Source organism: Chionomys nivalis, chromosome X (assembly GCF_950005125.1).
Source record: "Chionomys nivalis chromosome X, mChiNiv1.1, whole genome shotgun sequence".
Lineage (NCBI taxonomy): Eukaryota > Metazoa > Chordata > Mammalia > Rodentia > Cricetidae > Chionomys > Chionomys nivalis.
Window position 1 is genome coordinate 54,744,943 of NC_080112.1, and position 144,179 is coordinate 54,889,121.

The window sequence follows — 144,179 nt, forward strand, 5'->3', positions numbered from 1 at the left end:
AGGCAGAGAACAGATATTTGTTTAACACAACTCGACAAACTGAACAAAATTTAGAAAAGGTACAGGCTGATGTTAAGGAGAAATTCATTACTATGGAAAAGGGAACAGCTGATTTGGATCGTAAGCTTCAGTCCCTTTTCTGTAAGAACTGAAACATTAACGGCTGATGTTAAGGAGAAATTCATTACTATGGAAGAGGGAACAGCTGATTTGGATCATAAGCTTCAGTCCCTTTCAGTAGGAACTGAAACATTAACTGAGAGAATCAAAACTGCTGAATGTGACAATCAGATTTTGTCTAAATATTATGACAGATTGGCGGAAAGATTGTCAATACAAGAAGGCACAGTTTATACTATAAAAATTATGTCCAAAGATGAGATATTATCTCTAATGGACAAACTTCATACTTTAGAATCCTCAATGAAGGCTTTGGAACATAATTCTGAACAGGAGATTCAGACATTGCAGAAGGTAATGGTGAACAGAATTGAAAAGATTGAGGAATTTCTAAATTCTGATGAAAAAGAGCAAGGGGTAGAAAGGCAAATTTTAACTACATCTGTGGGTAAATCTCTCCAGGACAATTCCCACAAAGCTCTACCTACAGTTCTACCTGCCTTTCCAGTAGTAACAACAGAGAAAGTGGTTGGTTCCAGAAACCCTAGGGTCATCAAGGAAGATACATGGTAACCTGTCCGTATGAATGATCTCAAAGAAATTAAACAGGCTGTAATGACTTTTGGGATGCATGCCTCTTTTGTTAAAGAGATGCTAAAATCTTGGGCCACGACAAGTAGAGCAACGCCCTCTGACTGGCTACAGATGAGTTCTGCGGTACTTGAGAGTGGACCACAATTGAAATGGAAATGCTTATTCAGACAAGAGGCTAGACTTTTAGAACAGCAGGAAAGAGCGAAGGGAATTGAGATTTCCCTAGATCAAATTCTAGGAGAGGGGCTCTTTTCCGACCCTCAGGAACAAGCTAATTTGGATGAAAACACACTCTCCATGTGTACTACAGAAGCCTTAAGGGCTTGGGACAGGGTGCAAGACCCAAGACAGAGAATGGAATCATTTGTCAGTGTTAAACAGGGTCAGAGAGAACCCTTCAGTGACATTTTACAAAGAATAACTAAAGCTGTACAAATAGGGATATCTGACCCAGAAGCAAGATGTATAATGATTGAGTCTTTGGCTTATGAAAATGCAAATGTGGAATGCAAAAGGATTTTGGGGCCTTTAATGCTCAGATCAGCGCACTTGGAAGAATGGGTCTTGCATACACTGAATGTTGATACATTTGATTATGGCACTGAAGCATGGGTAGAAGAAGCAATTTCCAATGGTAAAAGGAGACATCAGAATACCAAATGTTTTTATTGTGTCAAAATGGGTCATATGAAAAGGAATTGTAGACAATGGATTTTCAGAAATAATAATAATGCATCTTCTAGAAATAACAGAAATAGGAGGTCTCAGCCTTCAGGTTTATGTAGAAGATGTGGAAAAGGCAGACATTGAACGAATGAATGCAGGTCTACAAGAGATAGACAAGGCAACCTGATACAGACGGGAAACGTGAGGGGGTGGCCTCACAGGTCCCCATGGCAAACAAGGTTCAGTCATTTCCAGTTTCTGCAGAGAACGTGCCTCGTCAGGAAAATTAGGAAGCCCCATGCCTACGGTTACAAGCAATACTGATCAGAAAGATAAGTTACATGTGTTTTGGCAAACTTTTTTTTTGTTTGTTTGTTTTTACTTCTTTTTTTCTTTTCTTTTCTTTTTTTTTACATTTTTATTAATTATTTATTTAATTATTAAAGATTTCTGCCTCTTCCCCGCCACCACCTCCCATTCCCCCCTCCCCCAATCAAGTCTTCCTCCCTCCTCAGCTCAAAGAGCAAGCAGGTTTCTCTGCCCTGTGGGAGGTCCAAGGACCACCCACCTCCATCCAGGTCTATTAATGTGAGCATCCAAACTACCTGGGATCCCACAAAGCCATTACGTGCAATAGGATCAAGAACCCATTGCCATTGTTCTTCAGTTCTCAGTAGTCCTCATTGTCCGTTATGTTCAGCGAGACCGGTTTTGTCCCATGCTTTTTCAGACCCCGGCCAGCTGGCCTTGGTGAGTTCCCGATAGAACATCCCCATTGCCTCAGTGTGTGGGTGCACCCCTCGCGGTCCTGAGTCCCTTGCTCGTGCTCTCTCTCCTTCTGCTCCTCCTTTGGATTGTGAGACTTCAGTCCAGTGCTCCAATGTTGGTCTCTGTCTCTGTCTTCTTTCATCGCCTGATGAAGGTTAATATTCAGGAGGATGCTTATATGTTTTTCTTTGGGTTCACCTTCTCATTTAGCTTCTCTAGAATCACGAATTATAGTCTCAATGTCCTTTATTTATGGCTAGAAAGCAAATATGAGTGAGTACATCCCATGTTCCTCTTTTTGGGTCTGGCTTAACTCACTCAGGATAGTGTTTTCTATTTCCGTCCATTTGTATGCAAAATTCAAGAAGTCATTGTTTTTTACTGCTGAGTAGTACTCTAATATGTATATATTCCATACTTTCTTCATCCATTCTTCCATTGAAGGGCATCTAGGTTGTTTCCAGGTTCTGGCTATTACAAACAATGCTGCTATGAACATAGTTGAGCATATACTTTTGTTGTATGTTTGGGCATCTCTTGGGTATATTCCCAATAGTGGTATTGCTGGGTCGAGAGGTAGGTTGAACCCGACTTTCCTGAGAAACCGCCACACTGCTTTCCAAAGTGGTTGCACAATTTGCATTCCCACCAGCAATGGATGAGAGTGCCCCTTTCTCCACAACCTCTCCAGCAGAGGCTATCATTGGTGTTTTTGATTTTAGCCATTCTGACAGGTGTAAGATGGTATCTTAATGTTGTCTTGATTTGCATTTCCCTGATTGCTAAGGAAGTTGAGCACGATCTTAAGTGTCTTTTGGCCATTTGAACTTCTTCTGTTGAAAAGTCTCTGTTCAGCTCAGTGCCCCATTTTATAATTGGATTGATTAACCTTTTACGGTCTAATTTCTTGAGTTCTTTATATATTTTGGATATCAGACCTTTGTCAGTTGCGGGGTTGGTGAAGATCTTCTCCCAGTCAGTGGGTTGCCTTTCTGTCTTAGTGACAGTGTCCTTTGCTTTACAGAAGCTTCTCAGTCTCAGGAGGTCCCATTTATTCAATGATGTCCTTAGTTTTTGTGCTGCTGGGGTTATACGTAGGAAGTGTTCTCCTGTGCCCACGTGTTGTAGAGTACTTCCCACTTTCTCTTCTATCAGGTTCAGTGTGTTTGGACTAATATTGAGGTCTTTAATCCATTTGGACTTGAGTTTTGTGCATGGTGATAGATATGGATCTATTTTCATTCTTCTACAGATTGACATCCAGTTTTGCCAGCACAATTTGTTGAAGATGCTCTCTTTTTTCCATTTTTTCCATTGTATACTTTTAGCTCCTTTATCAAAAATCAGGTGTTCATAGGTTTGTGGACTAAAGTCAGGGTCTTCTATTCTATTCCATTGGTCGACTTCTCTGTTTTTATGCCAGTACCAAGCTGTTTTCAGTACTGTAGCTCTGTAATAGAGTTTGAAGTCAGGGATGGTAATGCCTCCAGACGATCCTTTATTGTATAAGATTGTTTGGGCTATCCTGGGTTTTTTGTTTTTCCATATAAAGTTGATTATTGTCTTCTCCAGATCTGTGAAGAATTTTGATGGGATTTTGATGGGGATTGCGTTGAATCTATAGATTGCTTTTGGTAGAATTGCCATTTTTACTATGTTGATCCTCCCAATCCAAGAGCAAGGGAGGTCCTTCCATTTTCTGGTGTCCTCTTCAATTTCTTTCTTCAAAGACTTAAAGTTCTTGCCAAATAGATCTTTCACTTCCTTGGTCAGAGTTACCCCAAGATATTTTATGCTATTTGTGGCTATCGTGAAAGGTGATGCTTCTCTGATTTCCCTCTCTGCTTCCTTATCCTTAGTGTATAGGAAGGCAACTGATTTTTTGGAGTTGATTTTGTAACCTGCCACATTACCAAAGGTGTTTATCAGCTGTAGGAGTTCTTTGGTAGAGTTTTTGGGGTCGCTTATGTATACTATCATATCATCTGCAAATAATGAAAGCTTAACTTCTTCCTTTCCAATATGGATCCCCTTGATCCCCTTATGTTGTCTTATTGCTATTGCTAGAACTTCAAGCACTATATTGAAGAGGTATGGAGAGAGTGGACATCCTTGTCGTGTTCCTGATTTTAGTGGGATGGCTTTGAGTTTTTCTCCATTTAATTTAATGTTAGCTGTCGGCTTGCTGTAAATAGCTTTTATTATATTTAGGTATGTCCCTTGTATCCCTAATCTCTCCAAGACCTTTATCATAAAGGGGTGTTGAATTTTGTTGAATGCTTTTTCAGCATCTAATGAAATGATCATATGGTTTTTTTCTTTCAGTTTATTTATATGGTTGATTACATTGATAGATTTGCGTATGTTGAACCAGCCCTGCATCTCTGGAATGAAGCCTACTTGATCATAATGGATAACTTTTCTAATGTGTTCTTGGATTCGGTTTGCCAGTATTTTATTGAGAATTTTTGCGTCAATGTTCATGAGTGAGATAGGCCTGTAATTCTCTTTCTTGGTTGGGTCTTTGTGTGGTTTTGGTATCAGGGTAACTGTAGCTTCATAAAAGGAATTTGGCAATGACTCTTCTGTTTCTATATTGTGAAATACATTAAGGAGTATAGGTATTAGCTCTTCTTGGAAGTTCTGGTAGAATTCTGCATTGAAACCATCTGGTCCTGGGCTTTTTTTGGAAGGGAGATTTTTGATAACTGTTTCTAATTCTTCGCGACTAACAGGTCTATTTAGATCGTTCACCTGGTCTTGGTTTAGGTTTGGTATATGGTATTTATCTAAAAAAGTGTCCATTTCTTTTGCATTTTCCAGTTTTGTGGCATACAGGCTTTTGTAGTAAGATCTAATGATTCTCTGAATTTCCTCTGTTTCTGTGGTTATGTCCCCCTTTTCATTTCTGATCTTATTTTTTTGCGTGTTCTCTCTGTGTCATTTAATTAGTTTGGATAGGGGTTTGTCAATCTTGTTGATTTTCTCCAAGAACCAACTTTTTGTTTCATTGATTCTTTGGACTGTTTTCTGTGTTTCTATTTTGTTGATTTCTGCCCTCAGTTTGATTATTTCCAGTCTTCTACTCCTCCTGGGCGCGTCTGCTTCTTTTTTTTCTAGAGCTTTCAGGTGTGCTGTTAAGTCCCCAATGTATGCTTTCTCTATTTTCTTTAAGTGGGCACTTAGTGCTATGAACTTTCCTCTTAGCACTGCTTTCATCGTGTCCCATAGGTTTGAGTATTTTGTCTCTTTGTTTTCATTAAATTCAAGGAATACTTTAATTTCTTTCTTAATTTCTTCCTTGACCCAGGTGTGGTTCAGTAGTTGACTGTTCAGTTTCCATGAGTTTGTCAGCTTTCTGGGGGTAGCATTGTTGGTGCCTTCTAACTTTAATCCGTGGTGATCTGATAAGACACAGGTGGACACTGATATTTTTTTGTATCTGTGGAGGTTTCCTTTGTTTCCAAGTATGTGGTCAATTTTCGAGAAGGTTCCATGAGCTGCAGAGAAGAAGGTGTATTCTTTCCTATTTGGGTGGAGTGTTCTATAGATGTCTGTTAAGTACATTTGATTCATTACCTCCAACAATTCTATTAATTCTCTATTAGTTTTCTGTCTGATTGACCTGTCCATTGGTGAGAGAGGTGTGTTGAAGTCTCCTACTACTAGTGTGTGTGATTTGATGTCTGCCTTGAGTTTTAGCAGTATTTCTTTTACATAAGTGGGTGCTTTTATATTAGGGGCATAGATATTCAGGATTGAGACTTCATCCTGCTGAATTGTTCCTGTTATGAGTATAAAGTGTCCCTCTTGATCTCTTCTGATTGATTTTAGTTTGAAGTCAGTTTTGTTAGAAATTAGTATGGCCACACCTGCTTTTTTCTTAGGACCATTTGCTTGAAAAACCTTTTCCCAACCCTTTACTCTGAGTAGATGCCTGTCTTTGTGGTTGAGATGAGTTTCTTGCAAACAGCAGACTGTTGGATCCTGTTTTTGTATCCAATCTCTTAGCCTGTGCCTTTTTATTGGTGAATTGAGACCATTAATATTAAGTGATATTAATGACCAGTGGTTGTTAACTCCGGTTATTCTTATTGCTTTTGGTAGAAGAGTTTGTGTGTCTCCCTTCTTTGAGTTGTGCTGTTGAAGGGTCGCTAGATGCCTGGGTTATTGTAGGCAGTGTTGGCAATGTTGGATTCCTTGGGTTGTGATTTTCCTTCTATTACTTTCTGTAGGGCTGGATTTGTGGCAACGTATTGTTTAAATTTGTTCTTATCCTGGAATGTCTTGTTTTCTCCATTGATAGTGAACGATAGCTTGGCTGGGTATAGTAGTTTGGGTTTGCATCCATGGTCTCTTAGTTTCTGTAGTACCACTATCCAGGACCTTCTGGCTTTCATGGTTTCCATAGAGAAGTCAGGTGTAAGTCTGATCGGTTTACCTTAAGTTACTTGGCCTTTTTCCTTTGCAGCTCTTAATATTCTTTCTTTAATCTGTATAATTTGTGTTTTGATTATTATATGGCGAGGGGACTTTTTTTTTTTTGATCCAGTCTGTTTGGTGTTCTGTATGCTTCTTGAATATTCAAAGGAATATCTTTCTTTATGTTGGGGAAGTTTTCTTTCATAATTTTGTTAAAAATGTTTTCTGGACCTTTGAGCTGTGCCTCTTCTCCTTCTTCTATCCCTATTATTCTTAGGTTTGGTCTTTTTATTGTGTCCCATATTTCCTGAATGTTTTGTGATGAGAATTTGTTGGTTTTGGTGTTTTCTTTGATCAGTCCGTTTATTTTCTCTATGTTGTCTTCAGAATATGAGATTCTTTCTTCTATCTCTTGTATTCTATTAATTATGCTTGTTTCTGTAGTCTCTGCTCATTGACCTATATTTGCCATATCCAGCTGGTCCTCAGTTTGTGTTTTCTTCCTTGCTTCCATTTCAGTTTTCAATTCTTGGACTGTTTCCATTACCTGTTTGATCGTTTTTTCTTGGCTTCCCAGGGTATCATTTACGTATTTACTCATTTCTTCAAACTTTTTGTTATACTTCTCATCCATTTCTATGAGGGCGTTTTTTTACATGCTGTTTAAGGGACTCTATTGCTTTCAAAAAGTCAGTTTTTTCCTCTTCTCCTGTGTTAGGGTGTTCAAGTCCTCGTGTTGTAAGATCATTGGGTTCTGGTGTTTTCATGTTTTTCAGATTGTTGGGTGAATTCTTGCCTTGGCATCTGCCCATCTCCTCTTACCGATGCTATCTATTGGGTTTGATTTAATTGTAGCGGGGCAATCTGCTCTCAGTGCGGGCTTCACTGTTTCTTGCCCGCACTATCCTGCATCCAGTGCCTCCGCCGCCTGGGCCCACCTGCCCGCTGGTGCCTCCGCCGCCCGGACTTGCCTGCCTGCCGGTGCCTCCGCCACCAGGGCCTGCCTGTGCGCTGGTGCTTCCGCCGCCTAGGCCTGCCTGCCGGTGCCTCCGCCACCCGGGCCTGCCTGCCTCTAGTTCCTTCTATTAACGCACAAATTTCATTTTTCTTTACAGATAGTGCGCTATTATATATATGTGCCATATTTTCATTATCCGTCCATCACTTGAAGGACATTGAGGTTTTTTCCATTTCCTAGCTATTGTAAGTAGACAGTGATGAACATGGCTGCCCAATATCTCTGGAATAGGATGTCGAGAGTCTTTTGGACATTATTTCATGGAGTGGTATAGCTGGGTCATATGGTAGGTTTAGTTTTAGGTTTTTGAGTATGCTCCACGTTGATTTCCAGAATGGCTGCACCCGTTTTTAAACCCATCTACAGTGACTGAGGGCTCCCTTGTTTCCAAACCCCTTGCCAACATTTGTTGTCCGCTCTTTTGTGATCTTACACATTCTGACTGGGATAAATTTCATACTGAGTGAGGTAACCAGCCCCAGCAAGGAAAACATTGCAGGCCATCTCTCATTGTGGACCATTACTCCAAATATTTACATTTGAGTGGAGAACCTGCAGTAACTACAGAAGCCAGGAAAGCAGAAAGGGACCATGGGGACAGAGGGAGGTGGTCAGGGAAGAAGGAGCTCTATCTAGAGAAGAGGACAGTAGGACACAGGTACTATGAGGGGGAGAAAAGGGAAAGAGTATAGGGACTGGGAAAGTATAATACAGACGGAAAAGGAGAAAAGAGTGATAAATAACACTAGGGACATTTGAAAAAGCAATAGGAAAATACCATAAGCATACTTAAAATACATATAATATCTATAGTACATAAATGTATATATGTATGTGTGTGTACATGTGTGCACACATATGTGCATGTCTGTGTTAAATGGAATTATGCCACACAGGGTGATGATGCTCCCCACAGTAGTCACAGGCAATCCAAAGACGACCCCAGTGCTGGGCATGGGAAACCTCTCTTCCAGTTGTTGGTCAGGGGTTTCCAAGAGACTCCCAAAGTAATATGGGCTATTGCCATCATCTTTGGTTGCCTCCCATCGTCTTGCTTGAAAGTAAGACCCATTTGTTGAAGGCATAACACACTTTGGACACAGGACCTGGAGGAATCTAGTTGGAACTTACCTGGAAACCTCCTTCCTGAGAAATATTTCTCGTGGTACCAAGAAGACACTACACAAGCACCAGCTGCAAAGTCTGGGAATCACAACAATACTAACATGGCCAGATATCCCAAAGGTACAATAGTGCCATGGTTCATTTGGAGGTAACCAACATCTAACTGAAATTCAGGCCTTATCAATTGGAAGGAATTCATGCCTGATACTCTAAACCTAACCATCTACCCACAGTTGGAAAGGGCAAAAACCTTAGAAGAGAAACACCTACGACCATTTTCCTAATGCAATTTAGTTTCTAGCAGCACTCTGAATACCTATCCTTTCACTCACAGATACATGTAGCTCTCAGCCCCAATCAGAGGAACTACATTTTGCAGCAGATAGTGATATCTATTATAGAAATCCACAACTGCTAAAACAAAGAATAAGAGTCGTTGGGGTGCCCAGCCCCAGTTGACACATCTACCTAACAACCCCTACACCAAAAACTCAGGGAATATCTCAGAACAGAAGGCAGCACAGTTGTAAGACACAGCAGTCATGGAAACCTACTGCTAGATAGTGTCTTTTATATATGACAGGGAAACTTATCCATGAAATCTCAACAATATGGTTGCCTAAGCAAAATCTGCATAATGACAACACTAATCAATGTAACAATGTGGATAGGTGAAATCACATAAGGTTCTACATCTAGGTAAAGAGCTGTAGGCAACCAATGGCAGCCAAGAGATGAAGAATCAGTTTTCTTTAGGAATGAACGCCCTGATAAGTTAACCAAACCCGAGCTGTCAGTCCTAAAAGCATAAACACATACGACCAATCAACACTAGATGGTTTTAGGAGAGGATATATATCCCAGGTCACGAATTTGAGGAAGAGTGGATCTGGGGTGCATGGGGGATGTTGAAGAGGGAGAGAGAGAGAAATGATATAAATACAGCACTCAGAAATTTAAATTAAAAACTACATTCTGTTTCTACACATTTGCCAATTCTGGACTTGTCATACTACACATGGCTGTTTTGTCTGTCTTCTTTCACTTTGCATAATATTTTAAGGCTTAAATGTTTTAACATTTTTGATGACTATTCCCTTGTACAGTCATTTAACTTTTGCATATCCATTCATCAATGATTAGACCATTTGTGTTGTTTTCTAACTATTATGACTAATGTTTCTAAAGAAATTCATGTGCAATGACCCCTAAATTGAAGTTCAGAATATTTACTTTTGTAATTAGTACATTAACAGGTATTGATAGTATGCATGCTAAGATTTAAAATGGTTCGTGTGTGTGTGTGTGTGTGTGTGTGCTTTTCCACTTGTTTCCCCTGTGTTATATTATCATTTTCTGTATCCCCAAAGATCAACACAAATAAGAACTTGTGTTCTAACCTGGAGTTTCAATATAGGTTACATTGGTCCATAGGCATGTCTATGAAGGTTTGTTTTCTTAATTCATGCATGAGGACCCAGACCACTGTGGACATTTCATAGGCTGGGCCCTGCACTGTATGAGTAGAGAAAGCAAGCTGAGCAATAAGCAGTTAAGCAAAAATGTATTTTATTCTTTCTTTGCTCTTGACTATGGATGGGATGTCATTAGCTGCCTTGACTTCCCCAAAATGATATAACTTGCCATTGCAAACTGAAAAAGAAAAAAATCTTTTCTTCTCTAAAGAAAAAAGGAATTTGCATTTTCTGCAGTTTCAGTTTATTTGCTATTTTGTGTTGCTTGGTGAAAACAGGGCTTCATGTATTCTAGACATTCATATAGTCTTTGTCTCTTTTTAATAGAAAAGTGGGATGCCCATGTACGGAAAGGTCGTGGTGGTGGTTTTAATGAGAATGACCCATAGGCTCATATGTTTGGAACTCAGATGGTGGAACAGTTTGAGAATTAGGAGGTATATCAATGGGGGTGGACTTTGAAATTTCAAAACCTTTGGCATTCCTAGTGAGTTTCCTCTCTGTCTCTGGCCTGAGAGATTTTCTGGTCCTAAAAAGCATCAGCCAATCAAAAGCTTGTGAAAATGTGATACCAGGAGAGGGGCAGGTTCCATCTCAAGCAAGCAGATGAATTTGTCAGCACTGTCCCTGTGGTTGTCATTAGAGTCATGAAGAATAATATAGAAGTAAAAGAGAATGTGGAATCTTCCTCTGTTGTTAAGGAAGGAATGCTGCTGAGGTCACATGTGTGGCAGGGCTGTTCCCTGACTTGAGGACAAGAGAGGCCATTGAGTGAACTTGTGAAAGTGAAGCCTGGATTGCCTTGGAGAACCCAAGGTGCTGGAGATGCCTGAGCTGTGGGATACCTCGCAGGAGAGCTGGAGACAGTGAAACCAGTCCAAGAGAAAGAAGTGTGCTGCAGTCAGCAAAACTAGAAGAGTAGAGCCGTCTAAGCCTTTTAATATCAGATATGGAGCTGTAGGATTTGCAGTCAACCATGCTGGGTTTCAAGCTTACTTTGGTCCTGCATTTCCTCACTATGCTCCTATTTCTACTTCTTGAAATAGTAATGTATATTTTGTGCCATTATATATTGGAAGTATGCAACTTGCTTTTTTGGTTATGTAGGGGGTTACAATTAAGAGATTGCCTCGAATCTCAGAAGAGACTTTGGACTTTGAAACTGTATTGAGACTGTTGGAGAGTATGCGAACTTTTGAAGTTGGACTACTGTACATTGTGGTATGGCTACAAATCTATGGAAGCCAGGGGCAGAATGTGGTGGTTTAAGTGAAAATGTCCCCATAAGCACCTATGTTTCAATTTGGTCCCCAGTTGGTGGGACTGTTTGGGAAGAAGTAGAAGTGTAGCTTTGTTGGAGGAGGTGGGTTTTGAGGTTTCAAAGCCCATTCCATTCTCTCTCCCCCCTCCCTCCCTCCCTCCCTCCCTCTTACTCTCAGCAATTGCTCTAATGCCATGCCTGCCTGCCTGCTCCCTGCAATAATGGTCATGCACTCAACCTCTGAAACTGTAATCCCCAATAAACTAAGACTGTCACTGCATTCCCTTAAAAGGAGTTACAATAGCAGTTTGATGATAAGTGCATCATTTTCCATTAAGCAAGAAGGAAACAGTATTCTAAATATCTTTAGCTCTAATACTATGACACAGTGAATGTTTTTTATTAAACTTCAGACTGTGCTGATCTTCATTTATGACATTGACAATATTGATTTCTCACTACCAAATGAAAGGCTAAATTATTTAGCTTTTTGTTACATTTGAATTGATGACTGTATTCTGACTTTTATGTCCTATAAAATTTAAGATGTGTATTCATTGGTATTTTCTTTGTTCTACAGTAAGAGGCCAATATTGTACTGACCTTGCTCACTAATACCAGAAAACTAGCTTACAATGCAGGAGGACTTTGTGTTTTCCCCCCTAAAACAGGCATTAAATTGCTGCTGTCAGACACTTTTTATAGCCTTAGACTACCAAGAGACAGTTTTTATTTATGAATATACAAAAGATAATTCTGTTCTTCTGGATGGAGATGGAGGAAGAGTAGATGGGGTAGAAGGGATGTGGGGGAGGGAACAAGAGGAGAGGAGGGAGGGGAAACTGCATTTAGTATGCAAAACAAATACAAAAAGATAATTCTGTCTAAATCTTTTTAAATTATGTTTTTAAAAAACTATTTTTTTCTCATTTTACATATGAATCACAGTTCCCACTCTCTCCCCTCTTTCTGCTCCTTCCACCTTCCCCCATCCACTCCTCAGAGAGGGTAAGGTTTCCTATAGGAAGTCAACAAAGTCTAGCACATTGCTTTAAGGCAGGACCAAGGCCCTTCCACTATATCTAGGCTGAGCAAGGTACCCCTCCAAAGAGAATGGGTTCCAAAAAGCCAGTACAAGCAGCAAGGATAAATCCTAGTCTCAGTGCCAGTGGCCACACAGTCTGCCCCCGCCATACAACTATCACCCACATTCCAAGGGCCTAGTTTGTTCCTATTCTGGTTCCCCCGCTATCAGGTTGGAATTGGTGAAGTCCCATTAGCTCAAGTAAGCTGTTTCAGTGGGTGTCCCCATCATGGTCTTGACCCCTTCACTCATATTCTCACTCCTCCCTCTCTTCAACTGGACTTTGGGAGCTCAGTCCAGTGTTCTGCTGTAGATCTCTGCCCCTGTCTCCATCAGTTGCTGGATGAAGGTTCTATGATGACGTTTAAGATATTTATCAGACTATAGGGCAAGGCCAGTTCAAGCTAGATGAGGATATGGGGAAGGATCAAAAGGGCAATATGAACAATGTACATGCTAATCCAAAGAAAAAAAAAGAGACAAAAACAAGGGTGATAGTTTAGTGCTGTATGAGAAGTATTTTAAAACTACCTTAGAGTGTTTAAGTTAATCATGCTTAATTAATAAATGTGATTTTATACACAATATATTATGAGTTTACAAGAATGGGTGTGTTTAGGATTTGATATGCTGGAGTGATTTGACTTTGTTTGCTGACAGGTGAATACACAAACATAATTTTTTTCAATAATGTACAAAAATATTTTATTTTTAATTACGTGTTTGTGTGTGATGGTACACGGAAGTGCAGATGCCTGTGGATGCTGTAAGAGTACATAGGATCCCCTACAGTTGGAGTTGCAGGCAAGTGTGGGCCAGTCACTGTGGATGCTGGGACGTGAACGTGGACCCTCTGCAAGAGCAGTGCAAGTGTTTAACTACTGCACCATCTCTCCAGCTCCCAGTCAAGCATAATTTTAAGATTTTTAGAAAGGTATAACCAGATATTTAGTTAACATTTGTATTTACTAAAATAGATCTATAATTATAGCCTGTCTTCCTTAGTTTAAAATGAACATAAGCCACCTATATACAATAATATGTACTTAGGTAAAGTGCTAAGTGTTTCTGATTTAAGAAACACAAAAGATACTACAATACTCTCTTCAATGAGATCCTTACCTGTTCATAAGCTTCCTGTTTCATCTTACCCTTTCTTATTTAAAAGAAAAGTGGTACACTCATCCAGCAGGAGTCAGAAACTAGCTTTTCTACTCATTCTAAATGTTTTCGTTTGTTTCTAGACAGTGTCCTCCTTTTCTTTTAAAGCTACACATTTTCTTGTGACTGTATTATTGTTTACTCAACCAACCTCTCTTCCAGGAGTGTTTTGGTGATTTAAATATTTTGCATTACAAAATTTACTTGCGGATGAATAATGTAACAGTTAAAAACTACTAAGATTTATTCTATTTAATAATTTGGATTAGAGATTGGTGTGGTGGTGCACTCAAGAGGTTGAAGCAGGAGGATTGATCTGTGTGTGTTCAGGTGACTATTGTGTATAAGATATCTCAAACACACATTCACACACACACACACACACACACACTCTCACACACAGGGAAAGAGAGAGGGAGGGAGAAAGACAGAGACAGAGAAAGACAGAAAAAAATAAAAGCTACTTAATTTTAATACTCCACGAGAAAAATTCAAAAGGACTTGATGTTCTGGGCTGATGGCATATGCCTTTTATCTCAGGAGTAGGAAGAGAGAGGCAGGCAGATCTCTGTAATTCAAGGCCAGCTTGGTATACATAGCAATTTACAGGGCATTCAAGGCTATGTAGCAAGACCCTGTCTCAAAAAAAAAAAAAGGTTTAAAAGATACCAATGAAGAAACATTAATGCATTGCTTATCTTATGGATCAATTGTAGAACAAAATATTGAGATGTTGGCAGTAAGAAAGAACAATGGTGTCAGACCCCGCTAACTAACCCAGGCAGATAGAAGCTGAGGCAAAAAATAAAGTCTATAGATATGTAGGTTTCAGTCAGGTGAGAGTCTACCGATAATGACCACTGGCCTTGAAAATGTGTTTTCTGGAGATGCTGAGGTAGAAACTGTGTAGTCTGTCCTAAGGTGTTCATCATTCTACTTCTGCTTTTACTTAGCTCCTCAGTGTGCGTGAACAAGTGCTAAAAGGTGCCTTTCGTGTTTGCTGAAACATCTCTGTTAACTGAACTTTCATCTGTAAATAAAAAATGCAAATAAGAAATAAGGGGTGAATTTATTTGAAGTAAATTTACCATTAATTATCAATGGGTACAATTTCAAACACTTATAAATCTTGCATTTTGTAAAAAAATCAATGTTATCTTAAAATTATTGAACAGAGATTTGCACAATTATATACAATCAGCTCAACCTGCCTTTGTAGAAATAAGTCAGGTCTAAAAGTATCACTGCCGTAATAATTTCACAGTACCTTTCGAGATTTATGCCACTTAGGTAGCAGCCATATCAGCAAAACCGAGAAGATTCAATAATTAGGAACAGCATAATTCGAACAGTAAATATAATCTACCATCAACTTCAAATAAAACTTTTTCTATTAGTATATCAATATTTTCCATTCCAAACTGAGAAAATAAAATAATTAGGCAGCATTATTTTCTTACTACATTATCACTACAAAACACATATGTTTTTAAAACCTGATGTGAGGAAATTAAATTAGCGAGTTATAAGAAATAATTCAAAATATTTGCAAAGTTCCTGATTTCACTGCGAGGCATTTGCAATGACAATTTTTGTCAGTTATGGCATTAAAGAGAGATGGTTCTCTGTCATATCAGAAAACAAGAACATCTTGCTAACAGGTAATAACATTTGAAAGAGATTATTGGTTTTATTCACATATTCTTTCTATTTAGTTTTGTAAATTCATGACAGTTCCTCAATAGGGTCCCAAATATGGAAGACATCAATTCAAAGGCAAAATTTTATTTGGACTAGCACTCATGTTTGAGAACAGTATTCACCGTTACACGCCACAGTTGCTTTTCCTTCCAGCTGAGATAACTAAATGGTACAGTATAAGAAATATAGTTGAAATCACAATATAGCATATTTTATTTTATTGAAATTGAATATATACTTAATTTCAAATGTATTTTATAAGAAAAAATTTCTCCTGGTAAATAATATTCATAATCATCGCCCAAAAATGTATACAGCTTGCCCCTCTCCCAAATTTATATACATAGTAGTCCACTTAAGAGCAGCCCTGTTATAACTTACTGCATATAATGTGCTCTTGATTTAGAAATGGGCTACCCTCAGTATATAAAATATATAGGCATGTATGTTATACGTACAGAATAAAAAATATAAAAAGGAGAGATGAAAAAAATAACCAGAAAAAGAAAGTGTTCTATTCTGTAAGATTCAGACAGAAATCCATGATAATTAGTGAGACAGTGTAAAACACCCCAAAATTTTTAATTTTGGCAAACACTGTTCAGAAAATGTTCAAGTTATCAGAACAGCAAATCATTATCTAATAATTCCTTAGACGTTTCCATTGAAATATTCAGTGATGTTGTGGTCTTCTAACATGTAGAAAGGAAGACATTTGATCTGTTAAAAACAAACAAGCAAAAAGCCACTTGTTGTGAAGAAGTTAATAGCAGCCCCTTCCTCAGACATCTGCCGTGAAGAGGATCAAATCCCGGTTCACTAGCGTCTGAATATACTGGATGACCGATTCCAATGGACAGGATATGAACTCATCCTAGACCTTAGAGGGAATACCACAGGATTACAATGGAGGGCTCAGCCCCAAAGGTAACTGGCCCAACCTTAACTGTCTGTCAACGTTAAACAACAACACTAAATGTTTCTGGAGCATCCTTTCCGCTGCATTTTCTTTATTTCAAGCCATAGGTCTACTTGGAGGATCATGCAGCAGGCGGTTTGTGAAAAAAATCAGAGGCTATGAATAACGTCATTACATTATGAGACAGAAATGTCAGATTTTCTCATTATATAAAAAGCTTGCATCTTGGGAATCCATGAGGTGGTATTATTTATGGAATACCTAAAGAGGGACAAAAACCATAATAGTCAATAAGGCATATATGCATTTCAGGAGTTAATACATGCTATTCAATTATGTGAGCTACTAATTACATACTTTCTATATAACAAATCCGTTATTTCTATATGATGCTTAATAGTTATGGAGCAACAAAAGTAACTGGGCCAGCTCCTTAGCAAATATTACCACTATTGGTAACTAATCTCAGTAGATGTCACCAAAAAGAAGGCCTATAGATGGTGACTATGTACATTTCAGAAGTCAACTACTTTTGATATTTAATGTATAATTTAGCTTAAAGACACACTACAAGTTTTTGTTTCCATAGAGTTTAGGACTTTTCATGCTATCATAGTATCAAAAGAGAAATAAAACGCAACAAAATCAATGAAGGGTTTCAGCTATGATTCTTTTCCTCATCTTTTCTAGGTCATCATCATATACCAAAAATACTCAGGATAATAAAACATTTTCTAAAACAGCACTTATCTTTGCAAAGTTAAATTAAAGTTCTCCGGGCAATGTTTTGACTATTCTGGCAAACATCCCTCAGAAGCAAAAAGGGAAGAAATATCTGCTACTTCTGTTACATGCTTTTGTAGACAGAGCCTTTAGCATATTAGTATCAATACCAAAAATAAGGAATCGTTGGTACAGAAGTAGGTGATTTGAAAAAATTTATCCTGAGTATGCTTGAATATGAGGAATACAGAAAAGCTTATACAACCTAGCTTTAAATTCTCATGCAAATAACTCAGTTTCGCATTACTTAAAATATAATCCAATGTTGTGGTGATAAAAACTTTTGATTCATGCTTCTATATGGCATTAAACTAATGGTGCCAACTTAAAGATATGCTGGTCAGCTTTCCATAGGCACGTGTTCCTTCTCATGAATGATGCTTAAATTTTATATCGTAAACCAAGGTCAGGCATCACCATATCGAATACAAGAATTAATTTAGCTTTTCCTCTAAATATAAAAATTGAAACATAGAAACATGTTTCAAAATAAGTAATCTCCATTTAAAATATAAACCTGACGAAAAATTAAAGAATGGCTACAAGTAGCTTCCAAATGTCAATTCTGTTTAAATTAATACTGGTGGTACTATACATTTCATAACATTACTGAACCATTACTTTTATATGAATATTCAGTAAGAACTATTCTGCAAAGAATACTTCCATTTTATTTCAACCCTAATTTATTTAACTAATAATTTAAAAGACTTCACAAAATGTATTCAAGTAAAAGTAACTGAATATCTTTCCCAGTTTTAGAGTTTTACAGAACTCAGCTAACAAGCTCTGACCAAAATTCTTGGAAGAATGGCTCGACTAAGACATACTGCAAAGATTTTCAGAAGTCTTGAAAAGTTATGCACATTTTAAAACCAAGATGGTTAATGCCAACCTTACAATTTAACTTTCTTCAGTCATTCTGAAATTCCTTTCAGTTAAAAATTAACATTTGTACTTTTTGCTTTTGCTTATTGCTACAGCTGACAGCAGCATGTAGACTTTCAATGAAATCATCTGATAAAAGTATTTCAGCAAAGTCACAGCCCTTAATTCTAACTGTCTGCAAAGATGAACTGATATAACTAATTATGCCTCTAATTGATGTCTGGGTTTCTTTAACATAGGAAGAAAGAAATACACTAAAAGCTTTCCGCTGAGTTACAAACAAACACATTCAAGCTAACTAATAAAAGTTGTCTAATTGAAAGAGTAACTAACCTGAGATGTACCTTGCTCCGATTAACATTACCATGCTACTCACTATAAAAAAGCCCAAAGGCAGACTACAGAAGATACTAGGGTCACCTGTGGTCATCCAAGTAGAAGGGGATTCCAGCCAAGCAAACCAAAAGAGAGACACATAATTACAATATTTATGTTAAGAATCACATGAGAGCAAAACAAGTTATAAAAATAGCATATTCATAAAAGCTAGCAAAGAGTTACTACTTCAAATCAAAAATATAATCAATATCGAGGCTTATGAAAGTTAATGAACAATACAGATAGCATGCCACAAGTAGCCAAGAATGTAACACATATAGCCAACATCAGCTTTCCACTGGCAAAGCCAAAGAGAGCTTTTTGGGAGGCTGTTGGTTTGTGCTTTCTAGATTCTTCTCCCAATTACAGTAACTGAGCAGTACAATTCACCCAAGTGTATTAGAAAGGTTTCATTAGTCTATTTTAGATGAGTTCAAAACTCTTTTTATAAATAAGTTGGGCTGAATTCGTCCTTTGACAATCCCATATATACATATGTGAAGTGCATTTTGATCACTCTAAGCTCTCACCCTCCCTAATCTCCATCCTGCCCTTAGTAGCACTCCCTCACTTCTTAAGTACCTTTCCCACACCCAGGTCTTTTATGTTTTAAACACTGATTTGGTCTCGTGTCAAAATAGATTTTGGTGTATAATGAAACAAATCTGGAGCACTGCTGAAGCTAAATGGTCTAATGCAACTTAATTATATTATGGAGAACAGGACTGTTTTTGCGACCAAAGTTCTCCTTAAATTTAAAAATCTTGTGCCCAGAAGTTGGCAAAATGGTTCAGTGGGGAGGGGGAAAGTGCTTTCTGTGCAAACCTGGCAATCACACCTGGATTCCCAGTACCCCTCTAAAGGTGGAAGGAAAAAAAAAACCCCACAAAGGAGTCCTCTGACCTATACACATACATGTGTGTGCACACGCACACTCCTCTACACACAATGAATCTAAACTATTTAACACATTTTGGGTTGTTAAAAATTAACCTAGGGCTTTTAAGCTACGCTTCCAGACCCCAGAACATAAGGAAATTCCCCAGAGTTATGAAAGTACAGCTATAAGACAGGGCATCTTTCCAATCTGTCAGGTAGGGATTCCCCCGAGCACAGTTTATGTAATGTAGTCTTAAGATTGTTGTTTCTATTTTGGAAGAGGGCTTTCTTCCTCTCATCACGTATTTCTTTTCCCTTAGAAACTGCATTTTCAGGAGAGGTCAATAAGCTATTTTGCTTATTCTGTCACTGTCTGTTAGGTTTCAAATGCCAAGCAAATATTTTTATTTCCATATTTGTAAAGACCATATTTTCACTTGATTTTAGAAACGAAAATGTCTGGTTCTCTTAAAGAAAGCCATCAGCTGTAACTTACAATAACTGAATTTTCTGATGTCCCTACAGTGAGTTCTGATATGACAAGGTCTCGGGACTGTGCCTAGGAATATAGGACACCTGCCCAGCATGCACAAAGCTCAAAATGTTCAATTTCCAACACCACAAAAATGAGGTGGTAGAGTTGGAGGCATACTTTCCAGAAGTTCACGGTCATCCATGAACTACATGAACTACACAGTGAATCTGAGGCTAACTTGTACTACTTGAGACACTGTTTCAAAAAGAAGAACAAAAGAACAACAAAAAGATCTGTGGAGCTCCTCTCAATTTAGGTGGTACCCATTTGATGAAGATATTTCTTCTCCAGTGGGATAACCACACATATATGCTACATAGGTATTCATATTTACATATAAGAAATTCATATTTTATGTACTTAAACCTGTACAATATATTCAAACTAATTTGAACTATTTTCAAAGTGTTTCATGTGTTGTAAGTCCAAAGTAAAGTCATTTTAACAGACTTGCTCTAAAACTACCAAAATCCTGAGCTGGGCATGGTGGCTCACACCTATAATCCCACCCATTTGGAAGCTGAGGCAGGAGGATCATAAGTCTGAGTCCACTCTGGGCTACACAGTAAGATACTGCTGGGTGTGGTGGCGCATGTCTTTAATCCCAGCACTCGGAGACAGAGGCAGGCGGATCTCTGTGAGTTTGAGGCCAGCCTGGTCTAGGTTTCATTACTATTATCTAAAATCTTAAAAATAAAGCCTGGCAGTCGTGTCACAAACCTTTAATCCCAGCACATGAGAAGCAGAGGCAGAGACAGGCGGATCTATGTGAGTTAAAGGCTAGCCTGGTCTACAGAGCAACTTACAGGACGGTTTCAAGCTAAAGAGAAACCTTGTCTTGAAAATTTAAAAAAAAATTAAAAATTATGTCCTAATGTTATCTATAATATTAGTATATTGATATAAATGATTGTGTTATTAATATTATTAGTTATACAATAATCATATTTAATATATTTTAATTGTTTATATTTCATTCAAACATGTTTATAAACAAAAAAATTTGGTGGCTTCAGCAATGATAACCTCTTTTGTAAATTACTGATATAATATTTTTCCCATAAGTTAAATTAAAGTTAAGTTAAATTAGGTTAGGGCTCTATCTGTACTGCTATTATCATATAGTTTATACAGAATACAAGCTGCTATTATATAATTTATATTGTTTAAAGGAACACATTTAGCAAAACCTTAAATATGATTCTGAGATAATTGTACAGCTTAGAGGTACTCCTAGACACCGCACATTTCAATGTTTTCATAAAACTACTAAAATATTTTGAATCATTGGTATAACTGCAACAAAACTAAAATTAAGAGCTGGGTCTGGTGGTGAAGACTTAATCTTGGAGTATGGGTCAGGACAATCAGTAATTTGAAAGACTGGCTGGCCTACAGCATGAGTTCAAGGGCCTCCTGAATGAAATCCTGAAATGAAGTCCTCTCTCAAGATATAAAGTAAAAATATGGCTAGGCAGAATGGAATCCATTACTCTGTAAGTTAGTTTTTTAAAGAACGAATATAAAATATATAAAAAGAAAAAAAGGAGAGCTGAGATACGGCACTCACCAATGTGTATGCCCTGGGTTCAGTCTTTAGTATTGAAAAATAATTGAAACTTGACAAATAAAATACCCTTACTATTGATGCTGGCAGCACAAAATAAAGAGATGTAAAAATTTAAGGCTGGGCATAATGGCATATATCTGTAATCCCAACAGACATGGGGACAACAAGATCCCAGGTTCAAGCTTCTACACAGTAAGTTCAGAGCCGGCTTGGGCTATATGAGACTACATACAAAGAAGGAAAGAAAAATTAAACTAAAAATATTTCTTAAAAAATTCAAATTTTGTTTAATTTTTTCATTTGTTCAAGTATTGAAAATTCATTCACAATAAGGAACATAAATGAAAAATGATCCATTGCTTTTGTGGAAATATTGAAGTTAATATTATATTTTTAACAGGTAGTAAAGAAAAATGTATCTACAAGCTGTAGAGAAGGAAGGAGGAAGCCAGGATGGTTGTATCATTAACAAAAATTCAACTAGTCCAAGAAATCACACACCCAACTTTGCATAGCATTGACTTAGGGGACTAAGCAAAGGAATCAGAGTCCACATTTGTTCTGGCTGACATAGCAACCAGGAGGGTGCTAAAGAGTAGTGTTTCTGACAGAGAAATGTAACTGTCAAGGATCTCAAAATTGCAGTCTTAGCAAAAATGAGTTAATCCATCATCTTAGAAAGGCAAGATGATTGTGAGCCTGTGGTATATACATGAGACTTAACAAACAAATATTTAACAAAAATAGAAAGGAAAAAAAGAGGCCCAGTCTCAAAACCAAAAGCATATTAAATTTGATTAAGAGGAGAAGGGAACAATTTTAATAAGGAACATCTAGGGCTAAAACATACAGATCACAGTGAATTAAAAGTGTCTACTAAAAGCCACAAGTGTTAAAACTGGTTCTATACTCACTGTAAGCTGGGAAGCCAACTAATACTTTATTTATAAACTTTTCCCTAATAAAGTATGCTATTCATTTTACTCCATATCTTGAGTAGATAAGGACTGTAATCCTGAGTCAAAGGCAGCCTAGAGCTATTTATGCCGTTTACTACACCTGAATACTTTCTTGCCTAAGTGATTTGAAAAATAAAAATGTTCTTTATTTTGTGCTAATAGCATCTCAATTACAAAACTTCCAACTTGCTATATTTAGTTTACTTCCTCTTCTCTGAGTTCATAGGAATTCACACTTCAAAATGGTTTACTCAACCTGAATACTTTGGTTAAGTGTCTAGGACTGAATATACTTCTTTATTGCTTCAGGTGATAACAAAAGCCTCCCAAAAAGGTACATGTGATCAGGGAGAGGGAAAATAAAAGAGTCTAGTTGATTTTTTCATTAAGGAAGGAACCAGAAGTAATAATTTTACTTTTGGAAAATTCAGTTATTCATTGACATGCCGGGCAGAAATCAACAGGCTCCAGTGAGGTGCGCATAGTAACCTGTAGTTTCCATCTTTGTTTCAAATGTGAGGAACACTAGATATAGGATAACCCTTTTTTTTCAGAGTGGCCTGGCTTAGTACAAGCATCCAGATACTTAAATAAATTAATGCACTAGGAAAAAATATCAATAATAAAATAAAAACTGTCAATAACAGCCAATAAAGACATTTTACCACTTTCTGGAGACTGAGTTGTAACCCAACCAATGGACTTCATCACAGCTTTCTTCCAGGTGGAGTAACGGATTTCACTTTCTAGAATTAAAATCAGGGGAAACATGCATGAGATGTAGTTTGTGGAGGTGGTCAAAGTTGAACACTTAAGGTTTACTCAAGGCTCCTAATAGCTCATGTTCAACCACAGTGAGTCTTTACTGGATGGCAGACTTGGTAATTCACACCTGGTGGTGACTGGCAGTGAGCTCATGAGATGCTTAGAGGCCAGAGGAAGGATGCGTGATGGCAGTTTAGCAGGAGGCTAAGGGAGATTGGGAGACAGGCTATCTGCTATGAAGACAAACTAGTCACAAGAAAGTCGGGGTGATCTGAAAAGGAAAATCCTATTGATTTACTTTTTCTTCTTTTTGGGGGTGGTTGACATGGAGAGAGAGGTAAAGTACGATGTGAAGAAATCAGATTTGACTTTGGTCCAGTTGAAGGAATTAGCAAATACTGATTGCTCACAAGATTCAAATCATAACTACCCCATCCCTAGCATCTTAAGGTAGAATTTTTAAGGTGAAAATACAAAAAGTCCACAAAAATGAACAATGATGCTGCCCTCCTGCATAGGACTAGTTAATAGAGTATATTTCCCTTCTCACTTTGTTTAGTTTTCCCCGAGACCATGTTGTCCTTGCTGGCCTACGATCTGCCTGCCTCTGTCTCCTGAGTGCTGGGATTATAGGTGAGTGTCACCCCATCTGGCTTTCCCTTCTCACGTAAAAGAACAAACACCCTAAAAATCTAAAAGCTGTCATTGGCAGCTTGTCAGGCTAGGTTTTTTGTTTGTTTTGTAATTGAAGTAGCAGTATCATTCTCCTAAATAATATAGAGAGGACCCATTTCCCCTCATTCATTCTTGCTGGGGAAACCCAATATGCTTAGGAGCCAACAAAGGGTAAAAATTTCCCCACATGAAGGTTATTTTCAATGTATTCCATTAAAAGATTTATTCTATATTTGTATTCTACATGCCAATATCCAATTAAACCAGCACTGTTTTTAAAGATGTTTTCTTTTTTTCCATTGTATATTTATGGCCTCTTTGTCAATAGGTGTGTGGATTTATGTCTGGGTCTTTGATTCCATTCCATTGATTAACCTGTCTGTTTTTATGCTAAGACCATCCAGATTTTATCAGGGATGGTGGATACCTCTGGAAGTTCTTTTATTGTACAGGACTGTTTTAACTATCCTTTTTTGTTTTTTGATATGAAGTTGAGTATTGTTCTTTCAAGGTCTGTAAAGAATTGTATTGGAATTTGGTGGGGATTGCTTTTAGTCTGTATAGATTGCTTCGGGTAAGATGGTCATTTTTTCTGTGTTAATTCTACCAATCCATGAGCATGAAAGATCTCTCCATCTTCTGAAATCTTCTCCAATTTCTTTCTTCAAAGACTTGAAGTTCTTGTCATACAGATCTTTCATTTGCTTGGTTGGAGTTACCTCAAGATATTTTCTATTATTTGTGGCTATTATGATGGATGTTGTTTCCCTGATTTTGTTCTCAGCCCATTTGTCATTTTGTATAAAGGATGGCTACTGATTTTTTGAATTAAGGTGTTTGTCAGCTGTAGGAGTTCCCTGTAGAATTTTGGGGGTTGCCTTTGTATACTATTATATCATCCCCTAATAGTAATACTTTGCCTTCTTCCTTTCCAATTTGTATCCACTTGATCTCCTTTGGTTGTCTTATGGCACTAGCTAGAACTACAAGTACTATATTGAATAGATATGTAGACAGTGAACAGTTTTGTCTTATTCCTGATTTTAGTGGAATCGCTTTGAGTTTCTCTCCATTTAATTTGATGTTGGTTGTGGGCTTGCTGTAAATTGCCTTTATTATATTTAGGTATGTCCCTTGTATCCCTGACCTCTCCAAGACTTTTATCATGAAGGGATGTTGGATTTTGTTGAAGGCTTTTTCAGCATCTAATGAAATGATCATTTTTTTCTTTCAGAATGTTTATATGATGAATTACACTGACAGATTTTCTAATGTTGAACCATCCATGCATCTCTGGGATGAAGCCTACATGATCATGCTTGATAATCTTTTTGATGTGTTCTTGGATTTGGTTTGTGAGTATTTTATTGAGTGTTTTTGCATCACTGTTCATTAGGGAAACTAGTCTGTAAATCTCTTTCTTTGCTGAACCTGTGTGGGGTTTGGGTATCAGGATGACCGTGGCCTTATAAAATGAATTTGGCAATGTTCCTTCTGTTTCTATGTTGTGGAATAATTTGAGGAGAACTGATATTAGCTCTTCTTGGGAAATCCTGGAGAAGAGGGAATCCTACAATCCTTCCTTGGATTGTAGGAATCAGAGAGGTCAAGACACCAGAGGAACATAGCCCACAAAATCAACTAACCAGGGCTCACAGGGGCTCATAGAGAGTCTACCAACAATCAGGAACCCTGAATTGGTCTGACCTACATTCTCTGCATATATGTTGCAGTGTGCAGCTTGATGTTCTTGTGGGACTCTTAATGGTGGGATGGGGACTGTCTCTGACTCTTTTGCCTGCTCTTGGGACCCTTTTCCTCCTACTGGGATGCCTCATCCAACCTTAATATGAAGGGATGTGCCTAGTTTACTTATGACTTGACATGCCATGCTTGGTTGATATCCTTGGGAGGCCTGCCCTTTCTGAAGGGAAAGGAGGAGTAATGACTCTGGAAGAGAGGAAATGGGTAGGAGAATTATTTTTTTAAAAAAGTTTTATTCTTTAACTATACCTTCAGCATTGATCTGAGGTTCAAACCGCTCCATTGTTACAGCTGACAAATCCTCAGGTTCGAGACTCCAAACACCAACACCCTCTGCAGCTCCAGCTGCCATGGCAGCTCCTAAAGCAGTCGTTTCAGGCATGGATGGTTTCACTGAGAGGAGAAAGCTATGTCAAGAATTTTGTAGTTATACATGCCTGAAGGATCAGTTCTTCCCAACATGATTACTTCTGGGGTTTAAAGGAGTGAAGGATTACTAACCTACTGGAATATACAGAATGTCTGCTTGTAGCTGCATAAGAATTTTATTGCTGGTCATTCCTCCATCTACCTGCAAATGACTGAGTGGAATTCCACAGTCGCGGTTCATGGCATCCAAAATCTTAAATAAACCAATGCAATTAGCATGATGAGACTACTTCATAGTAACATGTCTAAAAATGGCAACCCTTCACACACAAACCTGGGAGTATTTCTCAAAGCCAGCAAGAATGAAACTGAGACACTGTTTTCTGATCTTCTGAACCCTCCTCGATCTGGTTGCAACCAACCTTTTCTGGCTTCATGCTTCCTTACCCACCCTTCTATTCAGTGAGCTAAGCATTCGATTTGGCATCTTCGTCTCCTGTGCTGATGTCTACATTTGTGTTCTTTCCTTTGCCTAATATGTACTGCTTACTCTACTACCCAGCCTTCTCTCCAACATAAGATGCCCAGTGGGTAGTGATGAGGGTATTTATAAGATAATGAGACTTGGCAGAGGAGAGAGGGCACACTTGTATTGAGAGTACTGTCTATGTGGGCTTCAGTTTTCAATTGGGAACACTTTAAGTACATATTTAAGGCATAAATATATAATTTAAGGCATAAATATATAATGAATATTTAATTTAAGGGTGATAAAAAGGATCAAGCATAAGAAAAATAGGCTTATATTCATTACCTCTCGGGTTTGAAAACAAACGGCTTCTAATGCAGCAAAAGCAATATGACATTTATTGGTGAACTGAGTGAGTCCACAGATGATCCTAAAATACACATAAAAGATTTTCAGACTAGAAAGATATAAATAAATCAATGATTCTTTTTTTCTTCCCCAGCCTCTGGCTCTTACAGTCCTTTTGCCCTCTCTCTTTCCATGGCCCTTCCCTCTTTGGGGAGGGGGTCCCATTTATAACTGAGCACTTTATTGATGCTTCTTTTCTGTATTAACTACCTCTTCCCTGATGAGGACTGAGAGATGCAATAATCTATAAGTATAGAGACAATGACTTAAAGGAGTGCTCTGTCACTTGATTGATCTTATGTCCCAACAATGTAAAGAGTGAACTCAATAGACAGAAATGTAGGCAGGAAAGAAAATTGAGCCGGGCGGTGGTGGTGCACGCCTTTAATCCCAGCACTTGGGAGGCAGAGGCAGGTGAATCTCTGTGAGTTCGACACCAGCCTGGTCTACAAAAGCTAGTTCCAGGACAGGCTACAAAGCCACAGAGAAACCCTGTCTCGAAAAACAAAAACAAAAAAAAAAAACAAAAAAAGAAAATTGAATATATTCACTGAGTAGTTCAGAATGTTCTTATAGTCCGTAACCCTATATCCACAGGTGGCAATAGCTGTGATCTAACAGAACAGATGATATTAACATAAAATCAAATCACATTCATTTAGATAGTGTGCTCATCTACAATGTACAGGTCAAAATAGAAAATAATTAGTTACTAATTTAGTAAACAGCCAAGACCTTTCAATACATATTGTCAGCCCTATTCTTCTTTCAGTATTGCCATTAATTTTTATTAGCATATTAGTTAAACCTAATGAGATTCATTATGGTATTTTCATACATCTACATAGTGTTTTTTTGACCATATTCAATCTATTATTCTCTTACTCTTAATAATCCCCTTTCTTGCCGGGCGATGGTGGTGCACACCCCAGTACTGGGGAGGCAGAGGCAGGCGGATCTCTGTGAGTTCGAGGCCAGCCTGGTCTACAGAGCTAGTTCCAGGACAGGCTCAAAAGCCACAGAGAAACCCTGTCTCGAAAAAACCAAAAAAAAAAAAAATCCCCTTTCTCTACTTTCATGTCTTTTATTATCATTTACTTTTCAATTAATACATAATAACTGTGCATATTAATGAAGTGTTGTTAGAGGTTCGGAGACATGTATATATAAAATGTGCAATGAAGCAAGCCTAGCCCTCCATGCATTTATCTTATCTTTGTAATAGGAACATTTAATAGCCTCTTTTCTAGCCATTTTAAAATATGTAACAAATTACTTGTAACTATAGACATACTTACCCTCTTGCACTGGGCTCCCAATAAGGTGCATATAACCCTGAAAATGCTGGAACAAAGTAGCACCCATAAGAAGTACCTACTTCTTTAGCAAGTTTTTCTAGTATTAAAAAGGAGAAAGAAAGGCAAAAAGAAAATCAAATCAGTATCTTGCTTTGTTAAATAAATATATATACTTTCAAATTTACATCAGGATCTTTCATTTCTAGTTCATTAGTGTTGATGGGGTTTCCCCTCTGTATGCTATGAATACCAATGGTTAATAAACTGGCTTGGCCTGATAGGATAGAACAGAGCTAGGTTGGGAAAACTAAACTGAATGCTGGGAGAAGAAAGGTGACATTAGGAGAAGGGGAAGCCATGCATCCCCTCCTGAGATAGACGCTTGAACTTTACCCAGTAAACTATAGCCTCGCGGCAATATATGATTACTAGAAATGGGTTAAATTAAGATTTAAGAGTTAGTCAAAAAGAATCTAGAGCTAACTGGCCAAGCAGTGATTTAATTAATATAGTTTTTGTGTGATTATTTTGGGAGTCCGGAAGGCTGGGAAACAACAACAACAAAGTGTCACTAATTACAAAAAAATTACAACAAAGTGTCACTAATTACAAAAATTACAACAAAGTGTCACTAATTACAAAAAATTACAACAGTGTCACTAATTACAAAAAATTACAACAAAGTGTCACTAATTACAAAAATTACAACAAAGTGTCACTAATTACAAAAAATTACAACAAAGTGTCACTAATTACAAAAAATTACAACAAAGTGTCACTAATTACAAAAGAATGCTAAATAAGAACAATAAGAACATTTCCCCTTCATTGACTGCCCCCACCAAAAAATGAGCTGAAGAAACTGGAATCATTTCCTTTAGGTATTTTTGTTCATTTCCATGTGTATGTTTGTTGTATGTGTGTACACAGTGAGGGTGTGCATGTATGTAGATGCCAGAGGTCAACCTCAATGCTTGGAACTTGGGAGATGTACATCTTGTTCATTAAGACAACGCTTCTCACTGGCCTATAACATGTCACAAATGCTAGAATGTTGAGACAGCCAGCCCTAAGAATCCACACGTCTGCAGCTACCGGCCTTGGGATTAGATATAGAAGCCAGCAAGCTAGTTTTTTTTTTCCCAACATAGATTCTGGGGACCAAACTTAGACCCCTGTTCTTGCACTGCAAACACTTTACTTACTGTCCCCAGCCCCATTTCTATGATTTTGAAGTTCTTTGACTAGGAGATGAGTTGGTTTTGCCTCTGGCGCCTAACCAGAAATGCATTTCTGGTTGTCTTACCTTCAGGAGGTAAAGTTAAACAGGTAGATGACTAGCTGTGTTCAAACTAATTATCCATAGACTGAATACAGCCATACTAATACTTAATTTATAAGTACCAGTGTTTCACCGTTCACTCTAACCCAGAAGTTAGTGCTCCTTCTCATCAGATAAAGGTAATTACACTGCTCCACGTGCCGAGCCAGGCAGCACTCTTTGGTGTTCAGTTTCATGCATGAGTCATTTTTATGTCCCATCTCACCACTTTATTAATACCCACCACAAATTACGCCAATTCATTGTGCAATCAATCTTCATAAAATAGTCTTTTCTGGATAGATCAAATTTACATAAGGGGTCTTACATAATTCATAGATCAGGGTAGTGGCAAAGTAAGTATTTACAGATTGCAGGGATAAAATATTAACATTTTTCATTCATTCTTTAGACGTTTTCCTTTGAAACTTAGTCTTGCTATGTGGCTATGGCTGCCCTGTAACTTGCTATGTAGACCAGGGTGGCCCAGAACTCATAGAGATCCTATTTTACATTTTAACTTGTTACAAAACATACTCACCAATTTCCTCTGAGGACTTAATAATTCCAAGGTTGTCTCTCAGCCAGCGGATTACAGCACCAGCTATAGCTACAGAACCCTAAGAGAAAAGGAATCCAAGATAGAATATATGTTGCCACTAAAAAGATCATTCTGTCCTTTCTAGTATGTATGATAGTTTTAAGTGGAGAACCTTCAAACAATTCTATTTTGAGGTCCCTACAAATATGAAAAACTATGATTTCTCATACAAACTGTTTTACCTAGACCATGAAGTAGTGGACTCTTCCAGTGCACCCTTGAACCTATCCTAATAGGTGGCCATTCATAGTTTGAGCAGTTTGATCTTTGTATAACATGATAAGCTACTTATGCATAGTGTCACCTATTAAAAAACCTTACATCATCCACAAAACTACTGCAATGAGACACACTAAAAATGTAAGTATATTTTATGTATCTAACAGCACAGGAAAAAAATCTAGCGAAGACATAAGTGATTTTTGAAATCAATCACGTGTCACATGGATAAGGCAGTGGGTTAGATCTCTAGTATCGCTCCTACACCCAGTCAATCTCCAGGGGATTGGGAGGGAAAAATAAGGGTAAAAATGTAATTTTAGTCAGATGTGAGTTGAGATTTTAGTACTTAATTGCTATGTGATCTCAAATAAATGATCTAGGCTTACTGAGCTCCATTTTTTTAACCTACAGAATGATGGTAACTATTACAATACTTATCTAAACAACCTACCATGCCTCTTACTATGAGAATACATGTCAAGGTCCTTACTAAACATAAATACTAGCTTCATTAATCTTTGTCAGTAGCATATACTATGATTACATGTATATGAAATGGCCAAGATCAGTAAACTCATTGAGAAAAGAAGTAGATTAATAGCTGCTTAGGTCTGAATGGGGCAGGGTTGGATGGTATGGGATAGAGCTGTAATGGGGCTTTTCTTTAGGATTATGAAGCATTCTGGAGTTGTGCTGTTGTTTGCAGAAATGTATGATTCTATGAGAAAGAACAGATTCATATACATGACAAAGGTAAATTTGGGGCTAGAATTGTAGCTTGTTGGTAGAATAATTTGCCTAGCATACACAAGGCCCTATTTTCCATTCCCAGAACCACAAAATAAAGAAAGAGAAAGGTAGAGAATATTACCAAAAAAAAAAGAGAGATGTTTTGGTGCTTGGACTACATCTCAATAAAGCAATTATAAGAGTGTATTAGACCAAGGGTTTAGCCCTGTGGCAGAGAGCTTGTCTAGCATGTTTAAGGTCCTAGGTTCAACCCCAAATCCTACAAAAACAGACGAACAAACATATCTTGAAGGCAGAAAATACATAAAAAACTATTTAAGGATTCAAATTTATTGCTCTGAAGTCCTAACCATAAAATGACTGCTGTTGAGTCATTCCACACCAAATATCAGATGACATTAAGGTAAGAACCTGTTACCAGGGCAACCTAATGAATTTCATGTTGTCCTACTGGCCATCATGTTGCAATCTATAATTCCAGCACTTGGGGAATGGAGTGAGGATGATCAAGGCCACCCTGGGCCAGTTAGTGACTTAGAAGTCAGCTTGAACTAGAGGTCCTCCCTTAAATCAAAGAAAAGCACTGGAGAAATGGTCCAGAGGTTGAGTACTGGCTGTTATTTCACAGAACCCAGGTTTGCTTCCTAAAAACCAGATGACAGCTTACAACCATCTAAACCTAAGTCTCAGGTGACCTGATGCCCTCTTCTGGCCTCCTTGGACACTATAAAAAGGAAGTATGCAGGCAAAATACCAATATATATATATATATATATATATATGTGTGTGTGTGTGTGTATGTGTGTGTTAAATAATATTATGTTAAATATAAATAAAAATATAAATATAAAAATATATTTAACATATATGCAAATATATATGCTAAATAAATAAACAAAATAAAACCAACCAACTAAATGTTCCTTCTTGATGTCAGTTGCCAAAATGCAAATAAATCAGAGAATATTCTGATTTACTCCACCAGGTTTTATGAGAAGTCACTATATATCACCACAAAGAATAACACAGTTTTTCCTTATACAATAACTTTATATGTAAAATTATTAAATGGTAAAGTAAATAAAAAGAAAATCAAAATTAAAGTATATTTAACTCAAAACATAATGTAAAATTTACACTTGTCATCAATATTCAAATCACTGAGTTCTTTTTTGTACTGAGTTTAAAATCTAAACTACAATTTATAAAATTATTGTTATTATTACTATTAATATGTGTGTGCTACAGTATGGGTGTGGAGGAACCACTTTCTGGAGTCACAAAATGGCTCATAAGGTAAAGGATCTTGCTACCAAGCCTGTTACACAGAGTTCCATCCCTGTGACTCACGTGGCAGGCGGTGAGAATTGACCTCCCACATGCCATGCCATGCAGCTACATTAATAAACAAATGTAATAAAAAGGAAAAAAGAACGCAGCCGGGTATGGTGGCACACAGAGGCTAACCTGGGGTACCTAAGATCCTGTTGAGAAACAAAAGTGACAAGAAACAGCAAAAGCAGCTAAAGAAGTAATGTGGTTTAAGCAGAAGAGAAACCAAGGTTTTGATTACAAGGTGACAACTATAGAGCATTACTTCAGTTAAAGCAAATGCTTTCAAAAGTCCAAAGCCACAGGGCCCACAAGGTGACTCAGTAGATGAAGGCACCGACTACCAAGCCTGAGCCAACTCCCAGAATCTACATACTAGAGAGAAGGCTGTCCTATGACTCCCACGCCTACACTGTGGCATATGTGCTCACAGCCACTCGATAAAGCTTTGCTTTTCAGGAGTCAAGGGACGTTTCATTCTAATTGAGAAAATACAGTGAGTAAGTGACAATAAAAGTAGCTAAAATGTGTATCTGAAACAAGAATAGAATGTTTGTATCTTGATATAATATACAGTATGGTTTAGACTTGAAAGAAATGAATAAAAATGAGATAAACCTCTTAACCTTGAAATAAAAAGCATGTAAGGGTATTGGAGAGATGGTTAGCAGCTAAGAGCATTCGCTGCTCTTCCAGACCCATGTTCTGTTTCCAGCACTCGCATCAGCTGACTCACAACCACCTGCAACTCTGGCCCCAAGTAATCTAAGCCCTCTTCTGGCCTCTTTGAGCACCTGCCGACACTTACACAGACAAACACACATGAACATGTGTTTAATGAATTCATTAAAATGAATCTAAAAAAGACACATGGTCTTCTGAATTCAGAGGCAGGAGGCAAAATAGAGTATAATGTTTTGAAGTTGCACAGGAAAAGAGAGTACAGAAGAAACCAACAGTGTTTTCTCAAGCTACCACAAATTGCATCCTAAATACAAAGATGCGACTTTGCAATGCCTCACCTACAAACAGGCCCTAGGGCTGTCTCAATGCACTGGGAGAGGAGCATGTAAGCATTTAAACATCACCAGCTGCACTTGACGGAAGACTCAATAGAAAATTGAGGAGGTATTAAAAAAGTGAAAGATAACAGGACAAGGTGAATGTATTATTTACATTAGGCTGGCATTGCTGGCTAGCAAGCCCTACAAAACCACTTGTCTCTGCCAAGAACAAACAACAATGCCCAATTGTTTCTCACATGGGTTCTGAGGATCAAACTCCAGCCCTCATGCTTCTAAAGAAAGCACCTTTACAATTGAGCTACCCTCCTCCCTCCAAGAATGTACATTACAAAAGTCCATAAAATCTTTATTAATGGCATATGTTCATATTCTTAATTGATGTAGTTTTGGTAATTCCTAATGTTTATGTTCTTTTGTGATTCCCGGGTACAATGGAACCCCTAACTTGCTTCTAGTCAAAGGTGAAGGATTATGCAAAGATGGATGTGGTTATGTGACGTAAGATTGTTGCGGGAGGTCCTTCCGCTCCTCCAGCCAATAGCCGCCAAGATACCAGCCCATTAGGGCGTGGTATCTTTCCCTTTAAAAAAAGCGGCCACTTCCCTCCTCTCTCTCTTTACTTCCTGCTCCAGTTCGGCGACTAGACTTCTTCCTAATTGCGTGCGCAGAGGGCTGTTGTCTGGGACGGTGATCTGTAAGTTTATTCCCCTTTAAATAAATACCACCCTATTAATCACAATTCCAAACTGGTGTGGGATTGTTTATGACTTGCGCCTTCATAAGACCACTGTTCTCCTCTCACTGGGACTCCCCCTTTCCCTTTATTTTTTGAGGAAGTTGAGGGCCAAGTTGAGAAGGCACGGAGCCTACAAGTGGCCTCTAGAAGCTGAGAGTGGTCTCTAGCTGACAGCTAGAAAGAAGCTGAAGCCCTTTGTAGAAGCAGGAACTAGACTCTGCCAAAAAGCCTTTATCAGGCTGACAGCAGATGAAATGCCAGATAAGCCCTCAGTCCACACCTAACTACAGCCTTTTGAGATACTGGATAGAATACCCAGAACTGGGCGGAAATAACTGTGTGTTATTTTAAGTCCCTCAACCTTGTGGTAATATGGCGATATATCAAATAATTGGCTACTACAGAGGCATCCACCTAAAATGGACAATCTTGCACAAGAAAGATAAAAATCTCTGAGACAATAAATATTAACATGATAATCACAACGTAGAGGTAGACAAAGAAGCTAGTAAATGAATATAAAGAAGCCTCTAACACTTATGTGTAAAAGGAGAAAAATACGGGCTTAACATAGGATTTAGTTTTGTTTACGTTCTTTTATAGGATAGAGGAATGGAGAAAACAGTCTGGCCTCTGAAAGTCTATGATGAGGTTCGGCGAGTACTTAGAAAAGCTGTCCTCTGACCTTACACCCATGCTATGTCATGTCCACCACAGCCATGTGCGTGCTCTCTCTCTGTCTCTCTCTCTGTCTCTCTGTCTCTGTCTCTCTCTCTCTCTCTCACACACACACACACACACACACACACACACACACACACACACACAGAGTTTTCAAAAAACCTGTGTCTTAATAAGTAAATTCAGAACATGGAAGTCTCAAGCTGTAATTCAGAACAAGTTCATGGCCATATTACAGGCCCCCCAAAGGAGGTTTGTTTTCAGAAACAATACTTAGAAAAAGAAGCAGAATGAGGAAAAGGAAAGGCTGGCTTCAGGAAGACAGGAAGATAGTGTCCTACTGACAGATGACAGAGGGAAGACAGAGCCACATAACTGCCCTACTTTGTTCTACTTTCTTCCACCATGGAGAAATGTTTTCTAAACAGAAAGGGCGGGACAAATCGAAATAGCTTGATACCGGACTCTAGTTTTAGGATAGCATACAGATCATGTTCTCCAGTTCCTTTTCACATGAGATAAAGTGAGAAGTCACAGAGTTAGAAATAGTAAGCCTAGAATCACCTGCCAGCAGTCTGGGAGAAACAGAAAAAAACTTGGCTCTTGGCAGTGAAGATGATGGAGATGCTTACATAAATGTAGTCAGTCATACTTTTAAAATGCTGTTTGTTTTAAGCACAGAAGATAACAGGCAAAAATAAAGACAGATAAACCAACAGACCTTGACTTCAATACAAAGGAACACTCATGCGGATGAGACTGGAAGTGTGCCGCATAGTAAGACTGCAGTTGTAAGCATGATGGTATCTCATTTCTTTCCCTCTGTGTGTCAAGAAATAGGAGTGGCAGCCAGAAACTGCTTCCTCTCCAGGAAACTTGTCCGAAATGTTTTGTGCAGGACAAGGAATTCAATCAGGCTCAATGCATGAAGCCAGAGATTTAGATAGAGCTCTATTTGTGTAGGGGTGTGGAAAATAAGCACTTGTCAACTTATTGGCTAAGGCTATGGCCCAATGGAAGATGATACTGGCAATAAGAAATTTTGTTCATAAAGAAATCCATAATAAAAGTTTACCCACAAAACTTAATATCTGGAATAGAATTCCTTCCAGTCTGACAAAGACCTTAAAATAAGTGCTAAAAATATTTGAAAAAGCAAATTGGGGCATGACTTCCATTGAAAATCACAACGGCAAACCCAGACATGGTGGCACACATTTGGGAGGCTCAAGTAGGAAGCTGGAAGTTTGAGCCCAGCTGGGACTACAGAGTAAGGCCCTTGCTCAAAACAAACAAGACATTGTGAAACAAGTGAGAAAAGAAAGAAAATCAGCTAGATTTGAAAAACAAACCCAAAACATCCTTTAACTAAAAATATGAAATGAAAGGGATACGCTCCAAGCTACACTGAAATGAGTCTATTAGTGAGTCTCTCTGCTGCTGCTGGGGTAGAACTCACAAACTTACAGGGACAAACTGCTGGCAACGTGTAAGCAAAGAGATAATATATACAATCCATGGCCTAGAAAGTCTACTCTTAGAAAAACGTGTCAACGTCTATATGAAAACTGCAGCAATAAGAAAGAGTGAAAAATCAGCTGTCTCTATTGACATGGGCAAATTCCCTAAGAATAACACTGAGCGAGAGAAGCCAGATCAAGGAATTCAGGGCTCAGACTCAAAATGCACATGTTCATGCTTCTTTGTCTTTCCCCACCTCCTCTAACGTCTCAGACATCATCATCAAGTAAAACTAAACTCTAGTGCTGGAGGTGGCAGATTTGTCTTAGAACTCTAAATAAGCATAGGAAATGATGATACTAAAACTTAGGGCACTTTATCTCAGGAGACAGGGAGGCCAGTGTGACTATGCCTGGCAGGAAGGGGCTCTTGGAGGTTGCTGGTGTGCTGCTACTAGACTTGAGAAGAGATTACACCATATTCCCTTTGTAATAACTTGAGAAGATGTAAAGTGCAGTTTAATTCATTTTTATTATATTTTTAAAGCAATTTTAAGCTTAAATATATTTTATCATATTCTTCTCCTTTCCTAATCCATTTTTTGAGAACTGTTTTTATTTTTCTTGTATGGGTGTTTGACCTGCATGCAGTGCCCTTGGAGGCCAGAAGAGGGCATCAGATTTCCTGGGACTGGAGTGCTGGAATAATGGGGTCCTCGGAAAAAGCAGTCAATGCTCTTAACTGATGAACCATCTCTCCAGCCTTAATTCATACTTCTTCAGGTGTCTTAACATTTCACAATGCAAAACCACATGGATTTTATGTATTAAGGTTTATTTCAAAGACAGAATTTCGAAATAGAGGGTAGATACTGAGTTACTCACCAGAGATGCAGCACAGAGAAACAAAGAGATTAAATATATATATATATAAACCAGGGGAGTTAAGAGACATGCAGGATGGGCTGAAAGGTTAAAAGATTCATCCACAATAACTCCAGAAGAAGGAAGTAATGGAGTAATATTTGAAGGGATAATTGCTGAGAAATTTTCCAGATCTGATGATGAATTGGAATCCAAGTACCTAACAGGATAAATAAAAACAAATCCAAACCCAGGAACATACAACAAAGCTCCAGAGCACTGAAGAGAAAGAGGCCATGCTAAAAGCTCAAAAGAGATAAAAGAAACAATCTGTACAGGAACTACATTTAAGCGGACAAGGCAGCAGAGCTCTCCTTAGTACCAGTGGCCAGCTGTGGTGGTTCAGACTATAACTCCAGCACTTAGGAGGCAGAAAGAGGAGGATTTAGAAGTTGTGACCTGTCTGCGCTGCATAGGAAGACCATGTCTCAAACAATCATAAGGGATATGAAAAAACTAAAAATTTATACTTATCCTAAATGAGGACAAAACAAATAAAAGCCTAAAAAAGAATGGGCTTACTATCCTACACTCTTATTACAAAAGGATCAAGAACAAAATCAAAATTTGAATGGGGACATAAAAGGGATGGAACCAAAGAAATGATGCTGGGGCTGGGTGTAGTGGCATATATACATAATGTCAACATTTGACAGGCTGAGGCAAGCATACTAGGGACCAGCTTGGGTTACAGAAAAAGAGTAAGCCTCAAAACAATGATACTGGATATGGAAATGAATATAATGGGTCAATAAATATGACTTGCTCTCAACTGTAAAGAAAACAACTAATTACTGTATGTTGAAGAAAATGAAAACTTTCAACAACAGAATTCAACATGATGAGCAAAGTTTCTAGGGATACGGTATTTGAAATCCTCATCATGGTTGAGAAATATTTAAAATATCAAAAAAATATATGTTTTTAGAAAACCTTAGTTAAGCCGGGCGGTGGTGGCGCACGCCTTTAATCCCAGCACTCGGGAGGCAGAGGCAGACGGATCTCCGTGAGTTCTAGACCAGCCTGGTCTACAAGAGCTAGTTCCAGGACAGGCTCCAAAACCACAGAGAAACCCTGTCTCGAAAAACCAAAAAAAAAAAAAAAAAGAAAGAAAAGAAAAAAAGAAAAAAAAAAAAAACCTTAGTTAATTATTTTTAAATGTAAAAGAAAAAACAATCACTAACTGGAAAAAAAAAAGGAATCAGTATTACTCTCAAATCCGCAGGAGAATGAAGGAAGACTCAAACAGCTGGATGTGGCAGCTCTTATCCAGAAGCCTTGCATTTGGCAATAGGACTTTCCAGGACATACAGTGACATCCTATCTCAAGGATCAAAAGCAAAAACAGGACAGGGGAGGAGTAAATGGGTGAAGACAGACAGCTATAGTTTCAGTTTCTAAAGAGTGCAGAAAGTAACAATTCAATAGTTTTGATTTCTAAGCCTCCCAACAATTTGTCAAATTAAAGGCATGATTATTATATGTGTTGAAAGACTGACAAAAGAATTAGTATAAATGTACTAAGTTTTATCAATCTAGCATCATTCTTCTTTTTTTTTAGTTTGTTTTGTTTTCTTAAAATGTTTTAAAATATCTGTTAATGGACAAAAATGTAAAGGTAAAGGAGTGATTCTACCTACTAATATTTAAAAAGTTTTAATGGGCATGTGTATATGCATATTACGGCAAATGAAAAGTAACTTAGACAATAGCACAATAGACCTGCACAGTTAACTGTCTTGAAAATAAGAGGGAAATAAAACCCTAGATTAGATTAACTGCAAAGTTTTGTACAAATGCACAGTGGAGCAGGCTTGGCTTGAGAGAGAGGATATTTTAGCATATGTTCTGAGAACCAGTGGTATAGAAGTTGTTAGACTAAATTAAACTCTCAGGCCAGAAGAGCAGGTGAATGCTTATGGCGAGGGACACAAGCCACTCTGCTGAGTACATGCTATATCACACAAAGAATAACCTTTTGATCTCTATGATGAGTGGTGATTTGGAATGCATCTAACACATGGAGCTCAAAACTACCAAGTATGTAAGTGATACCAGGGCAGCGAGGCAGTTTAAATTGGGTGAATAAGACCCAGACAAACTGAGAGATGCCTCCTAGCATTGGAGACCTACAGATGACCCAGCACCATTGCTAGGGATGCTACTAAGAAAATGTTTGAAACTGGGTGTGGAGGCACATGCCTATAACCCCATCATTCAGGAAGTAAAGGCAGGAGGGTCAGAAGTTCTAGTTCATTCATCCTTAGCTACATAGGAAATTAAAGGCTGCTTGAGATATGCAGGCCCTGTCTCAAAAAAAAAAAAAGTCAACAGCTTGGAATTCTGTCTTTTCAATAATAGCCTTGGAATTCTATCTTTTCAAAAGAAAAGGAGACAAGAGAAAGATTTCACACTGTGTGAGAAGACTAGGTGACCCCCATCCTTGAAGCCTTTTCCAGATCTAAAAATACCTAAAATTATGTCTCTTGTACAAAAGCAAAAAAAACCCATATTGATACTACTACAATTATCGTAACCCCCAAACCATCTACTTTTATTTGAACAGTGCTGCCCTGAGTATTCTCCACGGTGAGGAATAAAGGAGAAAGGGGTTCATGGGACTTTACATCCCAGAAGTGTTAAGCTAGTTTTAATATGCAGATGCCTTTGTCTAAAGAAGAGGGGTTGAGACTGCTGTGGATATAGTTTGGGCAGAGGACACTTTGCAACTTCAAGTCTCTGAGCTCAACCACTAGTGGCATGAAGAAGAAGGGGGCTGTCGACCTACCAGCTGAGAAAAAATTTTAACTATGACTAGAAGACTATATTATAAGAAACGAGTTCCCATAGGTGATCAGGCAGTCCCTCCAATGCTAGTTATGCAGAGTTAGGAACAGAGCTGGGTGGTAGACACCTGCTAGTACACATGACAAGACATGTGTCTGATTTTACAGACCAAATATTACTTCTGTGACTTTAAACCAATATTTTGGTCTTTTTGCTTCCTTTCATGATTCTGGAGCCTGAATCTAAGATTCAGCTGGAGCCTTGAGAAAGTTAGGCAAAGTAGTTTATCACTGAGTTCTACCAACTCCTTTAATGTCTCTTGTATCATGTCCTATTATAATTTGCAAATGCATCTGAAACAGATGTTTCCTGGGATAACTGGGACAAATCACCTCTCTCTCTTCCTCACACCCATATGTAACATGATACTATGGAGAGACAAGTAAAGACAGCCGCTCTGCCCTTCTCAGCCCAAGGATTCACTATGGAACACTGGGCATTTTAGTGACTAAAGAGAGAGTTTTAAGCTGAAGTAAGTGCTTGAGTCAGCCAATCCCTGCACTAAACTTCAAGGATAGAAAATTTGACATTGTACAACAGGAAAATAATATCCCCAAGGTGACAAAATCAATTTCTACCAACAACTGAGGAGATGGTTTAATCTTGTCTCATGGAAGTCTTGACCCCTAGTTTAGTTCAAGGTTCTTTCTACCTAATCAGGGGCCAAAAAAGTGGAACTTTTGAGTCCTGTATATTAAAATGTATGACAAAAGATGTTAGAAAACATGGCAATTTTTCCAGGTGTGGTGGCTCATGTAATTGTATAAGGAGAAGGACTTCCATGAGTTCAAGATCAATTTAAAAGGACAATAGAGTTCTTGGCTAGCCAGGGATACATGACAAGATCTGGCCTCAACATAATACCTCTCCCTGCAGAATGCATGGTAATTTTCCTTAACTAGGAATGCGTGCCATATCACCTGTACTGATTGAAAAGAACTTACTTCCAATGCATAATACACAGGCTTGTCTCTGCCGAGTTTATAAGCCACAGTGGTCAAAAGGCCATGTTCAGAAAATACACACTGTAGGAAAGAGAAACAAAGATTTTAGTGTGGAAAAAATGTAAAGGATAGTATAAACCTTTTTTTCCTTTGAGACACGGTCTTACTGTGTAGTTCTGGCTAGCCTAGAACTCACTAGACCCAGCTTGCCTTGAACTTACAGAGCTCTACCTGCCTCTGCCTGCCAAGTGCTGGGATTATAAAGGCATATACCACCATGCTCAGTTTCAGTGTAAAAAAATTTAAAGTTATAACAGAATGCTTATTCATAATAGTTTCATCAATAAAATAATAATTACTAAAACTAAGTCTTGGTCAACAGTAATAAGAATACACTCGGACTGCTAAAAATTATTACTTATTTTAAATTAGATTTTCACTAAGAATCTGACATGATACTAAATCTAGAATTTCCATTAACAAAATCAAAAGAATACTAAATATTAAAAAAGCACAGGACTCTTATTAGAATCCCCCCCAATTTCATGATTTTCATCATTTCTATTGAACCAAGTTAAACCATGATAAAGTTCAAGTAAAAGATGAAGACCCAAAAAAGCACACTAATAATGAATTAGATTCAAGCATTATGTATATGAATGTAAAGATGACTTTTTATAAATGTGAACTTAGAAGAAAAACCAACCTTATGTCCTGTGTTACACAGTAAGAAGCACCCTGTTCCATACCTATAGGCGGAGGAAGAATGAACAGCATGACAATTCTATCAAAAGCAAACAGCAAAATATCAGTACTACCGCTCTTCAAAGCGAACATTTAACCTAGTACGATAAAAGTCATTTTATGAAGCCTTTTAACCTTTTAAAAAGGATTGAAAGCCAACAAATATAGCGATATTTTATTTGTGCTTTAATAAAGAAAGCTTGCCTTAAGATCAGAGTACAGTGCGAAGCCATTAGAGGCCAGGAAGTAGTGGCACATTCCTTTAATTCCAGGACTCAAGGCCACCCTGGATTATGCAAGATAGAATAGAAGAGAAACAGAGCTCACACAAAGGTGATCCTAGCACTTGGGATCCCATGCCTTTAATGCCAGCACTAGGGAAGTAGGGACAGGAGTGACGCGGCTAGGTGGAGAGAGGAATATAAGGAGGGAGGAGAAGGGAGTTCAGTGTAGTTTGAGGTCAGTGGAGAAAGTTGCAGTCTGAGGTTTGGTGGGGAGCATTGCAATCTGCAGTCACTCTGAGGGCAGGATCACCCCTTTATCTGAGTCTTGGTAGAGGTAAGAGCTCTCTAGTAGCTTGGCTGCCTTGCTTTTCTGATCTTCAGCTTGAACCCCAGTATCTGTCTCTGGGTTTTAGTCACAAGTCGTGCTACACACATCACACACTAAATATTCTTTTTAAGAGTATTTTTTTTTTACAAATTAGTCTAGAAAGAAATATATTGAGATTTATTAATGGGGAAAATGCAGGTACAGGATTTAGCATTTAGTCAGTCATAGGCCAAGGGTGTGTCTATAAAATATGACTGAAATACAACAAATTCCACATTCAGTTGCAGTTAACTTACTACCAGTCCTCACTGGGAGAAAGAACATGAGTAGCAGCCATTCACTAAAGAGTCAGCCAGCTCAGCTGTGATGTCAGAAAAACCACTATGTTCTGGCAGGGTGGAAGGATCAGCATGGAACAACAGAAGGTACGGCCTGAAAACTAGGACAAAAGTGACCAACAGGGAAAAGCCATTTAAGGCTTTCTGCTCTCATTCTCTCTGCAGGATAATATATCCTAACAGTGGCGGAATAATCAAAGCCAGAACTCAGTATTGCTGATATGGAAGACTGAACTGACTTTGTGATGGTTTATCGCTGTAAGTTTTGGATAAGCTTTGGACTCTGCCACAAATCAGACACTTTGACATAAGACAGTTTTGACTTGGGTATGCAAGATCAGTTGCTAACCCCAACTGATACAAGTAAGGGTCACAGTGAAACGGCTTTCTGGTTTGTTGTTGTTTTTGCTTTGTTTTTTGAGACTGGGGATCTCTGTGTAACCCTGGTTGTCCTGGCCTGGAACTCGCTCTATAGACCAGGCTGGCCTCGAACACAGACAACAGTCTGCCTCTATCTCCTGAGTGCTGGGATTAAAGGTTTACACCACCATCACATGGCTGAGAAACAGTTTTAAAGTAAGCAGAGATAACAAGGCTGCTATAACCACTGTTGACTCTGCTGAAATTTCCAGTTCCTGCCCCACAGGATCCTATGTTATGTGCTACCATGGTTATAAGTGTGTTGGTGTCTAGCCTCCTAGCTGATAGAAGGATGATGGCAGAATCTATTACTATTACTATGATGGCTTCATTTTTCTTGGGCAATAAACACAAACCATGCGCATTTTTCTTGAAAAATATTTTCTTCATATACCATAAGAGTAATAGTTACTTCAAAATATTCTATCTCTTTCTACCCAAGTGGATTTTTTTGGCTTGCTCAGTGAACAGGTGACACGTCCAAGAGGTATAGGACTACTGCATATTTAAGTTTGCACAGACACTTGTCAAACACACTAAGTGTGAGCAATATATTTACCACCCGAAGCACATGGCTTTCTCTACTTCTTTGCTGCCCATCACTAAAATGAAAACTGATTGTGTTTTTTCATGTTGGGATTTTATTAAAAGTAGAAAGAAAGGCACTCAAGAAAAATAAAAGGATAGTCAGGAATATGGAGGAGGGTGTCTCAAAGAAGAGTTACAGTTTACTAAAAAGCATTGCAAACAGATTTTATGGTTTTCTATTAGACTGTGCAGCCCTGGCTATCTTGGAACTCTCTATGTAGACTAGGCTGGCCTTGGAACTCAGAGATCTGCCTGCCTCAACCTCTAGAGTGCTGAGATTAAAGGCATATAACAACCTAATAATTTTATACTTTTAAAAAGCAAATGGTCCCAGCACTTGGGAGGCAGAGGCAGAGGCAGGTGGATATTTGTGAGTGCAAGGCCAGTCTGGTCCACAAGAGCTAATGCCAGGACAGGTTCCCAAACTACAGAGAAACCCTGTCTTGAAAAACCAAAAAAAAAAAAAAAAAAAAAAAGAAGAAGAGAAGAGAAGAAAAGAAAAAAGAAAGAAAAGAAAACAAACAGGGGGTCCGGAGAGATAGCCCAGCAGTGAAGAGCACTTGCTGCTTTTGCAGAGGACCTTGGTTCGATTCCCAGCACTCACATGGTAGTTCACAACAATCTGTAACACCAATTGCCAATTCCAAGTTAGCTGATGCTCTTTTGATTCTATGCGTGCTAAGCACACATGTGGAACATAGACATACATGTAGGCAAAGCATTTACATAAAACAACTTATACTGGGGCTGGAAAGATAGCTTAGCAGTTAAGAGCTATCTTAAAGGCTTCTTCCAGACGTCCTGAGTTCAATTCCCAGCAACCACATGGTGGCTCACAACCATCTGTAATGAGATCTGGTGCTGTCTTCTGGCCTGCGGGTAAACATGTAGACAGAATACTGTATACATAATAAATAAATAAATCTTAAAAAAAACCCTTATAGTTAACTCACTTCCTATTTCCCTGTGTGTGCAATACATAACTTATCAGTGCTACAAACATGTTCCAAACACAACATCTTTTACCGGACCTGTTCCTTACTTTGGCTAACCCTAACCCTCTGTTCCTGGGTCTTCTCCCTTGATTCTCTGCAGTGTCCTGTGTATCCCTGCAGTCTCTCCTTCTGTTCCCATCCTCTGAGTCTGTAGTAGGAGGATATAATGGTTTATAGCACGGGTTCATGACCTCTAGCCGTCCCTTGCTTTGACCCAAGACTGTCATCACATTAACTGAGAATTCCAGCCACACCTAAATACCAGATCATAAATGTTTAGAAGTTATCCATTTGCTATGGAGGAGGAAAAAAAAAAGAACAAAAAAATCAAAACAAAAAAAGGAAAAATCTTGGCCCTAACTAGCTTTATGGCATGTTTGTTATGGTATGAATGAAATATCCCTCACTGACTCATGATTTGAACATTTGGTCCCCAGCTAGTGATGTGATTTTGCAAAGTTTATGGATGCTTTGGGAGGCGAGGCCTAGCTAGAGGATATATGTCACTGGATGTATGCCTTTGAAGGTTATACTAAGTCCTCAACGTCCTCTGCTTCTTCCTTCTGTCTGCCATGATGGGAACTTCTCCAATACATGGTCATGCCACTACACTGTTCTTCTAAATAGCACCCACCCCCACAGCCATGTTTTGTTTCTTATGCTGAGTAGCTCAGGTTGATACGGAGCTCACCATTTAGCCCAGACTATCTCCCAATTACCTGGAATACAACTCAGCCACTGAATTCATCTTGTCTTCTTTTCTACCATTTTCCTACCCTAAGCATCACTACATTCCTATACTAAACCTTCCTATTTGTATCCTCAATAAGCATCTCCTGCGCTCTCCAGGGTTGCTCTTTTGTGAAAGCATCTCCCTAGCAGCATAATGGTTTCATTTGCTAGTCCTGGGGTCAAGTCCAGGGGTCAGTAAACGCTAGGCAAGTTCTCTACCGCTGACCTAGATGCTGGGCCTCACTTTGAAAGCCAACAACATGACTCTAAAGTTTCTTATGTCATGAAAGCTCTAGTTTATATACCAATAAACTGGATATCTGTGTTGTTTCCCCTCAGGGTAAGAAATGTGAGATCAAGATTGTATGATTTGCTGTTTCCCTTCTCCAACCTGCAGTCACTACATTATTATTTACGTGTAATTTATGGACTTGCCTGACAATGGGAAAGAGAGAAAGGCTATTTTACTGTGTCCCTACTATGTACTATCTTTTGTGCTAGGTCATGGACAGATGGAGATAGCATCTGATTTACTAGCATTAGTGTTCCTGGCAAAGGAGGAAAGGGAAAAAAAAAAACAGCCTAGTTTTCTATGACTCCTGATTCGGTTGCTGGAACACTGATTCAAAGAAAATGTTTCCACACTTAAGTTGACTCAAGAGTTCCTTCATAACCTGAAGTCATCACAGCCTACAAGGAATTCTCATATATCCTTTTCTCGACAAACTTTCATTCAAATGAGTTTACTCATTCGCACGAGGGAGGTTGACTCTGCTGAACAGCATTTATTTTAGGGCTGCTAGATATTTCATTATTTGCAGAGAAAGAAGTTAATCACCTCAGTCAAAAATAAAGAAGTCATCATGGTAGTACGTGCCTGCAATCCCATCATTATTATCCCAGAACTAGTAAGATAAGGACAGGGGCATCATAGCAAGTCCAAGGATAGACTGAGCTATAAGAGATTTTGAAAAACAACCCAACCAACCAAAAAAAAAAAATATCTGATGAGAAGGTGTAATGATACATGTCTATAATCTTAACACATGGGAGACCGAGGCAGAAGGATGATACGTTTCATGGCAGACTGAGATGCATAGCAAGTTCCAGACGAATTGGGCTACACAGCAAAACCCTGTCTCCAAAAAAAAAAAAACAACAAAACCAAAACCAAACAAGAACAAGCAAAAACCTTCAAAAACAAAAGAAAAGAAACAACAAATCCAAAACCAATTAACAAAAAAACCCTTGATGACAGACTTGGGAAATTCTCATGAGAATGATTAGAGATCCAGTCTTCTATGTTTCTGGAAATATTTTCTCCACAGAACAGACAGTACAGCATAGTAGTTTAGAGCCACAACTAAGGAATACAATGAATTAAGGGAGGCCCACAGCCCCCACTACAAACTATTGTGCCTCTGAATTACTAGATTCAGGATATTACAAAAATTAGTTATCCTCTCTAAATCTTAGTTACCTGGCATAAAATAGGAATAAAAGGATTCTATATAATAAGATTTATGTTAATTGAGTAACATCTCAGGTATATGAACCATTATATATAACATAAGAACCATTGTCTGAAAATGTGTTATAACTGTCACTATTACTTCAGCTCTTGGGACATATTGTTTCTGCCATTCAATATATGTCATGGGATAGGGACTTTTTTAATAAAACAAATTAAGAGAAAATAATATGAGGAAAATATTATTGAGTCTTCATTTCTTTCATTCTTTCTGTTCCTCGTCAGTGGAAACACTTCAGATGAGGGAGAAAGCAAGACAATGGCATTAAATAGCCTAAAAAATATTCTTTGAGATTGGTTATGGGTAGAGAAAACTGAGCAGGATAATACACTGAAAATTATAATTTGTATTAGGGCCTTCTCATTTCTTCACAATGCTACCGATCTAGCTTTAAAAAGGAATAGATACGGCCTCAGGGTAAACAACAAAACAAAATCCTAAAATGTGGGGAGCTGAGACAGAGAGATTTCCATGAATTTCTGAGCAGTCTTAAGCTACCTAGCGTGAGGTTCAGGAGGTGAGAGTCAGGCCCATCTCAAAACTACTAAAACCAAATGAAAAATGAAAGACAAAATCAGAACTGGGGGTGTAGTTAACTTGGCAGAATGCTAGCCTAACGTGCATGAGGTCCTGGGTTTAATCCCCAAACTGCATAAAACTGGGTGTCATGATAGATGCCTGTAAATCTAGTACTTGAGAATTTAAGACAGGAGGATCAGGAGTTTTAGGCCAGCATGGGCTAAGAAAACTCAAGGTAGAGAGAGAAAGGGAAAAACAAATTATAAAAATACTGTGTATGTCCATACGAAGACAGGAAGTATTGCAGTTTGGCTGAATTTGAAAAACATGTCCTCACTTCCTCCTTTAAAGCACCAAGGGAGAGGAGGAAAGAAAACAATGATGCTTTTTCAGCCGCTTTTCTAGACTCACGTGTTTTTGGCCTGTCCATCCTGGAAGCACATTTGTCCCACCAGAGCAGCAGACTGGTCCCCCAAACACTGAAATGATAAATGACAATGAAAAATACTGAGCCATAGATTTATTTTTGTGGATTTTAATCCACCAAGTAGTGAAATATCTATGGCTTACATTTCCTCCCATTGGCATTCCCCCCATTTATTAATCAAGATAAAAGGCACAAGAAGGGAGAATTAAAATCCATTTTCCTCCCCTCTTCATCCCTCCCTCCGTCGTCCCCCCCCCCTTCCTTCCTTCCTTGAAACATAATCTCATGTAATGCACACTGGCCTCTAATTCACTATATGCCTGAGGCTATACTTAAAGTTAACTCACCATGTTCCTGAGGCTAGACTTAAAGTCAACTCACTATGTGCCTGAGGCTAGACTTAAATTTAGCCCCCCAAAATGTTGGGTGTGCACTGCATCTCCACACCAGACTTCAAATTTCCTCAGAAGATTTTCAGTGACCTACCCTGTGTGGCAGAAGGACAAGAAGTGACCGGTGTTGCTCCTCTTACTTGCCCTCCCCAGTTCAAGGAAAGACAGAAGGATTAAGACAGAGAAGAGAAGCCACAACAACACAGGATAGAGGTGGAGGTGGGATGGGAGGCATGCCAGGATTATATTTGGTACTGACTGATACTTACCCCAGATATTGGCACACCTTCCAAGGCCCCAGCTTTCTGATAAAAATTTTAAAAAGGGTTAGGAACAGTCACAAAAGTTTGGCTCTACTAACATAACCGCTATAGGAACAAACAAGAAGAGCAACATGCCGAAGGATGTGAGCAGACAAGACAAGAGCAAGTGTTTAACTACATGAGCAGGACAGAGACAGAGTCTAGAAGTAGTCATAGAAATGACCAGAAGAGATGCGGCCTTGGAAATGGAACATGAACACTGGACTAGCAGTCAGAAGACATGGGCTCTACTCCTGGTTAGTCAGTGTTAGGCATCAAGCAGGCTGCTGAATTGCTCTACACAACTTATTTATTTATTTACAAAATGCCACCTGGGCGATGTGATCGCAGATCAAAATTAGTGCTTTGCTATCATTTCTGCAATTATGAAACAACCAACATATTTGTAAATAACTATCAAACTAGCATGGAACATAGTTTCTGGAAGCCTGTGTTGTATCAACTCTTCTTTCTACTCAAACTGCTTTGAAGAACCAAGATATGTATTCAAAAAAAGTTCAATTTAGAAAAGTAACAGTTAATTTATGAATGATGTTTCTTATTTCTATTGGTATGGCCTGCAAAAAGCAAAGTGAGATTTCAGTGGCTGCCAAAACTTTATAAAATAGTTTTTGAAGAAACATCACAAGGCTGAGGAGATACTCGAAGCTACAGCTATTCCCTAGCCTAGGCTGGGCCCTAGGTCTGGTTCCCACAGCCACCGCAGGGAACGTCATGACAGAGCAATTTCAACTGATATTAAGAAAGTAGAGAAATTAAGGAATGTAATCCCGAAAAAGAGGAGCATAGCAGAAAGAACACTAAATGAAAACCTTCAGACTGTCTGCCTACCATTTGTTAGCAAATGGCCCTGGGACCTGTAGTGCCCCGCCTGATAATATGAAGAAGGTAACACTAGTACCCTCCTCATATATAGAGATATATGGAAGCCCTTATCAAAACAGAAAACACCCTCTAAATTCTTTCTTTCTTTCTTTCTTTCTTTCTTTCTTTCTTTCTTTCTTTCTTTCTTTCTTTCATGCTTTGCGGTTAATTAAACACTGGCTAGTTTTCAAGGGAGGACTTCTAGTGCTAGGGCTCAAACCCGGCACCTACTGAAAAATAAGTAAGTCCTTTACTGCTGAGCTACATTCCCTACCTAAGACCTGATGCTTTATTTATTGTATATATTCTTTGAAAATGAGCCTGGATACTAAGGATTAGACTACATTCGAACTTGATAATTTATTGTAAGAAGTCTGTTTATCCCTTTAAAATGATCACACTTTAAAGCGATCTAAGGAGTGTTCAGGCATGTAAAGCGCTCTGTTTTCTTTATGGGGAGAGGCTTCTGGAGGATTCCAGGAGGGTCCTCTGAGGAAGCAAGCAGAAAAAATGACAGTGCATTTCCAACTAACTGGTCTGAAACATTGGGCAAGACATCAGAGAAGATGGATATTTAGGATATTAAAAAAAAAAACACTTCTAATTTCCCTACTATGCTCAAGACCAAAGTACGTCACAATTATACTTTGCAGTAAGTAGCATCCAAATCTCCAGAAAACTCCCCCAGAATTTTAGAAACATTTATTTTAATCTGAGGGAAAACAAATATGCTTCCTTGAAAAATATAAAACATGACTATAGCTTATAATATTTTAAAGGTTATGCAAATTCTAGATACATTTGTTTAGTGAATGGACTTGAGCTTGTCTGAGAATCAATGGAAATGCACTGTATCTTTTCAAAATGAACGGGTGGCATAACCGGTGGGTAGCCTACTCACCAGACTATGAGAGATTTTCTATAGTCAGCAAGGGGGAGAGAGGGGGACAGAAGCATAATATTTTAAGTGCAAGAGAAAACTAGGCCAATTAAATAAATGTTTTATTTCTACCATCCTCCGAAGTTCTTTCAAAAATAGCCTCTTCTGCTCTGCCCCAAGCGAATGTGCGATCAATATGGAACTCTGAAAGCTGAGCAGTGGCAACGCCTGCCTTAAGCAACTCCCTAAAAAGCCCTACTCTTATGCAGAGCACTTAAAATTCTTACTCAAGCATTATCTAGAGCACCTGGCATCCAATTCTATTTTATTAACTGTCTGAACAGAGTTCCTACTATTTTTCATGAAACGGCTAGTTCTGAAGCTTCCTTAAACTTATTCTTAAGTTTTATCATGAACTTCAATTTTGTGTGCTTAAATACCAGTTCAAACCCTCCTAAAGGTTTCATTCCTGACATTTGGCTACAGATTTTCAGTGACGCTAAGCACACTTACTTTTCTCCCTCTGGGAGAAATGAAATGCCCCTTTTATGGAAATTGCCTTAATTAGCAAAGCGATTTAGAAACAGACTCTTTCAGTTTCTTTGTTAGATTGTTGCAAACTGACAAAGAATGAACTATATAACAATGGTCCAGCCACTGGAAGGGATTAACTAGGGAAAAGAACGCCATTATGATGGGGATAGCACCTGCTCTAAATCAAAGGCGCAGCTACTAGAGTTACATGAAAGGATAAACTGGCCTAAACATTCCCAGACCACTCCTGAGAGTTAGATTACTGACTGACAATACTTAGAAATATTAATAATCAAAAGACAAAATCAGTATTACTGAAAGAAAAGCCGACTCAAGCTTATAAATACAAAAACAACTGGTAGTAAGAACTTGAAGTTTTTAGTTATAAAGCCATTTAAAAACATTAAATTCTTATTTTACATACTACGAACATTAACAACGAAAGTCCCAAATCCCAAAGCATAAAACATAATAGTGTTGACTGTTGGATTCTAAATGGCAAAGGTCTTTCTTTTTTAATAAAATCCCCTGCCCCTGCTATTAATTTTTACCATTAGGCCATAGATCTCAGAAGAACTCCGGACATTGGGAAGAATTTCCATTGGAATTCCAAAAAATCTGAAAAATAATAGCTTTGGGTATATAACAATGTTTGGAATAAACACGTAGAGAAAACATAATTAGAAAATATGTGCATGTGAGCATACACTTCAATAGTGGTAAACATATTAGTCAAGAGAACATAGCTGTGTGTTTGGGTATTTAACAGTCTAACCTTGAAAACCAAATCGTAACAAATTTTAAAGCATACTCAGAAACCAAAGAACTTTTCTAAAAGATGCTAATCCATAAAGGATACCTAATACGACCTGTTGATTCTATGCGCCAGAGCTATGTTTGGTGCGATGACTCAGCAGGTCAAGGCACTTACTACCAAACCTAAGGACCAGAGCTTGATTCATGGAATGCAAAGGGCAGGAGAAAACTGACTCATACAGGTACCCTCTGGCCTACATACACACTCCACAGCCCTTGTGTCCTTGAAAGGGAGTGTGTTCACAGACACTAAAGTAAAACACAGGGAAGGAAGCCCGCCCGTGCCCCTCCCCGCACCTGCGGCAAGTAGGGGAGCTGCCACTGACCCATACTAACTGCAGCACCTGGGAAAGTGGGACTCGCATCTCAACTGGGTGGCACAGGAAAGCTGACCTTGTAGACAGGAGAGCAGGTGAACCATCCACTTAGGGAGCTGGGAAGATCTGGCCCAGCCCCTGGGCAAGGGAGAGATCCCAGCTGCACTCCCCCCGCGCCCCCCCCACACTGCCTAGAGCTGCCTGTGGTAGTTGGGAGTGTTGGCCCTGAGGTCATAAGACCTAGTGAGAGCAGTCCCTGCCCCTTATTAGCAGCAGCACTGGGGAGAGTGGCCCTTGCCCCTCCCTGGGCAAACCTAAGGTGGGGGGGGGGGGATAGGGAGTGGCAATGTTGGAGAGCTCACCTTGGTGGTAAGGACCTGGAGAGCTGGTAAGGCTGATCAACCCTGCAGCTACCCAGGTCCAGAACCAGGGCTATGAGGTGGCCCATCCAACATCCACACTATAGCTTCCATGATGAGATTTTTCTCTTTTATATTCTTTCTCAAATTTTATTTTATTTTATTTGGGGGGGCTTTGCAAGGGCAGAGGGTGGATATGAAGGGATGAAAGAGATGAATGAGATTGAGATGCATGATGCGAAAGACACAAAGAATAAATAAAACATTAAAAAAAAAACCCACACAATAGAAGCTGCCTGTGGTGGTGGTTCATACTTATAATCCCAGAACCAGTGAAGCTGATGCAGAGGAATCACTATGAATTCATTGGCCTAGACCAAAAAAATGCCTCCCAAAACAACAAAACAAAAACCCACATACAAACACAGACTAGCGTACTGTAGTTGAAATATAACAATAACTGTTACTATAGGAAGATTTAGAAACTCAGTAAATAGTGTGTACGAAAGTGTATAGGGAGACCTGCATTGAGGCCAAAACATAACTTACTCGCAGAGCTCTTTATCCCATTCCAAAGAATGAATGTTAAAAAGCATCGTCCTGCTTGCATTTGTTACATCTGTACAGTGGACACCCCCATTGATTCCTCCTGTCAAACTCTAGACAGAACGAAAGGGACACGTTAACTCTGAACGAATCTGCAGTTGTATTTATATATTATCAAGGGCAATTATTACCAGCAGAGCACATACAAAAATGGAAGAACCAAACATTTCAATTATTGAGGTTTCTGCAGCATTCGATAGAAATACAATCTGAGCTACACATGTAATTTTGAAATGTCTGGTAGCTGGACCGGCTAGATGGCTTATCAGGAAAAGGCACATGCTGCCGAGCTTGATGGACCTGAGTTGATTCCTGGAACCCACACAGTAGAAGGAGAAAACTGACTCCCACAAGTTGTCCTCTGACCGCAACACACGTCATGGCAGGCACTCACCCCCCCCCCCACATACACACAAATGTAATTTTAAAACATTGAAAACACACAAAGAAATAGAACTATAAATTGTACCTGTAAGTCCTATATTCATATTATTTAGTCAATATATTTAAAATAACATTTGAACATATAATCAATAAAATATTATTAATACATTTTACTTTCTCTTTTGTCTTAAATCTGTAGAATCCAGAGTGTATTTTATATTCACAATATACTCTAGTTAGAATTGACAACCTCATGTGGCTACTTTCATGTAATTCTAGTTAATTTCCGATTTATAAAAAAAACAGTTTTGTTTTTAATCTTCTATCTTTGGAAAATTCAGAGTCTTATAAAATTTGATGAGGTGGAATATTATCTCCAAAGGTTTACAGAAAACCTTTTACATGCATGTTTTCTCTTTCAATTACACATCTTTTTGTGCACATCCTAAAAGCAGAGTTTTTAGTCCTCTCTAACACCTTCAGAAGCAATGCTGGAATCCTTCACATGGAAACAGTAAGAGGTAAGAAAAGAACAAAGGGAGACAAACAGCATCCCACTGGGCACAGTTCCAAAATGTGCCCTCCTGTCTGCTGCAGCTCCTAGTTCCCATATCCTCCGTCATTCAGCTTCGAGGCAATTGCTAGAGCTACTCATTCAACTGTAAGAAAACAGCTGGCCTCTACAGAACATAAAGTATGCCTTCCCTGGCCAGGTACAGGACAGGGTAGAGAAGGCAACCCTTCCAGAAAGTATTGTGAAAGACCTGCTATATGGAATCCATAAATGAGAATAAGACAATACTGGCTTGAAGCTCCTCCAGATGGTGAAAAAGTTCCTCATATAGTTATTAAAGTATTTGTGGAGTAATGTGTTTGGAATTATGTGAGTATAGCTGAAGCAAGATCAGCACAAAAGTGTATGATCTTACAGTTGGCTTACTGTTAGAGATGTTAACTACAGTATTGACTGCTTTGGGACACATTAACAAAAATGGCTATAATAAATGTAACAGGGATAAAAAGGGAGAGAGAATAAGAACCACAAAAGGACATATACTTTAAAGATATATATTGTGGGGCTAGAAAGACGGCTCAGCAAAGACCATTTGCTGCTCTTCCAGGGGAGCCAGGTTCAAGCATTAGCACCCAGACTTGAGTTCACAACTGTATCAACTCTAGTCCCAAGGAATCTGACACTCTCTTCTGGTCTCAGAAGACACTGCATACACATGGTGTACCTAGATAAATACAGGCAAAATACCCATAAATACAAAATAATGAAATAATTTTTAAAAAATCAAAAGATCTACTTTGCAAGCCAGGTGTTATAGCATAAACATTTAATTTCAGCATTTGGGAAGCAGAGGCAGGTGGATGTCTATGGTCTACATAGCAAGTTCTAGCTAGGTCACCCAAGGCTATATAGTGAAAACCTGTTAGAGAGAAAGAGAGATAGACAGACAGACATAGAGACAGAGATAGATTGGAAGTCACTGGATATAGTGACACACGTCTGCATCTCAGGATTCAGGAGACAGATGTCAGAGGATTGGACAAATTCAAGTCTAATAGGGTCTATGCAGTAAACTTCAGGCTGGTCAGGTCTATATCCTGAGATGCTATCTCAAAAGGCCAAAACAGAAAAATAATGTGTCATATAAATATCTAAACTGTTCATTTCTACTGACCCGTGTTCATCTCTGGACAAAACATTTTAACATAAACTTCTGCTATGATTTTCTTTCATATCCTGGCATGATTTCACAAGAGAAATCTATAAAACATTGACCATGAAGGAGAAAAGTAGCTGAGGCATTTTTACTGTGTAAAATAGTTATTTCTTCTAAGAAATGGCTGGTGTGATAGAATGAAACGATGGGCATGAGAGAAAAGCTACCTAAATTACTTTCTCAAATGATAAGAGCTATGAAATATGGTTTTGGAAATAATCTTCTCCTGTCACTCAAATAAAACAAGAAAAGAAAGAAGGGAAGTTGACAAAATTGCTTCTCAAAGGGATATAGAGATTCTGCTGCTTCAAGTAGTTTTTCCTCAATAATGATGCTAAATTAGATTCCAAATGTTGGTAAAAAAAATAGTAGGTAGGACAGTTCAAAAAAAAATCCCCCAAAACATTCTCTGTGCATGCATTACATTGAAACATACCCAAATGAGCCATGAATCAATGGTCCCAAAAAGAGCTCTATTTTCTTCAACAGCCTTTTGAACCTTTCTCACGTTGTCAAGGAGCCAGCGAAGTTTCACTGCACTGAAGTAAGTGCTAAGCGGAAGGCCTGTCTTGGACTAAAACAGTTATGAAGTTCGGTCAGGAAATTGTACTCACCACAGTTTAAAACAAAACCTCTAAAGAAAAGAACTCAGCAAAATACAAACTGACTTGGTGGCTCTAAAAGCAATCCCACAGGCTTTCAAACGAAAGTACTTTTCCTTTCCCATGGTGCAGAAAAGCATGTTCATGACCAAAGAGCACAGTGGCTATGTTTGCAGTTCAAAGAGCATCCACGTAAGCAAAGTAAGAGACAACTACATGACATATCATCTTCCTATTAGATAGTGACAATGCAAGGTCATTCCACAGTAAACTGCCTACCTGCAGATCCTAAACCAAAATTCTGCACTATTGTTCTTTACATGGTAGACTGTGAATTTAGCAGTAATAAATTAATAACAATAGCAAGAAAATTATTTTGAAACACAGAAATGAATAACATACTATATCTATCTATACTTATATGCGCAGATAGACAGACATATTCAAATATCAGAGTAATACAAACTTAGTGGAAAATAAATGAAGCAAAGCTCAATGACATGCCAGATTAAGGCAATACAAAACTGCTGTACATAAGAAAGCAGCTGGCTAACGTCAGCAAATCCAATGAGTGGAAGAAAAGGACTGGGGAAAGGCTAAAGGGCAAAAATGAACTAGTGTGCCTATTTTTATGATTTTTTAAGAATGCTGACAGTCCCGAGCAGCTGTAGGCAGGCAGCAAGCTCTGGGAGCAGCCAGTCCCAAGGCAGAGACTTGCGGGTTCCCAGGAGAGCCACCCAAGCGGGCGGGTGTGAGCCCGGCCGGTCCGGAGCTGCTAGCGGGTCCCCGGTGCCCAAACTCCGGAGTGGCTTGCAGCGGTGTTGTGGAGGGCGGACAGGAGACAGAGACATGGAGCAGACACAACATGTTGAATATTTATTCAGAGGGTTATGGAGGGGAAAGGGAGAAGGGGGGAGAGAGAGAGAGAGAGAGAGAGAGAGAGAGAGAGAGAGAGAGAGAGAGAGAGAGAGAGAGAGAGAGAGGAGAAAGGAGAGAGAGGGGGACAGAGAGACACACGTGCACACCAAGAGAGGACAGTAAGTGAGATTCAAGATGGTGACAAGAGGTCAGAGGTTGTGGGGGGAGTGGGCATGGCTTGTCCCTTAAAGGGACCAGAGACCAAATGAATAACACCTATAATCTCATCATTTGAGAGACAGATGCAAAAAGATTGCTGAGGAACTGTAGAGATGACTTAACAGTTAAAGGCACTGGCTGCCCCTTCCAAAGGACCCTGCTTTGGTTCCCAGTACCCATATGGTGGCTAATAGCTGTCTGAAACTCCTGTCGCAAGGAACGTGATACCCTCTTCTTGTCTCTGTGGGCACCAGACATGCATACAGTGCACAGCTAATACATGCAGGCAAAACACCCAGACACATAAAATAAGATAAAATAAAATAAAATAGGCCGGGTGGTGGTGGGGCACACCTTTAATTCCAGGACTCGGGAGGCAGAGGCAGGCGGATCTCTGTGAGTTCGAGACCAGCCTGGTCTACAAGAGCTAGTTCCAGGACAGGAACCAAAACCACAGAGAAACCCTGTCTCAAAAAAGCAAAATAAATAAATAAATATAAATAAATAAATAAAATAAAATGTAATGTATAAAAGAGGACTGCTGCAAGTTTAAGGCTGGCTTGGTATATACAGTGAGCTCCAGTCAGCTAGGACTACACAGTAAGACCCTGTCTCAAAAAATGTTTTCAAATGTTTTTACAGAAAAAAATTGTTCATACAATCTATTCTGATCACAGTTCCCTTCTCATAACTGCTCCTAGATTCTCCTCACTCAACTCCATGTGTGTTCTCTCTCTCTCTCTCTCTCGTAAACAAACAAACAAACAAACAAAAACCTATAAACCGTAATTTTAAAAATGCAAAGAAAAACTAAAAGAAGCACACACACATAAAAACATGTAACTGGAAAACAACAATATTTTCAAATATTTTAACTCCACCAGCAAATTAAAAATCTTAAGGTTTCTAGCTTTCTTTTGGGTTGTTGGGAGAGTATCAGTGCTCAGAAATAATGGAAAGCATAACATATGGAAATAATATTTGACTTGCAAGGTCATCCCACAGAGGCACAAGATGTTCTCAAGAAGATCTTGCAAACCTAATAGACATAGTGTTAAAATGGTCAGACAATAATGTGAACGTTGCCTGCAGCGGCAATGCGAGGAGTGCTACACAATCCCTGAAGCCCAGTGCAGAGGCTGGGAGGCAGGGTTATGCAGTGTGACAAAGCAAACAAAATGAAGAATAAATGAGCAAGACAAACCTGAATACTATCTACGTTTCCTTTCTCACTGAATCCAGCTTACTAAAAACCCAAAAGCACTCAGAACTTTCTTCAGTGGCCAACAGGTAACTATGCCGATGGATTCTGAAAGTATGGCTGAATTAAAGAAAGCACTCCTTGGGAAATATGATTTAAGCTACTGGAACAATATGATCTCTACCAGTCTGTCCTCTTGGGGTATTGTTACTTCATTCCCCCACAGAACACAGGTGAAGGCTTGATTTGACCACAGTTATCTGAAAGAAATAGTCTATAAGTTGTATAAAATAACCACTGTATCACAGGTTGTCAGACTGAGATAGTCTGTCTCATGAAATCGGTGAACTTTTTTTAAATACACATTCTTACAGTGTGCTTTTGAAGAGATTTCTTACCTTGACAAAGTTATTATTTCCTGGAATTCTTTTACTAAGATTCTCAACGGTAGACTGGGTTCTTAGGTCGAGCCACACTATAGATCAAAATATAACAATACATATAAAGAACTTCATAAGCATGAGAACTTAGTGAAATCACTGTCACAGATAAGAGACTGATTAGTTTCCACAAGCAATTAAAATGCTAGAGATTTTAAAGGACAGAAATTAGAAAATTAGAAATGAATAGACATACTGTTAGAAGAAAATATATTTACAGAGGAGAATTGAAAGCTTTTATGCAAAATTACAGACCAATTATAGGACCAATACAAACCTTGGGCTTTTATTTTGCATTATTTTTACAGGAAAAAAAAAACTATGAGAAAGTATTTAGAGTAAGGATTTTCTAAACACACAAGTAGAGAGAAGACCTAAAAGCCGGGCAGGCTAGTTGGCAGTGCAAAATGCACAGCTCAGGATGAAATAGATGTCTTAGAAATCTTGGGAGAAGAGACTGTGACAAAGACTAAGTAAGCAGAGAACCTGATGGGAGGCTTCTTTATAATAAAGTCTTTTGAAGGATGCAAGATCTGAAATCGTTAAAGGATTTTCTTTAATTACAATCCATTTCTTTGCTGGACTACACAGGGAAAAACTCTAATGGACCACCATTTTCTTTATAAATTTCTGTTATCTGCTTTCTGACCTCTGAGTGGAAAATATCTCATTTTGTTTTGGAGCAGAAGCTTGGGGAGCAGAATGCACTAAAAAGTGTAAAATAGACTGTATAAGTGATCAGACACCAGCTTTGCTATTTTTTTTAAGAGACAGGGTCTATTGTATTTAACTTTTACAGTTTTTAATCTACTCATGGTATATGAGTGTTTTTAGGATGCTAACTATGCTCAGATGCTTCCTGAAAAGAACTGAGGCCCACAGTTTCTTTAAAGGACTCTAGGGAAAATAATGCAAGCTGGCACACTACACTTCTGAATGCTGACAGGTACCTAGTTTGATTTGTTTAACTGTGGTTTTCTGATCTCTTCATTTAAAATCAGTTCTTTCCTATAATAAATTTCTATAAATTCTAGTTATCTAAATAGCTCTGAGCTTCACTTTGATAGTACTAATTCCCACGAGATTTAAGCTGGAGACCAGGATACAATACTGTTTTTTCTCGGTATAAAAAGCAGCAAGCAAATGATCCACAGGACAACCAAGAAAATAGGAGGAGAGTAAAACCCATGAAAATAGAAGGGCTATAGGTAAGATCTGCATTTGGTGCCCAGTACCTACTCCTCTTGACCCCAGAAGCATCATCTCACATTCCCTTTGGGGATTTAGATTTCCATAATCCTTAGCCATGTGGTTTAAATAAGAAAGTTCCCTATCCCAAGTTCCAGGGTAAGGTATGAACCCTAAGTTCTTACACAAATCACTAAACTGAGATTTATGTTCAGCCTTCAATTGTCATTTCTCTGAGCTGCGTTTGGCACTGAGTGATTTGGGCCTGCTATTTTCATGACGGGAGATCTGAGTCTATCATATCAGGAGCCACCTCCAAAAAGATAGACTTCAGGGGGACAGCAGTGACCCTCTGTATTCAGAACCAATCAAGGCCTAAACTAAGCTACCACTGGGTGGCTAGATCCATTAGCAAAAATTGACTTGCTTTTTTATTTCACTTGACTAACTTGGAGCTGAGTTTTCTATAACAATGTCAGGGCACAAACCATTAGCAATATCATCCATCAGACATGGCGAGTCAGCTACCTTTTACATAGTAACAGTACTGCATGATGTTGACAAAAATAGACTTTCCTCACAGACAAGCAGCCTTAGCAGATGTTATTGGATTAACAGGAGTAACGGGGGAAAGTGGAAGGATTCAGAAGAGAGGTTTTAAATCTGCGATTACCAAGCGCATCTCAATGCTCAGTTTTTTGAACTACAATCAGCTATGATTTTAAAAAAGAATTTAGTGAGTTTTGATTACCACTTCAAAAAATGAAATGGTAGATCAGGACAGCAAATACTAGAGTTCATTGTACTTGATAGGGTAAAGATCGATTTGGGAAGCACTTGTTTTATCTATATAGGCTTGATGAATCAAGAGAGGGGCTTTCTGGCCTCTTTGATAATATAAACCTCCTACATCTGGTGCTCTCCCTCTTTGTCTCTTCTCCTCTCCTCCACCCTGGCTGTCACAGAAGGGGTAGAGATGGAACAGGGAACTTTGCAAAGGCCAGACAAATGCTCTCCGCTGACTCTACACCAGCACTCCTTGTTGACTTGCATCTCAATGGACACAACACTTACTGGGGAGCTGAAGGATAGGCCCCATACTCCACGATTCTGGGACAGTAGAGCTGTGAAGAGAACCTACAAATTTGTCTTTAAGTAAGTGCCTTCCTTTCCAAAAACCACTACCAGACCTCCACAGCAGTGGTTCTTTCTTAGGAAGCATAACAGAACCACCTCGAAAACTTCAAACTTATCTAACCATAACTACCCGGGGCCAGGCCTATGCCTAAGTACTTTTCTATGAGTATTCCAAATTTTCCAACACGATACTAATAAATAAGTACATCTTTCACAGGGCATGTTCTTTAGAGTATTAATGTGCTCCAAATAATTCAAAACCAAATCAAATGCTGACAATACGGTAGCACTAGGAATCTCAGTGGGCTAATGACTTTATTGCTCTTTCACGAAGACTAGTTAACCAGGCTTGTAGTTATGCTTGACAACAGTGGTACCCACAGAGTTAAATCCTCACTTCAAAGAATCGAAACACTGAATGTACAATCATGAAACAAAAGTTCTAGGTTTGGCTTTGCTATCAACAAGCTTCGTGACTTATACAATTTTTCAAACCCATCTTGTCCCAGATCCCCTACATATTCAATAAAGATGCTGGAGTGGATGGCATCTAAAGTCCTTGTACTTCCACTGTTCCAGGATTGCAGAACGCTGCCATGATATTTACTTTGTTTCTTACAACCAGAGAGTATATGGCAATTAGAGTATATGGAATGAATTAGTACAAATGGCAAAGAAAAAGATGTCAGTGGTTGTTGATATCCTACCAAAGCAATTCACAAATGTTCAAAATTAATGGAATTAAGAACAAAACAATTAGAAAACTCATTATAGAAGCTAAGATGGCAGAATTAGATTTGCAGAATAAGAGATCAAAAAGCCAAAGAGAAGACCCCCAAGCTGGAGGACTAAGCCCCTTGTGTAGGTCATTTCTGAGATCAAAAGAAGTGAGAGATCCAGATCTGGCAGCGGCAGTCAATTTCCCCCCAACACGTCTGAGTTGGAAGGGTCGGGAAGGGAGCAGTAGCCAGAGCACCAATACCTGAGGAAGAACCAGCAGCTGGAACTGGAGAGCCAGAGGGGACAACGGCAACTGGAACTGAAGAGCCAGGAGAAACTGGAGCAGCTGGAGCATTAGGAGAAATAACGGCAATTCATGCTAGAGACAGCCAGGTTCAAGGTCTATGCACGCTTGTTTGGAAACGATAGATCACTCGGGCAAGTTCATGAGCATGAATGTGTTTTCTACACGTGTGAATGTAGAAAAAGAAATGGAAGAGACCTGGAGTAGAAGGGAACGATGGAAATCTGGCCGGAATGTCTGGTTCACTAGCACTTTCCATTTGGATGAAGACATGGAAGTATGTGTTTCTCGTTCAGAAAGATTCTTCCCTACTTGGCAACACACGTGCATCTTAGTTCAAAAAACCACTGAACTCAAATCATGCATGATATATATTACAAGAGCACATTTTCAGGGGGTGTTCAAAGAACATGCTCCAGTCCCTGCTGTGGTCTTCTACTGCAGGCCATGAAAGAGTTATCTTGGGAAGGCACAACCCCAAGAAAGTACTTTTCTCATTGGGTTGCTCAGAGTAAAATCCTTCCCACAGACAGGAACAGAACTGTCTACTGGGAATAGGGAACTGCTAATTCTTAAAGTTATAAAATAATATATAGTGGGGAAATAAAATCTGCGGAGTGCAGAATATTATACAAACTCCTTCTAAAAGGTATTAATGGCCTTATTTAGACTAAGTAAATAGAAATTTCAATGCTCCGGACCATCCAATGAATAGTATACAAAATAATTTGGATGGTGTGAATAAAGTCACATCTAATATATTTAGTTTGCCCTGATAAAAGAGTTTTATGAGTGAAGAAAAATGTAGTTTGCCTCAATCTCCATGAGCCATTTTTGAGTGATATACACAGTACAGAAGATACTATTATCTTTAGGGGATATCAAATAATAAATCAGAAATCTGCACAATTTTGGCTAACCATCACAATAAGAAGCAATAAACACATCTAAGAAAATGAAAACGGAAAATCCCTAGGAATCACCTATATCTGGCTGGCTAAGCACAAAGCAAATCCATCTCCTGTGAGATGGTTTGGCCTGGTCTGTTTGTAGTGTGCTAAGATGAAGGGGAGGCTCCATACTATCCAGCACACTATAAGCAACGACCATCAGAGGTTTACGAAATGTTATTGGCTTCTTCCCCTTCAATGATGTAAGAACTGTAAATGCCATTAGTTAAGCCATTAATTAAGTTGGTTAAAAGGTCATATACAAGGGAGAAGAGACTATGCCCCTCATTTGATGACATTTTCAATAAAAGATGGAGCCAAAAAAAAAAAACATAGCGAGTAGGAAAGGCAGCAAAATTAAAACCTATTGGCCTCCTTCCGTGTGTGTGTATGTGTGTGTGTGTACAAATGAATATGCATGCAGAATCTGAAATCAACTTTAGCTGTTAGTACATAAAAGCCAAAATGCCAAGACAGACTTGAGTGCCTGAGAAGTAGTGCTGCAAAATGACAGTCCTTCTTAGATACTGCAATAGAGTAACCTTATTAACTCTAATATATTAGAATTTATATAAATATATATATATATATATATATATATATATATATATATATATATATACATGGACATCTAGCAGTAGGTCATATATAGCTATGGGACCCACTGAATTTTCACCTCTGTTTACAACTAGGAAAGATACCAGTAAGCACACACACAGCTTTATTGCAAGTAAGCATAGCCTTTATCAGTATTCGATTTTTTTGGATAAACCTATGCCATGGCCACCACTGAATCCTACGACTCTTATATCTTATTTTCTCTATTACTATACTAGAGGTAAATATTTTCACTATTTACTGCGCATATAGGACAAAAGAAGGCCGCACGAAAGGGACTTTCTCTTCATTTTTATTACATTTCACATTCAGTGTGTGCGGGCGTGCGCACGCATGCGTGTGCCCGGCATGTGTGTGCCCGGCATGTGTGTGGAAGTCATGTGACACTTGCAAAGTTGGTTCTCTCCTTCCACTCATTTATCCCAGGTCTCAAACACGAGTCATGAGGCACCCAATGAGCCACCTCGGGCAATTTTTAAAAAGAAAAATACAAACTTTTCTTCTCATTCACCCGGTCATAATATTGTTCATCAGTTATCCAATTCAGTTGAGTAAAAACAGGAAAATGAGAAGAATTGGCTAGAGTGACGGAGCTCTACAAGAGGAGGAAGAAAAGGAAGAAAAAAGACTGCTGGGAGCTGATTTTGTTATTTTGTTTACAGTCATATAGCCTAGGCTGCCCTCGGATATACATCACTATATATGGAATATGTAGACTGAATATATGAACTCCTGATTTCCCTGGCTCCATGCCCCAAGCAAGTACTTGGATCAATGTACCACCATGACTGTTTTGGACTGAATATATCAGAAAACAATCACAGCAAACTCCTAAGCCCCAAACTTGAAGGAATTAAGATGGGAAGCCTTTGGGAAATGACTAGGTCAACCACAGAGTCTCAGAAAGGGGATTAGTGCACTTGTCGAAAGGCTGCGCTCTGCTCTCCACCTTATGAAAACACAGGATAGGCAAGGGGGCCCTCACAAGACCAAATCAACTGGCACCTTGTTCTCAGTCTCAAACTTTTAACATCCACAACTAGCAGAAACACAAATCTGCTGAATAAGCCGCTGAGTCTATGGTATTTTGGTTCTAGCAGCCTGAATGAACATAGAGAAAATGAAAAGCACACACATCACATTATGATATAAACAAGCCAAAGAAGCTGGACCACAAATCCATGGGGCAATCTGATTCTGTTCCCACTAATCCCATCTGATCTTCCTTTTGAATAAAGCTGCTAAATATTTAATACCATGATGAGACTCTCAGCTGAAACCTACATGGATGGATAATACTTCGAAGTTTCCCTAGATGAAATGAAGTTGGAGGAAGAATCTAGCCTTGTAACGGTGAAGCAGTTTCTTTCTGATTGATTTCTATCCTCTAGTTCTCTTTCCATGTCTTCTAGCTCCCAAATGCCTACTCTTCTGAAATTTTTAAAACAATCTTATTTACATACCAATCCCAGTTCCCTCTCCTTTCCTACCGCTGCCCCCAACCTTCCTCCACCCACTCCCCATCCACTCCTCAGAGAGGGTGAGGCCTCCTATGGGGAGTCAACAAAGCCTGTAACCTTACTTGAGGCAGGACCAAGGCCCTCTCCCCTGTATCTAGGCTGAACAAGGTATCCCTCCATAGGGAATGGGCTCCAAAAAATGCCAGTTCATGCACTAGGGATAAATACTGGTTCCACTGCCAGTGGCCTCACAAACTGTCCACGTCACAAAACGATCACCCACATTCAGAGGGCCTAGTTCAGTCAGTCCGGAGTCTGAGCTCCCACTTCTCAGGTCAGCTGTTTCAGTGGGTTTCCTCATCACGGTCTTGAGCCCTTTGTTCATATTACTACTCCTCCCTCTCTATGACTGGACTCCAGGAGCTCAGCCCAGGGCTTACCCACGAATCTCTGTATCTGCTTCCATCAGTTACTGGGTGTAGGTTCTATGATAACTATTAAGGTAGTCATCAATCTGACTACAGCGGAAGGGCAGTTAAAGCACCCTCTCCACTACTGCTTAGATTTTTAGCTGGGGTCATCTTGAGGATTCCTGGGAATTTCCCTGTGCCAAGTTTCTCACTAAGCATATAATGACTCCCTCAATCAAGGTATCATTTTGCTTGCTCTCCCTCTCTGTTCTTCCCCCAGTTCAACCTTTCTGATCCCTCATGTTTTTTTCCCCTCTCCCCCAACCATGCTCCCAATTCACTCAGGAGATCTTGTCTATTTCCCCATCCCAGGGGACCCATGTATGTCTCTTTTAAAGTTCTCCTTGTTTCCTTAACCCAGACACAGAAAGACAAACACGGTATATACTCATTCATAAGTGGATATTGACATATTAGACAAATTCCTACTCTTAACTTGTGACACAAAGGTAAATGACAAGCCTCCTTGGTTTGTTGAGCTATATTTAGGGGCCACCACAGAACATGGAACATACACAGATATCTAGCCACGCTTTTGAATTTCATTGTATATTCATTCCTATAATGAAATCATCCACAATTAGTTGAGATGATCATATCTGTGCTGAAAATTTTTAAATCTGCATTGAAAGCAATTTACAGCCAAGTATGCTGGTGCATGCCAGTAAACCAAACACTTGGGAGGTGGAAGAAGGAAGGTAAGGATTTCAAAGTTATCCTTAGCTACAGAGTAGGTTCAAGACCAGCATGGACTACATAAAACATTGGCTTAGAAACAAGCAAGGTCCACCAAGAGAGCTCATGGGGGAAAAAGCGCTTGGTCCCAGTCCTGACAACTTGTGTTTGAGCCTTGATGTCTACAAAGTGAAAGTAGAAAGCTGGCTCCAGCCAGTTCTCCTCTTTCCTCCACATGCCTGCCATAGATGCAGGCTTGCCTTCTCCTGAGAATAACTAAATAAATGGAATAATATATGGAAGAAAAGCTTGCAAGCAAATCTTTTTTTTTTTTTTTTTTTTTTGATTTTTGAGACAGGGTTTCTCTGTAGCTTTTTTTGGTTCCTGTCCTGGAACTAGCTCTTGTAGACCAGGCTGGCCTCGAATTCACAGAGATCCACCTGCCTCTGCCTCCTGAGTGCTGGGATTAAAGGCGTGCACCACCACCGCCCAGCCAAGCAAATCTTTCAAAACAATAAATAAATAACTTTCAAAACAATTTAATTTCTAATTGTCTAGAAAATAGCTTCATTCAGAAATTTAATGTCTCATATAAAGCAAAAAGCTATTTTCCTCCTTTAATATTACCTAATTAACTCCTGTTCTCACAAACTCAAATTTCTTTTTAGAATTTTTCTATCATCTCTTCTGTGAAACAGGGTTGGGGTTCTGTTATAGATGTAATACAGATTTTAAGCACAGTGAGTGCTAAGAGGCATTAAGAAAAAGAGAAACAACCTAGAGAGCGGGCTCCTCAAAGAACAAGAATGGTCACCTTCGTCCTGCTTGTGAACTCTCCAGGGTACAGGCACACGGTCGCACCTAGCCTGAGATGGCTTGCCAGTTTTTCTTCTCTTCATTTGTACTGCACTCTCTCAGGAACTACAGGTTTCAATTAATAGCTTTCACCACACAGAAACATCCTGTCCTTTACCATAGACGTGTTTAGGTTTATGTTTTTTTATTTGCTTCCTCTTCCTGTTTCATATTCCTTTCCTTCTTTTTGAAAGTCACTCAGTTTCCCTTCTTTATAACTTATTATAATAATCACACATTATTAGCTTTTCTTTTCTCATTTTGTTTGTTTCTTTTCATTTTTGTTTGGTTTTTGAAACAGAGTCTTCCTTTACAGCCCTAGGTGACCTAGAATGTATCGTGTAAGCCAGGTTGGCTCTGAACTTGAGACGATCTTCCTGCCTCAGTGCTGGCATTTAAGGCATGTGCCGTCACAGCTAGCATGATTTGCTATTTGTGACAGAAATCTTTTAGGAAGGAGCAGTATCGTTTAGTGCTCTGCACCTGTCACAGGCTGAGGATAATACTAGCATCTTCTCAGACATTTACATCTAAATGTGACACCCAAAAGTAAGATGCTTGAGACATTTGAGGTTTGTATATGCTGAAAAACCAATTAAATCTATAACAGAAGCAGCTAAAATTCTGATAATTTATCTTAATAAGAGTCCAAATTTTTAGGTAGAAAGTACAAATATACAGATAGTTGATAGATAATTTTGAACACTTGCAATTTTGAATTTTCAAGACAGGAGGGAGAAAGATCTCTTCTAGATGGCAGAAACACAGTGGGGGGGGGTCATCAAACACTTCTGGAATTACCCACCCTCTTATATGATACAAATAGTCAGAGGAAGGAGAGAGCAAGGGAGAGAGCTAATTCAACATGTGAATAACTATGATCTGAAAAGTTTGAGAACTCTGCCGCCCACCTCCTCAGATTACAGGAAACATGAACGTATGGTTTTCCAGTCAGATGACTGCGTGTGACCACCTTTGCAAATGGAACAAGGCCCTGTGCAGCACCTCGGCATGATGGCTTACCCACGGCATTGTAGAGAGGCTCTCCAGTTAGCTTGTCCCAGACCACCGTGGTTTCCCTCTGGTTGCTGACACCAATGGCTTTAACAAGAAAGTGAAACAGAAGGAAGGAGACAATTAAACATGTTAAATATTACTTCAGGATAACAGGAACAATGAACACTTACTAAAAATTTGCAATTTTTTTGAGACAGGGCCTAGACAGAGTGCCCTTAAATTAACAGAGACCAACCCACTGCCACTTCCGCCTCCAGCCTGCCATGATTAAAGACACATGCCACCATGCTCAGCCTTCCATCTGGAATATTTGTAGCGGTACCTGAGTTTTTTTTTTCCTTAAGTGCCCCTGGGAAAAGTGAGCATGCAATGTATAGTTTTTAATCTACAGAATCCTCCTACTTCACTTGAAGCACACGATGACATGGATCCATATCATTACGAAGAAAAGGTTCCAAATTGTCTCAAGGGAAGTAATAACTTCACACATTTACAATGACTAATTTATGATTAGGTGCAACAATAAACTAATTCATGTGTTGAATACTGGTTACGAGAAAGTTTCCTTCCTATATGGGTACATATGTGCATGCATCATTTTAGGAAACAGCCACAGTCAGGCATGGCAGTAGGAATGCGTGCCCGCAACCCCAGTGTTTGGGAGGACAAGTGAGAAAGGAGACCAGAAGCCACAGTCAGTCTGGGCCACATAGGGAATTTCAGGGCTACATGAGGCACTGTCTCAAGCCAGGCCAGTGAGAAGGCTCAGCAGGTAAAGGTACTTGCCACACAAGTCTGGTGGCTTAAGTTTCTGATCCTTGGAATCAAGATTAAGGAAAGGCGAACTACAAAGACTCCCTAAAGTTGTCCTGTGGCCTGCACACACACGTCATGGTATATACACACTCCCACCCCCACCACACACTGTCTTTACAAATTTAAGCCAGGCAGTGGTAGCATGTGCCTTCAGTTCCAGCACTTGGGGAACGAAGACAGGTAGATCTCTGTGAGTCTGAGACCGGCTTGGTTTACAAAGTGCGTGTCAGGACAGACTCCAAAGCTACAGAGAGCCCCTGTCTCCAAAACCCCCCAAAATATAATAATAAGAGGAAGCAACATTAAGGAAATATTCAGTAGCACTTAGGCTCACCAAAGCCAAACAGCTGCTGTTTAAATTCCAATCTTGAGTCCCCTTATTTTGTCTCCTTGGAGTTTTATTTCTTGTAAATTCAAAGTCCCCACCTAATAATAAGTCCCCACACATTAAAGCAAATGTCTGGTAGAACTAAGTAAGTATTGAATAAAGGTCCCTCAGAGCTGCTGCCGTCATCAGCACTGAGTACAGAGTACAGTGACTGTCACAGACAATGAGACTGAACTGAGCAGGCTAAGAGAAATCCTTGGCATCTCAGAGGGCACAAAAGCAGGAGTCCAGCAATGGGTAGCTACAGGGGAATATTGTGAAAGTGATATTTGCTTTAATATGAAAACTTCACAAGGTGGCACCACAGGGAATTCCCAACTAAGAGTCCATTTCCTCATTGTTGATTTCCCTGTAAGTCAGCTGGCTGCTCTTTTTAGTCACAACCCCCTCTAGTCACATGTCCGTCATGCAACCTTTCTTTATTGGCTCCTTCTGACTCATACTGAGAATCTAATCTAGAGCTATTTCCATCCGATTCTTTGGTCCAGGATTTCTCTCTAATCACTCCCTCTTTCTCCTCTGTCTTAATTTCATTCTTCCGTGTCAAGTAAAACTGCTTTCCTTGCAGACACCTAAAGTCCATGGAAATCGCTCTTCAGGATTCTCTTTGGGCCACAGTTATCTTTATTACAGCGCACAGGTCTAATGCAAAGCTTTTTCTGTGTCTCAACCCATTGCTGTTTTACCCTAAAATCATTTTTAAGTTACATTATAATATATGTATAATACACACACACATATATATATAATTTATTTATTAAGAAGGGGGCTTGAATATGGAGGCCAGAGAACAACTTGCAGAACTCAGTTCTTACCTCCTACCATGTAGGGCCTGGAACTTGAACTCGGGTTGTAAGCCTTGACAGCAGGAGCCTTTAACCACTGAGCCATCTTAACCTGCCCAAACCATTACTTTTTAATTCTTTCTTTTGCAGAGTACCACATTCAGGCTTATAGTACGCACCATTCAGACACATATGAATGCTATACACATACACAAAATACACATTTCTTGGCCTCATGGGAATGTATTTACAGATAAAATCATTCATATAAATAAAAACTAACGTGTTGGTCTTATGTCAAACAGGTTTAGACTTTACCTAATATTTTTAAGGGGTTTGTTTTCTTTTCGGTGACTGTTAGTAACATGATTAAACTATTTAAAATCTAACAGCCAATGCCTAGCATGGTGGTTCATGACTAAATTCCAACAGATTTGGGAGACTGGCTTGGCTATGGGTTTGAAGCCAGTCTCAGTATACAGCAAGCTCCAGACCAGTCTGAACTACATAGCCAGATCTTATCTCCTATCTCAAAGACAGACACACAAACATAAAGCCACACATACATATAGATGAACAAAAAGTTATAACTACAATTAAGAAGATACACTTAGAAAAAGTCTTTGTTCTTAAATACTTGAAGTCTTAGTAATTAGTGTCTAGACCATATTGTGGATGATGCGAATCCTTTCAAAAATAAAATCAGGGTAGGGATATAGCTCATGGATTATCATGGGTAGAGCCCTGTATAGAATCCCCAGCACTAAAATCAGTAAATAATGCTTGATTTAATCATTGTAACGCATTTTGGAATAAGAACTGATAATAATACACAGAGAAAACTAATAAGGCCTTTACAAAAACAGCTTTCTTGCTACTATAAGCACCATGTGGGAAGACATATTAAGCTTTTCGCAGTGAGTATGGTGGCATATTCCCATAATCGCAGCACTTAGGAAGTTGAGGCAGGAGGATGGACTTTGTGAACTCAAAACCAGCTACATAGCTAGTCATTTTCTCAAAAAAAAAAAAAAATCAAACCCTTTCTGCTTCTCAGGCCACCAGTAGTTTTACATGCAACATGTATATTAGAAAATTAGAAATGAGATGGAAACTAATGGAATGTTATTTTGTAGAAAAAGGTGCCTCTCTGAGTCCATCATGAGGTTCACAAGTGTAAGATGTGACGGAGATTTGTGTGTTAGGGTGAAGGAGTAGATGTAGAGGTTTTCTTTTATCCTATCACCAAAATAACTGCTGAGAATGTAACTCCTGAAGATATATGGCCTCGTCTTTGGAAAAGGTTTTGCTCATCACTCAGAACATCTAGCATTGTAATTTTGGCTATGTAGTGACTCCCAAAGTTCCATTAAAGGCAAACCTAACTGCCTAACACAGGCAGAGCAGCTACGGGCCCGCTTTAGGTTTAAATGTGCTATCCAACTAGAGAGTATTTTTGTTAATTTAGGAGGCATTCTTCACTGTAGCTTAAATAAAAAAAATATGGTGAGGGTGTCTAAGAAATGTGTCTCAATTCATAGATCACTCTTACCTTGAACTCACAAGCACTCCTCTTGCCTAAGCCTCCCAAGTGCTGAGATAATATACATGAGTAATCACGTAATTTTTGATAGATAAAGACAACTAAAATGAATTAGTCAGGGATTTGTGAAAGATATATAACCAGATATGATGAACTCTGTTAATGATTATCAGATAAGACTAAATAAATGATATTGCTCTCCACTGGCAAAGCTCATATACTTGTTGTATAGAAAATACAAATGAAATGTTTTGTGAGATTATTACCAATGTGGCCCAGGGAGAAAACTGGTCCAAGCATTATAAAAGCAGTACTTTAGTGCCCTCTGCTAGTAAACAGCTACATGTCCTACGGTCCTAGTTCCCCACTGCAGTTAAGGGAAGTTGCTTTAGGTGACTGCTGACCCTTTACAGCTTTTATAGTTTTGTTACCTATAGTTCTACATAAGAAAGCAAATCTTGCCTTTCTGATGACAATTTGGTAAACTATCTGGGGAAATTATCAGCAGTGTGACCGGCCTGGTATGGCAGGCATTATGGAATGTCCTCATCCTTAGTTACAGACTGTTGATTGCTGGGAAAGAATCACTTTGAGTTCGTATGACTTTTATATTGGACAAATCAGTGTATCAACAAGATAGTTGCTTTAACCTCAGCACTTGGGAGGCAGAGGCAGGTGGATATTTATGAGTCTGAGGCCAGTCTGCTCTACATAGAGAGGCCCAAGAAAGCCAGGACTAAATATTGAGAAGAGGGAGGAAGAGGAAGAAGGGAGAGGAAGAGACAGATACACGTTTAAGTCTTATGGACCAGTTATTCAAGTGCAAGACAAATTACTTGGTGAGGAACCGTGTGTCATCTGCACATACCCTATAAAACCCAGAAAGAGTTGTATATCAGTGGGCTCAGAAGGCCACCATATTGCATTCCACTTTATCTGTCAATAAGGTAGAACAATGTCAATGCCAGGGTAAGTTATCCTGGACTCTATATTAAACATCTCTTTAAGCTGTGAAGTTTATTTTTGCCTCCGAGGTAATGACTCTTTTAACAACTGAGCACTAATGAGAACTGATTAATTATTCATATTGTTTCAGACTGTTAGAATATCCCCAAAGAAAGAATAGCAATCATTTTGATATACAGCTCACATAAATTTGGTGACTGCACTTCTATTTAGATGTAAGAATAGCGGGGCATGGTGGTGCATGCCTTTAATCCTAGCACTTGACAGGCAGAAACAGGGAGAGGCAGAATTCTCTCTCCTAGCATCGTATCAGCCTGTGTGTTGCCATGATGACAATGGACTAAACCTTTGAACCTGTAAGCCAGTCCCAAGTAAATGTTTTCCTTTATAGGAGTTGTGCTCATGGTGTCTCTTCACAGCAATAAAAACCCTGCTTTTATTTTGTGAGGATAAAGACAGAACCTGATACAAGAAGTGGAATATTGCAGTGATATGCCTGACTGTGCTTTCATTTAGGGAAAAGTTCGTTTAGGGAAAAGTTCGTTTGGGACTTTGGATTAAGAAAGCAGTTCAATGCTTTAAGTGGTGTTAAATGGGCCATACTAGTAGGAACATAGAAGACAGTGGTGCTAAGGATGATTTGCTCAGCTCAAGAGGTTTCAGAGAAGACTGTTAGGATGTGGCCTAGAAAATATTTTGTGATATTTTGGCAAAGATGCTTTCTGTCCTCGTGCAAAAAATCGGCCTGAGGTTAAATTGAAGAGTTATAGATTAACAGCTTTGGCAGAAGACATTTCCAAACAACCTACCATTGACCATGTTGTGTGACTATTAATGGCCTGGCCACACTTACGCAGATCTATAATGAAAATGAGCAAGCTGAACAAGGAAACTGTATACAAAATATGCAGTTTAAAAAGAAAGGGAGTACCAGGAAGTGTAATAGAACTAAATCCGGTGCCCAAGAAGATAAATTTAAAGAAAAGACCCATCCTAAAGGGAATATAGGGATTGGTGACCTCAGGGCAAGACCCCACTCAGCTAAGCTTCCAAATTATGAAAGGTAATTAAAGAAAAGCTGATGACCAGTATGATGGTACATGCCTTTAATCCCTGTACTCTGAAACCAGAGGCAGGCAGATCTCTGAGTTCAAGGCCAGCCTGTTCTATAGCTCAAGTTTCAGACCAGCCAAACTGAGGCAATGAATGAAACTACCAAAATCAGAAAGCTGGTGAAAGTGTATTTGAATGAACAGGCCATGTTCCAACCCCAGAAAGCAGCAGAATTGGGCAGATTTGGTCACATAATTTTGGCTTTAGAGTCAAGGATACAATAAAGGGATTATAAAATCTCCCTCTGTGACTAAGGAAAGCTGATGAGGCCAGGCGCGTGGCGGGGCTGCCCCTGCATGGAGGTTCAGAGAAGCCTTTGTATGAAGCTGTGAAGGTGAAACCTGGATTGCCTGGGAGACAATTAAGATGTTGGAGATGTCAAAGCCATGGGACACGTGCCAAGGTGAGTTGTATTGGTAACACAAAAGAAAAAAGTATGTTGCAGTCAACAAAGTTGAAAGGATTTGGAGATCTGAAGAACGCTCTGACATCAAACATGGATATGCAGAATTTGGAGTTTGTCCAGCTCGTTTTAAGTCTTGCTTTGATCCAATATTTACTCACTATGCTTGCTTGCCTCCTTTTTGGAAGAAGGGGGTTAAAGTTAAGAGACTGTCATGATTCTCAGAAGAGAGTTTGAACTTTGGATTTTTAAGCAGTGTTGATAATGTACAAGACTATGGAAGGGGACTTTGAAGTTGGACTAATGCAATATTTCATTATGATACAGCTGCAAGCCTATGGGGGCCAAGGAGTGTAATGTGGTGGTTTGAATGAAAATGGCTCCCACAGGCTTATAGGAAGTAGCACAAGTAGGTGTGACCTTGTTGGAGAAAGTGTGTCACTGGAGGTGAGCTTTGAGGTTTCATATGTTCAATCCAGGCCCCTGTATCTCTCTTCCTGCTGCCTGTTGATCCAGATGTAGAACTCTCAGCTCCTTCTCCAGCACCATATCTGCCTGCATGCAGCCAAGCTTCCTGCCATAATGATAACAGACAAAACCTCTGAACCCGTAAGCCAGTCCCAATTTAATGTTTTTCTTTATAAGACTTGCTGCTGTCATCTCTTCACAGCAATAGATTAAGACAGACCATCTCTAAAAATCAAAACCAACAGAAAATCAATAATAATAACAACAAAAACAATCAAGAAAAAAATCTACTTAGGACAAAAATCTTAGGAGTATGAAGCCAAGAGGATATGAATCAAAACACCAAAAGTGGGCTATGGTTCCTTCCATTGGTAGTCAAACTACCTAAGTAAATAAATAATAATTAAAAATTAAATGTGTGTTTGTGTACACACACTGGGAAAAGTGGTGCATGCCTGTAATCTCAGTACTTAGAAAGGAGGAGCAGGAGAACCACAGCAAACTCCAAGCCAGACAGGTCTACTTATTTAGTGCTTGTTTCAATAAAAGTCAAACAAACAAATCTCAAGAACACAATACAAGCTATAAAAGACAAGAAGCAGCAATGACCACATTGAGTTTTCACACTATACAATGTTCCAGCAACCTTGGGTAGCCAGGTAACTTTTTCTCTCTATAAAAATAATAAACAGCCAAGCAAGCACAGGTATTCTACCAGAAACTAGGAATTCATAGAGAGATCTCCAACAAACTCATACTTTCAGGCAGTGATTTCATAGAAATCCTATAAGTAAAGTGCTTGAATTTCAAAAACTATTCCCCCAAATCTATTCTTCCCCCTCGTGTTTCTCTTCTCAATGAAAGGCATTCCCACCTACCTAGGAGCAATGTATAATCCAATAGAACAAAACAAAAGAAAAAAAACGACCAGAAACTGAAGCATCATCTTTGACCCATTTCTTCCCCTTGCCCAACTACTCACTACACTACTCTCTCTCCTATCCTGGTAGGCAACCAGTCAGAAGTATTGGTCCTTCCTCCTTGCTTCTCTGCCACCGCTGTCAGTCAAGCCACCATCCTCTTCCACAGAAGTCTCCCCACCACAGTGTCAGAGGTGGCAGTTAGAGACACTAAAACCAACACTCAAGCTCCAAAACACGGTCAACAAGATGCCATTGATTTCTCCAATTTCAGCACCATTAAACCCCTTACCTCCCCACTCTATCCGCTCAACTTGTTTTTACTGTTCTTAGAACATGTTGGTCTTCTTGGTGGCCCTAGCCTATCTCCATTTAGTCTCACCTTGGGATCCTTACGTGCAGTTTTTTTTCTTCAAAGATGTTTCTCCCATCACATGGCTAATCCCTCATGGCCCTTGAAATGTCAGTAAAATAATCACCTCCTCAGAGAAGACAAGCCTCCCACGGCCACCCAATCTAAAGTAAGCCCTTGTAGGCACACCCTATCATGTTTTAATCTCCCATGTGGAACTCGTTAGTATCTGAAATGAACTTGTATTGTCTTCATTTGTTTTTCTTTGTCTTCATGAGAATAAAATGTCTGCGTGAACAGAGACTGAATCTTGTTTATTGTTGCGCCCACAAGTTCTCACAAAAAGGCTTACAAGGCATAAACATTCAATTGTGAGCTGAAAGAATAAATTAATGAATGGGATCAGCAGAGCTGTACCAGAAGATGAGAATACTCAACTGAAATACCTTTGATGTTGGAAATGTCAATATTGAGCTGTCCAAGTTTTTCACACGTTTTCTCTATACACTCATAAACGGACTGCAGGATTTCCTTCGGGTCTTGTTCTACCCATCTTTGGAACAAAAGGATAAAAGTGTTAGTCTCCAAGAAGTCACTACAAACCTAACATGTTTCCACAAATAAGTTAACCTATTAGATGTGCCTAGAAAAAAATGGAGGGCTGGAGAAATGGCTCAGAGGTTAAGAGAACTGACTGCTCTTCCAAAGGTCCTGAGTTCAATTCCCAGCAACTACATGGTGGATCACAATCATCTGTAATGAGATCTGGCGCCCTCTTCTGGCCTGCAGGCATACATGCAGGCAGAATACCGTATACATAATAAATAGATAAATTTAAAAAATTGGAAAGCAAAGCATATCTATATTCTACATTCTAAAGGAATTTAAAAAACTATTGCCCTTACGTTTTCCTATTTTTCTTATTCTTCACAAAATAATAATCCATCCTCCTAAGGATGGTCACTAGCCAGGTGCGGCTCACTCTTCAAATCCCAGCACTTGACAGGCTAAGGCAGAATGACTGTTTTAAGTTCTAGGCCAGGCTGGTCTATAAAGTGAGACTACCCTGGTTCCAAAAGCCAGGAAATAAAGCAAAACAAAACAAAACAAAAAACTCCTAAAAAGTAATCATTTTATCACTATTAGTAATAGGGACAAAAAAATAAATGACTTCAGAGTCAATGCAAAATTTCTGGCAGTTAACACTCCTTTATTGTATTACATAAATTTCTTACACTTTGCTTTCCATTGCTGAATTCCTAAGCCACCCATTGTTCAGACTTTTTTTTTCTGAACTACCACATCATAGCTTCATCTCTTGACCAATCCCAATCTCTTAGGTCCTCTCAAGACAGTGTCTGGCTAAGTTTACTATGCCAATCTACAGAGTGCATGCGATAAGAGAAACCAATCAATGTGACATGCCATTACATAGTAAATGAAGAAACATACCCTTCTCTTGGGAATTCCTGTTTGATTTCGACTTGATGATGACTAAGAAGTTCAGCTGTTTTTGAATTGAAAACCTGAAAAACACATCAATATAATTATGTAGGTTGCTATAAAATCTGTTTAAAGTTAATGAGTCAATGAAGTTGTTAGGAACATATAGAAAACAAAGAATCAGATGGAAGGGCCACCAATGACGTTTGGCTTATTCTTCACACAGAATCATAACACATTGGAATGTGGGGGGCTATAGAGATGGGCTCAGTGGTTACGAGTACTTGCTATTCTCCCGGAGGACCCACTTCAATTCCAGCAGCCATTTCAGATGGCTCTTAACTTCCTGTATTTCCAACTTTGTGGGTGTGTGTAGGCGCACTAGCACTAGTGGGCACTTTGAAGGTATGTGTTTGTTAAGCGAATACATAGAGGGAACTATATGTGTGTGTGTGTGTATGCACACACACAAAAAAAATAAAAATCTATCTCAAAAATTGCAGTGTCACATCAGAAATAACTTCTCATAACCAGGAATGGTGGGGACTCACATCTGAGATCTCTCACCTAGTACTCGAGGCTAAAATAGAAGAATCCAGAGTTTGAAGTTAGCCTGAGCTACAATGAGACAAATTGTCTATAAAAACTATAAACAAAAGGAAACGAGGGCTGGAGAGATGGTTCAGTATTTAAGAGCACTGGCTGCTCTTCCAGAGGACCCTGGGTTCCATTCTCAACACCCACATGGAAGCTCACAACCTTCTGCAACTCCAGTTCCAGGAGATTTGACACCTTCTGGTCTCCATGGCCATCAGGCATGCATGTGTGCACAGACATACATGCAGGCAAAATGCCCATACACATAAAATAAAAATAAATACATCTTTTTAAAAAGAGAAATGAAAGAATTTCTCCTGAGATGGTATTGCAAACATGGTCAGGGGCCTATGGCTGGGATGGATGTAGGCTCAGCAGGGAACCTACTACTACTGTTTTGCTAATATATTATTAAGCCGCCTTCCATATATGCATGTTTTTACCCATAGATTAGTGCTGTTCTCAGTCTTCTTCCGAGAAGCTTCTCATAGCTGTGGATGGCAGCTAATGCAGAGATTCATTAGTGGTCAAAGGGTCAAGAATAAAAGTGATGATGGATGAGAGGACATCTATATCATCCCTCCAAGGCTCATGGACCATCAGAGAAAAGGGGATGAGGACAATGCAAGAGCCAGAGGATGAGTAAGTATGGCACAGAAGGATGTCTTTTGGACATGACATGGTTATTACCCTTATAAATTCATGATAGCTATACTTACTGCACAAAACCTACACAAGAGGCCGGGTGGTGGTGGCGCACGCCTTTAATCCCAGCACTCAGGAGGCAGAGGCAGGCGGATCTCTGTGAGTTCGAGGCCAGCCTGGTCTACAAGAGCTAGTTCCAGGACAGGAACCAAAAGTTACGGAGAAACCCTGTCTCGAAAAACAAGAAAAAAAAAAAAAAAAACCTACACAAGATTCGATCCAGCAGCGTTTCACTACAGATGGAGAGGGGCTCATGAGGCACTACTCTCCCTGACAGACTGCAAGAGAACCCATGCCCAGGCAAGCAACTATAGTTAAAGTTGGTAGGTCACAGATACAATAAAAGGAATAAGTAAGAACATAACTTCTTCGGCAGAAGGGTTCCAGCAGAAAATGGAGGAAGAGAGGGTAATGGGCGTGAAAACAACTGAAATTCACCATACATATGATTGGATGTGTCAAAGAATAAATTTTAAAACATATTTAAAAGAATTTCTCCTGAGAAAATGAAACATTTTTTTAATAAGGTAATTTCTGCTAGTTGTGGTGGCATACACCTGTAACCTCAGCATTTTAGAAACTGAAGCGGCAGAACTGCCATGACTTTTGGGACCAGCCTGAACTACATAACAAAGCTGGGTCCAAAAAAATAATGATATAATAATAACAGTAGTGGTGTATGACTTTAACCCCAACACTCAGGAGGCAGAGGCAGGCCGATCATTGAGTTGAGGCCAGCCTGGTCTACACAGCGAGTTCCCGGACGACCAGGACTACACAGAGAAACCCTGTCTCAGAAAACAAAACAAAACAAAACAACAACAACAAATCCAGCTCTTTATCCCCAAATAAATCAAAAATGGCTCTGTACAAAATAGAAATTAATATAATTAATAACGTAGATGTCCTTGGTGAATAGAAAAACCAAGAACAATAAGAAGGGTGAGATAATGCTGATGGTCACAGCAGGTTCCACTCCTCATGTATCTTCAATGAGAAGAAAGATGCTCCTGCAGGGTTGGTACTTGAGAATTCCTTTGCAAGGAGACTCGGTGGTGCTTTTATCAGGCTCTTTAACAGGAAAATGGAGCCCTATCAGCAGGGAGAGAAATTGTTAACTGGAGGCCTCATCCACCAGGCATCTGTGTCATAAATTGCAGACCCTTGATATAAACCAGGGCTGAGAGCTAATAAAGAAACCACACAACTGGCCACAATTTCAGTGAAGTAAATAAGCACTTAAAAAAAACTTAAAGATCTTTTTTCTTAGAGATTGTTTCTTCCAGCTAGTGCCTGTACTTGAATACCAATTTTCTTATGGTTTGAGAGTAAGAATCATAATTTAACTAAAATTAACTCTCCAAATCACTGTAACTATAGCATAATGTTCACTTCTAATTAGTTCAGAGAGTAGTTCCATGCCTCAGTTTCCTGGGAGAGAAAATATCTGTTCAATGCAGACTAAGAAAAGCAAAAAGTAGAACCAGGCGGTGGTAGCACATGCCTTTAATCCCAGCACTCTGGAGGCAGCAACAGGCAGACATCTGTGAGTTCGAGGCCAGCCTGCTCTATAGGGTGAATTCCAGGAAGGCCCCAAAGCTACAGAGAAAGCCTGTCTCAAAAGCAAACAAACAAAGCAAAAATATTCTCTGGCGAGCTACTTCCTTCCATTCATGTGATGCACAACAGCCTTTCTGGAGAAATGATAAATAGAAAGCAAGATGGCAAATTCTAAAGTTCCCTGAGGAGATAAATATCTTACAAATCAAAGGTTAACCCAACATCATAAAAAAACAAGCTGACCGAATTTCATTTCATATCTTATGATCTACAACTCAGTACTAAAGTATGTACCTAGGATGTAGGCTCAATTGCCTGTGTTTTATTTATTGACATATCCCCAGAACACAGATAGTACCTTGCACACTGGTGATGGTCTGAAAAAAGACGCTCTATATTCTAAGTACTTACTTGGAGAAAAATTATCAGATAAGAAATAGCAGAGGCAGGTATGGTGGCTCGTATATGTACTAGTAAACTGGAAATCGATGCCAGGAAAATGGCTGCTACAAGTTTGAGAGTAGCTTGGTCTTGGAGATCTAGTTACCGGTCAGCCAGGGGAACATAAGAAATAAATAAACATCTCAAACAAACAAAAAGGAGGAAACAAAGGAAATGATGGATATAATGAGAAGGTAAGGTGCTAGGGAGACGTAACATATGGTAGAATACTTGTCAAGCATGATATAAACCTTGGGTTTGATATCCAGAATTGTCTAAATCTAAATGTAGTGGTATAGACTTAGAAACCAATTCCAGCATTTAGGAGGGAGGAGCAGAAAAACCAAGAGTTCAAGGGCAGACTTCACTACATGAGACCCTGTCTGAATAAATCAATAGCCAGGCATTGTGATACATACCTTTAATCCCAGCACTTGGGAGGCACAGGCAGGTATCAGCCTGGTCTACATAGTGGGTACCAGGGCAGCTAGAGCTACCTACTAAGATCCTGTTTCAAAGTAAATAACAAACAAACAAACAGAAATGGTGGGATAGGAGCTAGGTATGGTAACATACACCTGTAATCCCAGGACTTAGAAGGCTAAAACCGGAAGACTAGTTACAAGTTTGAAGCTAGCCTCAGCTACACAGTAAGGTCCAGGCCAGTCTAGGTTAAAGTGTGAAAGCCTTCCTACAGATTGGAGGAGACTGAGAAAATAGCTCAGTAAAATCATCTTTCTAAAACATAGTAGGGAAAATGGCTGGGGAGATGGCTAAGTGTGTAACAGTACTTGGTGTGCAAATATGAGAACCTGAATTAGAAAACCAGTAGTCATATTAAAAGCAAGCCATAGCCAGGCGGTGGTGGCGCACACCTTTAATCCCAGCACTCAGGAGGCAGAGGCAGGCGGATCTCTATGAGTTCGAGACCAGCCTGGTCTACAAGAGCTAGTTCCAGGACAGGCTCCAAAACCACAGAGAAACCCTGTCTCAAAAAACCAAAAAAAAAAAAAAAAAAAAAGCAAGCCATGACTTCATGTGCCTATAACATCAGCATCGGTATATCCCTGGAGTTCACTGGTTGGTCAGCCCAGTCAAAATGACAAGTTTCCATCTCAGTGACTTTGTCTGAAAGGCATAAAGTGGAAAGCAATAGAGCAAGGCACATGTACTCTTCCTGCCTCTGCATGTGTATGCATGGGCACGGGCTCCCCTGCACTTCCATGCACACAATGCACACATCACACACATACAAAAAGAAATGATGAAGATACCCTTTTAAGCCCAGCATGGTCATGACCCCAGCATTCACAGGGCTGAAGTCAGGAGACTGGCATAAATTTGAGGACAGCCTCAAACATATAGTGAGAACCAGGCTACCAAAGGAAGGGAGAGAAATAATAAGGAAAAAAATAAAAATGACCAATAGTCACATAAGGCTAGGAGGTCTACACAGTCATTATTGTTCACATAGGTCGATGCTCACGTGAATAGTCTTAAGGAATTCTTTGGTGGAAGGTAACTAACTGCACATAAATGACCCACTGTCGGGAGGGCTGCTTGATTGTTACTGGGTTTTCCCCAAACTGACTTCAGAAGCCATTGTCAAACCTGTAATTCCACCTGTCATACTTGAAAGGATAAGGCCAGAAAACGAATGAGTTTGAGGTCAGCCTGGGCTCCAGGAGACCCTGTCTCTGAAAAACAAACAAAGCCAAAGCACAGTGAGGTTATGGGAGTAAGAAGAAATGCTGGTGATCGGGGCCCAGCGTTTTCAAACCACGCTATTGCTTCTCTAGGAGCTTTCAGGAGTTCGGAAGGAACGGCACAAGCCTCCAGTTGAGCCGGCAGATTAGATCCTACCCGCAGATCCCATCTGATCTTCAGCTTCCATCTTCAATTTCTTCAAAAAACGAAGTGACAACAGAGTTTTAAGATGAACGCCAGAAGACATTACCAACCAGAACCCACGGCTCCAATACACTGCACTCACATTTACCAGGTGAGAGCCACACTGGGCAATACTGACAGAGTTAAGGATCAGATTTTTCAGTACCTCTTCAGTGTATGCTAGTCTTATGTCAACTTGACACAAGGCAGAGTAACCAGGGGGTAGGGAGCCTCAATTGAGAAAATGCCTCCATAACATTTGCTGTTGGGGAGCCTATAGGGCATTTTCTAGATTGGTGATTGATGGGGAAGGGTCCAGCCCATTGTGACTGGGGCCATCCCTGGGCTGGTGGTCTTGGGTTCTATAAGAAAGCAGGCTGAGCAAGCCATGAGGAACAAGCCAGTAAGCAGCACCCGTCCAAGGCCTCTGCACCTCCGCTCCTGTCTCCGGGTTCCTGCCCTGCTTGAGCTCCTGTCCTGACTTCCTTTGATGATGAACTGTGACATGGAAGGACAAGCTGAATAAACCCTTTCCTCCCCAAGTTACTTTGATTAGGTATTTAATCACAGCAATAGTAACCCTAAGGCACAGTCCTTTCCTACTCTGACATCATACTAACAAGTATTATTTTTTACTATCTATTCCATCGTAGTGATAAGGAGAAATCTTCTCACATAGAATTGCTAGGACTGTGAAGAGAAAAAGACACATCTCATCCAGACACGTGGGAGTGGTAAGAGATCCCAGAAGAGTTAACCTCTAATCTGGTTGAGCAGAAATGTCGTCACGTGGGGCAGGAAGTGCATGTGAGTGGGGTGTCCAGGTGGGCGAGAGGACATAATGCTCTCTATCGCTATGATGGAAGTAGAGGGGGCAAAGCTTATCGTTCCTATAGTAATAATAAGTATGACACGTGGAGGGTTCCATCGGGAAAGTAGCAGCAGCTGGTACTGAGAGACTTGAAATCTAAGTACTGAGGCTGCAACGGGGAAAGGTGAAGCATCCAGAAAGGACGTAGCACGTGGCAGGCTGGCATGCGTAGACAGCATTCACAAGACAAAGAGGGTAAGTGCAACAGTTGCAGGACAGGAAAAATGGAGCCAGATGGCAGGTTTCAGTTTAAACAATGCTCATTGAAGATGTTGCTCTGGTTCAGGGTATGGATGCCCAGCAGCCAGCTGTTCCTATTTCAGGTCATCCGTTTAAATAAATACATATTCCCAGAATTTCCCGTGCACCAGAGAAGCAGACAAGAACTTCAGGTTTGGCATAATTCAGAGGCTTCAAGAAAAGCATAGGGCCTGGAGGCACACAAGGCTTGGAGACGTTACGCTCCAACCTTGCCCACGTCAGCTGTTTGGTTTTCATTTTTTTCTGAGCCTCACAAATTTTCCATCTGAGAATAGGTGGTCATGGTGGCACATGATTGTAATTCCAGCACACTGAGTCTGAGACTTTTAGGCCGACCTAAGGTGTGCTAAACACTAAGATATTTTGTTTAAAAAAGTCTGAATAAAAATAACCTAAAGCCAGGCATGGAGGGTCATGCCTGTAAATCTATAACCCAGTTCTTAGGACGCTAAAGCATAATTCTATTGAATTTGAGCAGCCTGGATTATATACTGAGAACAGTGAGACCTTGTCTCCATAAACAAACAAAAATAAATGAATGAAATACATAAACACCAAAAATGAAATGAAATAGATATGGTTGGTAGTTTGTATCTAAAATCTCAGAACTTGGGAAGTAGAGGCAGGAGGATCAGGAATTCAAGGTCATTCTTGGCTAGATATCGCGTTTAAGGCCATCCTGGGCTAAATGAGACCCTGTCCCAAACTAACCACAAACAAATCATTTGTCTCTAGGTATTGTGTCTCAATTCTGGATTTTGTTCTGAAGAGGATATAGGTATAATTCAGTGGTAAATCATTTATTTTCCTGGGTTCTGATTTTTATTTCCATTATTGAAGTAAGGATGTGGGGCTGAAGAGATGGCTCAGTGGTTAAGAGCACAGGCTGCTCTTTGAGAAGAACAGAATCTGGTTTCCAGCACCTACATAGTAGCTCACAATCCTCTCCAACTTCAGTTCCAGGGGATCTGATGCCATCTTATGGCCTTCTTGGGCACCAAGCCTTCAGGCCATATACCAATACACATAATTTTTGTTTATCTCTCTCTCTCTCTCTCTCTCTCTCTCTCTCTCTCTCTCTCTCTCTTGAGACAGAGTTTGTCTGTGTAGCTTTGGAGCCTGTCCTGGAACTAGCTCTTGTAGACCACGCTGGCCTCGAACTCACAGAGATCCGCCTGCCTCTGCCTCCTGAGTGCTGGGATTAAAGGCGTGCGCAACCACTGCCCTACACAATTTTTTAAAGTAAACAAAGAAAGAGAGCACAGAAAATAAAGTTAATGCATAGGCTGGGGATGGAGCTGGAGTGGCAGAATGTTTGCTAACAATGCATAAAGCCCCATATTCAATGCTTCACATGGAATAAACCAGGAATGGTAGTGACACAGCTGTAAACTCTAGATTCAGGCAACAAAGCCAGGAGAATCAGAACTTCAAGATTATTTGCAGTTATAGCATAAGTCTTAGCCTGAACTCATGTACATAAAAATAAAAGTTAATGTAGAAAAGACTTCGGTGCAGTGCAGATATAGTATATATCCAATGGCCGTTTCCAGCGCTCTATTTGTTACTCCTGCTTCTACCTTTTTATTCTGCTTTACTGCATTACCTAGAAATGCTAAAAGCAGAATTAGATGGGCTGAGATCTGAGCTGAGCAGTGTGGCACACACTTGTAATCCTAACACTTGGGTGGTGGTGGCAGCAAGTTCTTGAGTTCAAAACCAGTCTTGGCTACAGCAAATTCAAAGGGCTGGGCTATATAAGACTCAGTCACAGCCGGGCGGTGGTGGCGCACACCTTTAATCCCAGCACTCGGGAGGCAGAGGCAGGCGGATCTCTGTGAGTTCGAGGCCAGCCTGGTCTACAAGAGCTAGTTCCAGGACAGGAACCAAAAAAAAAAAAAAAAGACTCAGTCTCTCAAAAATGTTTTTAAAAAGTTTCTACCCCTACAATTAAATCGCCTCTCAATTTCAGAGATGTTAACCACAGAATCAAAATGTTGATTTTAAAAGTTTTACAATAATCTGCTGAAACATATTGGTGTATACATTCACTGACTTGCAAAGACTCAGAAAGATTACATGCTCGCTTTCCTAAGTGCCCTGCAGCTTTGCCTCTGTCATTGTTGACTAATTTAGCCATGCCATAAGTATGCACATTCATTTTCCTGCCCACACACCCCTTCCACCAGCCTACTCTTTTATGGTACTCTAAAATTTACTACGTGATAAGAAATTATTCATGAATGTAGGTCGGGTGTGGTGGCATATAACTACAAGTCCACTATTCGGGTTTGGAGGCATTGTGGTTATACCTGCACAAATAAAGACAGATAATGGTCCAGCGTATGTCTCTAAGAAAATGAAACAGGAAATCTGAAGATCTGTTCTGCTGGGTAATGGCAAAGTCCATCAGCTGCTTTCTCTGTGTCCTGTTTCTGCTGGATTCTTTGGGCCTGTAAGCTGAAGACTGGAAGCCCATGGTACAGAACTTGAGTTCAGGCAGCGAGATGTCTCTGTCAATTCTAGAGTTTTGGAAGTTGCTTACAATGCACTTCCTGTTTACTTAAGTAATATTATATCCTTCTAGAGTCTTTCATGTAGTTGAAGAATAGATAGTTATAATTATAGTTTTCCTTCCTTAGTTATGATAAAAGATAAAGTAGATATAAATATTATAACTATAATTCTTGCTTAATACCTGTTTTGTTATATGTAATTTTACTATGTTAAAGTTAAAACCTTCCTTTTTATTTAAACAGAAAAGGGGGAATGGTGTGGGAAGTTTTTCTGTCTATGTGTTGCTTTTATTGGTTAATGAATAAACCTATTTCAACCAGTGGCTTAGAAGAGGGCAAGGCAGGAGTTCCAAGCAGATAGAGGAGAGAGTAGGCGGAGTCAAGCAGAAGCCATGTAGCCCCAACGGATGCAGACACCAGACAGAACCTTGCTAGTAAGCCACAGCTGCATAGCGATACACAGATTAATAGAAATGGGTTAATTTAAGATATAAGAGTGAGCCAGAAATATGCTTAAGTTATTGGCCAAAAAAAAAAATAAAAAAATAAAAAAAAAATTAAAAAAATAAATAAATAAAAAAAAGTTATTGGCCAAACAGTATTGCAAACAATAAAGTTTCTATGTGATTATTTTATGGTCTGGGCAGCCAGAAATGAACAAGCAGCCTCGGCCAACAGAGCAGGTGGATTAGCAGCTCAAGATCATCCTCAACTACATGGTCAGTTTGAGGCCAGCCTGTGTCAAAATAAAATACTAAATGGAATGAGAAAACCATTTTACATATTTACACAAACTTGGATGACCCAAAATAAAAATACTAGCCACAAATATATTACATTGCAAAACTGACAAGGAAAGGTCACAGAAATAGCATATAAATTAGGATCTCTCTCTCTCTCTCTCTCTCTCTCTCTCTCTCTCTCTCTCTCTCTCTCTCTCTCTCTCTCTCTTCCTGTCCTTAGTTCTTTTTTAGACAAAGTCTGGTTGCATAGCCCAAGCTGGCCTCCAACTTGCAATCCTTTTGCCTTGGTATCACAAGATTACAGACATATACCATCATATCATTTGCTACAAATGAAATTATAAGAGACTGGAGAGATGGCTCAGAGGTTAAGAGCACTGGCAGCTCTTCTAGAGGTTCTGAGTTCAGTTCCCAGAAACCACATGGTGGCTCACAACCATCTGTAATGAGATCTGGTGCCCTCTTCTGGCATGAAGGTGTACATGCAGGAGGAACATTGTATATACAATAAATAAATCTTAAAAAAAAAAAAAAAAAAAAAACCTGGGCAGTGGTAGTGCATGCCTTTAATCCCAGCACATGGGAGGCAGTGGCAGATGTATCTCTGTGAGTTCGAGACCAGCCTGATCTATAAGAGCTAGTTCCAGCACAGGCTACAACACCACAGGGAAAGTCTGTCAAAAAAAAAAAAAAAAAAAAGAAAGAAAGAAAGAAAGAAAGAAAGAAAGAAAGAAAGAAAGAAAGAAAGAAATTATAACAGTGAGAACTGTCATAAGGTACAGGCAGGCATTTGCTGCTATGCCAGGGGACCTGAGTTCAATTCCTGGGACTTACATTCTGGAAGGAAAGAACCAACCCTGCCAAGTTGTCCTCTGACCTTCACACACAAAGACATACCCCCACCAAATAAAATGTAATTTTAAAACATTTTGAATGAAATTGGGGCCTAGAGAGATGCCTCAATAACTAAGAGCACTTGGTCTCCAGCCATGAGAACCAGAGTTCTAATTCCAGTATTCACATGGGGTAACTCCAGCTCCACGTGATCTGTCATCTTCTTCTGGCCTCTATAGGCACCAGCACCCATGTGTTTATACACGCACACAGACACACATATACGGATACATGCATACAAAAGTAAAATAAAGTCTTAAAAAGAAAAACAGGAACTGGAGAAATGGTTTAGTGGTTAAGAGCACCTGCTCTTCTAGAGGGACAGAGTTCAAGTCCCAGCACCAACGATACACCAACTTTCCCTAACTCAGTTCCAGGGGATCTGATGTCCTCTTCTGACCTCTGTGGGAAGCAGGCATACATGTGGTACACAGACATACAGTACAGGCAAAACACCCATACGTGTAAAATAAAAACAAAGTATTTTTAAGTGAAACTATGCTGACACAATGGCTCAGGTGTAAAGGTCCATGCTGCTGGGCCTGACACCTGAGTTCAATCTTCAGGCCCCACATGATGAAACGAGGAGATGAACATTTGCAGGTGCACACATTCTCTCTCTCTCTCTCTCTCTCTCTCTCTCTCTCTCTCTCTGTGTGTGTGTGTGTGTGTAATAAAAGTGTAATGCAATTGTACGCTGGCTGTGGTAGTACACATCTGCAATCCTATCACCTGGGAAGTGGAGACAGGTGGATCAGGCGTCATCCTTGGCTACATACAAGTCTGAGGGCAGCCTGGGATACAGAATATCATCTGAAATAGCAACAACAAATGTGTAAAGCAAAGCCTATAGCTCTGCAGTATAGGTCCTATGTGGCATTTACAAGGCCAGTGCTTTGTCCCCAGTGCCACAAAAATTTTTATTTCAGCACATATGCAGATATCTAACATATAGCTAATAGCCAAATTTTAAATTTCCCAAGTTTCTCATTCCGTCAACACATCTCAGTCCCTGGATGCTCATGTTAATTCATGTGCTTGTTCATGTACAGTAAATAACTATTGTGTCCCTTTAGGGAAGAAAACAAGAGATGGCTCGGGCCTTCAAGTACAAAAATCGAAAGCTCTTAAAAGCTGGGCATGGAGGTTCATTCCGGTAATCTCAGCACTTAGGAAGGAGAAGCAGGAAGAAAGCCATATGTTTGTGGCCAGCCTAGGCTACACAATGAGTTCCACGCCAGCATGGGTTCCAGTGGTAAGACTGTCTTAAGAAAACAAAAACAGGGGGCTGGAGAGATGGCTCAGTGGTTAAGAGCACCGCCTGCTCTTCCAAAGGTCATGAGTTCAATTCCCAGTCAACCACATGGTGGCTCACAACCATCTGTAATGAGATCTGTGCTCTCTTCTGACTTGCAGGCAGAGTACTGAGAATACTGTATACATAATAAATAAATAAATAAATAAATAAGAAAAGACTTTAAAAAAAAAAAGAAAAGAAAACAAAAACAGATGTGTTGAATAAGAAGAAAAAAGAAAAAAAGGAAAAAAGAGAGGGGGGAGAGGGAGAGGGGAGGGAGGGAGGGAGGCGAAATCTGTCCGTAAGCTTTCTGAGATCTCTAAATCTCTAAGTATAAAGAGATAACTGGGGCCACGGCAATGTTTCCTGCCAAAGTAAGCAAAGAACTACAATTCCCGTCATTCTTCATATTCACTAGCTGTTGGAACAAAATGATTACACAACCATTATCCACGATGACACACCTGAGCCCTGCCCAGGGCCCACTGAACCTGACTCACCAAGTGATCATAACCCACAGTACTTATGCAAAGCAGTATTTATTCATGCATTGTGAAAGCAATTTGTAAGAATATATTTTTCTTGATGAACATTCACGTATGGCTATAATCTTATAAACTGGAAGTTGACTGGCTGGGTTCTTTCTGAATTTCTCTTCTCTAGTCTCCAGGTAATAGTTAGTATAAGCTGCCTCAGAGTGTAAAGAGACTTGGACTTGAATTCTTGTTCTACCAGTTATTATGTGACCTTGGGCCCCGATCCTCAAATCCTCAGCCGAGATCTCATCACCCAGGTAAGGTGGCTTCCCTGAGTCCTATCTAAATCCCATCAAATGACATGAGCCTAGGAAAGTCTTCAATGCTGTCTTGACATACTGCAAGTCCCAACATTCTCCAAACCTTTTTTGTAAACATTTGACTTAATGGAAAAAATTAAGTTACCAGGTAGAGAAGGAAGTTGACTGCCTAGACTGAAACTTTCTTTCTCACAAAGAAATTGCCCCTCCTTAAAACCTGTTACACTAATTCTCTTTCCAAGAAGTTCCTACTCTGCAGCCTGTGTGCCAACACAAGTTCACTTTCCTAGCAGACAAGCTGGAAATTTTCCTCTAGCACAAAACATCTGCGAAGGACCCCAAAACTTAATCCTTTGACAATCTGATAAAGAAATAAACATGGGGGTGGAAGGAATGGCTCGGTGGGTAAAGGTGTGTGTTACCAAACCCGATGACTTGACTTCAATTCTCCAGACCTATGAAGAGGAAACAAAGAAGTGGTTCTCAAGTCTGGTGGTGGTGGTGCAAGCCTTTAATCCCAGAACTATGGAGAATCTCTGAAGCCGAGGCCAGTCTGGTCTACAGAGAGAGGCCTGTATAGAAAAACCTATCTCAAAAAAAACAAAAAAAAACCATAAAACTAATATGGGGGCTGGAGAGATGGCTCAGTGGTTAAGAACACTGGTTGTTCTTCCAGAGGACCTGAGTTCAAGTCCCAGTACCCACGTGGCAACTCACAAATATCTTTAATTCCAGTTCCAGGGGACTTAAAACCCATGGCAAAATACCGATGTGAATAAAATAAAAATAAATAAGTTTTTCAAAAACAAACAAATAGGTCTGAAAAAGCATGGGATAAAACCGGACTCGCAGAACATAGCGGACAATGAGGACTACTGAGAACTCAAGAACAATGGCAATGGGTTTTTGATCCTACTGCACGTACTGGCTTTGTGGGAGCCTAGGCAGTTTGGATGCTCACCTTACTAGACCTGGATGGAGGTGGGTGGTCCTTGGTTTTCGCACAGGGCAGGGAACCCTGATTGCTCTTTGGGCTGATGAGGGAGGGGGACTTGATCAGGGGAGGGAGAGGGAAATGGGAGGCGGTGGCGGGGAGGAGGCAGAAATTTTTAATAAATAATAATAATAATAATAAAGAAAGCAGCCTAAGCTAAGGCCAAACTTTCATAATTAAAAAAAAACAAACAAATAAACAGCAAAGTAACTCACATAAGTTGTCCTCTGACTTTCCGTGAGAGATGGCTCAGTGGTTCAGAACACATGTTGCTCTTCTAGAGGACCCTGATTCAAGTCCTAGCACCCAGATAGTGGGTTACAACCAACTGTAACTCTGGTTTCAAGGGACTCATAACCTCTTGTGGCGTCCTTGGACACTGCATGCACACAATTTATACACTTATACATGCATGCAAGCAAAACACCTATACTTGAAAAATAATGTAAATAAAATGGAAGTTCTACTACTAAAATCAAAGAAATTAATCCAATCTGAATTGAGTTTTTTGTTTTGTTTTGTTTGCTTGGTATGGCAGCCCATCTGTAATCCAAACATCCGGAGGCAAAACAGGAGGATTACTGCAAGTTTGGCTATACTGCAGTCTAGGCTATAAAGTGAGACATGATCTTTGTCTCAAACCAGAGAGTGAGACAGAGAAAGTTTACACATTATTGACAAAGAAAAGAAAACCAGAATTAAAAGTCAGCTGATGTATTAAAGAAAAATAAAAATCTACATAACAGCCGGGAAGGCAATTGTATACCTGTAGGAAGGACAGCAAAATACGTTTATTTTCTACACTGACGACTGAAAATTTTTAAGTACTACAAGAATGAACAGGGCTTGTAAGGCGGCTTCTTTCAATATAGTAGGTATAGAATTAACAAAGGCAAAAAAAAAAAGAGCCATTGAGAGTAGTACAGAAAGAACCATCCAGGGTTGGGGTGAGGGACTCAGTGGTTTAGTGCTTATTTGGTATGTATGAGGCCCTGCCTGCATTTGATCTTCGGCACCACAAAAATAAATAAATAAACCTGTTTTAGTGGAAGAGAGAGCTGAGGTTCAGGGTTTGAGGAAAACAAAAGAGATGGATGGTTATTGAACTGCTATTTACAGGCCGAATAGAACCATATGGATCTGACATGGGCACAGAGGAAGGGGGATTCACATTGGATGAAAGAGCAGAAATAAAGATTTTGCTAATAGAAAAAGAAAAAAAGAGAGCTAAGGAGGTTATTGGCCTCCAATAACTTAAATATGCAAATTAAATCAAGACTAATGAGATTGTGTAAATATCTTTACCTTCCCGTGCTTCCTATAACAGTTCCTACACACTGCATCCTTATCTAAGAAGGTAAACCATTATCTTTGCCTCATGATTACAACGTGGAAGAGTAATATAGGAACAAGTCTGAGGAATCACCTTGTGACCAAAGCACTTATTCAGCAAGTCAACTCTATCTGTATTCCCCAGGAAATTTTTACAACCAAAGGAAACACTATCTTGCTAAACCATTCCCAAGGTTTCCAAGTAACCCACTTGGTCTTTCAAGCATTATTTCATAGTTGTTTCTTACGGAACAGATAATGTTACAGATTAACATTTGTTTTTAGTCATTTATTATTTATTTACTTTTGTTTCCTAAGACATGGTCTCACTATGTAGCTCAGGTTGACTTAGAACCAGGTAGCCCAGGGAATGCTCAATAATCCTACTGGCATTTACAAGTGGGCACCGCCAGGACCGGAGAGATGGCTTGGGGGTTCTTCCAGAAGACCCAACCTCCAGTTTCAAGCTCCTGTATCATGTAGCTCACAAATGCCTAGGACTCCAACTCCAAGGGTCTCATTGTCTTCCAAAGGGAAACACATACATGTGAATTATACACACACACACATAAAAATAAATCTAAAACAAAATAAAAAGTATAAGATACCACATCTGACTTTTAATTAACTTCTTCCCAGCAGGGAGTAATCTTCTGAAATTGAACATTATTATAGTGCTAATAGAGCACCTAATAACTGCAGTCAAATATTGTTTTCAGTACCAGGTATCTTGCTAGGGCCTTATATATTCTAGGTAGGTAGGTGCTCTACCAATGAGCAACATTCAGTATGAAACATAATTTTTGCTTGTTTGTTTTTGTTTTTGTTTTAATTTGTGGGTTTTTTTTTTTTTAGAAAGGGTTTCTCTGTAGCTTTGGAGCCTGTCCTGGAACTAGCTCTTGTAGACCAGGCTGGCCTCAAACTCACTGGGATTCACCTGCCTCTGCCTCCCGAGTGCTGAGATTAAAGGCTTGCGCCACCACAGCCCCTTGTTTGTTTTTATGTTTTTTTTTCAAGACAGGGTTTCTTTGTGTAGCACTGGCTGTCCTGGAAATCACTCCATAGACCATACTGGCCTTGAGCTCAAGAGAGCAATATAGCTCTCACCTTGGCCTAGTACAAATTGCCAGTGTGTTGCTCCCCCCCCCCAAAAAAAAAACCCTGCTTCAACCTGCCTGGCCTCTGTAGCCATTAGTGTGACAAATCTTTTAAAATTATTTTTATTCCATCTATTTCTTTGTGTGGTATGTGTGCATGCCACAGCATACACATGGAGGTGAGAGGACAACTTATGAGAGCTGTTTCTTAGTCCATGTAGGTCCCAGGGATCAAGATCAGATCATTAGGATTGGCAGTGGATGGGCAGCAAGCACCTTTATCTACCGAGCCATCTCTCCGGCCCTAAGTGTGACGATGCTCAAATGTGGCTTTAAAATTCAACCCACATGGCTGATGGTGGTGGCTTGTGCTTGTAATCGTAGTACTTATGAGGCTGAGGAAGAATGACTATGAGTTTCAGACTACCCTATGCTATGTGGTTCATGAACAGCCTGAGCTACACAGCATGATATTATCTCAAAATAATCAGTGCACAGAGAGATGGCTTAGCAACTGAGATAGTTGTTCTTCCAAAGGACCTTCGTTTGATTGCCAACACTCATGCGGCGATTGACAACTGTCTATATCTCAGGAGATCTGACACTCTCTTCTGGCCTCCTCAGGCACTAGGCACATACATGGCTCATAGACATACATGTGGACAGGATACCCACACACATAAAATAAATATTTTTAAAAAATCAGCCTAGTTATTCAGTCTACATGTTTTAATGGTCTTAATAAGCTTAGAAAATGATAATGATTTTGTAGGTTATATGTTAATCAAATCCCGTTATGCAGACTTTCTGATTTGTGATTCTGGATTATATAAACATTTATATGAATATAAGACAAAATGAAACCTACTTTATGCAATCAAAAGATTAAAAAATGCAGATGTGAAACAGAGGTTGGGTACTCGAATTAGGGTTAAGTCACTAAGCAAGATTTAAAATTGAAAGTGGACTGAAAGTTTCTCAGTTTAGAAAAAAAAAGACTTCTTATAATCACAACACAATGCAGTGTCAACTGAACAAAACACACAACATACATATTATACACACACACACATTTTATATATACAGGAAGAGCTGAGGGTGTAGCTTATGGTAGAGTGCCTGTCTACCATGCTACAGGCAAGGACATCAACCCCTAAGGGCACAAAGTAAGTAAATAATTGAGGAAAAATTATGTTTGATAAAGAAATAAAGGGGGTACTAAATCACTAAATATTTACATCAACTTTTCAGGTTAGTCAAATGTCCAGTGAAGCATGGCCTTTTCCCAACACTCTATTTACTTAAATTACTTTGAAATGATCTCACTGAACGGAGTGCTAGATCACTTCAAGAGCAAGTTTCCTAGCTTTGAGGGAGCAGTGGCCCATGCCTGGAATCCCAGCACTAGCCAGGCTGAGGCAGGAGGATCATGGGGTGCACAGGCAGACCCCATCCCAAAAACAAAAGCGAAAAGAAAAGCGAAAAGAAAGCTAACCTTCCTAACTGCAAAACTAATCAGCAGAGTGATACTTAAACAGCGCCTCTTTATGGTAAAACTCTAGTCATGCTTACTGAATGAACAGAATTACCCTGTCGCATCGCACAGTCAAGCAGAGTGGACAGTATTTGTTGGTAATGGGCAAAGTATCAGAATTGAAATTTTAAGCTCTAGAAACAAGAAAGATTACAGCAAAATAACTGCAATCTGTCTGTTTCCTAATTTGTTCTGCCACCCCCTCAGTAGTCTTTCCTCTGTGGGAGAGGATGACAATGCATCATCACGCTAATACTTTATTCGTTCTATCGCTCTAAAGGACGCTCTGTTGGGTTCCCACAGCCGTGACACAGCTTTCCCTCCATCCAAGGACGTCCTGCGCCTAGCAGGCCAAATGCTCCTGGGGAAGACCGCTGCAGTGTCAGTGTGACCACCTGTCCCCTACCGTACCCCGGTGGCTCTGTGCGGATGCTCTAAGAGTACTCTCCTTGGGAAAGAATCTCCCCATTGGTATGTGACTTGACTCCACCATCAAAACTGAGACTGCTCAACTCTGCTGCGGGGGTCTTGGGAGGCCAAGATCCCCCTCGGGCCAGGACTGGGCAATCCCAGCATGGTAGGTCCCCTCTTTGGCCTCCTTTCCTCGCCCCAGCAGCCGAGGGCCCAGGAGAGCAAGAGGCTCGGACTGAGAAAGCAACACCCCGCCTTTCCTCCTCCAACTAGCGTCCCAGTTCAGGGGTTGAGATGTCACCCCGGCTCACCAAGAAACGTGTTGAACTGGTACCCTGGTCCACTGCTCCCACCAATGGCCCCAAAACTGCTTTCTTCGCGGCTGCCATGGAAGTCAGTCAGCTTCAGGTCGGAGAGTTTAACACGGCCGGTCTCCGGGGTGACTGTGGAGGGCTGCGGAGGGCGGAGTAGGGAGAGCAGAGGGTGAAGCAGTGCGCTTCTGCTGGAGGCTCGCGCGGCTCCTAGGCAGCCCCTTTACCCGCGCCCGGCAGCGTCGCCCCGCCCCTCCGGCTCAGGCCCCGCCCCGGCCCGCATTCCCTGAGGCTTGGGGGGGGGGGTTGCAAAGGGGGCGCTGTCTTCCCGGACGGCCAATGAGGAACCACAGAAGGAGATCGGGCGGCAAGCCAGTCTAGGACAGTGAGACGTCAAAGGGGCGGGATCTGCTTTACGGCGGGGGCGGGGGTCCGCGCGGTGGGTCACATGGTTGTGGGCGGGAGAAGCGTCTGCTTTGAGCCCGGCTGAGCGAGGGCGGAGGCGGGCGTTGCCTATTGGCCGGGAGCACCCCCAGAACACTCCCAGCAGACGGGGCCCTGAGGCTGGTGCCGGCAGAAGCCACCCCAAGTGCAGAACCGCCTGTTCTTTCTCCAGTAGGCTGTGCAGATCGCGATCTGAGTCGCCTAGTTAAGACCCCGTCCTTTCTTTCCCGCGCTTCCCACGCCCCGCGCGCTCAGCTCCTGTTAATGATAATAAACACCTCTACCGGGATCAATTCAGGGTGCCACCAGCTGCAGGAGCCTCGCGAATCCTTCACCTCTGTAAGCTGGGGACAAGAAACGCGGAAGTTATTTCGGCTTAATTATTTAAGGAAAACATTTCAAATCCTTGTCTCCAAGTGCTTCAATTTGACCAACCAAGAAAAAAGCACCGGGCACTTTCAGCCCTGAATCTCCCTTGCTTTTTTTTCTTTGGCTCCACTGGAGTATGCCCTCCCCTACACGCCATTTCCGCTCTCTTTATTAACCTCCAAGCTAGGTTGGGAGCGAACTGGGATTTGCACTTGACCTTGAATTTACCTCGCCTAGGTCCTTTGGAGGCGTGTGTTCTAGAGGAGTTCAAACTTTGGTCTGGACCCACAGTGAGAAATAGTTTTCAAAACAACCTGGATCTGGTGTCTGCGTGCTGCTCATTATACTTGCATTTTTATGTATAATAATTATATGCTATATAGTCATGCATATTTTTAAATATTTTCTAAAAGCACCTCTATGATATGCATTCTATGTATTTCATAGTATGGCGTATCTTTTTTAACAACCCGATTGAAAATAAAATCACTAAAGTGAGCTTTGCGATTTGGATTGCCTGTGGAGGCGACTTAGTGGAAGCACTTGGGAGGTACAGGGAGGAGGATCAGAAGGGAGTTTGAGGCCTTGCTAATCAAGCAAAATCAAGGTCAGGCTAGGTTACAAGATACCTTACAAAAAGGTGGATCACAGGAATTATTTTGTAAGCTATTGTGCTATCTATCTTTTCCAAAACTGATACTATTACCAATCTCTTTCCGTCCCTTTCCCAAATGTCACACTATTTTGTAACATTCCATCTATTTCCACTAATTTACTTAGCTCTATTCCACCTCACTCATCCATGTGTGTTTATATACTTTTATATGTCTGTTTATATAGTTTTATTACATTTGCTATTAAAGCACAATTTCTTCTACTCCACTCAGACATTAGAGCCTGCTATTCCAGATGAGGACTGCTTATAGGGGAGCTACACTTGCCAAGAATAGATAACCTTGCAGATAAGTCACTAGTTTTTAATATCCTGGAGTAGAATGGGAGACAGGCAGAATAGGCAAATGTTAAGGAACTAGACCAACCTCTGTCAAAACTGTGATAGACATTAATTAAATAAATTATATGGGTAAGGATTTCCTTAGTTGTAGAAGTCAGTAAAAAAGCCACTGACCTTATTATGTTGAACCATAAAAAAAAAATCCTGACCACGTCTGACCTTTAGCACAGTTGTGACTCAGATTCCAACAGGACAGCAAATTATTTGTTTAGCAGCACAGTAGGGATCAGAATTCAGTCATTTCAGACTAACTGGAGCAAGAGGTACATGAAGAAGCTTGCACTGTGGTTCTCACAACTGTGTATATCCCAAAACTTCATTGCTTTCACCAAAACAAAAGTGAAAAGTCAAAATGTGGTTTGACTTTTCAAAAACCACTCATATCTCATATGTCCTCTGAGAGACCAGAAAAGGGTCCTAAATGGGAGACTCTAGCTCAGCCTATCTTAATACCATACCCGAAACATTTATTCTAAACTTTCACCGATGTATTTTCTCCCTTTCTTTTATCTGGGCAGGCTGGCATGCCTGGAATGCCAGCACACGGTAGGTAGACAGATGATCATGAATCCAAAGTCATCCTTAGCTCCATAGGGAATTAACAGCAGACTGGGCTGTATACGACCTTGTCTAAAAAGGAACAGACAAAAAAGAAGAATTATTCTGTTTTCTTCCCCTTTCTTCATCCCTTCAAGCTACAGCTGCAGTCCAAAAATTCTGGTTAACTATAAAACTCAATAATCGGTACTGTGATCCCATTTTTATGTTGTCAAATGAGACGGTATAAAAATATTGGAAGTAGGCCGGGCGGTGGTGGCGCACGCCTTTAATCCCAGCACTTGGGAGGCAGAGGCAGGCGGATCTCTGTGAGTTCGAGACCAGCCTGGTCTACAAGAGCTAGTTCAGGGACAGGCTCCAAAGCCACAGAGAAACCCTGTCTTGAAAAACCAAAAAAAAAAAAAAAATATTGGAAGTAATACCATGGCAACTGAGTCCCAGAGAGCACAAATAATGTACATGTTCGAGACTAGCCAGCCCCTATGGCATGTCCAAGACTGGAATTTCATTCTGACATCAAACGTAGTGTCCTTCACGACAGCTTAAATGATTGGAAGCTGAAGAGAATTAGAAAGGAAAATGGGTGGGAGAGAAGATTGTATATGCTGGTTCTCCTTGATCACTCTCCCCACCACTACCTCATATCTAAGGCAAAGCAGTGGCTCTGCCATTCAGCATGTAATCTTTGTGACCTCGAGTCACTCATGGTTTTCTTTTGCTCTCTTGTAAAATAGGGAAAATGTCACTGATAGTGACGTGAATGAGTGACCGAGACTTAACTGATGTAATAATGCCTTGGAAAGCACCAGACAAGCAGTACAGCTAGGCAGGAAAAGCAAAAGTCACGAAGTTGTGTTGTCAAGTCTGCTTCTACTGTAGAAATCAGGTGTGAAGGCGACGACAGGAGTCCTTCACACAAATAGTTTAAGAAATCCGAGTTATGGGGGCTGGAGAGATGGCTCAGAGGTTAAGAGAATTGGCTTCACTTCCAAAGGTCCTGAGTTCAATTCCCAGCAACCACATGGCGGCTTACAACCATCTGTAATGTATTCTGTTCTCTTCTGGCCTGCAGGGACATATGCAGGCGGACCGCTGTATACTTAATAAATAAATAAATCTTTAAAAAAAAAAAGAAATCCGAGTCATCTAAAGCTCACACTGAGAGGAGAATGAGGTAGGTCCTTCTTCTGTTTCCCTAATGTCGGGATTACAGGTGTATGCCATCTGGCCCTCACTCATGATTTCTAACTGGTGGAGCAGGAAACAAATGTTAACCCCTGATGGAGACTCATCCGTTGTTTCACTTACTCCTTCCTAGGGTTTTCCCATTCTTTGTTAATTTATGCAGATCTTGAATAAACAGAAAACCTATTTTTTCCTTGGAGAATATTCTAGTAACACTCCGTGATCTTCTCATTTTGCCTAAGAACTAGCACTTATTAGCTAGATGTGATGGCTTACCTAGAAACCCACCTCTCAGGAGGCTTAAACAGAAGGATTGCCAAAAATTAGAAGCCATCCTGGCTACAATGTGAGATCCTGTCCTTTAAAAAAGTTGTACTTAATTTTTAACCTAATCTATTTGGAAAGCTATCCTTCTCTTAATCTCTCCTCTGTTTTAATGATATGCATGGATCGATATGGATAATCGAAGTATAACATGGACAGTTAGTGTTTGAAATGTTTATAATAAAAAGCACAGGCCTATCATTTTATGGAATAGGACTGACAAGCAAATCTGTGAAGCACTTGTGTAATGTGGCACCAAATGTAGCCCCAGATAGAAATTTAAACATACTTGAGATTTAGCCTCTTCTCTTTGCAGTATAGAGACTCTATTCATATGCATGTTAGTAATCTCAGGGTGAGCTTGGCCCTGTGGTGCAGGCCTGCAGTGCCAGATACTTGGGAGGCTAAACGAAGAACAATCATAGGGTTAATAACTGCTTAGGCTAATGAATGAGTTCAAGACAGGCCTGGTCAATTCAGGGAGACCCAGTTTCAAAATAAGGAGTAAAAAGAGTGATAGGAATATAGCTCAGTGTGTGGGTAGAGTTGGTTGAATATCCAGAACGAAAGAATCTGACTACTAAAAACTATGTATCATTTTACAGTGTTGATAGGGTAAGACTAACAATATCCTGGTTGTGTTTTGTGAGCTCATCAAAAAACCTCAGCCTTTCTGGGAAGAGGGAACTGTATTTGAGAAAATGTCTCCATAATATTGACTTGTCGACAAGTCTGATGGGCATTTTCTTAATTAGTGTGGGAGGGTACATTTCACTGTGGATGAGAGCACCCTGTAAACAGAGACTGCTCGTTCGTTTCCCAGCTGCCCAGACCCAAATAATCACACAGAAACTATATTAATTACAACACTTCTTGACCTCAGCTCAGGCTTTTTATTAACTCTTAAATTAACCCATTTCTAATAATCTGTGTATCGACATGAGGCTGTGGCTTACTGGTAAGGGTACAGTGTCTGTTTCCTTTGGCAGCTACATGGCGTCTCCTTGACTCCACCTGCTCTCTATCTCTTCCAGCCTAACTATATTCTGCCCTGGCATGGGCCAAAGCAGCTTCTTTATTAACCAATGGTAATAATACATATTCATAGCATACAGAGGGGAATCTCACATCACCACTCATGGGCTGATGGTCCTTGTGCTATAAGAAAGCAGGCTAACCCAGCCATGGAGAGCTAGCCAGTGAGCAACACTCTCCCATGGCCTCTGCATAAGCTCCTGCCTCCAGGTTCCTACACTGACTTCCTTTAATGATGGACTGTGATGTGAAAGTGTAAGCCACATAAACCCTTTCCCCCCCAAGTTGCTTTTGAGTTGTGGTGTTTTATCACCACAATAGGAAGGTAAAGCTAATAACTCCCTCACACTTAGAGATTAATAAGGGAAAAACTCTTTAATACTAATATGTAGCTGGTTCTGACTAATGCAGAAAAGGGAACCAGCCTCAAACAAAATTTTACCAGCTTATATAGGCCGTAAACTTATACATTCTGCACATGCTGTCATCCCAAAATCTTCAGGTCCCAGCCATTTCCATTAATCCAAAATTCTTCAGCTTAGCTTCTGGCAAAATTGTAGGACAAGGAAAGAAAGCGGCCACATTCTTTTTAAAAATATCACAAGAACAGTCTAGTATCAGGGCCACTTGCTAATATTCTTCCCCTCAGAAACTTCTTGAGCTGGGCCCCACAGTTCAAATTGCCCTCAGCATTGTTTTTCCTGCTCCTGCTAGGATAGCCCATTAAAGCCAGCACTGAAAGCGCCCAACTGCTTTTCCAGTCCAAAGTTTCAGTCTTATATATCCTGCTAATAAGCAGCATGGTCAGGCTTGTCACAGCAATGCCCCATTCCTAGTACCAGCTTCTGTTTTAGTCACTGTTCTATTGCTGTGATGAGACACCATAACCAAAGCAACTCTTATAAAGGAAAGTTTTTAAATGGGGGCTTGCTTACAATTTTAGAGGCTTAGTCCATTATCACCATGGTGGGGAGCATGGTGGCAGGAAGGCATGTTCATGCTGGCAAAGTAGCTGAGAACTAGATAACCTGATCCACAGGCTGAAAGAGACAGAGACAGACAGACAGACAGACAGACAGACACACACACAGAGAGAGAGAGAGAGAGAGAGAGAGAGAGAGAGAGAGAGAGAGAGAGAGAGAGAGAGAGAGAGAGAGAGAAACTGGGCCTAGCATGGCTTTTGAAAACTCGAAGCCCAACCCCTAGTGACATACTTCCTCCAACAAGGCCATATCTACTCCAAAAAGGCCACCTAATCTTCCTGATCCTTTCAAACAGTTCTGTTCCCTGGCTACTAAGCATTCAAATATATGAGCCTGTGAGGGCCACACTTATTCTAACCACCACACATAGTATTTTCTGAAACAGTGAAAGCTAGACTCCAGAAAAGATGCCTTCAAGTCAAATATATCTGGAATCATCTGAGTCTGGTATCCTAAGTGTGTGGCATCTTCAACAATAGAGGCCCACACTCAACTCCTGAGAGGCAACTAACAGCTATATCTTCTTTTATTGTACCCCCCCCCCAATGTAATTCTTATTGCTAGTGATTTTGCCCTGCTAATTGTTATATCCTTTGGGCCTGACTGTGTATCAGTGATGAATGAATGAATGAATTAATTAATTAATTAATATATGAATGAATAAATGTAGTTCTCATGTACACACAGGTACACACGCATGTGCGCATGCACTGGATAAGCTGCTAGGTAAGTGGTTCCCAGTGACTCATGCTTTCTAGCAATAATGTCCTTTTGTTGATCCACCCCATGATGACCTTGAGCTTGGACAGTATGACTTGTCCAAGTGATGGAATATTAGCAGGACACACATTGAGATTTGAAAAGCTCATATATAGAAGTTATCCCAACCCTCTAGAAACCTATCCGCTGTCCTCTGAGAAAGATCATCTATATTGCCAGCAAATGAGAGGCCATGTAGAGACCCAAGGCACCCCAGGTTACCAGTTATAATGTTTAGAGATGTCAGTAAAATAATCTTGGATATTTTACAGCCCCAGCAAGTTTCTGGCTGTTGAAGCTGCTGGACATGTCGGTCTAGTTAAATGGATGACCTTAGTCAATCCTGCATAGAACTTAAAATCCATTCAACTGTGCCAAAAGATCATGAGAAGTAATAAATGGTTGTTGTTTTTGAGTCACTTGGTATTTTTAGAGATTTACTTTATGCATGTGTGCATGTATCTGTGGGCGTACATGCACTAATATGTGCAAAGTGTGTGTATCTTTGTATGTGATGGTCAGAAGAGGATGTTGGAGCCCTTGGGGCTGCAGTTACAGAGATTTCTGAAGCATTCAACCTGTCATATGGGTGCTGAGATCTGAAATCCGGTCCTCATGATTGCACAGCAGTTGGTGTGAACTGCTGAGCCATTTAAGCATCACACCCGTGTAGTTTCAGAGTCACTCCATCCTCATGCAACTGCAGATAAATAGACCATTTAGAATCTTTCAGAGTCATCTCTATGCAGTTTAAGTATTTGTTTAATTAAATCACAGAACACTTGAAAAAGCACTAATATGAGCATGCAGAAATGTCCCCCTTTTCTCTCCTGGCATGATGACTCACAACTTTAATCCTAGCTCTGAAAACAGAGAGGTGAATGGATCTCTATGACAAGCTAGCTTAGTCTACATAGTGAGGCCTAGACCAGCCAATGCAATGTAATAAGGTCTTGTTCCAAAGAGAGAGAGAGAGAGAGAGAGATTTTTTCATCTATCAAACATGCTTGAACAGTTAGTAACTCGTACTTACTTGTTGAGGCATTTACAGTTTGGCAGCTTATTTTTAGGGGAGGGATTTATGGGCCGGACATACATGTACATAAGAGTTGATAAGGGATGAAGAGACATTGTCTTCAATGGTTTAGCCACTAGTAAGAAGCACATGGTCCTCTAAACAAACTCTTCTCCATGCTCCTGTAAATAACCCTAATGAAACTGCTCATTGGGACACACACATGCATATATATACACCAAAGAACATGGAAGTAGAGGGGCTAATTGGGAAGAAGTGGGATCAGTAGTAGTGAGAAGGAGACAAGAAAGGATACTAGGGGTTAAATGTATTAAAAATACATTTTGTACATATATGAAAATGTCATAATAAAAACCTATTATTATGTGTAACATTGTCCAGCATTATCCTCTAAGAAAAAACCTCCACCATTTTCGTATCAGTTATATGTGCTTGCAAGAATCTGTCAGGAGCAGGGCTGTAGACTGTAGATATTCTCCCAGAGAAGCAGGGAACTTTGGTGGGCCTTTGTGGAACTTCATCTGCTATTCCAGCGGATTCTGCCAGCCATTTGGATGCAATTTTGTCTCAATTGCACATGGCCTCAGGGTATAGGAGAGGTACTAGAGTTTATTGGCTGGGAGAAGGCTAACAGAAAGTACACCCATCTGTGCAACAATAGTGAAGCCAATGTGCATTGATGGGAGCACACCTTCCTTTGCAACTGCTTTAGGGCCACCTAAGTTCCTGTTCATAACTTCTCACCCATGCTCTGTAAGTATGCCTAGTAAATTCAGTGGTTCCCCAGGGCGAACTTGGCAGAATGACCCATTGGTAGCTATTTAAGTCTCCCTGAAGAAGGACTCTTCACAACACTGCAGGAACAGTCAGCAGGATATGGCAAAACCAGGGATGAATGTGAGAGAGCATTGCTTCTGCCGTGGGGAATGAGACAGACACTTGAAGCGAAGGGTGAAGCATCCCCAGAGGGAATTTGACACGCTCGTCCATCCACATATGGCATGCAGTGGCACACCCTTTGTGAGTAGCGCAGTGCCATGGGCAATCTAGAGTATAGTGAGATAGATACTTAAGGCAGGGACCCCTGGAGATGGAGTATCTTTGGGGGCAATCTCAGAGTGATAGTTTCTGAGTGGTAAGGACTTACATGCTTGTTCAATGAGGGAGTATGCCATGTAAGCCTTAACATTATTTTTGAGAGTTGTTGAATGTTTACAGCGGCTGTTACAGTCTTTGAAAGAAGCACTTCAAGAACAAGAGAACTGAAAGAGGCTGCAGAGGTTGTCGGGCCATACTATGGGGAATAAGAATACTTCTGAGACTGAGTTGGTTGCTCAGAAGGAGCTTGTGGATGAAAGGGAGGAAAGTCAATGAGAAAGTCATTCATCTGGTGTTCTTTGCTTTAGCTTCCAATGTAGTAGCTGAATTGGATAAAATAGAGGAGCAGCTGGAGGTATTGGCTTTCCATTTCTCATGGCTGGGGGCAAGGTAGCAGGATTACCAATCAGATTCATATTAAAGAGCCTTTCTTGGGACCCCCCCTGGAAAACCTGGGACCCACGGAAGGCCTGAAGATAAAGAGGAAAAGAACAAAATAGAAGTATCAGAGGACACCACTCCAGTCTAAGTTTTGATACAGGGAAAAGAATAATCCATGATCCTGCTTGCTGATGGGGATCTTAGCAATGGTCTGTGTGAGCAGCTGTGGGAATCAGAGATTATTCAGCAGTGAAATTGCTGGAATTGTGGACAAGCCTTAGACAATCAATGAAGGAGCCTCTCTGTAGTTGGAATTTTCTTTGGGCTGCCAACAAGCTCCCAAATAATGACACAGAGAATTATTATTAATTATGAATGCTCGGCCTCATCTCAGGCTTGTCCCAGTAGTTTTTTTAAACTTTATTTAGCCTGTTTCTAGTCATCTACATTTTACCTTAGGGATTTTTACCCTCTTTCATTCCGTATGTCCCACTTTCCTGCTTCCTCTGTGCCTGTCTGGCTCTTTTCTGGCATCTCCCTTGTGTCTCTTTTTCTTTCTTCTTCTCTGAGCCTAAATTCCTCCTCCTACTTACTTTCCCTCTCTATTGGCCATTCAGATTTTAATTAGACCTACCAGGTTTAATAAAAAGGGAAATAAGTTCCCTAGTGGAGTAGCTCACACTAGCTATTAGAAGTACTTTGTCACCACCAATAGAGGTCCCCATGAGTATCAGAGGCTGGAAGACCAAAGAAGGTGGACATACTGTAGGACCTGGGTATTACACACTGGCAGTATATTATGTATGATGCCCAGTTCATAGGCTATCTTAGTTTATTTTCAACTGTGTGATACAACACCATGGCCAAGGTAACTTATAAAAGAAAGGATTTACTTGGGTTTACTGATCCAGAGGGATGAGTCCGTCATAGTGGAATAGGAGAAAGGCATGACAGTTTGAGCAGCAGCTGAGAACTCACATCTTGAATTGCAAGCACGAAATAGAAGGAGATACACCAGTAAAGATCAGGTTATTGAATTCTCAAAGCCGTTGTCCTTCCTGTAGAAGGTGTGGCCCAGATTAAAGGTGTGTCTTCCGGCCTCAAGGTCTGGATTAAAGGCGTGTTGTTTCTTGCCTCAAGGTCTGGACACAAGTGTGTCTTCTATTTCTGCATTATAGTTCATTCCAAATAGAAAATCGACAACCAAGAATAGCCATCAAACCCTCTGAATCAGCATGAGCAAATCTCACACGAACTCACAGAGACTGATTCAGCAGGCACAGGCCATGCATAGGTCTGCAGCAGGTCCTCTTAGGGTTTTTTTGTGGGATTTCTGAGTGGAAAAACGAGTGGGTCTCGGATTCTTATGCCTTCTCTTGGGCTCTTTCCATTCTGTTAGTTTTTCTTGTCATATTCCAATGTAATAGATTTTGTTTTTATTTTGTTATATATTTTAAAAATGAATGAATGAATGCAGACCTAGCCACCGGGGTAAAGGTTCACAATTGAACTGTCATTTATACCTGCTGGGAGAGGGAAAAATCAGTTTTCTACAATGGATTAACATCTGGGTATATCAAGCACTCCAGGGCAGGATTCATGTTCCGGAGTGAAGTACTCAACCAACAAATAATGGACTCCACAGCTTTTTGTGTGTGCTTTTATTTGGTTACAGTTTGGTGTTTTGTTTTGCTTTGTTTTTTTTTTTTTCCTTTTTGGACGTTGTTTTTATTTTGTGCACTTGGTTTTGGGAGGTTCTGTTGTTGAATTGGGTTTTGTTTTGAAAAAGGAGTTAAAGTTGGGTAGGTATGGAGAGGAAGAGGATCTGAAAGGACCTGGTGGAGGGTAAGAGTATTATCAAAATATATTTAAATTAAAAATTGTTTTAAATAATGAAAGTGTAACAAAATACAAAAAAAATTACAGTGCTTGAAAAATAGCACCTGTGGTTCTGGTTAGCTGGGACTGAAGAGCTGGCTGTGATTATTAAGAGAAAAAAAACCCAGTAAAGTGCAACCTTTTCTCTGCTGGGGTAATTAATGCTGGCTAGCTGGAACTGAGAAATTGGCAGTGGTGAAGAGACTCACATCACGGAAGCAAAATCTTCTAGAAAGTGTCTCTTCAGAGCCAATACGTGGAAGCTATGCTTCCCAGCCCCTGCATTGATACCCTGCCCTGACTTCTCTGGAGGAAGGACTAGAAGTTGTAAGATGAGGTAAACCCTTTCCTACCTAAATTGATTTGGGTCATGGAGTTTGGGCACAGCGAGAGAAACCCTAGCCACCACATGTGGAGATTGTTTGCCTGTTGATGGCCTCCCCAGCAGCCATGTGTATTAGACGGAGAGGCCATAGCTGTGGCTATAGCTACAGTGCCAACTCAAAGCCTTTCAGACCCAGGGAATCAGCCTCAGAAGCAGGTATAGCAGGGAAAAGGGAGATCTCATTGAATATTGAGAGATGAATATTGGCCCTCATGGTCAAAATACCTTTTATAGAGAAAACAATCCCAATAAACAGGTTATTACTTCTGTCGTCCTTCAGATATTTTCCCATTTTCTTCCTTTTCCTCTTCATAGCAAAAGGATTATGTTCAAGGCTCATCATTCATCCCATTCTTTAGACAAGAGCTGCTGAGACGGCACGAGGGTTTAGTTCTTTGCTGGAGATGGAGAATGGTGACTGAGACAACTCAGTCACCTCCTCTAGGGCTCAACGAGGGAGCATCGTGGAAGAAGAAGGAAGGAGGATTTTAAGGACGAGAGAAAGCAGTGGGATGTTGTTCTGTGCTCTTGTCCAAGCCAAACCGCCACTGTGCTCATCACATCAGCTATGCCAGCTTGCAAGAGTCTCTCAAGAGCAGACCTGAGGATTGTTGACTTCCCCTCCCCACAGAAGGAAGGGGTGGGGTCATTGGACCTGCACTTGATATTCCAGCCACTTCTTCCAGTCATTTCTATGCAACGTTCTGTAATTGAACACGGCTTTCGTGACCAAGGGGTGGGGTGTGCTAACTGTAGGCTAGAGGAGGCTAAGGGAAGAGGCTCCATTTACACTGTAGTGGGGAGGCCATTGCCCAAGCTGAGTGAGTGCTGACTTTTCCCTATAGACAGCTGCTTTAGAATCTCCTACTCTCCAGTCCAGCCCCTAACTCTTCACCCATGCTCTGTAAGGAAGTTCAATAAGCTCACTGCTTCCTTTGGGTGAACTTTAATGGACTCTTTGGGGGTAGCAGCAGTTGGCTTGGGCAGTGCAGAAAGGACCTCAGAAGAAGGAAGTAGGTTTTGTCTACATCTCCACAGGGAAGGGATTCCTGAAACTGTAATCTACATATGCTAATCAACATTTAAAATGTTCATTGTCAGCTGGGCAATGGCAGAGGTAGGGGGTCTCAGTGAGTTTGAGGACAGCCTGGACTTCAGAGTGAGTTTCAGGACAGCCAGAGCTACATAAAAATTAAAAAAAAAGGAAGAAAATTCATTCTGGGACAATGATTCCTGGAACATCCTCAAGATGATGATTAGATTTATTGAGGACTACGTGGTATTTAAGTTAGGATTACTGGCTATTTTGGCACTGTGTGTGCGTGCGTGTGTGTGTGTGTGTGTGTGTGTGTGTGTGCGTGTGTGTGTATGTGTGTTGGAAACAGGGTCTCACTTGGCTGACCTAGATCCACCTGCCTCTGTCTCCAAGTGTTGGGACTAACGGTGTGTGCCACCATGACTGCCTGCTGTTCGTTTCTTTGTTGTTGCTTTGTTTTGTTTCAGATAGGATTTTGCTACATAACTCAGATTAGTACCCTACTCGTTATTCTCCTGCTCCAGACTTCTGTGTTCTGGGTATGCAGCACCAGACCCGGCTGATCCTTTTGTTTTTCCAAAGCCTGGGACAGGACAGCAATCTTCCTTCAAAACTAGTTTACCTTTTTCTTTTTTTAAGACAGACTCTCCTTCTTTGACACAGGTTGACTGGAATCTTGCCAGGCTCACGTTTGCTTGTTTGTCTTTGTTTTCCTAGGCTACAAACCAAGTCTCTACTGGCTGATAGAAGAGAGACAAAGGTGTATGTTGTTTCTGATTTTCTACCTATTGATACTTTATATAGAAAAATAAAAATTATAGATACTAACAACAATTCTCACTTAAACACAGTCTTCGCTTATATTGCATTGATACTTTCAGAGACCTTTAAGGTACTCTTATCACACAGACTAGACAGCCTTCTGTACAAATCAAGTAGTAAGCTCAAATTAAAAATTGAACAGATGAAGAGTATTCATTAATCTCTATGAGATTGTAAGCCTTCATTTAGCGACTTTAAACTAATGGGCTATTTGAAAGAAAAGAACTACATTTTATTTGTTAGGATTCATAATTAAAATTTATTAGACTGAAAATTCAGTTTTATCACTGAATTAGAGCCCATAGAGAGAGAAGAACAATGATTTTAATTGAAGTTTATTCATTGTCTCTTGATTATGTTGATCTTTTGAGATAAGTCTTGTTTTGTCATCTTGGGTGACTTTAAAATTTCAACAATCTCCTTGTCTCAAGCCTTACAAATGCTTAGATTAAAGGTGTGTGTTAGCCGGGCGGTGGTGGCACATGCCTTTAATCCCAGCACTTGGGAGGCAGAGGCAGGCGGATCTCTGTGAGTTCGAGACCAGCCTGGTCTACAGAGCTAGTTCCAGGACAGGCTCCAAAGCCACAGAGAAACCCTGTCTCGAAAAACCAAAAAAAAAAAAAAAAAAAAAAAAAGGTGTGTGTTGCCATGACTGGATTTCATTGTCTTTTAATGAGAACACCTCTTTTGGGAAGCAATCCACATTTTTCTTTGAGGGACATATCTGTTTGTGAAGGAGATGTGTGTGTGTGTGCGTGTATGTGTGAGTACACATATATGCATTTGTATCCTGGTTTGTTGATCTCAAACTCAAAGGTTCAAGTGATCTTCCAAACTCAGCTTTCTTGAATAGCTGGGACCAATAGTTCATGCTACTATGTCTTGCTTGAATTTTCTTTATTAAGGGAGTGGAGAGCATTGTATTAATTAGTTCAACTGTACTTACTATAGATGAAATAATTAAGGATATGAATCAAGGTGTATTGCGGAATGTTATTCAAATGTGACATCAATCACTAAGTTATGAGATGCATATAAATGTCTTTTGTATTTATCATTATTCTTGAAAATAAAAATTTAATGCATAAGTTATATAAAGCATATAATCAATCAATAGTGATTCTTCCTTAAGATAAAAACAGAAGTGTTTTATATACAAATATAATTGAGCCATCTCTGAAAAATACTGTAACATTATTTCAGAGCCACTTACTGTTTCTTTTCTTTCTTCTGTCACATGCCCCCTTCCTCTTTCCCTCCTTCTCCCTTCCTATCTTTCTTTCTTTCCTTTATAGGGTTCTTATGTAGCCAGTGCTGACCTGGTATTCCTGATCCTCCCAGCTACTAGGATTCTGAGCATGTCCCACCATGCCTGGCTTCAGCTTTTATTTTGAGGTTGAAGTGGGGGTTGGTGTTTTGAGATAAGGTCTCCAGCCCTATCTATAAACTGGCCCGAAACTCAATATCTAGTCCAGACCTACCTTGTACTCCCACCTCTACCTCCCTAGTGCTGGGATTACTTGAGAGTTTACCACCATATCTAGTTTATGAGGTGCCAAGATAGAGCCCAGACCTTCCTGCAAAGCAGGCGAGCACTTGACCAACTAAGCTGCATCCCAATCTCTGTTTTTTGTTTGTTTTTGAGATAAGGTTTTACTCCACTGCCCAGGTTGTCCTTAAACTGACAGCAGCCAGCGTCTCAGCCTTCCAAATACCAAAATACTCTTACCACATGATCCAACAGTCACACTCCCTGGTATTTACCTAAGTGAATTGAAAATGCCTTAGCATTTAGAAGCTCACACATGGTCTTTACTGTCGCTTCTTCATTCATCATTTTCAAAGCATAGACTCAACCAAGATGTCTTTCAGTAGGCGAATAAACTATGATACATCCAAATAATGGATTGTTATAAAATGTTAAAAATCAATCTATTTTTGAGCTATAAAAACATGGAGGAACCATAGATGTATATTACTAAGTAAAAGAAGTCACTGTGTAAAGCCTACATGTTGCATGCGTCTATGTGATATTCTTTAAAAAAGAAGGTAAAAGTATAGAAAGAGTATAAAGACAGAGATTTGTTTATAGGGAAATGAGGTAAGGAGAGGATGGAGTGGGCTAAACAAAACTAAGGATGTATGGAAAGCCCGATTTTGGCAACCTTCTGCCTCGTAAACTAGTTAAAATAGTTATTTTTTTTTATAAAAGCATTTAAATGGAGGTAGCCTGCATGTGTGGACATGGGTTATTACATGAAAACCTCAGTGGCAAAAAAAGGATACACCCCCAGAAGTTATTGGTCAAGGAGGTTCCAGAGATTCCCCCAACAATACAGGATCTTGGCATTGTTTTTGGTTGCCCACCGTAGCTACATAGTCAGACTCTGTTGCGGAAGACACAACACACTTTGGATAACAGTTCCTCCATGCTAGCAAGCTTTCCTAGTATCTAAAGTTCTATTCAGGCTTCCTAGGGGAGAAAAATGGTCACTAGACATAGGCAAAAAAATGGCCCTGCATGCTACAATGTGGATTTCCCAGGCAAAAGATGTCTACTGGTACAATACCAGCTTCGCTGTTATGGAAGTAGCCAATGGCTTTCTGATTGGATAGAAGGCCTCCTTAACAGGAGGAATTCATGCCTGGTGCTGTAAACATGGTCAAAGTCCCATGATGGGGGAGATACTAGGCTCTAGGGAGGAACCTGCTACTGTTATTTTTACTAAGTGAACATGTTAAACTCCATTCTAAATATTTATGGTTATACTCCTAGATTAGTGTCTCTCTCAGCCTTGGTCAGAAAAACTTTTCACAGTGGGTGACCATTAATGTAGAAACTTAAAGCTAGTCAAATTTCTGAGAAGAAGTGACTGCTGAATATAGATGTCCCTATATAGGACATCTATATCAAACCCTTCCCCCAAGGCTCAGGAAGCATCACTGAAGGAGGAATGGAAAAAATCAAAAGAGCCAGAGGATAGGAAAGACTGTTGGAAAATGCTATTTTCTGAACATGACATGGCCATTGTACTTAGGAACTCACAGCAGCTATGGGCCCCTGCGCAAGACCTGCACAAAGTCAAGCCACTCGGTATTCTTGCATGAATGGAAAAGGGGCTCACGAAACTCCATCCATAGGCAAGAATCTACCTGCAAGTGATGGCTACCAGGGGAACAGAAGTCATTTTTATCTCAGGGGTGTGGGTCTTTTAAATTACCTATAGTGACCAGCCCCACACCCATATACATGAAAGCAGCCCCAATTGGGCTCAGTGAGGTAGTTTTTTAAATGGCATGAATGTGGGAAGGGAAAGAAGAAATTGCGTCTGGAGGGAATAGGAGGAAGAATAGGGTATGAAATTGCCAAAGATTATTTTAATCATAAAAATATTTGCTATTTCCAGGTGTTCAAGGAAGGAGCTAGAATGAGTGAGATTTTTAGGGTATTGAAACCACTCTGCTTAATGGTGACTATAGTTCATTATTATATTTGCCCGACCTCGTAGGATATATAGTACCAAGAGTGATCCTAATGCACTTGGCATAGTGGCATATACTTGTAATCCCATCCCTTGAAAGGGACAGGCAGAAAGAACAGAAGTTCAAGAGCATCCTGAAATACACAGACACACACACACAAACACACAATTTTGCTACATGAAACCCTGCCGCAAAACAAACAAACAAATTAAAAAAAAAAAAAAAAACAAAGAGTGACCATAATGCAACTCTGGACTTTGAATGACGGTGGAACAGTTGTAATAAGTGTTCTACTCCAAAGTAGAAATCAGGTAAAGGAGGAAGCATGCGTATTACAAGGTTGGAGGAGGATGTGTACAGAATATTAGTGCTTTCTTCTCAGTTTGACTGCAAACCTTAAAAGGCTCCATATAATGTCCGTATACTAAAGCATTCTTTTAAAAACTGCAGCATAGCAGGGAGGAGATGGAAATTTTTTTCAATAAAAAAAAGAAAAATATGGTTTCTAGCCATAAATAAAGGACATTGAACCTATAATTCATGATCCTAGAGAAGCTAAATAAGAAGGTGAACCCAAAGAAAAACATATAGGCATCCTCCTGAATATTAACCTTCATCAGGCGATGAAAGGAGACAGAGACAGAGACCAACATTGGAGCACCGGACAGAAATCTCAAGGTCCAAATCAGGAGCAGAAGGAGAGAGAGCACGAGCAAGGAACTCAGGACCGCGAGGGGTGCACCCCCACACTGAGACAATGGGGATGTTCTATCGGGAACTCACCAAGGCCAGCTGGCCCGGGTCTGAAAAAGCATGGGATAAAACCGGACTCGCTGAACATAGCGGACAATGAGGACTACTGAGAACTGAAGAACAATGGCAATGGGTTTTTGATCCTACTGCATGTACCGGCTTTGTGGGAGCCTAGGCAGTTTGGATGCTCACCTTACTAGACCTGGATGGAGGTGGGGGGGTCCTTGGACTTCCCACAGGGCAAGGAACCCTGATTGCTCTTCGGGCTGACGAGGGAGGGGGACTTGATCGGGGGAGGGGGAGGGAAATAGAAGGTGGTGGCGGGGAGGAGGCAGAAATCTTTAATAAATAAATAAATAAAAAATAAAATTAAATAAAAATAAATAAAAAAAAGAAAATAAATAAATAAATAAAAACCACAGCATAGTATTGATTGATTTGGACATCTAATTCTCCTTTGTCTCCCTGCTCATTACAAGGTATTCATTATCTTGTTTGTGAAGTCAGCACACTTTTCCTCCTCTTTCTACTCCCATTTCCAGCCCCCGTCTCCCTCACTGTTGGTTACAGTGACTGCCAGCTTTATTCCATACATATAATACCCATGGTATTATTAGATTTCTTTTTAGTTATAGTTATGCTTATTTAACAACTTTTAAAAGTTGACGCAATTTCAAATATTTTATAAGATGTTAGCATAGAATGAAATCATTCATTTATGCAGAATACATTATTCTCTTTTTAAGAGAAACTCCAGGGTTAACCCTTGGGCTGGGGATCTAGGTCATTAGATTGGTAGAGTGATTGTTTAGTATGTCTGAGGCTCTGGGTTTGATACTTAGAACCACATAAAACAGGTATAAGCATGTGTGTAATATCAGCTCTTGGGAGGTGGATGCTGTAGGATCAAAAGTTCAAGATCATCACTCCATGAAGAGTTCAAGACTACCCTGGGCTCAATTAGACTCCATCTCTAAATAAATAGGGCTGGAGAGATGACTCAGTGTATAAATGTGCTTGCCACCAAGTCTGATGATTTGCGCTCAATCTCTGGGACCCACAAAGAAAGAAGAGTACCAATTGGTGAAAGTTGTCCTCTAACATTAACAGACACACCATGACACGGGCACCACTCCCACACGCATACATGCATACGAATACAAAAAAAAAAAAAACCAAATCAATATAATAAAAATAACTCTCCCCCAATCCCTGCTATTCAGGACAAATTCAAGTACATTTTTCAGTTTACATTTCTAAATGTACTTAACTTTTCCCTGCCCTTCATGGCCTTTCCCCCAGTTGCTGATTAATGACACTACAACCCACAAAGGGAAAATTTTTTTTCTTAGGCAGTTTGTATTTGGCTGCTGGGAAATGAAGGTGATGTCACAATCATTGGTTTGAAGTTAAGCAACATCCTAAGAGGAACCTGGTTAAAGGGGAAATAGCTTCTATGTGTAAATGAGTATGTGAGCAACGTAGAAACTCTTAAGTTTGTGTCTCATCTCCCGACTCCTTTTTTTCTAGATTGGGTAATGTGGCAACTTCCTGTTGAAGACTTGCCTTGGCAGTGTCCGTGTGTAGACATGTCTGGTGTCTGTATTGTCTGCATAGTCAATAGGTTATAGAGTGCATATTTCTGAAATCCCTGGAAATCTCTAATCTATCAATCTCACACTGATAATTGATACTCGGACTCATATGTCTGTTTAGAAATAAGTAAAGGTCTGACTACTTTGAACTTAAGTTTCACAGATCTGTGGTAATATACAAGTCCATCTCAGATCAGGGCTTGTTGCCTTGTGCGAAACATTCTGTGAAGAATAGTTTTTCCTTCTGCAGTGATGCTTATTGTTTCTAAATGTTTTCTCCTATCAAATACAAGGAAGTTTGTAAGATAGGCATGGTGATTCTTACCTGCAATTCTGCCATATAGGTTGCTGAGGCAGAAAGATTGCCATGGCTTCAAACCCAGTTGTGAATTCTTCGTTGTGAATACCAAAACAGCCAGTGGTCCAATGTATAACACAATAAGATCTTTGGGGCTGGAGAGATTGCTCAGAGGTCAAGAACACTTGTTGCTCTTTCAGAGGATGGAAGTTTGGTACCCACACTGAGTGATTCACAACTTCCTTGAACTCCAGCTCCAAGGGATCTGATGCCTTCTTCCACATGTCCACACACATACACATAAAGATTTCATTATTAAAGAACTCTGTGATTTGCATTATTCTCAGGGAATTATTTTCTTTCTCTTCACATTTCCTGGCCATTTCTACTCTAATTGTGCTTTCCTAAAGAAAGAAAGGCAATGCCTGGTGGTGCATGCCTATAATTCCAGCGCTTGAGAATTAGGAGTTTAATGTTGGCCTTGAGTACATAGAAAGATGGAAGCCAGTCTGAGCTACATAAAACTCTCTGTCAAGAAACCTAAAGCAAAAATCTTAGAAACCAGGTCGAGAGCATACTTGGTTAGTTGGTGGAATGATTGTCTCCACGTCCCGTGGCCTCTGTATTACATAAAACTACAATCTTGGCACTCAGGAAGTGGACGCAAGAGCCTCCTATGGAGTAAGCAAACATTTTACCTTAAACGACACCCTCATCCCAGGTAGTTTATAGCTATATATTTATCTTTGAAAGGGGGTTTCATTCTGTAGCCTAGGCTGGCCTCACAATCACAGAAATCCCCCTACCCGGAGTTCTGGGATTACAGGCAATCACCAATACATCTGATTCTGGATTAACTTCTTAGACCAGTCTTTCTATGGCTTTAGAATCACATTGGACTAGAATTACATAGTCCTTAGAATCTATGACTCAAATATTATATCCTCCAAAGATGTATAACATCATAGAAAACCGAAGGTAGCTGAGTGTGAGTGACTCATATCTGTGCTCCCAGGACTTGGGAGGTTGAGGAAGAAGGATCACTTTGAGTTCAAAGCCACCCTGAAGTACTTAGGGAGTAAGACCTTGTCTCAAAAAGGAAATAAAGGCTGGGTGGTGGTGGTGGCGGTGCACGCCTTTAATCCCATCACTCAGGGGGCAGAGGCAGGCAGATCTCTGTGAGTTTGAGTCCAGCCTGGTCTACAAGAGCTAGTTCCAGGCTAGGCTCCAATGCTACAGAGAAGCCCCATCTTGAAAAACCAAAAAAAAAAAAAAAAAAAAAAAAGGCTGGGCTTGGTAGTGTGTAACTGATATCCCAACAGTTGGAAGGCAGATAGAGGAGCATCTGGACTTCTCGGTAACCCTCAACTACACATTAAATTTGAGGCTAGTCTAGGCTACAGTGAGACCATGTCTCCAAAGAAAAAAAAATCAGAAGAAAGGAAGAGAAGGGGAAAATGGGGAAAGAGGGAGGAAATGAAGGCCTTAGGCCTGATATTTAGTTCAGCTGTAGAGTGGTTGCTTTGCATGTGTGAGCCCCTCAATTCAATCCCCAGCATCAAAGTCAAAACAAATTACCAAAAAAATGGTGGTTTTTCTTTTTAAAATTAATTTATTTTTATTTTATGCACATTGGTGTCTTGCCATGGGTGTTAGGTCCCCTGGAACTGGAATTAAAGACAGTTGTGAGCTTCCATGTGGGTGCTGGGAATTAAACTCAGGTCCTCTGGAAGAACAACCAGTGCTCTTAACCACTGAAGCATCTCTGCTCCACCGGTCTTTTGGCTTCCGGAAAAGCCTTAACTGTAGAAGGCTGAGTGACCAGCTCCATCCCTGCCCTCTCAGTGGGCAACCCAGGGTCTTTATACCCCGGGGGGAGCCAGGCGGCGGCGACTGCCAGGAGACCAAAAGAAAGGGACGGAGGGGAGGACCTTGGTGATGGACAAACCGGTTGTTTCCACGTTTGAGGGCCAGTTTAGGGATGTGGGGTGGGAAAATGATTGACAGCTCCCTGGGGGCATCCTCTACCCCCCACGGCTCAGACCTTTAACCCTTTACACCCCCTTTTCTATTCCTAGTCCTTCCTCTCCCCAAGTTCAGGTGATTCTCCCGTTGATGGGAGCCTCAGTCTCAACCAGCAGGGTTGAGCAACTTTACCCTTTTGTCCAGTTTTTGGGGTTTCCCTTGCCATAAGGTTTGATGGGTGGAAGAGTCCTCCAGCCCCACTTCCCTCCTCCCTTAAAGAGGAGGGCAGAGGGCCTAGTTGTGTGGCCCAAGGCTGGTTTTTCCTGGAGAATGGGCCAAAAATTCCCTGGGAAGATAATGGAAGGTGGAAGAAATCAATAAAATCAGACAAAAAAAAAAAAGAGCAATTTCTTCTTTATCAGTATTTTCTTTTCTCCTGTTGACTGTAGTCTTTTATATTCTAGAAGTAATAACTTCCTTTGTGTTTAAACCTCTATAAACCTAAACTTTTGCCTAAGTCCCATTCACTCCATGCTTATCCTGGTGACCTAATTTAGCAACAGTAAATAAGACATGAACAGAGATTTTCAATGCGTTTCTTTCTAAGAATGTGGTACAGTTGTCTAACACTTACTTAGCATATGTGAGGCTCTCAGTTTGATTCCCAATTCTTGGGAAGGGGACAGGGAAGGGTAATGGGAGCAGAATATAATGAAAATGCTGTATGTACATGGCTAAAAATGCCATAATGAAATCGATTGTATGTAGTTAATATTTGTTTAAAATATTTGTGAAAAAGCTTTTTAAAAGGAGTTAAACTGTCTTTGCTGCTCATTGTGGACTCAGACTTCCATGTAAAGAAGCCTAGGCTAGCCTGTTAGAGAATCAAAGACGTCAAGGAGCAGAGACAATTCATTGTCCCTAATGTTCTCCAAAATAACCAGCTTTTTGACAATCACAGATGTGAGCTAATCCTAGAACATCCTGCCTCAGCATAGCCAGTGAAGACCAGAGAGTTTTCATGAGCATCCCAAGTGCCCCGGATATCACAGACAATTCCCAAAATTCTCTAAACTCCTCAACTTCAAGATGGTTGGTTATGTGGAAAAACAATTACACACCCCAGGTACACAATGAGTTCACTTCTTCACCACTTGTGGGAATACTGATTTACACATCTGGTTATCCATCATTTCTTTTCTTTCATTATGGAAAATACCTTAGTACTTAAACTGCAAGGAACAGACTCAACTAAAGAGCTAAACTAAAAGTTTCTGTGTCTACTTGTGTGTGGGTATACATAAATGCATAGAATGAGTTGGAAATAAGTTGAACCTTTGGTTTCATGCTGGGAATCAAGACCAGGACCTTTTTCATATTAAGCAAATAATTTGTCATTGAAATACATTCATAGCTCTTGCTTTTAGTTGTGTTTGTGTGCGTGTGCATGATGTATGTGTGTCTGTGTGTGAGTATGATATGTACGTCATAGCCTATGTGTGGAGGTCAAAGGAGAACTCTATAAATTTGCTTCTCTGCTACCTTTACATAGGTTCTGGGGATCAAACTCAGGTTGTCAGGCTTGCATAGCAAATACTTTTACCTGCTAGGCAGTTTTGCCATCCCATATTGCTTTATTCTAATTGTTGTGCTAGGAATAAAATTTAAGGCCTAGGAGAGAAGTTTCTGTATGCACTTAAGAGTGAAATGTCTCCATGCTGTGGAGAATGTCACATCTAACATGAACTCTGATCCAATCAGGTACAGAGAATTTGGATACAAAATAATGTATAAGAAAAGATCTAAAGCTGGGTGGTGGTAGTGCATGCCTTTAATCCCAGCACTCGGGAGGCAGAGGCAGGCAGATCTCTGTGAATTCGAGGCCAAGCCTGGTCTACAGAGTGAGTTTCAGGATAGGCTCCAAAGCTACAGAGAAACCCTGTCTCAAAAAACCAAAAGGAAGAAGAAGAAGAAGAAGAAGAAGAAGAAGAAGAAGAAGAAGAAGAAGAAGAAGAAGAAGAAGAAGAAGGAAAGAAAAAAGATCTAAAATATTGATGTTTTAAAATTTTTATTATTTTATGGATGAAACATGGGAATATAAGAATGGCTTCATTTGTGCTTACATTTGCCCCATTAATGTTTCTCATATGGGCAGGCCTTGAATTAGCAATTCTCCTACGTTGGTCTCCAGGGTATCTAGATTACAGGCACACACTACCTCACCCAGCTGAGGTGAGGGAAGATTTTGATTTCAAAACATACCATGTTTTTGACACAAGACCTGAAGCTTAAACAAGTTTCATATTTGCTAGTGCTGGAACTAGATTCATCTGAGTCTACCTACCCACCCCTGCCTCCCCTCCCTCCTGAAACTCTTTGATCATCTATTCTATTTTCCTTTTCTCTGAAGATGTTTTCTCAAGCATTCAACAGGTAGCAAGTTTCACAGGGCTCCAAAGGAGTCCTCAGTCTCAAAGTCCCCCAAGGCATCATCCCTTTGTGATAACAATCTCTCCATAAATACAGTCCCCCATAAAGAAGTCTTTGCCTACTGCCTAGTATCACATGGTCATTTTGATCTGGCCAACTGCAGTGGCATGGAACAGATGGCGTGGGAAAGAAGTTAGTGTATCTGCTTATTGCCTGGAGTTGTGTTGATCTAGGCTGGGTTCAGCTAGATGTTCCTGTTTCTGGCCCAAGAAGCTACAGTGACCTTTTAAATCACCCCAGGTGATGTCTTGGGTTGAACCGCTCTGCTCTGTGTGTACTCATCATCCCTGGGTCAGTAAGAAGGTTTTCTCTTGTACATATTGTCCTGGTGAAGGCAAAAGGGCAAATAGAACTGGGCTTGGTGGCACACACTTGTAACCCTAAAACTTAAGAACCGAAAGCAGAAAGATCACTAGTTGAAAGCCATCCTGAGATACTGTATTATTCAATTTTCTATTGCTCTGATAAAATAGCATGACCAAGGCAGCTAAAGGAAGGACTTAATCTGACTTAAAGCTCCAGAAAGATTGGAATGCATCATTGTGGGGATGCAGAGTAGCAAGAGACAGACGTGAAGGCAGGAGTGGAAAGCTGAGAGCTCACATCTTGAATCACAAGCCCAAAGCAGACAAAGTGAGCTGGAAGCCGTAAAAGGCTTTTAATCTCAAAGCCTCCCCTCAATGATGTACTTTCTCCAGCAAGGCTGTATCTCCTAAACCTTCCTGAACAGTGACATTGATATGGAATCATATGTTCAAACATCTGAATCTATGGGGGACATTTTCATTCAAACCACTGCATTCCACTCCCTGGCCCCATAGACCTAATGACCATATTATAATGCAAAATGCATTTAGTCCAACTTCAAAAATCTCGATAATCTTTCCCAATCTCAGCACTATTTAATATTTAAATTTTTTTTTTTTTTTGAGCCTGTCCTGGAAGTAGCTCTTGTAGACCAGGCTGGTCTCGAACTCACAGAGATCTGCCTGCCTCTGCCTCCCAAGTGCTGGGATTAAAGGTGTGCGCCACCACCACCTGGCACTATTTAAAAGTTTAAAGTATCTTCTGAGAATCAAGGCAATGTCTTATTTGTAACAGCACTGTAGAATTAAAATTCAGGTTACATACGTCCAACATATAATAGCACAGAATGTATATTAACCCTTCCAAAGTGAAGAAATGGGATCATAGTGTGGAAATACTGAGTCTAAGGAAGACTGCAATCCAGAAGGGAAACATCAAACCCCATAATTTCATGTCTTATGTCTAGAACTTTAGTTCCAAAGGGCTTAGTTGCATCTGCCTCTCTAACTTTGCTGCTTGCAACATACATCTCTCTCATGGGCTGCTTCCACTCCGTGTATGCAGCTTTCCTTGACAGGCACCCCGTGACTCTGGCATCTCCAATGTCTTGGGGTCTCCACTGCAATCAAGACTTCACTTCAACAGCTTCATGCATTGGGATCATCTCACAGACTCCTTCCCTTGGGGCCTTCATGCAATGGGATCTCATAGACTCCTTCCCTTGAAGGGCCTTCATGCATGGGGTCCCCTGCCACACACCATCTTGTCTCAGTGGCTTTCTCTCTCACTGTCACATCCCTCATGCTTCTACAGCTAGCATCATGTAGATCACATTGTCAAGGTTTGCTGCTAGTTTGGAATGCCTCTCCCACACTTTGAATCACATTAGCGACAGATATTTTATTCAGTTATTTTTAGGAGCAGGAAACATGTTTTTTTCCCCCACAGTTTATTTATTTATTTATTTATTTATTTATTTATTTATTTATTTATTTATTTTGTTTTTCGAGGCAGGGTTTCTCTGTGGTTTTGGAGCCTGTCCTGGAACTAGCTCTTGTAGACCAGGCTGGTCTTGAACTCACAGAGATTCACCTGCCTCTGCCTCCCAAGTGCTGGGATTAAAGGCGTGCGCCACCACCGCCCGGCTTTCCCCACAGTTTAGAAAATTAGCTAGGCGGGGTCTTGCCCTGAGTGTACCCTACCCTTCCTTTTATTCCAGTGTTGAGCGTGGATCTTCGCTTTAATGATGTTAATCCCTTTATCTCTTACAGCACAAGCCTTTGCTGCAACATTAAGCCCCCTAGTGCTCTTTATTTCTTTTCAAAATGTACATGTTGTATTTCTTTTTCTTTTTTTTTTTGGTTTTTCGAGACAGGGTTTCTCTGTGGCTTTTTGAGCCTGTCCTGGAACTAGCTCTGTAGACCAGGCTGGTCTCGAACTCACAGAGATTCACCTGCCTCTGCCTCCCAAGTGCTGGGATTAAAGGTGTACACCACCATCGCCTGGCTCATGTTGTATTTCTTAAAGCATCATTTGCTCATTTTCATTATAAACCTACATAAGAGTTATTACTAATAGCCATGACATAGTTTCAATATTATGCTGCCTTGAAATTGCCTCTATCAAAAACAAAACAAAACAAACAAAAAACGAGTCCATTAATTTTTAGTTTAGCCTCAGTCAAGTTCTTAGCGCAAGGGCGGAATACAAACAGATTCTTTGCCAAAATAGTACATTCTGGCCTCAGGCCCGGTTCCTAATATTATTGCCCTCTGAATCCTCTTCACCTGGACCTCCACAGCCCACATTTTCCTCAGCACTACTGTCTTCCAGGCTCGTACTAGAAAGGCCCTCTAAGCTCTGCTCACAGCATTTAACCACTTTCTCAGCACGAACTTCCAAAGCTTTCCACATTCCTCCACAAACTTGTCAGATTCTTGACAGCCACAGCCCACTCTCTGGTACCAGCTTCTGTAACTAGTTCCTTTTCGGTGTAGTGATAAAATACAATGACCAAGGCAACTTATGAGAAAGAGTCTTTAATGTGAGGGAGGCATAGTAGCAAGGCATTGTGGCAGGAGCAGAAAGCTGAGCTTCCATCTTTACGGCATGCAAAAACAGACAGAGGGAACTGGAAGTGGCAACGGGCTTTTTAATCTCAAAGTGCGTCTCCGGTGATATACTTTCTCTAGTAAGGAGGCTGCATATCCAAAACCCCGGCATCCAATGTGGACCAAGCATTCAAATATCAGCTATTTGATGTCTTCTTCTAGGGGAGACATTACCATTCCAAGTACTGCAGCTGCATAGCAGGATTCTCTTTTAAGGAAATTTAAATAGATATTTATTTATGTATAAAAAATAAATGCAGAGGGACAAATAAAAATGTGCCATCCCAACCTAGAATCCAAGCCTCCACTCCAACACTTTCATTCCCATTTTATTCTTCAAAGCAAGTTATATGACCAATCACAAAGTCAAGGGGCAGGACTGTAAACTCTCCGTAATATGAGCTTGGCAAATGGCTGCATGCACGTGGACCTGAACAGTTGAGATTGACGGTGCCACCCAGAGCACCTTTCCTCTTCGATGACTCGTGCATCCACATCGGACAGATGACAATCTTGGTGACTAGTGGTAGAAAGAAGTTGAAGACAGACCCGGGTGATAGAACTGACTTGTTTGTAAGAGTGGCTTTTAAGGTTGTGAACAGCCAAACTATTGGCATTTAAGTGAATGAAGGGATCCAGAAATGGTGACTCCTATCTGTAATCTCAATCTGTGTACCGGGAGACTAATGCAGGAGGAGTGTCGTGCATTCCAGGAAACCCTGAACTGCCTGAAGAAATCCTGCTTAAAAAAAAATACAATTTTACAAGGCTGGAGATAGCCCCAGGGGTTAAGAGCACTGTTCCTTTAGAGGACTCCGGCCAAATTCCTAGCACCTATGTGGTGGTTCACAACTATCACAGGGCACCTAATGTTTTCTGATATGTGTGTGGCACACGGACATTTATGCAGACAAAACACCAATACACATAAAATGGTTTTTGAAAATCAAGTTGAAAATAGTCTCATGTCTATATTGTTTTGCAGATCCTTTACCCCTTCGGTAGTCTTTTGCTTGCTTACTTCTTTTTAAAGATAGGGTCTTACATAGCCCAGGCAGTACTCAAACTTACTGTGTTGCTAAGGATGGCTTTGAACTCCTGATGCTTTTTCCTCTCCTGAAAAGTGTGGAAGTTCTAGGATTACAGATGTTCACCCCTATATAACCTCTGTTTTTATTTTTGAGACAGGTGTGATGTGTCCTAGGCTGGCTTCAAACTTGCTTGTAGCCATGGGTGACCTTACATTTCTAATCTTCCTGCCTGCCCCTCCCCGATGTTGAGATTGTAGGCCAGCACCCCCACCAGTATTTTGCGTCGTGCACATTGTTGTAAAATTCTCTGACAACTGAACTTGACTCCCTGTACCAAACCTTTTTTTTTTTTTTTAAATGCTGTATCCCTAGCCTCTTTAATTTCAATTCTATTTTGGAATAGTGTCTTCCTTAGCTGCCTCTGCTGGCCTTGAACTTGCTCTGTAAGCAAGGTGGACTTCAGGCGTGCCATTCTCCTGCCTCAGCCTTTTGAGTTGCTGTGCTGTGCTTACAAGTCTTCATTACCACACGTGGCTTATATGATTCATCTTGGTTGTTTAAGGAAGAGAATCAGGGTCGGGAAGTCATAAGCCTCTGTAAGTATGAAGTAATGGTAGGAGGAAGGGGCAGAAGCTGTAAACCCCACAGGTTCACTCTGCCCGTTCTGGGACAGGCTCCTGACGCAAGTTAGTTGCTATCAGAGAAAGGGAAGTGGCTCCCTTCTGGTACTAGGAGAAGTAGGGGAGGAGATAACTCCCAGCACTTAGGGGAAGAAGTTGACATAAGCCCAACAGGAATGTGAACTCCATAAACTTCCTCATCTCGGAATTCAAAGTAAGCTGCTACTTATCTTTCTATCCTCACAGCTTCCCTGTGTGTACTCTAACCCGCTGCCAGTTAGAATGCTCTTCATCCTCCAAAGACTCCCTGCTCTTCCCTGTTCTTTGCGGTTGACTTTGATGATCCCTTCATCTAAGAACGCTTTCTTTCTCATTTCTGCCTATCAAATTGTTTTTATTCTCCAAGCCTATCGCCAGTTCCTGCTCCACCCCCTTTTTGAGATGGTTTGTTTTTTTTATTTGTTTGTGACAGAGTCTCACGTAAATAGCTGGCGTGAACTCCGTGTGTGGCTGAAGATGACCTTGAATTCCCGGCTGCCTTTGGGAGCCCCTCCCCCCCCCCCCCCCCCCCGGGTTTTGGATTTCAGGTTCAGGTACGTACAGGGCTTTGATGAATTCTGGAGGTTCACCTGGTGTTTACTATGTAGCTGAGGTTGTACTTAATCTTGATCTTGTAATCGTCTTTTCTCTGTCCCCTGACTTTTGAGATGACAGGTGTTAGTACAGAAGGAAATTTGCAGTGATTTTCCTGCCTATGCCTCCTAAATGCTGGGGATTGCAGGAATGTACCAACCACACCCAGCTATTATCACCGCCCTCCTCCTCTTCCTCTTCCTCCTCCTCATTATTATTACTACCAGTAATAATACCAGTGCTTGTTTTAGCCATCTTTTCTCCACTTTCCCTCTCATTAGTTATGTCTTGTGAATCCTATGTATTATCAGGACCAAATAAAATGAAAGTTCGTTTGTACTGCTTCTGCTCTTGAAGGACTCCAACGGCTTTAAAGGGATTTGTATTGGGTGAATATGAATTCCAACATTTAGTCAAAACTAAACAGAAGTAAGCATAGGTGGTACAGAGAACTATACAAAGAGACTGTTAAATATTTTTTAAAGATAGTCTTCTGTAGCCCAAGCTAGCCAGAAACTTATTACGTAGCCAAGAGTGACCTTTCAAGCCCAGGCCACCAAGCTTGGCACCTCTGAACAGTCTTTCAAAGACAGAGTCCTGAGGGCAAAGGGCACAGTCATTTCAGCAGAGCCAGCAACTCATGCAGAGAGGGTGGGGCTTTAAAAACAGTACCAAAGACCCAGTACATTAAATATTCATGTTTAGAGCTTGATACATTCATAATCTTTTTTTTTTTTCTTTTGGTTTTTTGAGACAGGGTTTCTCTGTAGCTTTGGTGCCTGTCCTGGAACTAGCTCTTGTAGACCAGGCTGGCCTTGAACTCCCAGAGATCTGCCTGCCTCTGCCTCCCGAGTGCTGGGATTAAAGGCGTGCGCCACCACTGCCCAGCTACATTCATAATCTAAATGTATAAATTACACAAATGCTTTTCTGTTTATTGTATCTTCTGCCAATTTCTCACGATCCATTATTAACTTCAATTTATAAATGAGATAACCAAGCGTCAGGGTTTAAATGACTATTCTAGAGAAAACCAAATTAAGAGTAGCAGAACAAGGGTGCCAAATGGGTTTTCTGATGCCAAAGAAGTGCTCTTTCCTCTACATTCTGCCTCTCAACTCTGATTTTCTCTGATAGTAGAAAACTAAGCCAAGGGTTCCAAGAGAAAAGTTAGGGGGAGCTGGGTGATGGTGGCGCACGCCTTTAATCCCAGCACTTGGGAGGCAGAGGCAGGTGGATCTCTGTGAGTTCGAGACCAGCCTGGTCTACAAGAGCTAGTTCCAGGACAGGCTCCAAAACCACAGAGAAACTCTGTCTCGAAAAACCAAAAAAAAAAAAAAAAAAGTTAGGGGGAAATGGTAAGACCTTCACATTTTTGCTTTAAAGTACGTTTTAATTATTTATTTATTTAAAAAAAACTATACAAAAATCTCATGTTCCGTAGGTAGACTAGTGTCTTCATTCCTTTCTGTGACCTCTTATCTGTTTTCAGTGGTTGGCTCTGCCAATCACATAGGTAATAAAAACAGAGGCGGGAAACAGGATGACTTCTCACCTATTTAAGTAGCTAACATGGAAGTGGTGGTGAGAGCCAACAAAGATGTCATAACATGGAAAGTAAGCAGAAAGAACTACGGTAGGGGAGTTGTGCAAATCGCTTGACTGAAACCCTTTTGCTGTTTTGTTTTGTTTTGTTTTGTACAGTCTCGCTTGCTAACCCAAGTGACCACAAATGCAGGATCCACCTGTCTAAATTTTGAGGGCTGGTATTAAGAATGTGTACTACCAAACCAGCATACTTGAATAAAATTCTATTTTCTATACCAGTGTCTCTTCAGCGGGGTGCCTTTAAAACACCAAACAATAGATTCTGACACTGAACAGGTTGTTCCTTGTCTACAAGGTAAGACCCTCGAAAACAGTGTAGGGGAAGGTATAACAAAGAGCAACGGGGATAAATATGACCAAAATACATTGTACATCTTAAAGTTATTATTACTATTGCTATTGTTATTATTATTGTTGTTGTTATTATTATTACTGAGACATGGTCTCAATACATAACCCTGACCTTCTTGGGAAATACAATTTAGACCAGGCGTGCCTCTGACTGTTGTGCTGGTGTTAAAGTCATGTGCCACCATGCCAGGCAATTTTTTTTTAAGAAGTGTAACAAATAATAAGACTGCAAAAGTTTGGTTCTCCTTAGAGAACAGCACCTTTAGTAAGAAGTGGAAATTGCAATGATCAAGGAACAATATTTTTTGATGTATACTATTCTGATTAAATCTCGAATGTGTTGAAGAAACACTAGAGATAGCACTTCATTTCTTCTTTACATTATGAGTCAGTTAAAAGTCAGGCGTGGTGACTCACACCTGTAATCTCTGCTCTTGGAAGCCTGAGGCGGGAATATTGCTGTGAGTTCACATACATACACATGTGCATGCGCTAAAAAAGACTCCAAAGTTTAAAATGTTTAAGAGCAAATTGGGGACTGGGAATGTAGCAGAGTAGTAAAGTGCTAGCTTAGCATGTGAGAGACCTGGTGTTCAGGTGTGGGACACGGATAGAGGGAGATAGAGAGGGAGAGAGATAGAGATAGGAGTATGGGCGGGATGCAGATAGAGGTAGAGATGGAAGGATGTGCAGCCTGCAACTCCAGCACTCAGAAGACAGAGGCTAGAGGGTTGGAGGATCACTGAGAATTAGGGTCTATCCTGCACTACATGGCAAGATGCATTCTGAAAGAGGAGGAGAGACAGATGATGGCTATTCTAATAACATATGTGGCTATTTTATACACATATGTCCTTTGAAACCTTGCAAAGTACACATGACAGTCTGTCTTCATTTTAGGTTCAAACAATTTAAAATTTGCTATTACCACATTAGTATATGGTTAATAAATGGTCAAGCTGTCGATTTTCTATTTTTATGATACCATGTGACCTTCTTGAATTTTTTTTGGCGTCAGCACCATTTAGTTTTTTAAATTTTTATTGCTTTATAAATAATACCATTCAAAATTTCCACTTCCTCCCCTCCTCCCATTTCCTTCTTGAATTTTTAATAGTCTTCAGGAAATTATAGTAAGAAGATGTCATGTGACTTTCTTAAATTTTTAATAATCTTAAGAAAATTATAATAAGGAATAACAATATCAAAGTGAAAACTGAAATTCTAATGGTCCCATACATGATGCCATGGTTTTTCAGTGGTGCATATCTAACTGAAAAGACACAGATTTGAACATGTTAACTAGTAGTTTGTCTCTAAAGTTTTATTTTATGTGTTTATTTTATTGATCTTAAAAATGGTTTATTTATTTTGCCGAGTATGGTTCACAGGACTTTAATGTGAACCAGCACTCAGGAGATAGAAGCAGATGGTCTACATAGGAAGGTCCTGTCTCAGAAAAATTAAGACATGCAAATAAGGTTTTATTTCTATTCTCTAGGTCTTTCCCGCATGTATGTATATGTGCCATGTGCATACCCAGTGCCAAAGAGTTGGAAGTGTCAGATCATATGGCACTGGTGTTACCGAAGTGTGTGACATACCATATGGGCCTTTACCAGAGCCGCAAGTGCTCTCTGCCCACCTCCCCAGCTCCTTGCTGCTCATTTTATTTATTTATCCCGAGTGCTGGGATTAAAGGATTAATAGTTTGTTTAAACAATCTTTTCTCATTTTACACACCAATGCCAGTTCCCACACCATCACCTCCTCCCACTCCCGCCACCTTCCTCCCACCTCAACCCCCATCCACTCCTCAGAGAGGGTGAGGCCTCCCCTGGGGAGGCAACAATGTCTGTCATATCAATTGAGGCAGGATCAAGTCCCTCTTCCCCGTATCTAGGCTGAGCAAGAAATCCCTCCAAAGAGAATGGGCTCCAAAAAGCCAGTTCAAGCACTAGGGATAAATCTTAGTCCCACTGCCAGTGGCCACAGAGTCTGCCCAAGCACCAACTGTCACCCACATTCAGAGGGCCTAGTTTGGTCCTATGCAGGTTCCCCAGCTGTCAGTCCAGAGTCAGTGAGCTCCACTAGCTCAGGTCAGCTGTTTTTATGTGTAACCCCATCATGGTCTCTATCCTTTTGCTCATATTATTGCACCTCCCTCTCTATGACTGCACTTTGGGAGATCAGCCCAGTGCCTAGCTGTGGATCTCTAAATCTGCTTCCATCAGTTGCTAGAGGAAGGTTCTATGATGACAATCAGGGTAGTCATCAATCTGATTAGAGGGGAAGATCAGTTACGCACCCTTTCCACTATTGCTTAGATTCTTAGCTGGAGTCATCCTTGTGGAATCCTGGGAATTTCCCTACTGCCAGATTTCTTGCTAACCCCATAATGGCCCCCTCAATTCTCCTACCCCTCCTATTTTCTCCTCCCGTTTCACTTCTGCCCTCCATTCCCCCTGCCAATTTACTCAGGAGATACAGCCTATTTCCTCTTCCCAGTGGTATCCATGTATGTCTTAGGGTTCTCTCTTTGTTACCTAGCTTCTCTGTGATCATGGAGAATAGCCTGACTATCCTTTGCTCTATGTCTAATATCCACTTATTATTGAGTACATACGTGTTTGTCTTTTTGGGTCTGGGTTACCTCACTCAGAATGTTTTTTTTTTTTTCTAGTTCTATCCATTTGCCTGCAAATTTCAAGATTTCATTGTCTTTTACTGTTGATAGGACTCCATTGTGTAAATGTACCACATTTTCCTTATCCTTTCTTCAGCTGAGGGGCATCTAGGTTGTTCCCAGGTTCTGGCTATTGTGAATAATGCTGCTATGAACATACCTGAACAAATGTCCTTGTGGTATAAATGTGCATCCTTTGGGTATATGCCCAAGAGTGGTATTGCTGGGTCCTGAGGTAGATGATACCCATTTTTTTTGAGAAACCACCATACTGATTTCCAAAATGGTTGTACAAGTTTGTACTTCCACCAGCAATAGAAGAGCGTGCTCCTTACTCCACACCCTCTCCAGCATAAGCTGTCATCGGCATTTTTGATCTTAGCCATTCTGACATGTGTAAGATAGTATCTCAAAAAATTGTTTTGATTTGCATTTCCTTGATGGCTAAGGATGTTGAGCAATTCCTTCTTAAGTTTCTTCAGCCATTTGAGATTCTTCTGTTCAGAATTCTCTGTTTAGTTCTGTACCACATTTTTAAATTGGATTATTTGGTATTTTGATATCTAGTTTCTTGAGTTCTTTGTGTATTTTGGAGATCAGTCCTCTTTTCAATGTGGGGTTGATGAAGATCTTTTCCCATTCTGCAGGATGCTATTTTGTCTTTTTGACTGTATTCTTTGCCTACAGAAGCTTCTCCGTTTCAAGAGGTTTCATTTATTAATTGTTTCTCTCAGTGTCTGTGCTACTGGTGTTCTATTAGGATGTATTCTCCTGTGCCCATGTGTTCTAGGCTAATTCCCACTTTCTCTTCTATCAGGTTCAGTGTAGCTGGATTTGTGTTGAGGTCTTTGATCCATTTGGGCTTGAGTTTTATGCATGGTAGAAATGGATCTATTTGCATTTGTCCGCATGTCAATATCAGTTATGCCAGCACCATTTGTTGAAGATGCTTTCTTCTTTCCATTGTATAATTTTAGCTTCTTTGTCAAAAATCAGGTGTTTTTATATGTGTGGGTTGATATCACAGACTTCAATTTGATTATCTTGGTCCACCTTTCTGTTTTTATGCCAATACCAAGCTGTTTTCAAGCTCTATTACTGTAGCTCTGTAATAGAGCTTGAAGTCAGGGGTGGTGATGCCTCCAGAAGTTTCTTTATTGTACAGAATTGTTTTGGTTATCCTTGGTTTTTTGTTTTTCCATATGAAGTTTAATATTGTTCTTTAGAAGTCTGTGAAGAATTGTCTTGAGATTACATTGAATCTGTAGATTGCTTTTGGTAAGATTGCCAATTTTTTTTTTTTTTTTGGTCTTTCGGGACAGGGTTTCTCAATAGCTATAGAGACAGTCCTGGAACTCACTCTGTAGACCAGATTGGTTTCAAACTCACAGAAATTCGCCTGCCTTTGTCTCCTGAGTGCTAGGATTAAAGGTGTGCACTACTACTAAGCAGCAAGATTGCCATTTTTATTTGTTGATTCTACCTATCCAACAGCGTGGGAGACCTTTCCATTTTCTGATATCTTCTTTAACCTCTTTCTTCAAAGACTTAAAGTTCTTGTCATACATGTTTTTCACTTGTTTGGTTAGAGTTCCACCAACATATTTATATTATTTGTGGCTATTGTGAAAGGTGATGTTTCTCTGATTTCTTTCTCAGTTCTTTTATCATTTGTATATAGGAGGGCTACTGATTTTTTTGAGTTGATCTTGTATCCTGCCACATTACTGAAGGTGTTTATCAGTAGTAAGAGTTCCCTGGTAGAATTTTTGAGTTCACTTATGTATACTATCTTATCTGCAGATAGTGAAAATTTGACTCTACCTTTCCAATTTGCATTCCTTTAAATCTTCTTTTGTTGCCTTATTGCTCTAGCTAGAACATTGAATACTATATAGAATAGATATGGGTAGAGTGGACAGCTTTGTCTTGTTCCTGATTTTAGTGGAATTGCTTTGAGTTTCTCTCCACTTAATTTGATGTTGGCTGTCAGCTTGCTGTATATTGCTTTTATTATATTTAGATATGTTATTTGTATGCCTGATCTCTTCAAGGCCTTTATCATGAAAGGGTGTTGAATATTGTCAAATGCTTTTTCAGCATCTAAAGAGATGATCATGTGTTTTTTTTCTCTTTTAGCTTATTTATATGGTAGATTACATTGACAGATTTTCATATGTTGAATGACTCCTGCATTTCTGGGATAAAGCCAACTTGATCATGGTGAATGTATTTTTTTTGATGTGCTCTTAGATTTGGTTTGCAGTCTTTTATTGAGTATTTTTGTGTCAATGTTAGTGAGGGAGATTGGTCTGCAATTCTCTAGGTTGAATCTTTGTGTCCTTTGGATATCAGGGTAACTGTAGCTTCGTAAAAAGTGTTTGGCAATATTCCTTCTGTCTTTATTGTGTGGAACAATTTGAGGAGTATTGGTATTAGATCTTCTTTGAAGTTCTGGTTGAATTCTGCACAGAAAGCATACTTTCCTGGGCTGTTTTTTGTTTGTTTGTTTGAAAGCCTTTTGATGACAGCTTATTTTTTTTAGGGATTATATGTCTATTTTAATTGTTTATCTGTTCTTGATTTAATTTTGGTATGTGGCATCTCTCTAAAAAAGTGTTGATTTCTTTTAGCTTTTCCAATGTTGTAGAATATAACTTTTCAAAATATTACCTAAGCCGGGTGGTGGTAGCACACACCTTTAATCCCAGCACTTGGGAGGCAGAGGCAGGTGGATCTCTGTGAGTTCGAGACCAGCCTGGTCTACAAGAGCTAGTTCCAGGACAGGCTCCAAAACCACAGAGAAACCCTGTCTCGAAAAACCAAAACCAAAACCAAAACCAAAACCAAAACCAAAAACAAAATATGACCTAATGATTCTCTGGATTTCCTCAGTGTCTGTTGTTATTCCTCTTTTCATTTCTGATTTTGTTAATTTGGATGTTCTCTCTCTGCCTTTTGATTAGTTTGGATAAGGGTTTGTCTATGGTTTTTTTTTTTTTTTGGTTTTTCGAGACACGGTTTCTCTGTGGTTTTGGAGCCTGTCCTGGAACTAGCTCTTGTAGACCAGGCTGGTCTCGAACTCACAGAGATCCGCCTGCCTCTGCCTCCCAAGTGCTGGGATTAAAGGCGTGCGCCACCACTGCCTGGCGGGTTTGTCTATCTTGTTGATGTTCTCAAAGAACCATCTCTTTGTTTCATTGAGTCTTTGTGTTGTTTTTTTATTTCTATTTCATCAATTTCAGCCCTCAATTTGATTATTTCCTATCATTTACTCCTCATTGGTGAGTCTGCTTCTTTTTGTTCTAGAGCTTTCAGGTGTGCTGTTCACTGATGTGACCTTTCTCTACTTTCTTTATGTAGGCACATAGTGCTAAGAACTTTCCTCTTAGCACTGCTTTCATAGTGTTCCATAGGTTTGGGTATGTTGTGTGTTCACTTTCGTTGAATTCTAGGAAGTCTTTAAATTCTTTATTTCTTCCCTGACCCAGGGGTGATTCAGTTTAGCATTATTCACTTTCCATGAGTTTGTCGGCTTTTTGCAATGAGTGTTGTTGTTGAATCTTAACTTTAAGCCATGGTGTTCCATCTCGTTTGATTGACTTTAGTTTGAAGTCTATTTTGCTAAATTTTAGGATAATTACACGCTCTTGTTTCTTAGGTACATTTGATTGAAAAATCTTTTCCCAACTCTATACTCTGGGGTCATGTCTATCTTTGAGGTTGGGGTGTGTTTCTTGTATGCAGCAGAAGGATGGATCCTGTTTTCGTATCCATTCTGCTGGTCTATGTCTTTTTATAGGTGAATTGAGTCCATTGATATTAAGAGATATTAATGACCAATGATTGTTAATTCCTGTTTTTTTTTTCCTTCGGTGGTAGCGTTTGTGTGTTTCCCTTCTTTATGGTTTTCTGGTGTGATATTATGTGTTGCCTGTGTTTTCATGGGTGCAGCTAATTTCCTTGAGTTGGAGTTTTCCTTCTAGTACTTTCTGTAAGACTGCATTTGTGGACAGGTCTTTTTTAAATCTGGTTTTGTCATGAAATATCTTGCTTTCTCTGTCTATGGTGATTGAAAGCTTTGTTGGGTATAGGAGTCTGGGCTGACATCTGTGGTTTCTTATTGTCCGTAGCACATCTATTCAAGACTTTCTGACTTTCAGAGTTTTCATTGAGAAGTCGGGTATAATTCTGATAGGCCTGCATTTATATGTTACTTGGCCACTTTCCTTTGTAGATCTTAATATTCTTTCTTTATTCTGTATGTTTAATGTTTTGGATTTTATATGGTGAGGGCACTTTTTTGTTTATCTGTTTGATATTCTTTAAGCTTCTTGTACCTTCACTGGCATATCCTTTTTTTATGTTGGGAAAGTTTTCTTATATGATTTTTTTTTTTTTTTGGTTTTTTTCGAGACAGGGTTTCTCTGTGGTTTTGGAGCCTGTCCTGGAACTAGCTCTTGTAGACCAGGCTGGTCTCGAACTCACAGAGATCTGCCTGCCTCTGCCTCCCGAGTGCTGGGATTAAAGGCGTGCGCCACCACCGCCCGGCTCTTATATGATTTTTTGTTGAATATATTTTCTGTGCCTTTGATATGAATTTCTTCTTCTTCTATCTCTGTTATTCTCAGGATTGGTCTTTTCGTGGTGTCCCTGGTTTTCTGGATGTTTTGTGTTGAATTTGTTGAATTTAACATTTTCTTTGACTGATGAATCTATTTTCTCTATTGTATCTTCAACTCTTGAGATTCTCTCTTCCATCTCTTGTGTTCTGTTAGTTATAATCACATCTGTAGTTCCTGTTCATTTACCCATATTTTCCATTTCCCGAATTCCTTTGGTTTATGTTTTCTTTATTGCCTCCATTTCCGTTTTTAAGTCTTGAACTGTTTGAACTGTTTCCATTACCTGTTTGATCGTTTTTTTTTTCTTGGTTTTATTGGCTTTCTTTAAGGAATTTGTTGATTTTTTCCCCCAGTTTTATTGTCTTTTCCTCCATTTCTTTAAGGCAATTTTTGATTTCTTTAAGAGCCTCTATCACCTTCATATTTTTAAGGTTGTTTTCTTCTACTTTATCTGTGTTGGGACGTTCAAGTCTTGGGGCTATAGAACCACTAGGTACTGGTTATTGCTCTTTGTGTTTGTGAATTTATTCTTATACTGTTGTCTACCCATCTCTTCCTCCAATCGGTGCATGTGGAGCCTCTGAGGATCCCTCTTCCTCCAGTTAATACAGGTGCTGCCTATAGTTCAGGTGGTCACTCTTCCTCCAGGTGCAGTTGGGGCCTGTGGCTGCGGTGGTCACTGGTGCTGTCCCTCCAGGTGCATTTGGAGTTGGTGTGGCTGGTTGTGGCAGCTGATCCAGGTGTAGACGGGGCCGGTGGGGCTGGTGGTCACTGGTATGGCAGCAGAGGATTGTGTTGGTGAGAGAGGGTGATGCTGCCTGGTCACTGGACTTTTTTTTTTCTTTCCCTTTTTTTTTGAGATGGAGTTTCTTTGTGTACCTTGGCTGGCCTAGAACTCACTATGTATACCAGGCAGGCCTCGAACTCACAGAGATCTGCCTGCCTCTGCCTCCCAAGTGTTGGTATTAATTAATAGTTTCTCTTAAAGATACATTTTAGACAGGATCTCCTGAAACCCAGACTGACCTTGAACTCGTTATATAGCAAAAACAACCTTAAACTTCTTTCTTTCTTTTTCTTTCTTTCTTTCTTTCTTTCTTTCTTTCTTTCTTTCTTTCTTTCTTTCTTTCTCCTTCCTTCCTTTCTTCCTTTCTCCTTCCTTCCTTCCTTCCTTCCTTCCTTCCTTCCTTCCTTCCTTCCTTCCTTCTTTCCTTCCTTCCTTCCTTCCTTCCTTTCGTCAGGTTCTTACAAAGTACCCCAGAATGACCTAGAAGTCAATTTTGTGGCTTTGTTTTCCAAGTGTGGAGTGTGAGTTTACATGTATTAATCACCAAGCTGAGAATGGAACTTTATACTCATTTCTAGTACTAATTGACTGAGTGATCTTAGGCCAACTTCTTAACATCTATATTTCTATTTTTAATATATTTTGTATTTTAATCTCTCTCTCTCTCTCTCTCTCTCTCTCTCTCTCCCTCCCTCTGTGTGTGTGTGTGTGGTGTACAGGTGTATAGGTGTTCAAGGAGGCTAGAAGAGGACATTGGATTCCCTGGACCTGGAATTGCAGGTATTTGTGATCTGCCTAACTGGCATGTTGGGAAGAAAAAAAACTCAGTTCCCCTAGAAAATCAGTGAGAACTCTTAACCACTGGTCCATCTTTCCAGCCCACATTATACACTGCATTTCTGAAGATACCTGATTGGAACTTGACGCATCTCACAGGGCTGGTAGAAATCTCTAATGAAATAATGGGTGGGAAATGTTTTAATAACAGAATGCTGGGTTATTACATAAAACAAATTCTCGGCTTGGTCCATTCTCCAGAAGTGTAGAAGATAATAAAAACATTCCTGTAATCCCAACACTCAGGAAAGTGGGGCAGGAGGACCGCTACAAGTTCAAGGCTAGCCAGTACTACATAGTAAGAACCTGTCACAAATAAAATAACGGTATTGTTTAGGAACAAATATAATGAGAGACAACATAATTTACAAAGAGCTGTTCAGCAACTGTAACAGTGCGATTGATAACTCTGAAACACATGAAAATATATATCATTTTGAGAAATAATGTGATAAAGAGATATTATGTAAGTAGTATATTTAAAACATCTCCACTGAAATTATCACCCATATATTTTATCGCTTAGATGCCAGGCCTGGTGATACTGAAATTATCAATACTGAGCTTAACAGATCTTGAGCGTCTATAGTAAGCATCTTACAAAAAAACACTACAAAGATATAATTTTAGGGAAAAAAAGGGGATACTTAACTGGGCACGGTTGTGTACTTGGGGACGGAGTAGAAGGTATGTGGAGAATTTGTAGCCTGCCTAGACTAGGAGTGAAACACCCTATATTATAAAATTTTAAAAAGAAGAAAAATTAAGCTGGCCTCAAATTTGTGATCTTATTGCTTCTTCCTTGGAGTACTGTGATTACAACTCCAGAATTACCCTAAGGGAGAATCTGTGGACAGTCGATGGCTTCTGGGGAGGCGAGAGAACCAGCTCTTTTTGAACAGGCTGTAGCTTCTGGTAGATTAACCACACATCTAGTGGATGGCCTCACACCCATGCGGATGTGAACAGCACAAACGGGAGTTGAGTTACTAAAAGAAAAAGAAATGAAGATGGGAGGGGGTGGAGAGGTGTAAGCCGCTCTGGGAGGAGTTGGGTGTGAATACGATCAAAGTACATTGGATGAAATTCTTAAAGAATTCAGCAAAAGACTTAAAAATAAATATTTTGGGCTGGGGATAAAGCTCAGATGATTAACTGTTCAAGCAGTGTGGACAAAACTCTGAGTCTGATGCCAAGCACTGCATAAACCAGACGTGGTGCCTCTCACCTCTGATCCCAGGACTTAGAAGGTGGAGTCAGGAGGTCTAGAAGTTTAAGGTTGACCTTGACTTCCCAGAGAAGCACTAAAGTACACACCCAGCCTGGATAGTGTGAGATCCTCCCTCAGGAAAAAAAAAATCATAGTTCATTTGATACAGTGTCCATATAGCCCAGGCTGAACTTTATTTTATTTTATTATTTATTTATTTATTTTTTTGGTTTTTCGAGACAGGGTTTCTCTGTGGTTTTGGAGCCTGTCCTGGAACTAGCTCTTGTAGACCAGGCTGGTCTCAAACTCACAGAGATCCACCTGCCTTTGCCTCCCAAGTGCTGGGATTAAAGGCGTGCGCCACCACCGCCTGGCCCAGGCTGAACTTTAAAAGGCTATGTAGCTAAGAATAAACTTTTACTTCTGATCCTTCTGCCTTCACTTCTCAAGTAATGGGATGTAGGTGTGCACCCAAGTTGTTACTGGGGTTACAGAGGCCCAGTGTCACTTCTGGTTTATGTGGTAGCAGGGGATCTCAGGACCTCATGCATTCCAGGTAAACACTCTACCAACTGAGTTGCTCTCTCTCCCTCCCTCCCCCTCTCTACCTCCCTCATTTTTACCCTCCTTCCCTTCCTCCCCCACTTTTTCTTTTTTCATTTTCTCACACGTATGTGTTGAGTCTGGCCTAGAATTTACTATGTAACCCAGGCTGCCCTTAAATTTATGAACGATCCTACTGCCTTAGCTTCTCAAGTGCTGGGATTATAAATGTACACTACCACATGTCCCTTAGTTGTTTGGAGGGAGGGTCTTATGCACTCTAAGCTGTCTTCAAATTCATTACCTTGCCTAGACTGGCCTTGAACTCTTGACTCTCCAAACCCTTGACTCTTCCAAATACTGGGATTATAGGCATGTCTATGCCTGCATAGACTACTTTTTTTGTGTGTGTCTCTCTCTCACTCTGCTCTCGGACTTACTATGTGGCCTAAATTGGCCTCAAAGATATGACAATCCTTTTGCCTCAGTCTCCTGAGTGCTGACAGTCTTACATTTTAACTTTCATGTGAGTTATATTCATTCAAATTAACCTGAAAAGATGTCCATGAGCTCTCAAGTGAAAAATGAGTTGCAAATTGGAATTTTTCACTAAAAAGACCAGGAGAAGTATGACTAGTATAATCATTACCCCAACAAATATAATAGGTAAGGAAGAAGAAGAAATTACTTTTTTCTTGTATGTATTATAAAACAACCAATTTGGGACTAGAGAGATGGTTCAGAGGTTAAGAGCACTGGCTGTTCTTCCAGAGGTCCTGAGTTCAATTCTCAGCAACCACATGGTGGCTCATAACCATCTATGATGAGATATAATACCCTCTTCTGGCCTGCAGGTGTATATGCAGGCAGATACTATATACATAATAAATAAATCTTTACATTAAATTAAAACAACCAATTCATAAAATTCAGTTAAGTAAAAAAAAATATCACCAATTGGTCATATGGGACTTGTTTAATTTCCTGTGACTCCTGTGAAAAACAACAACATAAACTTTTTGTTTAATACAAATTTGAAAAAAAACACACATTCACAATCTTATGGTTCTGTGGTTAGTAGTTCCAAATGACTCAGTGGGCTAGAATCAAGGTTAGCAAGATTGCATTCTTTTGGGGAGATTCTAGGGGAGAGCTGTTTTCCTGTCTTCTACAGTTGCAGTGGTTGCTTGCGTTCCTTGAGTCAGCAACCATCAGTCTGGTCTTTCTCACCTCTTGTTATTCTGACACCCTTGTTTACTTTTTGGGACACCTGTAATTGCACTGAGCCTGGCAGACAAGCTAGGATAATTTTCCCATTGTAGGTCATGTGATCAGATGATTACTAATCTTTGTGAATTTTGAAACCTTCATTTTCTGTTGTCATGTAAGGATATGTATTCATGGTTTCTGGGGATTAGAATATGGACATATTTGAAGAGGATTACTCTGCCTACCAAGGAGCCTAAGGATAACAGTTTCCTTGTTCCATGACTAGAAAGGCTCCATGGCAACGCTGAGAGTGTGGGATGCTAGTGATTTATCTAGAGGTCCAATGTGATGTCACAATCTCACCCTGACAGTGCTTCAATCTAGTATAGTCTGAAGGAAAACCTGCTATAATTATTTTGTACCTATGTTGAGCCCAGGAAGCAACAGGATTTCTAATTCTTTAATTCGATTTCTTCTTCTTTCATCTTTATTTCTCTCTCTCTGTCTCTGTCTGTCTGTCTCTCTCTGTCTCTGTCTGTCTATCTGTCTGTCTGTCTCTCCCCCGCTCTCTGTATGTGTGTGTTGTGTGTACATGTGAAGATCAGAGGTCAGTTTGCAGATGTCAGTTCTCCCCACCGTGTTGATCACAGAGATGAAACACAGTAGATCAAGCTTACTGTCCTGTATATTTACCCACTGAGCAAACTCATCCACTCCTTTTGGTTTTAGAGACAGAGTTGCATTATGTAACCCAGGCTGGCCTAGGATTCACAACAATCCTCCTGTCTTAGCCTCCTGAGTGCTTAGAGTGACGGGCATGAGCTTCAATATCCAGCTGGATGTGCTGTTTGATCATTATATAATGCACATGTGTATCAAAATATATTAGACCCTACAAATATGTGCAATTACAATATATAAATAAAAACATTAGTAGTTGCCTTTTCCCATGATGCAGGTCTGTAATACCACCTAATTGGGAAACTGACAAGGAGTATATTCAAAGGTCAAGACCAACTTGGTCTTCACAGTGAGTTTTAGCCATTTAGGACCAGTAATGAGAATTTAGAACAACAAGAAAGAAAATGAGGATTTTTTTCATGTGTTCAAGACTCTGGTCTTGGACAGCTTGCACCTCTATCCTTATGGCAGGTCTGATCTTGCAGTGGCTGTGTGGGGGAGGAGTCTGAACTGCAGAAGCAAGAATCAAGGTGAGACAAGTGGTCAGAAATATCTTCTGCTGTTTGATGGAGTATTGGTTGAAGGAATGCAGCTGAAATAGAAACCAAATGAGGTATTATGCTTCTAGGAAAAAAAAACTCATGGCAAAATACTGCAACAGATCAAGAGCTAAAAATAGGGTGGAGATATTCAGTTTCTGTGAAAGTTGGGGACCAAGTTTTTCTCTTAGACTATCAAGGCACCAAAGTAGTTCTAGATAACAAGGATTATTTTATATTTTGCCTTACTTCCTATTTCAAAAAGAGGAGACTGGGTTCTAGCTCAGTTGGTAGCGTTTGTCTAGCATTCCTGAAACCCTGAGTTCAGTCCTTAGCACTGCACAAATGAGATGTATGGTAGTACATACTTATAATAATTCCAATACTCGGCAGGCAGAAGCAGGAGGTTCAGGCTCTATGTATATGCAATAGCTAAATGTTAGGTTGCTTCTATCTTTAAGAACTAGTTACTGGTTTTCTGCAGTTAAGAACAAACTTATATTCACTCTGGGTCCTGTGTGCATTCTATTTTTTAATAATTATACAGGTTTAGGCAGTAAAAAACTATTCCATATCCCCCAGAGTCCTCAACTAGCCTTGGCTCTGTTCTTAAGATGTTTTAGCAGTGGTCAGGGGCCACTCACCTGAAAAAGATGGCTAAAACAGGATATTAGCACTGTGTTTCTCTCTGCAGTTTACCCATCTTCAATGGGGAACCAAGAAAAAAAAGGGGGTAATGTGAGAGCTATTTATTCCATTGACAAATAGTCTTCTACTGTTTTGGTGATTTCCATCTACAGCCCCGGACTCGGAAAGCTGAGACAGAGGATTGCTGCAAGGTTGAGAGCAGTGTGGGTTGAATAGTGACTACCAGGCCAACCTGGGCTATAAAGTGAGGCTGTGTCTCAAAAAACTAACTCATCAATTAAAATGAGCACCCATTTTAAAGGTTAGGGTTAGGGTTAAGGGTTAGGGTTAAGGAGGGTTAAGGTTAGAGGTTAGGGTTAAGGGTTAGGGTTAAGGTTAAGGGTTAGGGTTAAGGGTTAAGGCTAGGGGTTAAGGGTTAGGATTAGGGTTGGGGATCACAGTTTGAGTATGCAGTATGTCATGGTGAGTTGTCATGGCAGTAGGAATTTGAAAGAGCTAGTCAGGTTGTATCCACAGTCTGGAAGCAGCAATGAGTGTTCTTGCTATACTTGCTCATTCACTTCTTCTTTTTTTTTTTTAAAATTTATTTATTATGTATACAGTGTTCTGTCTGTCTGTATGCTTGCTGGCCAGAAGAGGGCACCAGATCTCATTACAGATGACTGTGAGCCACCATGTGGCTGCTGGGAATTGAACTCAGGACCTCTGGAAGAGCAGTCAGTGCTCTTAACCTCTGAGCCATCTCTCCAGCCCTGCTCATTCACTCCTTGTTAGTCTTTGACATCAGCACATGAAACAGGACCATTCACACTTAGGATGGGTCTTGGTGTTTTTTGCTTTGTGGCCACAGAGACAGGATCTTGTAGCCCAGGCTGGCTTGAAACTCACAGGAGTCCTCCTGCTTTAGCTTCCTGAGTACTCCAATTACTTATTGGAGCCACTGTGTCTTTCTCCATTCTAAACTCTTAGAGAGACCTTTGTCTCGTTTTAATTAACTTGCTTTAAAGCAATATATTTGAAGTAAAAAGTCAGATGGCAGACATAGGAAGTCCAGGTCCTAAGTCCCAATCAGATCTTATTTTTTTCAATTTTAATTTAATTTTATTTTATGCTTATAAATGTTTTCCTTGCATATATGTCTGTGTACCATGTACATGTCTAATGAACACAAAAGCTAGAAAAGGGCCTTGGATCTCCTGGGACAGGAACAGTAGATGGTTTTGTTCTGCCACGTGATTGCGGGAATTGTACCCAGGCCCTCTGGAAGAACAATTTTCTTAACAACTGAACCCCCAGAAGTCCCTTTTTAACAGGACAGTATCACTCTGTGACACAGGGTCTCACTGTTTGATCCATGCTGGCCCGGAAATGGTGACCTTGCTGTCTCAGTCCTCCTTGTGCTGGAACAGCCCAAGCCACATCCCTGTCTTTGGATTAGACAGATTTTTGAAAAAGATCAGGAGTCAGTGCTCTGGAGAGAAAGACCCAGCCTAGATCAGGATCAGGTATGGTTTTACTCACCATCTCATTATAACCATCTCTCTCTCTCTCTCTCTCTCTCTCTCTCTCTCTCTCTCTCTCTCTCTCTCTCTCTCTCTCTCTTTCACACACACACACACACACACACACACACACACACACACACACACAGACACAAATTATTCCCACGGGACTGGAGAGATGGCTCAGCAGTTAAGAGCCCTGGCTGGTCTTCCAGAGGACCTGGTTTCTCTCCCCAGCACCTACATGGCACCTCCCAACTGTCTGTAACTCCAGTTCCTGAGGACCTGACACCCATGGCAGAACACCAATGCACATTAAGAAAAAAATCTTCACACTCCTGCTCCACACGGAGACTTTGTTTCGGCAGTGTTGGGGACAGAAAGAACCAGGCTTGTGAACCTACTGGACAAGTGCTCTACTACTGAGTTACAGTCCCAGCTGCCAAGATGGAGCTTTTAGACAGAAACATCTCCTTTGTCCCTGACTAACCATGAATAAAACTATTTTGTAACTGATTTCTGTTTCCCATATTTTCAGTCAAGTGGTGAGCAGTACCAAACTTCTGTTATAGAAACAGAGCTAAGCTCCTGCATTTTCTCAATGCAAGTAATTGTTTGCCTCAGCCCTCACCTTCTCTTCCATAATGATTTCCTAGGTTCCAAAGAACAGCAAACAAATCTGTAAAACATTGGCCAAGAAGGACAAAATAATGAATAAAATAAAAAAAAAAACTGTTAAGAAAATCCCTTGTCCTAGTCCTTCATTAACTTCAAAGTCTGTGCACCTTAGAGCCCTGTCTGAACTTTGAATACTGCTACAAAAAGCAAATTGAGGTTTCAATGACCTTCATGAAAAGGTGACCAACCACAAGTGACTACCTTTGCCTTAACACAAATATTTAACATGATAGAAATATAAACAAAGCGATGATTTGTGATTTCTCAATATGTTCTTCCAGGCTGAAGTACCTTGAACTAGCTTTGATCAGTAGTCAGGAAAAACATAGAGCAAACTTAGTTTTTGCCAATAGTAAGGACACACAGACAGGATAAACAAACTGTGAAATAAGTAAAAGGGGGAGAACACATGACACTATTCAACTTTTGATACTACAAATGTCTATCAGTTAATTCAGGAAATCCAGCTGCATTCAGGTTGGACTTAGGGTGTTGTATTGTTTCAGATTTTACAAGCACAAAAGCCTCTGTCTTTTTTTTTTTTTTTTTTTTTTTTTTTTTTTGGTTTTTCGAGACAGGGTTTCTCTGTGGCTTTGGAGCCTGTCCTGGAACTAGCTCAGTAGACCAGGCTGGTCTCGAACTCACAGAGATCCGCCTACCTCTGCCTCCCAAGTGCTGGGATTAAAGGCGTGCGCCACCACCGCCCGGCTGCCTCTGTCTTTTTGTTAATGTTCCTTTTTATTTGAATTCCAAAGTTAATGGGTGAGTTGATATTCAACTTTGGGCAGAGGCAAAGGGGTAGGTATTTATCTTATAACAGCTGCCAGTAAAGATACTACCACTGTCTGTTGTGCATTTCCCAAGCAGATTACATAACCCTCCTAGGGTATGTCATCAGCAGCAGTAACATATTTCAATAACATGGAAAGTATACACAGATACTGTGCTTTTATTTAGCATAGCTTCAAGCACACTGCATTACTCCCTGTCACTCCTATTGGTATGTAGGATGGGAAGATATGGCAAGGCTGATAAAATGTCCTTACCAGTCTGCTAGAAGAAAGTCATGAGTAGCTCACTATTCGGCTCATTGTCCTCTCAACCTAACATCCACACCCACATTACATAAGGAGTTGCTAGTACATGAAAGAGACTATATGCCTTTGAAAATGGCACAATAATGATGTGTTTCTCAGCTTTCTTTCCTTGTATTTACATGCCCAAAGCCAGACATGATTTCCCATTACTATCCAACTGGTGCTTTTCCTCATATCACGTTGATACTGTCATGACCTGTTTCCTTGAGAACCTAACATTTTGGAGAGTGTCTTCCAGTTTCTGATGTAGTTCAGCTTTAAACATGATTAAAAATATATTACGAGAAGAAGAAATGCTACTGACCTATATCTTTACCCAGTGGCTAGTGGATGAAATGTAAGAAGGGCTCTACTAAGCAAGAGACTCTCACTCTATACAATGAGGGGTTCTCCTATCAGGATAGTTACACAAAAACTGAGCTAAAGAGATGCCTCAGTGAACAGCTTAGACTGGCTCAAACTGGTTCAGACTGGCTCAAACCAGTTTAGGCCGGCTCAAACCGGTCTAGACAGGCTCAAAACCGGTTTAGACAGGTTGCAAACGGTTCAGACTGGCTCAAACCGGATCAGACCAGCTCAAACTGGCTCAACCCGGTTTAGACTGGCTCAAATCTGTCAAGACCGACTCAGAGCCGGGCGGTGGTGGCGCACGCCTTTAATCCCAGCACTTGGGAGGCAGAGGCAGGCGGATCTCTGTGAGTTCGAGACCAGCCTGGTCTACAAGAGCTAGTTCCAGGACAGGCTCCAAAGCTACAGAGAAACCCTGTCTCGAAAAACCAAAAAAATAAATAAAAAAAAGACCGACTCAGACCAGTTCAAAACGGCTCAGACCGGCTCAAACCAGTCTAGACTGGCTCAAACTGGTTCAGACCGGTTCAAACTGGTTTAAACTGGCTCAAACCATCTCAAACTGGCTTAAACCGCCCCAAACCGCTTTAGACCAGTTCAGACCTGTTCAGACCGGTTCAAAATAG

General features: G+C 40.2%; 1 protein-coding gene across 3 annotated transcripts; it reads right to left on the reverse strand.

Annotated features, from left to right (window-relative positions):
• Positions 1–14,767: 14,767 nt before the first annotated feature.
• On the reverse strand, positions 14,768–95,346 carry Gk (glycerol kinase). Of its 3 annotated transcripts, XM_057759754.1 has the most exons (21): positions 95,111–95,346; positions 76,870–76,943; positions 75,864–75,970; positions 67,670–67,747; positions 58,228–58,304; positions 55,386–55,523; positions 52,779–52,888; positions 51,289–51,355; positions 50,225–50,242; positions 48,406–48,441; positions 47,729–47,796; positions 41,604–41,646; positions 40,898–40,978; positions 29,917–29,995; positions 28,055–28,151; positions 26,694–26,778; positions 26,012–26,132; positions 25,760–25,903; positions 22,972–23,052; positions 18,319–18,405; positions 14,768–16,575 (listed from the first exon to the last, which is right to left on the reverse strand). In XM_057759754.1, the coding sequence occupies exons 1-21, from the start codon at positions 95,186–95,188 to the stop codon at positions 16,565–16,567; spliced, it is 1,680 nt and encodes a 559-aa protein (XP_057615737.1). In that variant the 5' UTR covers positions 95,189–95,346; the 3' UTR covers positions 14,768–16,564. The 3 variants fall into 3 exon arrangements, with proteins under 3 accessions (XP_057615737.1, XP_057615738.1, XP_057615739.1); XM_057759755.1 differs by lacking the exon at positions 50,225–50,242; XM_057759756.1 differs by lacking the exon at positions 18,319–18,405.
• Positions 95,347–144,179: the final 48,833 nt, after the last annotated feature.

What these genes read in the sequence shown, in the direction of transcription:
- Gk (XM_057759754.1), bottom strand. Translation starts at nt 95,188, where the DNA reads ATGGCAGCCGCGAAGAAAGCAGTTTTGGGGCCATTGGTGGGAGCAGTG. An exon ending in CAGGAATTCCCAAGAGAAGG is followed by an intron (nt 75,971 to 76,869) that starts GTATGTTTCTTC and finishes TTTGTTCCAAAG; the next exon opens with ATGGGTAGAACAAGACCCGA. An exon ending in GCCTCTCTACAATGCCGTGG is followed by an intron (nt 58,305 to 67,669) that starts GTAAGCCATCAT and finishes TTTGATCTATAG; the next exon opens with TGTGGCTCGACCTAAGAACC.